Source organism: Bubalus kerabau, chromosome 11, assembly GCF_029407905.1.
Source record: "Bubalus kerabau isolate K-KA32 ecotype Philippines breed swamp buffalo chromosome 11, PCC_UOA_SB_1v2, whole genome shotgun sequence".
NCBI classification, from domain to species: domain Eukaryota; kingdom Metazoa; phylum Chordata; class Mammalia; order Artiodactyla; family Bovidae; genus Bubalus; species Bubalus kerabau.
In genome coordinates, this window is record NC_073634.1 from 98,951,040 (window position 1) to 99,095,218 (window position 144,179).

General features: G+C 43.6%; 1 protein-coding gene and 1 non-coding gene across 6 annotated transcripts; one reads left to right on the forward strand and one right to left on the reverse strand.

The window, feature by feature from the left end:
* Positions 1–21,875: 21,875 nt before the first annotated feature.
* Positions 21,876–96,207, forward strand: GAPVD1 (GTPase activating protein and VPS9 domains 1). Of its 5 annotated transcripts, none has more exons than XM_055541137.1 (26): positions 21,876–22,038; positions 53,275–53,492; positions 54,748–55,591; positions 57,321–57,407; positions 58,359–58,493; positions 58,644–58,833; positions 61,334–61,494; positions 61,958–62,087; positions 63,186–63,311; positions 65,071–65,244; positions 67,060–67,200; positions 68,540–68,674; positions 69,158–69,277; positions 73,144–73,221; positions 73,350–73,723; positions 75,353–75,440; positions 76,434–76,514; positions 79,861–79,983; positions 81,855–81,984; positions 83,987–84,096; positions 85,867–86,026; positions 87,629–87,816; positions 88,331–88,544; positions 90,514–90,586; positions 91,769–91,966; positions 93,214–96,207. In XM_055541137.1, exons 2-26 carry the CDS (start codon positions 53,308–53,310, stop codon positions 93,352–93,354), a joined length of 4,386 nt encoding a protein of 1,461 aa, XP_055397112.1. In that variant the 5' UTR covers positions 21,876–22,038; positions 53,275–53,307; the 3' UTR covers positions 93,355–96,207. The 5 variants fall into 5 exon arrangements, with proteins under 5 accessions (XP_055397112.1, XP_055397113.1, XP_055397114.1 ...); XM_055541138.1 differs by having other exon boundaries at positions 61,958–62,024; XM_055541139.1 differs by lacking the exon at positions 76,434–76,514.
* Positions 96,208–129,247: 33,040 nt separating this feature from the next.
* Positions 129,248–129,352, reverse strand: LOC129623975 (U6 spliceosomal RNA). Its single transcript, XR_008700716.1, has one exon. It is a non-coding gene; the product is annotated as a U6 spliceosomal RNA (small nuclear RNA).
* Positions 129,353–144,179: the final 14,827 nt, after the last annotated feature.

Below are 144,179 nucleotides of genomic sequence, written 5' to 3' on the forward strand. Positions count from 1 at the left end.
AACAGTTTTTTAAAATTAAGTTCACTTATTCAACAAATTTTTAGAGGCCTGAATACAAAGGCCTGATACAAAATATTTTGAGATGCTTACAGAAAATTTGTGGGACTTACCACAGTCAGGAGCTAGTGACTCCAGTATTTTTTGCACTAAATGGTTTCCTGAGATTCATTGGTATGAGCAATACTATGTCCAAATAGCACTGAAACATCTTACGCACAGTTGACTAAGATGCTGAGCCTAGGAGTCAGTACTCAGGAATTTTTCTTTCTCCTTTAGTGCTCCTCAAAGGTTATGCTGGTGACTCAGTGTTGACTCCGTTCTTACAATTGAAGTTGCATCATGCATCTCTTTCACAGGGCTTGTAATACTGCTGTAACACCTACCCTTCTTCAGGTTACATCAGTCCATTATCAAGATAGACATCACCATTCCACCACATTGCAGTTACATATCATTTCAAGCAAATTTTCTGTATGTATCATAGTCCATATCCATTAAAAGCAGCTCTCAATTTCAGCCTCATCCTTGATTGATGGAGTAACTTTTGCAGCTCTCCTTTTCTGAGATTTAGAAAAGTGGTATCTAGCTAACTGCTAAAGAGAATTGAACATATTGGTGGTCGTAGTATTTTTAAAAGTCAAATATATTAGGTAAATTATAGTGTATTCCAAAGTGCAATCATTTATGGATTGAGTAGGAAAATCAGTAAATCTAGTTTGCTGAATGTTAAATACCAATAATAATAACAGTGCTAAGTTATCAATATTTAAGTGCTAAACACTATGCAAAATGCTGTAAGTGCAATATTTCTTTTAATCCTTAAGAAAACATTTTTAAAACCCCTACTTTGGGGATAAGGAGTATGAAGCTCTAAGAGGTAAAGAAATTTGGGCAGGAGATCACACAGCTGAGAAAATACAGAACCAGAATTTGAGCTTTGGCAGGTTAATTTTTAATTTCTGTAGTCTGGGTTGTCATCCTGAACTTCAAGTTTATAAGACTTCTGTAGTTTTTAGGATATAGAGTAGTTACATAGTTTATAAGTATTTTAATATCAGTGATAGACAAATGTAGATTTTTATCCAGTAATTTAAACAAGCTCATTTTACTCTTATGGGTAAGAAAATAGATTTCTATTTCCCATCTGATCTCAGAAAGCTAAGCAGAGTTACAATTGATTAGGATTGGATGTTATTTAGGTCCTAAATCTTCCTTTCTGAAAGGGAATTAAAGGCATAGAGCAAGAAGGAAAAGGCCAATGTAATCGACAAGTTGAATATTTAGACCCTGATAAGTTCACATATTTTGTTGGAGAGAATATTCAGCTAAGAGGGCATGTGACCATGGAAACACCCAACCTCCCAGAGCCTCAGTTTCTTCATCTATTGAATGTCAGGAAATTTCTGTCCCTCCTTGTCTTGGTGGCTTGTTTCAAGGATCAAATGAGATATTGTATGTGAAAGTTGTACAGTAGTTGTAACGCTGTTATTTATCGTAAATAAACAGAATAAATTTTAGAAGTCTTCAGGCAAAGCACCTCTTGAGAGTGAATTTTCAAGATTACTTTCTATGGGAAATAGTATTTGGTGATCTCATTGAATTTGACAAAAATTTTTGGAAATGCTTTGAAAAGTGTTACATCTAATTACTCTCTTGTATTGGCTGCATAAAATGTCTTTTTTGATTAAGAGATGGGATAATTCCTCAGCCTTCATTAAACAACAAGAGAGTGAGAGAAAAGTATATCTCCCTAATACCCAAGCTGGGAGTAATAGGAAGTGTGAATCCTATAAGATGTTTTAGTACTTCTGATAGTGCAATGTGCCATTCAATAAGTTTCTTTGTCTTCACTTAAAAAGTGACTTTAATAATTAATAGAGAACCTTCCCCACACACAAGGGAAAAGTAACAGATGGTGTGTTTTTTGTTCTTCACATAAATACTTTTGGTGAAAGGCATTTAGGAGGGTATATTGTGTCAACGTGATAGAGAAGAAGGATCATGGAGTTCGCAGGCATAAAAATGAGTTCCAGTTCTGTCACGAATTGGCTATGACTTAGGGTAAGTCACTTAATCCCTCTAAAGATCTGTTTACTAGTCTGTAAAATGGATGTAATTCTGCCTCCTCACAAAGCTACTTATGATTGAGGTACTTGATTAATTATATAAAGTATTTTATACATAAAATGTTCGTTTTAATTTTTCTTCTGTCTTAAGTTTTCCTTTGAAGTACAGTAAGCTACGGAGGGGACCTCCCTGGTGGTCCAGTGGCTAAGACTCCACCCTCACAAGGCTTGGGGGCCTGGGTTTGATCCTGTTCTGCAGGGGACTAGATCCCACATGCCACAACTAAGGCCCAGTGCAGCCAAATAAATTTAAAAAAGAAAAGAGGAAGAACTGAGCATAAAGAGCTACCTATTACCTATTGATTTTGAGTGATTTTATATGTCTTAAATTTCTAAATTTTTAAAATAGGAAATATATACACATAGCATATAATTCAACGGGTACAGTATACAGTGAAAATAAGGTGGCCTGCCACCCAGTCCCCAGCCCTGTTACCCTGCACAATGAAGGTTACTGCTGTCACTGCTTCTGATAGTGCCTTCTAGAGATGTTTTATTCACATGCAGTGTGTGTGAGTGTAACACAGTTTTAAAACCAATGGTAGAGGATAGTGCACAAATGGTTTCTGCTCCTTTATCCACTTGGCTGTGTTTCTTGGAGATTGTCACAAATCAGCTGCCTCCATTTTTTTTTTTTTTTTAATGTCATACTGGGTGCCCTGAATTGAGTATCTACTACATGGTGAGTGTTTTATACACTTTAAACCATTTTATTATAAATTACAATGTGGATACAGAAAACACAAATGTACAGTTTAATGAAAAACATAAAGTGAATCCCTAAGTATTCAATAACTAGGCCAAGAAATAGAATGTTGTCAGTACCCAGAAGTCCTCATTTTTTCCCCTAGCTGATCACAGTCCCCTCCTCCATGAAAAAAAGTGACTTTTCTGGGCTTCCCTGGTGGTCCAGTGATTAAGAAGCTGCCTGCCAATGCAGAAGACACAGGTTTGATCCCTGGTCTGGGAAGATTCTGCATGCCACGGGGCAGCAGAGCCCGTGTGCCCACAACTATTGAGCCTGTGTGCTAAGAGCTGGAGCAACTGAAGGCTGCACATCCTAGGGCGTGTGCTGTGCAACAAGGGAAACCACTACAATGAGCAGCCCACACACGGCAACTAGAAAGTAGCCCAGGCTCACTGTTTCTAGAGAAAACCTGCCCGCGAGCAGTGAAGACCCAGCGCAGCCAAAAATAAATAAATAAATAAATTTTTTAAGTGACTTTATTGTTACAGTCTTCAGAACTTAACCATGTAAAAATACCTCCTCACACATCATGGTTTAGTTTCCTTTGTATTTTTTCACTTGATGTAACAGAATCCAAGAATATATATACTTATGTTTGGCTTCTTTCACTCACATTGTTTTAAAGTTTTATCCTTATTGTTATGTGTAGCTCTAATTCATTCACTTTCAATTGTTTAGTATCCCCAAGACAGCACAATTTAGGTTGTATTTAGCATTTTGGCTATTATGGACAATGCTACTGTGAACATTATTCTACATGATTGTTAGTACACACACACATGAATTTCTCTAGGGTGTGTGACCAGGGTTTTGGCTAAGATCAGGTGTGTATTATGGAGGCTTCCCAGGCTACACATTGGGAGGAGGAGGGGCCCCCTCCTCCCAATGCAGGAGGTGTAAGAGACACAGGTTTGATCCCTGGGTGGGAAAGATACCCTGGAGTAGGAAATGGCAACATGCTTCAGTATTCTTGCCAGAAAAAATCATGGACAGAGGAGCCTGATGGGTTACAGTCCATTGGGTTGCAGAGCCCGACACAACTCAGCGACTGAACGTACACAAGGATCAAAAGGTTTCAGTCAGTTCAGTCACTCCATCATGTCCGGCTCTGTGACCCCATGGACTGCAGCACACCAGGCTTCCCTGTCCATCACCAGCTCCCGGACCTTGCTCAAACTCATGTCCATCGAGTCGGTGATACCATCCAACCATCTCATCCTCTATCGTCTCCTCCTGCCTCCAATCTTAAACCAGCATCAGGGTCTTTTCCAGTGAGACAGTTCTTCACATCAGGTGGCCAAAGTATTGGAGCTTCAGCTTCAGCATCAGTCCTTCCAATGAATATTCAGGACCAATTTCCTTTCCAAAGCCTGGAAAAACCATAGTTTTGACTATATGGAACTTTGTTGGTGAAGTAATGCCCTGCTTTTTAACATGCTGTCTAAGGTTTAAATATCTTAAAAGGTTTAAATATGTTTCAAATATAGTAGATCATGTTGGACTACTTTCCAAGTGTACACTCTCACCAGAAGTTTACGAGAAGTCCAGGTGTTCATGTCATTGTCAACACTTGATATAAACTTTATTTGACAGTCTGAGGCATGTGTACCCGCTTCTCATTGTGGTTTTAATTTCTCTGATCATAAATGGAGTTGTGTACTTATTGGTCATTTTGATTTCTTTTATGGGGTTCATAGTTATGGTTTATTACATAACATAGCAATGAGATGGTTAGATAGCATCACCGACTTGATGGACATGAATTTGAGCAAACTCCAGGAGATAGTGGAGGACAGAGGAGCCTGGTATGCTGCAGTCCATGGGGTCTCAAAGAGTCAGACACGACTTAGCGCCTGAACAAGCACAACAAAATAAAATTAGCAAAATAGGCACGGGGAAATCAGAAGGCCAGGTTTCCAAGAATCTGCTCTCAGTGGGGTAACATAAGACATGCTTAATTGCTCCAGGTTCCAAATAGGAAAAGGAGTACGTCAAGGCTGTATATTGTCACCCTGCTTATTTAACTTATATGCAGAATATATCATGAGAAACGCTGGGCTGGAAGAAGCACAAGCTGGAATCAAGATTGCTGGGAGAAATATCAATAACCTCAGATATGCAGATGACACCACCCTTATGGCAGAAAGTGAAGAGGAACTAAAAAGCCTCTTGATGAAAGTGAAAGAGGAGAGTGAAAAAGTGGGCTTAAAGCTCAACATTCAGAAAACGAAGATCATGGCATCTGGTCCCATCACTTCATGGGAAAGAGATGGGGAAACAGTGGAAACAGTGTCAGACTTTATTTTTGGGGGCTCCAAAATCACTGCAGATGGTGACTGCAGCCATGAAATTAAAAGATGCTTACTCCTTGGAAGGAAAGTTATGACCAACCTAGATAGCATATTCAAAAGCAGAGACATTACTTTGCCAACAAAGGTCCATCTAGTCAAGGCTATGGTTTTTCCAGTGGTCACGTATGGATGTGAGAGTTGGACTGTGAAGAAAGCTGAGCGCTGAAGAATTGATGCTTTTGAACTGTGGTGTTGGAGAAGACTCTTGAGAGTCCCTTGGACTGCAAGGAGATCCAACCAGTCCATCCTAAAGGAGAGCAGTCCTGGGTGTTCATTGGAAGGACTGATGCTAAAGGTGAAATTCTAATACTTTGGCCACCTCATTTGAAGAGTTGACTCATTGGAAAAGACTCTGATGCTGGGAGGGATTGGGGGCAGGAGGAGAAGGGGACAACAGAGGATGAGATTGCTGGATGGCATCACGGACTTGATGGACATGAGTCTGAGTGAACTCCGGGAGTTGGTGATGGACAGGGAGGCCTGGCGTGCTGCAATTCATGGGGTCGCAAAGAGTTGGACACGACTGAATGACTGAACTGAACTGAACTGAACGATGTGTGACAACATATACAAAATGTTGCCAATCAAGGAAGCTCATCTGAGCCTAGGATTCCAGGATTTTCATTGGGGGTCAGTCAGGTATACAGTGCACATCCAGAGAGAAGATGTTCACCAGAGAATGCATTCTTGTTAGTATAAACCAGACAAACTGGTACAATGTGGCTCAAAAACCCCAGGCATGTGTTCTTGTTTTTTCCTTTTTCTATCCTTTTTCAAATTCCTTTCCCATTTAGGTTATTACAGAGTGCTGAGCAGAGTTCCCTGTGCTATACAGTAGGTCTTTATTGGTTCTTTACTTTAAATATGACAGTGTGCACATGTCAGTCTCAAACTCCCAATCTATCCCTCCCTCCCACACTTCCCCCCTGGTAACCATAAGTCCATTCTCCTAGTCTGTGAATCTGTTTCTGTTTTTATAAATATGTTCATTTGTATAATTTTTTTTAGATTCCACGTATGCACAATATGACATATTTGTCTCTTGATTTATTTTCTGAAATTGTCCATTTCTCTATGTAGAGTTTCTTATTTTGTAATTAGTTAATTCTTTATATTCTACATATTAGTCATTTTTTCAGTTATATGTATTGCAAATATCCTTTCACTACACTGGGGCATTTGTTTTCAACTCTCTTCCTAGTGTCTTTAAAAATCTTTTACTTTTGAAAGCATTGCAGACTTGCAGAAAGTTACTTTGCCCTTAAAGGTCTGTACAGTCAAAGCTATGGTTTTTCCAGTAGTCTTGTAAGGATGTGAGAGTTGGACCATAAAGAAGGCTGAGTGCCAAAGAACTGATGTTTTTGAATTGTGGTGTTAGGGAAGACTCTTGAGAGTCTCCTGGACAGCAAGGAGATCAAACTAGTCAATCCTAAAGAAAATCAACCCTGAACATTCATCGGAAGGGTTGATGCTGAAGCTCCAATACTTTGGCCATGTGATGCGAAGAGCTGACTCACTGGAAAAGACCCTGATGCTGGGAAAGACTGAGGGGAGGAGGAGATGGGCCAACAGAGGATGAGAAGGTCGGATGGCATCACTTACTTAATGGACATGAGTTTGAGTAAACTCTGGGAGATAGTGGAGGACAGGGAAGCCTGGAGTGCTGTGGTCCATGGTGTCACAAAGAATTGGACATGACTGAGCGACTGAACAACAAAAACAACAGCAAAATACTAGAATCCCATGTACCCTTCACTCAGGTTCCTCCAATGTAAGATGGAGGATGTAAGATGGAAAAACTAGGAAGTTGACATCAGACCATTACTTTTAAATAGACCACACATTGTATTCAGTTTCTACCATCTTTTTAGCCTGTGTGTATGTTTGTATATAATCCTATACAGTTTTTTTTTTCCCAAGAAGCATTATTATTTTATTTATAGCCCCACTGTTTTATATTTATATTTATGGACTGTCCAAAAGCAGTATTTTATAGTAACCTTGGAAGTTTTAAATACTCTAAGCAGCTCCTGAAATCAAGTTGTCAAAGTCCTCACCAAGGACAGCCTTAGATAATCTGTGTGCTGCCAGATAGTAAGTATTCACCTGGCAGCCATCTGTGCTTCAAACCTCCATCTTTCACCTGCAAGGCTGGTGATATTCATTTCTGCCAAATTCTGCACCATGACACAATTATCAAGATCTAAACCTTAAGTGGCACTTCTGCGTTGACCTGATTTCACACTGTGACAAGGTCAACATACCTGCAGTTATACTGTGAAGCCATTCCCTTTCACACCCAAGAAATCCCCTCTTCTATTAAAAATTCCATGACATACAATCGATGAGCAATAAACTCACCCCCATCGTCTCATCTCCTGACGTGGAAAGCAGACCTGGGGCCTCTTTGGGGCCTCCTGAGTTCTCACCGTCAACGTGGTGGAGGCCACGCCGGAATGCTGCCCTCCAGTGTTCAGGATGCAGAAACCTCGGGCCAGCAGGGTTGTGACAGGAACCTCTCCAGACCCAGGGAGTCTGCATGCCAGGGACCTGGTCCTCAGAGGCCTGGTGGCAGCTTGCCCCAACCCACTCGAACCTCTGGAGAAGAACATCCCTACTGAGAGCAGAGGCTAGAAAGCAGTCTTATACTGTTTTATCTGATGGATAGATTCATGTAACCATCACTAAAATTAAGTTAGAACTTAATTCTATTTTTGATGGCCAGATAGTTTGACAAACAAAAAACATCAATTTTTTTTCTTTTATGGTTGTGCTTTTTATGTCGTTTTAGAAATCTTTCCTTATCCTGAGACCAAGAAGCTATTGTCCTTAATTATCTGCTAAAAACGTACTTTTTATTGTTTTAATTAACTGGCCGTCCTGCAGCATGTGGGATCTTAGTTCTCAGCCAAGTATTAAACTGGTGCTTTGATAGTGCGGAGTCCTAACCACTAGACCAAAAGGGAAGTCCCTAAAACTTACATTTTTAAACCTGTCTCTCTCAGATCTATATAATTTACTTGGAATTTATTTTTTGATATATGTGAGTTATACATACTGTGAGTAAAATGAATTTTTTTCCATATGGATGCTCAATTGTCCCAAAACCATTTTTCATATCAGTGTTTTGTGAGCCTCTGTCTTAATTTCTATAGCTGTATAGAGCTGGACTTTGAGCGACACACAGGTTTGAACTGCATGAATCCACTTACGCATGGATTGTTTTCAATAAGAAATACTACAGTAGTACAGAATCCGAGGTTCGTTGAATTTGTGGATGTAGAACTGTGGATACAGAGGGCTAACTATAAGTTACAGTTGGATTTTCTGCTATGCAGAGGGCTGGGGTCTCTAACCCCACACATTGTTCAAGAGTCAACTGTAACAAATTTTGATATCTGGTAGGACAAGTCCTTCCACACTGCTCTTCAGGAGTGTCCTTAGCTAATCATGGCAATTGTATTTCCATATAAATTTTATTTTTTATTTAAAAAAATTTTATGTATTTGGCTGCACTGGGTCTTGTGTCATGTGGGATCTAGCTCCCTGACCACGGCTCAAACCTGGGCCCCCTGCTTTGGGAGCATGGAGTGTTAGTTGGACCACCAGGGAAGTCCCCCACAAAAATTTTAGAATTAACTTATAAACTTAGCAAAATAAACTATTATTAAATAAAAAAGCAAGTTACTCAATGAGTCCTATGCCATTTATTTTTAAAATAAGCTTTATAAAGTATTAATTTTCTATTTAACTTATTTCTGTATTGTAGAGTTCTTTAATTTGCATGAATTTTGCATTTAAAATTTGCTATCAGGAGTAAGCAATTTCCATTTTGAAATGATGTTATGATTTATCAGTATGATATATTATGTAGCCATTAAAAGTGTTGATATCTATGATTTTCAAAAAGTACATAAATTGTAAGCATGTTACTTTTTTGATCTAGACTTTTTTGCTATTAAAAAATCTCCATTTATCTATCAGGAGCTTAATAAACTTGGAAAACTTTAAGAACTTAAAGCAGGAGGGCTTAGAGGAGCTATTCTACGTTCAAGTTAAGAAGGGGTGGCGGTGAGGAGATACCCCTCATCCAAGGTAAGGAGCAGTGGCTGCGCTTTGCTGGAGCAGCCGTGAAGAAATACCCCATGCCCAAGGTAAGAGAAACCCAAGTAAGATGGTAGGTGTTGCAAGAGGGCATCAGAGGGCAGACACACTTAAACCATACTCACAGAAAACTAGTCAATCTAATCACACTAGGACCACAGCCTTGTCTAACTCAATGAAACTAAGCCATGCCTGTGGGGCAACCCAAGATGGGCGGGTCATGGTGGAGAGGTCTGACAGAATGTGGTCCACTGGAGAAGGGAATGGCAAACCACTTCAGTTTTTTGCCTTGAGAACCCCATGAACAGTATGAAAAGGCAAAATGATAGGATACTGAAAGAGGAACTCCCCAGGTCAGTAGGTGCCCAACATGCTACTGGAGATGGGTGGAGAAATAACTCCAGAAAGAAAGAAGGGATGGAGCCAAAGCAAAAACAATACCCAGTTGTGGATGTGAATGGTGATAGAAGCAAGGTCTGATGCTGTAAAGAGCAATATTGCATAGGAACCTGGAATGTCAGGTCCATGAATCAAGGCAAATTGGAAGTGGTCAAACAAGAGATGGCAAGAGTGAACGTTGACATTCTAGGAATCAGCGAACTCAAATGGACTGGAATGGGTGAATTTAACTCAGATGACCATTATATCTACTACTGCGGGCAGGAATCCCTCAGAAGAAATGGAGTGGCCATCATGGTCAACAAAAGAGTCCGAAGTGCAGTACTTGGATGCAATCTCAAAAACGACAGAATGATCTCTGTTCATTTCCAAGGCAAACCATTCACTATCACAGTAATCCAAGTCTATGCCCCAACCAGTAACGCTGAAGAAGCTGAAGTTGAACGGGTCTATGAAGACCTACAAGACCTTGTAGAACTAACACCCAAAAAAGATGTCCTTTTCATTATAGGGGACTGGAATGCAAAAGTAGGAAGTCAAGAAACACCTGGAGTAACAGGCAAATTTGGCCTTGGAATACAGAATGAAGCAGGGCAAAGACTATTAGAGTTTTGCCAAGAAAATGCACTAGTCATAGCAAACACCCTCTTCCAACAACACAAGAGAAGACTCTCACATGGACATCACCAGATGGTCAACACCGAAATCAGGTTCATTATATTCTTTGCAGCCAAAGATGGAGAAGCTCTATACAGTCAGCAAAAACAAGACCAGGAGCTGACTGTGGCTCAGATCATGAACTCCTTATTACCAAATTCGGACTTAAATTGAAGAAAGTAGGGAAAACCACTAGACCATACAGGTATGACCTAAATCAAATCCCTTATGATTATACAGTGGAAGTGAGAAATAGATTTAAGGGACTAGATCTGATAGATAGAGTGCCTGATGAACTATGGACGGAGGTTCGTGACATTGTACAGGAGACAGGGATCAAGACCATCGCCATGGAAAAGAAATGCAAAAAAGCAAAATGGCTGTCTGGGGAGGCCTTAGAAATAGCTGTGAAAAGAAGAGAAGCGAAAAGCAAAGGAGAAAAGGAAAGATATAAGCATCTGAATGCAGAGTTCCGAAGAATAGCAAGAAGAGATAAGAAAGCCTTCCTCAGCGATCAATGCAAAGAAATAGAGGAAAATAACAAAATGGGAAAGACTAGAGATCTCTTCAAGAAAATTAGAGATACCAAGGGAACATTTCATGCAAAGATGGGCTTGATAAAGGACAGAAATGGTATGGACCTAACAGAAGCAGAAGATATTAAGAAGAGGTGGCAAGAATACACAGAAGAACTGTACAAAAAAGATCTTCATAACCCAGATAATCACGATGGTGTGATCACACACCTAGAGCCAGACATCCTGGAATGTGAAGTCAAGTGGGCCTTAGAAAGCATCACTACGAACAAAGCTAGTGGAGGTGATGGAATTCCAGTTGAGCTATTCCAAATCCTGAAAGATGATGCTGTGAAAGTGCTGCACTCAATACGCCAGCAAATTAGAAAACTCAGCAGTGGCCACAGGACTGGAAAAGGTCGGTTTTCATTCCAATCCTAAAGAAAGGCAATGCCAAAGAATGCTCAAACTACCGCACAATTGCACTCATCTCACACGCTAGTAAAGAAATGCTCAAAATTCTCCAAGCCAGGCTTCAGCAATACGTGAACCATGAACTTCCTGATGTTCAAGCTGGTTTTAGAAAAGGCAGAGGAGCCAGAGATCAAATTGACAACATCCGCTGGATCATGGAAAAAGCAGGAGAGTTCCAGAAAAACATCTATTTCTGCTTTATTGACTATGCCAAAGCCTTTGACTGTGTGGATCACAAGAAACTGTGGAAAATTCTGAAAGAGATGGGAATACCAGACCACCTGATCTGCCTCTTGAGAAACTTATATGCAGGTCAGGAAGCAACAGTTCAAACTGGACATGGAACAACAGACTGGTTCCAAATAGGAAAAGGAGTACGCCAAGGCTGTATACTGTCACCCTGCTTATTTAACTTATATGCAGAGTACATCATGAGAAACGCTGGGCTGGAAGAAGCACAAGCTGGAATCAAGATTGCCAGGAGAAATATCAATAACCTCAGATATGCAGATGACACCACCCTTAAGGCAGAAAGTGAAGAGGAACTAAAAAGCCTCTTGATGAAGGTGAAAGAAGAGAGTGAAAAAGTTGGCTTAAAGCTCAACATTCAGAAAATGAAGATCATGGCATCTGGTCCCATCACTTCATGGGAAATAGATAGGGAAACAGTGGAAACAGTGTCAGACTTTATTTTTGGGGGCTCCAAAATCACTGCAGATGGTGACTGCAGCCATGAAATTAAAAGATGCTTACTCCTTGGAAGAAAAGTTATGACCAACCTAGATAGCATATTCAAAAGCAGAGACATTACTTTGCCAACAAAGGTCCGTCTAGTCAAGGCTATGGTTTTTCCAGTGGTCATGTATGGATGTGAGAGTTGGACTATGAAGAAAGCTGAGTGCTGAAGAATTGATGCTTTTGAACTGTGGTGTTGGAGAAGACTCTTGAGAGTCCCTTGAACTGCAAGGAGATCCAACCAGTCCATTCTGAAGTAGATCAGCCCTGGGATTTCTTTGGAAGGAATGGTGCTAAAGCTGAAACTCCAGTACTTTGGCCACCTCATTTGAAGAGTTGACTCGTTGGAAAAGACTCTGATGCTGGGAGGGATTGGGGGCAGGAGGAGAAGGGGACGACAGAGGATGAGATGGCTCAATGGCATCACTGACTCAATGGACGTAAGTCTGAGTGAACTCCACGGGTTGGTGATGGACAGGGAGGCCTGGCGTGCTGTGATTCATGGGGTTGCAGAGTCGGACAAGACTGAGCGACTGATCTGAACTGAAGAACTTAAAACTAAGAGTAATACAAGACAGTGAAACAAGTCATCAGTGAAAGATATAAGATATGATTACATTAAAGATACTTCATACACTGTAAGGGACTTCCTTGGTAGTCCAGTGGCTAAGACTCCATGCTCCCAATGCAGGAGGCCTGGGTTTGATCCCCAGTCAGGGAACTAAGATCCCATATGCTGTAACTAGGAGTTCACATGCCACAAGTAACAATCGCAACTGCAACTGAGACTCGGCACAGGCAAATAAATAAAAACAACAAAAAAATTTTTATAGATTTTTCATGCATTGTGACTGAGTGCTTGCTTAGTCGCCCAGTCCTGTCCAACTCTGCACCCCTTTGGACTGTAGCCCGCCAGGTTCCTCTGTCCATGGGAGTTTTCAGGCAAGAATACTGGAGTGGGATGCCATTTCCTCCTCCAGGGGATCTTTCCAATTCAGAAATCAAATCAAATCCATGTGTTCTGTGTCTCCTGCATTGCCGGCGGATTCTTTACTGCTGAGCCATAGGGGAAGCCCATACATTGTAATTAGTCGTCAGTTAAATTCAAATACAGATAATGCACCAAAGTTTTACGTTGCATTAACATTATAGCTCCTATCATTCTGGACATAACTTGCAATGGTAGAAAAATAAGTTTTATAGTAGATTTCATTGCCCTGAAGTATGAGTTGCATGATTTATGATCCTGTTCTACAGGAGTCATTTTTATCATTTCCAGTAGTCTCAAATTTTAGGCTTTTATCTGTTGTCCTCAATTTGGCCAATAATTTAAAATTACTTGGCAAATGTGACAAAGCTAAATGACTATGTGAATACATTAATACATTGCCTTAAATCAAAAGCTACATCAACTTCACAGTAAATCGACCTCTGAATATCTGTATTTCTGAACCTGCCAGTGGGGGCCAGTGCAGGACAACCAAGGGCACAGAGCATGGAATAAGGGTATGGCTGCAATCTTGTTCTCTACTTTCAACTGGACTGTATACGTGCAAAAAAGGATTTTGTGAAGGAACTCTTTGCCACCTGTGATTAGGACAGCATCCATGCCTGTGTTCTTGGATTTTCCAGAGGTTTAGAAAAATGTTCCTATTAAGACATAACATATAGTTAATTCACATGTATTTTTTTGTTATTCAAAGTGTGATGAGTCAACCTAAAGGCCTATCAATAGGAGATGCTAAACTAAACTACGGTAGAGTATACTACGGAAATATTGTGTAAGGTTCAAAACAATGAGGTAGATTTTTATCTATCTATATGGAAAGATGCCAGGATTTATTATTACATGAAAAAAGTGTTACAGAACATGGAACAATATGTACAATGTGATTCTATTTGTGTTAAACACCCCACCATTTGCCAAATCTGGATGGATACCTATCGAGTTGACAGGCTTGGCTCCTGGATGGAATTGGATGGGAATCAAGAGGAATTTTTGACCTCTTTATATTGTATACATTTAAAATTTTTAATTTTCTTTTTATTCATTTTTTTAAAATAAATTTTTTCATTTTATATTGGAGTATAGTTCATTTACAATGTTTTGTTAGTTTCAGGTGCACAGCAAAATGATTTAGTTATACATACTTCCATTATCTTTTGGATTCCTTTTCTATATTACAAAGTATTGAGTAGAGTTCCCTATGCTATCCAGTAGGTCCTTATTGATGATCTTTTTTTATATATAGTAGTGTATATATTGGAGAAGGCAATGGCAACCCACTCCAGTACTCTTGCCTGGAAAATCCCATGGACAGAGGAGCCTGGTAGGCTGCAGTCAGTGGGGTCGCTAGGAGTCGGACACGACTGAGCGACTTCACTTTCACTTTTCACTTTCATGCATTGGAGAAGGAAATGGCAACCCACTCCAGTGTTCTTGACTGGAGAGTCCCAGGGACGGGGGAGCCTGGTGGGGTGCCGTCTATGGGGTCTCACAGAGTCGGACACCACTGAAGCGACTTAGCAGCAGCAGTAGCAGTGTATATATGTTAATCCCAACCTCCTAATTTATCCCTCTCCCCCACCTTTACCTGATAGTTCAGTTGGTAAATAATCCGCCTGCCATGCAGGAGACCTCAGTTTGATTCCTGGGTCAGGAAGATCCACTGGAAAAGGGATAGGCTAGCCACTCCAGTACTCTTGGCCTTCCCTTATGGCTCAGCTGGTAAGGAATCCGCATGCAATGTGGGAGACCTAGGTTCGATCCTCGGGTTGGAAAGATCCCTTGGAAAAGGGAAAGGCTACCCACTGCAGAGTTCCAAAGAATAAGCAAGAAGAGATAAGAAAGCCTTCCTCAGCGATCAATGCAAAGAAATAGAGGAAAATAACAGAATGGGAAAGACTAGAGATCTCTTCAAGAAAATTAGAGATACCAAGGGAACATTTCATGCAAAGATGGGCTCGATAAAGGACAGAAATGGTATAGACCTAACAGAAGCAGAAGATATTAAGAAGAGGCAGCAAGAATATACAGAAAAACTGTACAAAAAAGATCTTCATGACCCAGATAATCACGATGGTGTGATCACTCACCTAGAGCCAGACATCCTTGAATGTGAAGTCAAGTGGGCCTTAGAAAGCATCACTACGAACAAAGCTAGTGGAGGTGATGGAATTCCAGTTGAGCTATTCCAAATCCTGAAAGATGATGCTGTGAAAGTGCTGCACTCAATATGCCAGCACATTTGGAAAACTCAGCAGTGGCCACAGGACTGGAAAAGGTCAGTTTTCATTCCAATCCCAAAGAAAGGCAATGCCAAAGAATGCTCAAGCTACCGCACAATTGCACTCATCTCACACGCTAGTAAAGAAATGCTCAAAATTCTCCAAGCCAGGCTTCAGCAATATGTGAACCATGAACTTTCTGATGTTCAATCTGGTTTTAGAAAAGGCAGAGGAACCAGAGATCAAACTGCCAACATCCACTGGATCTTGGAAAAAGCAAGAGAGTTCCAGAAAAACATCTATTTCTGCTTTATTGACTATGCCAAAGCCTTTGACTGTGTGGATCACAAGAAACTGTGGAAAATTCTGCAAGAGATGGGAATACCAGACCACCTGACCTGCCTCTTGAGAAATATGTATGCAGGTCAGGAAGCAACAGTTAGAACTGGACATGGAACAACAGACTGGTTCCGAATAGGAAAAGGAGTACGTCAAGGCTGTATATTGTCACCCTGCTTATTTAACTTCTATGCAGAGTACATCATGAGAAACGCTGGGCTGGAAGAAGCACAAGTTGGAATCAAGATTGCCGGGAGAAATATCAATAACATCAGATATGCAGATGACACCACCTTTATAGCAGAAAGTGAAGAGGAACTAAAAAGCCTCTTGATGAAGGTAAAAGAGGAGAGTGAAAAAGTTGGCTTAAAACTCAACATTCAGAAAACGAAGATCATGGCGTCTGGTCCCATCACTTTATGGGAAATAGATGGGGAAACAGTGGAACCAGTGTCAGACTTTATTTTTCTGGGCTCCCAAATCACTGCAGATGGTGACTGCAGCCATGAAATTAAAAGACGCTTACTCCTTGGAAGAAAAGTTATGACCAACCTAGATAGCATATTCAAAAGCAGAGACATTACTTTGCCAACAAAGGTCCATCTAGTCAAGGCTATGGTTTTTCCAGTGGTCACGTATGGATGTGAGAGTTGAACTGTGAAGAAAGCTGAGTGCTGAAGAACTGATGCTTTTGAGCTGTGGTGTTGGAAAAGACTCTTGAGTCCCTTGGACTGCAAGGAGATCCAACCAGTCCATTCTGAAGGAGATTAGTCCTGGGTGTTCATTGGAAGGACTGATGCCAAAGGTGAAACTCCAGTACTTTGGCCACCTCATGTGAAGAGTGACTCATTGGAAAAGACTGTGATGCTGGGAGCGATTGGGGGCCGGAGGAGCAGGGGACAACAGAGGATCAGATGGCTGGATGGCATCACCAACTCGATGGACATGAGTCTGAGTAAACTCCGGGAGTTGGTTTAAAACTGTAAAACAGAGACATCACCAATCCTATCTATCCCATTTGGTTGTTATTAGGGTAAAACCAGAGGATGCAGGTCAAAGCTTTTTATCATAAGTCAAAATATAAATGTTACACTTTGACATAATTCAAACTCAAACAGCTGGCAAACATTCAATGCTAAAGGCTAACTTAGTTGTTTTCTGTTTACTACATTTCTTGTATAAAGTCTACTTTCAATCCAACAAGCTATATATTCATTCTTGTTCTTATAAAATATATATATGATACACAACATGGATGGGCCTAGAGATTATCATACTTAGTGAAGTAAATCATACAAAGACAAATACCATGTGATATCGCTTATATATAGATTCTAAAAAATGATACAAATGAGCTTATTTACAAAACAGAAACTCACGGACTTAGAAAACAAACTTATGGTCACCAAAGTGGAAAGGTGGGAAAGTGAAAGTGTCCGACTCTGCGACGCTATGGACTGTAATCCATGGACTTCTCCAGGCCAGAATACTGGAGTGGGTTCAGTTCAGTTCAGTTCAGTTCAGTCACTCAGTCGTGTCCGACTCTTCACGAACCCATGAATCGCAGCACGCCAGGCCTCCCTGTCCATCACCAACTCCCAGAGTTCACTCAAACTCACGTCCATCGAGTTGGTGATGCCATCCAGCCATCTCATCCTCTGTCGTCCCCTTCTCCTCCTGCCCCCAATCCCTCCCAGCATCAGAGTCTTTTCCAATGAGTCAACTCTTTGCATGAGGTGGCCAAAGGACTGGAGTTTCAGCTTTAGCACCATTCCTTCCAAAGAAATCCCAGGGCTGATCTCCTTCAGAATGGACTGGTTGGATCTCCTTGCAGTCCAAGGGACTCTCAAGAGTCTTCTCCAACACCACAGTTCAAAAGCATCAATTCTTCAGCACTCAGCTTTCTTCACAGTCCAACTCTCACATCCATACGTGACCACTGGAAAAACCATAGCCTTGACTAGATGGACCTTTGTTGGCAAAGTAACGTCTCTGCTTTTGAATATGCTATCTAGGTTGGTCATAACTTTTCTTCCAAGGAGTAAGCGTCTTTTAATTTCATGGCTGCAGTCACCATCTGCAGTGATTTTGGAGCCCCCCAAAATAAAGTCTGACACTGTTTCCCATCTATTTCCTATGAAGCGATGGGACCAGATGCCGTGATCTTCGTTTTCTGAATGTTGAGTTTTAAGCCCACTTTTTCACTCTCCACTTTCACCTTCATCAAGAGGCTTTTTAGTTCCTCTTCACTTTCTGCCATAAGGGTGGTGTCATCTGCATATCTGAGGTTATTGATATTTCTCCCGGCAATCTTGATTCCAGCTTGTGCTTCTTCCAGCCCAGCGTTTCTCATGATGTACTCTGCATAGAAGTTAAATAAGCAGGGTGACAATATACAGCCTTGATGTACTCCTTCTCGTATTTGGAACCAGTCTGTTGTTCCATGTCCAGTTCTAACTGTTGCTTCCTGACTTGCATATAGGTTTCTCAAGAGGCAGGTCAGGTGGTCTGGTATTCCCATCTCTTTCAGAATTTTCCACAGTTTCTTGTGATCCACACAGTCAAAGGCTTTGGCATAGTCAATAAAGCAGAAATAGATGTTTTTCTGGAACTCTCTTGCTTTTTCTCCTACATATAGATGCACAATAATGTAAATTTTACTTTTTCCAGGGGCATGTACTTTTTAATCAGGATCTCTTGAGGGACAAGAGTCAAATGAATGCAACTTTGGACTAGATGATCTCTGATACAGCTCTAACATCCAGGATTCAATGTTACTATCGCTAATGATGACATTTCAGGGAGCTATCATGGACATGAGGAAAAAATATTTTTGTCTGGAAATACCAAAAGCCCCTCAAATCACTTGGCGTAGCACCTGCTTTCTTGTCTTGCCTCCAAGTACTGGCTGTGCACAAACAAAAGGAAAGAGAACACTTAAAAAAGATTGAGTTTGTCACTGCTCTCTGCTTCTGTGGCAGAGTAGTCCGGGGATTATGAGGTCGAGAGTCTCAAGAACTGAGCTCTAATCTAGATCTGGCATGATTTCTGTGGGTATGAACAAGTAATTTCATTTTCTCTGTATGTCAAGGAAAGTTCCGTGATGTAGTGGAAAGAAAAGGGCTTTGACCACAGCTCACTGTTTATTCATCCCATTCATTAAAAAAAAAAAGAAGAAGAAAATATGTATTACATTCTAAGTAGTAGTATGCCAGGTTCCAGAGAGACAGTGGTGAACAAAATGGGGTTCTCTCCCTTTGTAGTGAAGTGAAAGTCGCTCAGTCATGTCCGACTCTTTGCAATACCATGGACTGTAATCCATGGAATTCTCCAGGCCAGGGTACTGGAGTCGGTAGTCTTTCCCTTCTCCAGGGGATCTTCCCAACCCAGGGATCAAACCCAGGTCTCCCACATTGCAGGCGTATTCTTTACCAGCTGAGCCACAAGGGAAGCCCAAGAATGCTGGATTGGGTAGCCTATCCCTTCTCCAGGGTATCTTCCTGACCCAGGAATCAAACTGGGGGTCTCCTGCATTGCAGGCAAATTCTTTACCAACTGAGCTATCAGGGAAGCCCTCTCTTCCCGTAAAGTGTACTATTAATTGATTCTGAGCATCTTTTCACCTCCTGAGTTCACTTTTCTTTGTGTAAAAAGTGTTCAGAATAATCCTCATATTCCATAAGAATTACTGTTACAGTGATCCTTTTCTCCTTTTTTTTGGCTGCGGTGGGTCTTCACTGCTTTGCACAGCTAGTTGTGGTGAGTGAGGGTTACTCTTTGTTGCCGTGCATGGGCTTCTCATTGTGCTGCTTTCTTTTGTTGTGGAGCCTGGGCTCTAGGTGTACAGGCTGCAGACAGGCTCAGTAGTTGTGGCTCTCAGGGCTTTAGAGCACAGCTCAGTCGTTTTGGCTTTCGGGGCTCTAGAGCACAGTTCAGTAGTCGTGGCTCTGGGGCTTAGTTGCTCTGTGGCATGTGGAATCTTCCTGGACCAGGGATGGAGCTGGAGTGCCCTGCATTTGCAGGTGGATTCTTATCCACTGTGCCAGCAGGGAGTCTGGTGATCCCTTGTTCTGATGTGCAGGTTGTGTTCCTTGGATGTACTAGCTGGAAGAAAATATTGAGAACTACTTATCTAGGTCAAGTTCTTCATTTATAGATTGACAGAGGACTCAGAATGACTAACTGACCATCCCGGTATTCTTTTTACTTACTACACACTGCAATTTCTTCACAACCCTTAAGAACTTTTTGCAACTTCGGGGTTTCTTTCCTTCCCCTTTAACCTGGCTTGTGTGCTCCAGCCCATTTATAGCACTGTACTCATAGTTAAGTGAGAGCCAACTGTGCTGGACTCATCCTTAGTGATATGCCATTTCTTTCTTGAAATCCAACCATTCAGTAAATTTGAAGTGTTACTTCCTTCCTAAAGTCATGGCCCATCAACGTGATGACGATTTTCACCAGGAATCTGAATGCACTTTATAACAGCTTATTTTTATGATCCTTAATCTGTGTGATTATCCTTTTACCCTAAATAATAAACCATATTCTGTTGCTTTTTTCATTCACTGGTTGCTGTGTGTGCGTGTGTGCGTGTGTGTGTGTGTGTGTGTTAGTTGCTCAGTCATGTCCGACTCTATGCGCCCACCAAGCTTCTCTGTCCATGGGATTCTCCAGGCAAGAATACTGGAATGGATTGCCATGCCCTCCTCCAGAGGATCCTCTCCACTCAGGGACTGAACACAGGTTTTATGCATTACAGGCGGACTCCACCATCTGATGGAGAAGGCAATGGCAACCCACTCCAGTACTCTTGCCTGGAAAATCCCATGAACAGAGGAGCCTGGCGGGTCACAAAGAGTGGGACACGACCGAGCGACTTCACTTTCACTTTTCACTTTCATGCATTGGAGAAGGAAATGGCAACCCACTCCAGTGTTCTTGCCTGGAGAATCCCAGGGACGGCAGAGCCTGGTGGGCTGCCGTCTCTGGGGTTGCTCAGAGTTGCTCTGAAGCGACTTAGCAGCAGCAGCTACCATCTGAGCCACAAGGGAAGCCTCTGGTTGCTTTGGACAATGTTTTATAATACAGCTGTGGAATAATCTCTAATCGAATTCTTGAGTCAGTTGAATGGCAATATGATAGCAATAATACCTGATGAGCTTACCACAGAATGCTCTTGTGATTAAAAAAAAAAAAAGAGGCAATAAATCGGAGGCAAATTTTGACAATTTCTAAAGATAATACATCAAGGAGAATGACTCAATGGAAAGCAGTCTGGGAGCTGAATCATATTTAAGTTGCTGCAAAACTGACAATTATCACTTTTTTTTTTTTGGTCTGGAGACGCCTAGTGTTGGAAGATATAATTATTGTGTTCAAGTTTTTGAAAGACTCAAGGGGAAAACATTCTATATCGCTCTAAGCAGCATAACTACTAGCAGTGGAAGGAAGTAAAAGGGAAATAGATTTTGGTTCAGCAGAACTTTCTAACATTAAACGCTGCCCAACAGTTGAGCAGGCTGTCTTACTTAAGGAAGTGAGCGCTCTGAAATTTGAACTGTTGAAATAGAAGTCGGACGCCTATCTGGTGGGAATGTTCAAGAGGGAATTCATGCCCGGAGGAAGTTGGACTAATGATTTTTAAGCTGTCTTCCAATTCTAAGGTTTATATGAGTGTTCAGTTAACCTGACATTTGAATATATGTGAATTGTTATTTTTTAAAAATTGTATTAAATTGTCAATCGACCTAAAAACTGTATGGTCAAGTTTACAGTAAGTAAAATTTGATAAACATAGTGGGAAATCAGGTTTAAGACTGAAAACCCAGATGTCATTAAAGGCAATTAGTGACACTTTTAACAGAAAGGAAGAAGAGAGAGCTATATGGGTTTCGAATGATGTGTTCTGGCCAAGTGACACTTGTCACCTAAAACATAAATGCTATAAATTGTTTTACTTTACACATACTTGCTCAGACGGATTTTTTAATATTCAACGGTACCCTACGCGAAAGCAAGAGGGAGTCTTTGGCGAACAAGTCTCTGGAAGCCCTTTCGCGGTAACCCAGCCGCTGAAGACGGCTCCAGCCCGCGGCGGACTCCGGGGGTCGGGGGTTGGGGGGTAAAAGCGGAAGAGGCGTCGCTGGTCGCGGGTTCGAACTACTAGTCCCAGAGGTCCCCGCGGCTCTGCGCAAGCGCGATGACTTGGCGGCAGCGCCGCCGCAGGACGCAGGGAAGCCAACTAGCGAGTGGCGGCGGCGGGGGCAGCGGCGGTGGCAGTTCGCGGCGAGAGCGACGGCTCCGAGGCCGAGTGACGGTCCGACGCAGACCTCGGTGCCCTCCTCCGCATGATCTTCTCGGTAAGTGCACGTCCCCGATCACCCCGCGCCGAGTGCGCGGGCTCCTTGCCTGGCGGCGGTGCTGCTCCGGCCTAGGGCCGCAGCCTGCGCCTGACGGTGGGCCACCGGGTCCAGCTGACCCCTGGGCCCTGGGCCTTTCCCTCCAGCGAGGGGAAACGTGGTGCCGGGGGCACATGGTTCGGTCCAGAGGGGAGAGGAGGCGGCGCGCAGGGGACCAGGCAGCCTGGGACGGACAAGAGGGAGGGACGTGTGGGGGATGGGATGGGAAAGGAGAGCCAGAGGCGAGCGACCTGGCAGCTGGAGAACTGAGAATGGGAGGCGAGAAGGTGCAGTGTCCTCTGAGTGCCGCTGGTGAAGATGTCTTGGTTCGGAGACTCTTGACAAGCTGGACTCAAGGGTCTGGGGGTGGAGGGGCAGCCCACCTACCAGAAACATACACACCATACTTGGCATGTTTCCACTTCCTGTTGGAGGTCTGTAAATATGAAGCTGTCGGTTGCTTCCATCGCTTTTCCTTCAACTTCGTCTTTCATTGACTGGCAAAATGTAAACGAGTGCTGGCTAAGCAAAGAAGAGAAATAAACAGGTAGTTCTGTCTGTAAATCTGCGTAAAAACAGGAAGGCGTGGTGGTCCGTTCAGATGAGAGGTTAGTCAAAGGAGAACTCAGTGTTTTTATTTTAAAATTTGTGCTAAAAATCAGTTTGAGCGAGGCTTTAAACTAGAAAGGATTTTAAACCTGCGAGTCACCAGTTGGTGGATAGAATTCAGGAGCTCCTTGAACTAGAATGAGAACAAAACACGTCTTTATTATCTGATGACTGTATTGTCATTTCCTTCACTTATGAATATAAGCAACAAACCACAGTAGAGTTAGCGATGCCTGTGACTTTGTCACCAATATAAATAATAGGTATTTTTGTGTCATGTTTACAGTTGTTGCGGGTATCTCAAAATATAATTTATGATACACTCCAGTAAAACATTTTTAAAGTATCATGCTTATAATTTCTTTGGATTATGGTATTATCAGACCCACTGTTAGACCTTGTTATTTAATTTGATAATAAAGGTGCACATATATATAAAACAATATCAGGGTTTTTTTTTTCATTCTTTTGCTAGTAGTTCAGTATAATTAGTTTCTTTTGTAGTCGCATATAGTTAATTATGTGTTTAAAAGCAATCTGAAAAGGGGGTCCGTCGGCTTCACCCGACTACCAAAGAGACCCACGGCTCAAAAAGACTAAGAATTTCTGAAGCAGAAGTAAGTTTTGGGGATCTGTAATTTGGCTTTCAAGAATATTTGGATCATGAGATAAGAAAAAAGTCAAAGCAGATACAATAGTGTAGATGAAAGAGGGAATTTTTGTAATCACGGAAATAAAAAAATTTGACTGTAATCAGAGTAATAGTTTTGAAAAATAGTATGGACCACAGATATTTCACTCAAGGTACTGAGGAATCAGCAAAATAATCTGAGGAAGAAAGGGAAGTGAGTACTTTGGCCCTTAGATTTTTGTATAAAGGCACCTCCTGGTTCTAAGTAATTAAAGGAATTGAGCCCTCCAAACTCTTATGTAAGTCCGTGAAAGAAAATTTTAGTGTGTGCTGTTTTTCTTTAAGTCATGTGGGTAGTGTGACTTTTAAAGGGGGGGAGGATATTCTAATTTTTCTATCTTTTTTGGGATGTGGGGTGGTGGGCCACACCGTGAGGATTGTGGGATCTTAGTTCTGTAACCAGGGGTCAAACACGGACGCTGGCGGTGAGAGTACTGACTGCCAGGGAATTCCCCAGACTAATTTTTCTGTCATTAAGAGAAAAACTGCAGAATCTCTCTTCAAGTCTGTTTTCCTGTTGCCGTTCTTCTTTTCATACATGATATACAGTAAACGTACACCTTAGAGTTGAAGAGTTACTAAGTCTTTTTCTTGAAATTTCATTTTAAATTCTGGTAGTTCAGCTTCTTTTTGGCCTCAGACTTCTCACTGACAAATCACTCTTAACATTTTTCAGAATATGTGTGACTGGAAGTTTGCACCTGTTTGTAAAGTACCTGTCAGCATCTTGTGTGAGAAATTTTCCCCTCTAAAGTAATAGCTATAATGAAAAACCAGTGCAGCAGACTTTTTCTAGAAAGGATTAGGGGAGGGTATGGAAAGCTGAGGAAGAGTCTTTTTTGAAATAGATGTTGGTGCTGAAATAGTTTGTGTTGACTTAAACACACCGTATTAAAATCACTGCCTTGGGGAGGTCTTGCCAGATCTTTCTGTGACCTTACACTGCCTCTTTCATCATTCTTTCTCCCCTGCCCCTTTATTTTATTTATAGCGTGTACCTATCTGGCATCGTATTATTTGTATATTTGTATATATTTATACCTAAAAGATCAAGAGAATTTAGATTGGAGCTACTACTACTAAATGGGAGAGTGGAGATTGGGGAATGCTGTGTGGATATGTCATTTGAACTGGACAGTCAGTCGTAGATGTGATTAGCTACAGGGATACTGGAGAAAGGCTTCCGGTGCAGGGAACAAACTGAACAAAGACAAGGACAGAGGAGTTTGTAAATCAAATAAACATCTAAATCAACAGCTCGCCCCCACCTCCCTCCCATCCATCCATCCATCCATCCAGTGCGTTAGGTCTGTGAAAGGAAAACTGGAAGAAAAGATTATGTATAAAGGCAGTTTGGGATGAAGAGAGGCTGAGAAATCTAGGCTCCCCATGAGAGTATGTGAGCATTTGCCTCCAGATGGATCTCTCCCTCCTAGAGCCCACCACAGTGACATTGCTCACAGGGAACCTGAAGTCTCTATGCTGAAGAACCAGAGAGGCAGCCTGGGGAAATGAAGAGTGTGGGGTGTGGAGTCAAACAGATCTAGTCTTGAATTCCTTGTCTGCTGCATAATAGCTGGATGATTAGGCAGTAAGTTATTTGACTTCTCTAAAGCTATTTCCTCATCTGTATAATGGAGGTGATAAATAGTTGTCATATAGGATTAACCCCAGAAGTAACTTCAGGAACATGGCTTTCACTCAGTAATTGCTGGTTATCTTTTGGCATTCCAACTTTCAACGTGCTTTCACCCTTTTCCACCTTCATGCCACGTCCCTGACTAAAACAGCCACTGCTCTCTGGTGCCTTCTTGGGCACTGTCACAGTGTTGTCACTTCCCCCTTCACCCAGTCAGCTTTGCGGTGAGTTTGTGAGCAATCTTCCAGTGGTGACACTTAGCACCATTCAAGGTGATACTGCCTGAGAATGGCATTCTGGAAATGGCAACAATATGTATTAGCTTTTGTTGGGTGCCCCTAACAATACAAAATTTGCCACTCTTTAAATGGAATGTGCTTCAGTTTAGATTAGTTTATTTGGAAAAATTACCCCTGATATTTACAGAAAATTGAAGCAGGAAAGTAGATACATTCCCAATTGTAAGATGTTTCACTTTTATTTATTATTATTATTTTTAGTAGTGAGTGTATTGGGGAGTTGGTTACACATTCTCCAGGATAAAGTATGATTTTTTGGAGGGGTTAAAAGTCTGATATATTTAAAATAAAAAAGTCTGATATAAGTGGGATCCTTGGGGTGGATTGGGGGCATGGAAGGGATGTTCAAGAGGGAGGGGATATATGTGTACTTAGGGCAGAGTTACAGTGTTGTATAGCAGAAACCAGCATGACATTATAAAGCAATTATCCTCCAATTAAAAATAAATTTTAAAAAATAAGTGGAATCCTTTTTACTTGCTTAGGAAGACCAAAAATAATTGAAAAACAATCTCTTCTCAAGTGATTAATTAAATTTTGCCCTTCAGCTTTCCTTCCTCTGTAGTTAATGTTTTCTTAGGTAAGAAGGATTTTAGCTGTGTTTTTGTTTTTTTACATTTGAACTGACTAGAACACAAATTCTATATGTTTGCATAGAATTATTTGTGGCTTTAACTCTTAAATCCTAATCAAGATATTTTCATTTGTAAAGGAACGATTTCTGTATTGTATACAGAAAAAGCTTGTGACACAAATTGTTTGACTTGTGGCTTGTAAAATTATAGATAATTAAAATTTCCTTTTTTGTGTTTACCTATATTTTCTTATTTTTTGGATTATGTTTCAGTATGTATTATGATTTTGTAAAAATATTTTCAGAAGGGAAGTTCTTCACTGTTTCTAAGCTGAAACCCAGTTTTGAACTCTGCAATTCAAAGGTCAAAAAAAGTGATGAATATCTGTTGATACTTCAAGTTCTCATATTTAATAAATAAATTGTTGAGCAAATGTTAAGAAAATACAGACTTCCTAAGGGTCTTTATAATGTCTTTTTTCTTTTCTTTTTTAAGTTTGAAGATAAACTAAATACTTAAGTATGTATATCCAAAAGGAAAATATAACTTAATGCTAACAGTGTAATTAAATTGTATATATTAAGCCAAAATTGTGTTTGTATTCACCTTTTCTGTAAACCATTTAAAAAAGATAAGACTACATAAAAAAGAATGAAATGTTGCCATTTGCAGTAACTTGAGTGGACCTAGAAAATATTGTACTTAGTAAGTCAGAGAAAGACAAATATATGACATCACTTACATGTGGAATCTAAAAATAATGCAAATGACTTTATATTCAAAACAAAAACACTCACAGACATAGAAAATAAACCTATGGTTATCAAAGGGGAAAGGGGGTAGGGGGTTGGTGGGATAAATTAGGAATATTGGATCGACAGATACAGACTGCTGTACGTAAAATAGATAAGCAACAAGGATTTACTGTATGGCACAGGGAATTATAACCAGTGTCTTATAATAACCTATAATAGAAAATAGTCTTAAAAAAGATATCTATCAATATATAGATAGATTTCTATATGTATCTATCTTCTTGTGTGTGTGCTCAATTGTGTCTGACTCTTCATGACCCCAAGAACTGTAGCCCATCAAGCTCCTCTTGCCCATGGAATTTTCCAGGCAGAAATACTGGATCAGATTGCCATTTCCTACTCCAGGGGATCCTCCCCACCCAGGGATCAAACCCTCGTGTCTTGGGTCTCCTGCATTGGCAGGTGGATTCTTTGCCAATAGATAAAAGATAGATATACATATCTGAGTCACTTTGCTGTATACCTGACATTAACACAATATTGTAATCGACTATACTTCAATAAAATGATGATAAACAATACAAGGCTTTAAGCAGACTGTAACTGTATAAACAGGCAAAATGTCTGCTCATTAATTTAAGATGTCTGTCTGAAAGGGTGCCTGCTTGGTCTTGCTCCCATGTAATGCCTGTACACCCACGCTGGAGACTAGTCATCAAACGTGTTCAGTTCTATTTTTTTCTCTTCCTAATTTATACTTTCAATTTATTTTCTCTGAATCTTTGAAAGGATTAATATTGGGAAATTTAAAAGGCAGAATATTTAATCAAAGGATGTTAGTCTATTCCCTTTTTTTCAGGATCAGAATCAAATTATCTTCCCAAGCAATTCAAATTTTATCTAAGTACATGTATTTTAAAAGTTTTTAGGACTTAGGGTAAAGTCATCTATTTTCAGCCCACTCTGAACTGTCTCCTTTCACTTTCTAATGGAGAACTCGGACCCATGTCTTAATTTTACTTCCACTGTTTATAAATCCTGACTACCTGACAAAAATACATTAGGTCTGAAAGTCATAGCACTTATGGCAGAATCGCAAAATGTTTACAGATATGGATTTCTGTGTCCAAAAGGCTTAGGGAAGAATAGATTAATTCTTTTTACAGAATTTATTTCATCTTTACCTTCTTTAGAACTCAAGGAATCTAACTTTGATTTCTCTAAAACAAAGTGCTTTTTAATATCGAATTATTCAAGGGCCTGGTGGGCCAACTTGGATTCTGATGGAAAGTAACTTACTAAGTAAGCTTTCCTCTAAGTTTCTGTTTGTTGCTGTTCAGTTGCTAAGTCTGACTCTCTGCAACCCCATGGACTGCAGCAGGCCAGGCTCCTCTGTCCTCCACCAACTCCCAGAGTTTGCTCAAATTCATGTAAAGTTTTTATTCCATCATTGCAAAACATCATGATAGCAGTAATGACAACAATAGCTAACATTTATTGACTTCTTTTTTTGTAGGCATTATGTAAACTAAAGTTAAAAGTTCCATAGTTCTATGGAGGCATCTTAATGGTTCATTTATTTCTGAAAAGCCATTTGACTAATGAGATTTATTTATTTATTTTTTTGTGGTCCAGAATGTTCCTTTTAGGTAGAACACAGTGATAATAATGCTGTTTGAAGTTTGATAGTGTTTGTAATTTTATGAAGTACCGTTTTGGTAAATGTGATGACACAGACATGTCAGTCTGCTGTTTACATGCTTTCCTTAAATTTGAGGGTGTACTCTTGGATCTTGAAACAGGCTTTATCAGTATTACAGCTCAGCAAAAATGCAGCTGAAGCTCAAAGTTCTCTTTCTGCTCTTCTATCTGGTAGTTTTGTGCACCCACTGTATTTAGGGAAGAAACTTAAGTTTATGCTGGGGACGAAAGCTTCCTCAAAGCATGTGGGTGGTGAAATCTCTCTCTCAAAGGTTTGTAGAGTGTTCTAAGGGTTTCAGGATTTTTTTTCACTAGTTTACCTTGCTCTCCAGATTTCTGTATGTCTTAGTGAGTTGTCGTTAGAGATTGGTGAATAGGAGGAAATTAGATTTGGTGGTATATAACTTTGGACTAATGAAATTAATTAAGGGTTACATAACATGAAAGTTCCTGATACATTTCTAGATCAGGTGGATATTTTTGTGTTACTTACTGCCTTTGGAGGAAAAGGGGATATAATTTTAATACCATTGAAATTCTGCTTATTAGTGTATAGTGTGTTATTGTTCAGCTGTACCTAGAAATTAAGTACTGTGTCCTTTTTGTTGGACTTGAAAATTTCAGTTTTAATTATTCACAGAATTTGTCTGGTCCTGAGTGTTTAAGTAATTGTGCTAGCATATCTTTAAGCAGGGGAGCTTTTAGTGCCAAGTTTTTATTATGTTTTCCTTAAAATTTTTTTTGAATTACTTAAGTAATAAATATTCTTTGTTAAAAAAACAAAACTAAAAACAATGCAGAAATGAAAAATTTCTTCCCTACCTGTATATGCACATGCTATATGATTTGGAATTTTTTTCCCCCCAGAATTATAGTTAACACTTGTTCTTGTTAAGTGCTTTACATATGTTAACCCATTAAACCCTCTAAACCTTATGAACATACCTGTCAAAGGTTCAGTTTTACATCCATTTGCATATGAAGAAACTGAGGCAAGGAAAAGTAATTAGCCAAAGGCTGCATAACTGTTACTGCTACTGCTAAGTTGCTTCAGTCGTGTCCGACTCTGTGCGACCCCATAGACGGCAGCCCACCAGGCTCCCCCGTCCCTGGGATTCTCCAGGCAGGAACACTGGAGTGGGTTGCCATTTCCTTCTCCAATGCATGAAAGTGAAAAGTGAAAGTGAAGTCACTCAGTCGTGTCCGACTCGTAGCGACCCCAAGGACTGCAGCCTACCAGGCTCTTCCACCCATGGGATTTTCCAGGTGAGAGTACTGGAGTGGGTGCCATTGCCTTCTCCAAAAGGCTGCGTAACTAGTGAGCAGCAAAACTGAGATTTGAGCTCAAGAAGTCTTGCTCTGGGATTTGTCTTTTAACCTTGGACTGCCTCTGGGAACTTACCTTTCGTGTCATCCTGCAGTTTGCTTTTTTTCACTTAGTGGAACCTGATAGGCATCATCCCATGAACCTCTACCTCCTTCTTAGTAATGATGTGGTAGTACATGGAAAACCACTTCCCTGGTGGCTCAGCGGTAAAGAATCTGCCTGACAATGCAGGAGAAGAGACACAGGTTTGATGCCTGAGTCAAGAAGATCTCATGGAGAAGGAAATGGCAACCCATCCCAGTATTCTTGCCTGGGAAATCCCATGAACAGAGGAGCCTGGCAGGCTACAGTTGATTGGGGTCACAAAAGAACATGACTTAGCAACTAAACAAGTCCATGGAAGGCGTTACCATAATTTACTTAATGTCTTTCATGCTTCATCTTGTTTAACTGTCCCATTAGTAATGATTTCAAGTAAGATTTTAAAAAGTCAAGATTTTTAAATGAAAATAGTGAGTCTACATTAGTATTTACTAAGTAATGCATATTAGCTGTCCAGGTGTTTTATTTTGTCAGTTGTGTGGTCTAATAATAAAACTTGAGCTTAATCCACAAGCTGTTTGTTATGTGTTGGATTTCATTGTTTTCATGGTTTTTCTTTTTTAGCTCTGGAAAATTAATTAATGGTACCGGGGAGGGGGTAAAATTGACCTTTGGATTTTATTTATTTTTGGTAGGGTTTGGAGTTTTGGTGTCATAACACAAAGTGCTGTACTCTTAATTTGAATTTTGGGTACTATCTGACTTTGAATTAGGTACTTACATCTTCAGAGCTCTGTGTCTTTCAGTTCCTTGTACTCGTGCCAGGAATAGTTGGTACCAAGTCTATTTTTTTAAACAATGTTTTACTTTTGTTTCAAAAATGTCAACCAAAGATATTAGAAAGTATCAGTCGTTTCCATATTTTTCCCTCATGATATACGTTTCTTCATTGTGAAGAAATGTCCTTTTTTTTGGTACCTTAATAGTTATTTCAGACATACTCATTGGGAAGTTAATAGGTGTCTCCAACTTAAAACTTGGTTGCTGTTCTTTAATCATTTTGGAACTGAGTTAGCAGCAGCTTGGCTGATTCCTAACTGGAGCATTGCTCTTCATCATTCAGTCACTTGTTTATTAATTATTTATAAATTTATACGTTGATTCAGTACCTGCTAAACACCAGTTCCTCTGCCAAGTAATGGAGATACCAAGATGACTGTGTCCCTGTTTCAGGGCACTTGAAGTTTTGTTGAGAAAACAATGTTCTGTTGCAAATAGTCTATGAGAAAATGTCTGACTCAAGAGGCTGGTAAAGGCTTCTCAGTTTGGGCTGGGCCCCACTGCCTGAGTGGGACTTAATTGGCCACTAAGAGGAGTAGGCAGAGGATTCTAAACAGAGGGCGTGTAGAAATCCAATCTCTGACAGCGACTCAAAATTGTCATCAGAATGCCATGTATCCCTGTGAGAATGCGGGTCCCTCAAGAGCAGACCTTAACCCGTCGTGTTCATCGGCGCCTTGCACTTCATAGGTGTTTAGTAAACATTTGTTGACTGGGTGAGTGAAGCAAGTGTGTTAAATAAAACCTTACTGTCCTTGTCTGTCCATTTTTTGGAAAGTGCTGAGCTCATTATTTTTAATACCTGATGATGTTTAGAGTATGTAATTTAAAGAAACATAAAATGAGTAAGAAACTATTCCTGCATCGAAAGAGGTAAGTCTTGCAAAGGGAAACACATGCAGACAAATCACTGTAATTCAACATGATTATGTTTATTAAAAAAAAAAATTTGCAGTGGACACCCATCTCTGGTATTGGTTGGATACGTCCCTGAAAAGTGGTGGGTAATTAAAATCCTATACAGCTAACACTGTAGAAGGTCATTAAAAATGATGGTCATTTTTTTGCCTTGTCACATTAGTATAAATAGTACATGAATATTATGATGAAATGTACGTCTATAGTGAACAAAAAAAGTAACTGACAGTTCTGTCAAGGTCTAGGCAGTAGTATATAACTGTTTACCATGCTTGATCCTCGAGTAACATCAGAACTTTTCCTGAATCTGCACACTGCTTTACTGTTGTTTATTTAAAACGTCTTTTTTGGGGACCCCTTAAAAATATTTTTAAAGAAGCTTTATGTTCTTACCATAACGAGAGGCTACTATCTCTTGCCCTAAATAGAAACCAAGTTAAATATAATAAAAACACAGCAGTATTATAAAACTTTGCTTACTGCTGTTTGCAGAAAAGTACTGAGTTTGAGATCTGCTGTCCTTTAATTGAAAGGAGAGATTAGCAGGTGTTGGGTTTCCCTGGTAGCTCAGCTGGTAAAGAATCTGCCTGCAATGCAGGAGACCTGGGTTTGATCCCTGGGTTGGGAAGATCCCCTGGAGGAGGGCATGGCAACCCTCTCCAGTATTCTTGCCCGGAGAATCCCCATGGACAGAGGAGTCTGACAGGCTACAGTCCATGGGGTCACAAAGAGTCAGACACTACTGAGCGACTAAGCACAGCACAGCAAGTGTTAGGGAAATGTTGAAGACAAACTGGGGCCTTGCTTAGGTTTTCTCCATGATATGAATAGGAGAACTGAAAGAGACTTTAAGATGGAGTAACTTTCCCACTCAGTGTCATAAGGGAGGAAGGACGTACCCTATTTGTTAGAGGCAGTTCCCCCAGCATTTAGCAGTGGGAAGAGATTTGGGGGCTGGGCCTCAAAGGAGAAATTTGAGTTCACTTAAAGATAGGGAGGATATAGGCTTCGTGTGTGTGCATACATGCGTGTGTGCATGTGGATGCTCAGCTGTGTCCGACTCTTTGCGACCCTGTTGACTATAGCCTGCCAGGCTCTTCTGTCCATGGGATTTTTTTCAGGCAAGGAAACTGGAGCAGGTTACCATTTCCTCCGTCAGGGGATCTTCCTGACTCAAGGGATTGAACCTATGTCTCCTATGTCTCTCCTGCAGTAGGGAGGAGAGTCCAGGAATGAGACTACTCAGATGATGAGACTCTTCATAGTCTGAAGGGTTGACTGGAGAAAGATGATAATCTTGAATTTTCCTAACCTTTCCCAATAAAGGGCCATTTTGATTTTCTGTTCTCCCACATTGGAAGAAGGCAGAAGATACACTCAGAGCATAGCTCACTTTGACAATATTGATTACTCTCTGAGGTCACTTGCCCACAGGAAATCCCAGTTAGCTTCTAGAGAAAGAGAGTGAGGTGACCAAGATGTTCTGGTGCCACTTAAGGAAGAATTGATGCTTTTGAACTGTGGTGTTGGAGAAGACTCTTGAGAGCCCCTTGGACTGCAAGAAGATCCAACCAGTCCATCCTAAAGGAGATCAGCCCTGGATGTTCATTGGAAGGACTGATGTTGAAGCTGAAACTCCAATACTTTGACCACCTGATGCGAAGAGCTGACTCATTTGAAAAGACCCTGATGCTGGGAAAGATTGAGGGCAGGAGAAGGGGATGCCAGAGGATGAGATGGTTGGATGGCATCACCGACTCAATGGACATGGGTTTCGGTAGACTCCGGCAGTTGGTGATGGACAGGGAGGCCTGACGTGCTGCAGTTCATGGGGTTGCAAAGAGTCGAACACGACTGAGCGACTGAACTGAATCTGGATTAGTCCCTAGTAACTTTTTCAAAACTTTCATATACCATTTCTTTAGTAGGATTTAGGTAATTTAGTCCTGAAGTCCAACTAAACTTAACTTTGTCAGACAGTTTGAAACTTTTGAAGAAGAGGGGAGTTGTCCAGCTACTGACTGATATATTAATAGTTGGAAGAGTGGGGTGAGTAGAAGAAGCGACCTTGACGGTGAATTAAAGCACTCATTTTTGGGAGGCACATGGCATGGTGGTTAAAATCTGTGTAAGCCAGGTACACCTGGATTCTAGTCTTAGCCTTGCTAGTTACTGATTTGACCTTGGGCAGAATATTTAATTTCTTCATCAGTAAAAGGTGGGTACAAATACCTTTCAGGAATGTTACACAGATGAAATGCGAATTTCCATATAAAGTACCTAGTTGGTCCCTAGCAATGACAATCCTCCCGGCAGTCTTGATTCCAGCTTGTGTTTCTTCCAGTCCAGTGTTTCTCATGATGTACTCTGCATATAAGTTAAATAAGCAGGGTGATAATATACTGCCTTGACGTACTCCTTTTCCTATTTGGAACCAGTCTGTTGTTCATGTCCAGTTCGAACTTTTGCTTCCTGACCTGCATACAGATTTCTCAAGAGGCAGGTCAGGTGGTCTGGTATTCCCATCTCTTTCAGAATTTTCCACAGTTTCTTGTGATCCACACAGTCAAAGGCTTTGGCATAGTCAATAAAGCAGAAATAGATGTTTTTCTGGAACTCTTGCTTTTTCCATGATCCAGCGGATGTTGTCAATTTGATCTCTGGTTCCTCTGCCTTTTCTAAAACCAGCTTGAACATCAGGAAGTTCACGGTTCACGTATTGCTGAGCCTGGCTTGGAGAATTTTGAGCATTACTTTACTAGCGTGTGAGATGAGTGCAATTGTGTGGTAGTTTGAGCATTCTTTGGCATTGCCTTTCTTTGGGATTGGAATGAAAACTGACCTTTTCCAGTCCTGTGGCCACTGCTGAGTTTTCCAAATGTGCTGGCATATTGAGTGCAGCACTTTCACAGCATCATCTTTCAGGATTTGAAATAGCTCAATTGGAATTCCATCACCTCCACTAGCTTTGTTCGTAGTGATGCTTTCTAAGGCCCACTTGACTTCACATTCCAGAAACACAAGCTGGAATCAAGATTGCCGGGAGAAATATCAATAACCTCAGATATGCAGGTGACACCACCCTTATGGCAGAAAGTGAAGAGGAACAAAAAAGCCTCTTGAAAGTGGAGAGTGAAAAAGTGGGCTTAAAGCTCAACATTCAGAAAACGAAGATCATGGCATCTGGTCCCATCACTTCATGGGAAATAGATGGGGAAACAGTGGAAACAGTGTCAGACTTTATTTTTTGGGGCTCCAAAATCACTGCAGATGCTGATTGCAGCCATGAAATTAAAAGACGCTTACTCCTTGGAAGGAAAGTTATGACCAACCTAGATAGCATATTCAAAAGCGGAGACATTACTTTGCCAACAAAGGTTCGTCTAGTCAAGGCTATGGTTTTTCCTGTGGTCATGTATGGATGTGAGAGTTGGACTGTGAAGAAGGCTGAGTGCCGAAGAATTGGTGCTTTTGAACTGTGGTGTTGGAGAAGACTCTTGAGAGTCCCTTGGACTGCAAGGAGATCTAACCAGTCCATTCTGAAGGAGATCAGCCCTGGGATTTCTTTGGAGGGAATGATGCTAAAGCTGAAACTGCAGTATTTTGGCCACCTCATGCAGAGAGTTGACTCCTTGGAAAAGACTCTGATGCTGGGAGGGATTGGGGGCAGGAGGAGAAGGGGACGACAGAGGATGAGATGGCTGGATGGCATCACTAACTCGATGGACGTGAGTCTGAGTGAACTCCGGGAGTTGGTGATGGACAGGGAGGCCTGGCGTGCTGCGATTCATGGGGTCGTGAAGAGTTGGACACGACTGAGCGACTGAACTGAACTGAATGACAATCCTGAAAGGCCCAGTGATTATTATTGTTTTTGTTTCCTAGGCACACGTACACTCTACTACCACCAGCCAAAACTCACCTCTTCAAGCTCAACCACTACTACTTATAATGGCTTTTTAAAAATTTTGCTATTAAGTGGAAACTAATGTGAAAACTGACTTTTCCTAAACAATTCTGGCTGATTTGCCTTGCTTCTTTTGACTAGGAATTAGTGCAAAATGTTAATACAGCTGTGGAACTTTTGCGTTAGGAGGTTTCTGTGTTTTGTTTCCGATCACAGTGAACTGAAAGAAAAAATATTCTTAGAGTGATAGTTTAAACAGTGCAGTATGTTACCAGATGTTAGTGGGTTCTGTGATATCAGGTGATGATAAATTACAGTGTTCATGTGCAGTTCTCAAATTCGTATACTTTTTCTTACTGAGAGAAGTTGCTAAATTGTATGCTTAGATTTAGAATTATGTTATTTATACAACAAAAAATTAAAACAGACTTTACTTTTTAGAACAGTTTAATTTACAGAAAAACCTAGATGATGGTACAAGGAGTTGCCATACACCCAGCATCAAGTTCCTGTTGATATGGCACATTTGCTATAATTAGTGAACCGGTATTGATAATTATTATTAATTAAAGTTCATACTTTATTCAGATTTCTTTAGTCTTTACCTGATGTCCTTTTTCTGTTCCAGGATCTCATTCAGGATATGTTACATTTAGTTGTTATTATCTCTGTAATTTTTGATTGGATCATTTTAATTAACCAAATTATTTGTTTGCAAAACATGCTTTATCCTCAAAATTCAAAGCCATACCTATGTGTGGCGTATTATGTTACTGAAAATGCTCTTTGCTTGAAGCTAGTTTGGCCTTTAATTTCACTTTTAATGAGCCTGTATGAGTGTAGGTTTCATCATGTTAGCAAGTAGTCTGTCTTACCTTTTTAGTTCTGTTTGATATTTTACACTTACTTTCATGGAAAGGTTCATTTAGGTCGCCTCTGTCATGTGAAGGACATGGAGTATGTCTCATTGTGTCCTAGCGAAATGATAAAAATTACTCTGCCTCTTTTTTGTGGAGGAACTAAGATCCCACAAGCTGTGCCACGTGGCATCTGGGATTTTACCTCATTGACCAGGGATTGGACCGAGGCCCTTGGCAGTGAAAGTACAGAGTCCTAACCACTGGACCACCAGGAAATTCCCTGCCCTACCTCATAATTGATAAGAATAGTGATGTCCTACATCATAGATTATTTATACTTCATAATCTTCTCATGTGAACTATACTATTTAGCATATGAAGTAGGTAATCGGTAAGAGCAGTATCCCAGTTTTGAAGATGGGGAAGCAGCAGCTTAGGTGAGATCACTGGCTACAGATCACGGTGCCAGCAGAAGGCAGAGCCCAGTCTTAAATCCCTCAGATCTTCTTACTGTAGTTTTTTGTTTGTTTTTTTTAGTATCCTTTCCATTGTCTTGTATGAAATAATTTCTATAAAAAATGATAAAGTAGTGAGTGTTTTTCTGTTACTGACTTACAGAGTTGATCTTGAGTTTATTAAATTCCTGAAGCCTGGCGTGCTACAGTCCATGGGATCTCAAAGAGCCGAGCGACTGAACAACAAGAGAGAGATGATTAGATAAACTCTCGCTGTTACTTATAAGTTTAAAACTCTTAGCTGCATATCATTAACTTGGGATGCTTTTGATTAGAAATTTTCATCAGCGAAATAATGAGACATGATTCTCATTCCATAAAACATTTGAAATGATTTCCCCCTACTTTTGAGTCCTTGAGTCACCGGAGTTCATTCAGGCATAGTTGCTGACATGTGTAATATGCGTTTCCTCCTTGGAACTTTGAATGCATTTTCTAATTCACGCATTTCACTTTATCTGGTTGTGCTTCCTTCCCCATGCTCTGTGTTAGAGTAGGTATGCTTGCTTATCTGGAGTTAACAGGCTTTTTAGGCCAGATAGTGAACGTTTTAGGCTTTGTGGGCATATGGACTCTGGTGGACTCTGGCAACTATTCAGCTCTGCTGTTGTAGCCTGAGAACAGCCATAGATAATATATAAACAAATGGGCATGGCTGTGTTCTGGTAAAACTTTATTTGTACAAGTAGGCAACTGGTTGAATTTGACTCAGGCTGTAGTTTGGCAGCCTCTCCTCTACACAATTGTAGGAACGATACAAAAGCCCAGTGTGCTTCACTTCTTCCAACTAAAATCTCCCTCTGGGCTCTCAGTGATAAGTCTTCCTAACATGAGTTGAAAAGGTTAAAATCTGACTTAACACGCACAGGTATGCTGCTGCTGCTGCTTCGTGGCTTCAGTTGTGTCCAACTCTGTGTGACCCCATAGATGGCAGCCCACCAGGCTCCCCCGTCCCTGGGATTCTCCAGGCAAGAACACTGGAGTGGGTTGCCATTTCCTTCTCCAGTGTAAGAAAGTGAAAAGTGAAAGTGAAGCCGCTCAGTCGTGTCCAACTCTTTGCGACCCCATGGACTGCAGCCTACCAGGCCCTCCGTCCACGGGATTTCCAGGCAAGAGTATTGGAGTGGGGTGCCATTGCTTTCTCTGATGCATAGGTATAATTGATTTTATTTTTGTAGAAAATGTGGTTAAGTGGAACTGAGGTTAATATAGATTTTCAAAGTTCAGTTATTGACCCCTCCAAAAAGAAATTATCTAACTTTGAAAATGCTTGCAGCTTTCAGGGAAAAAAAAAAAGTTTGTTACTGTGAGATATACCTAAAGTTAATTTAAAAATTCTTTGATTTTTTACTTAAGTTCTTTTTCTCACAGCGACTTGTGATAATGCAGTTAGCAAAACTATATGAGAACTTCTGTGTTTGGCTTGGTATTGGGGGCTGGGCATACATAGGTCTAAGAGAGAATTGTCATCCTTTGAGGGGACCCTTCATTCTTGCTGGAAGGAAAATAGACATTAAAGATGAAAACAAAAAATAACAGTTCCGATTTAATGGCATGAATAAGCACTGCTTTAGGAGTTCAAAGTTGGAATTTATCAGTGGGGCAGACTGTATGGTTGGGAAGGAAGATTTCATTGAGCTAGGCCTTGAAAATGTAAAGGAGCAAATAGGATGAAGGTGAATTGAAAATAAAAATGAAGAGGCATAAGAGGGTTTGTATAGACAAATAATACTCTAAAAGTAAGGAATAAATGTGAATTTTGAGCGTGTAGTATTTTTAATGTTTTCAGTACAATGTGCTTATTGTAGTTAACATTTATTGATTCTTCTCATAGTATTTATCTCTCTCCTCTTTTCCTGTCCATCAGAGACTACATGCTTGTTCTTCCTATGTTATTTCTACCTCTGCTTATGAGGTTTCTAACATGAATATGTTACTGAAATGCCTCTTTTTCATTCCTATATTCATTCAGCAGATGTGTACTGATGTGCATGATGTGATGGATTCTAGTCAGTGTGAACAGAACTGGAAACAAATTGGGCATAAATCCCTCCTCCTAGGGAGTGTATATTTTCTTGGGGAGATGGTGAATGCATAAGATAGATAAGTGAAATGTATAGTAACCAGTGCTAACAAGTCAATCCTGAGATCAGTCCTGAATATTCATTGGGAGGACTGATGCTGAAGCTGAAGCTCCAGTACTTTGGCCACCTGATGCGAAGAACTGTCTCATTGGAAAAGACCCTGATGCTGGGAAAGATTGAAGGCAGGAGGGGTAGGGGACAGCAGAGGTTGAGATGATGGGATGGCATCACCAATTCAAGAGACATGAGTTTGAGCAAGCTCCGGGAGTTGGTGATGGACAGGGAAGTCTGGTGTGCTCCAGTCCATGGGGTTTGCAAAGCGTTGGACACGACTGAGTGACTGAACTGAACAAGAAAAGTGAAATCAGGGAGACATAAAATGAGCCTGTGACAGAGTGAGGGTTGGGATTTTAGGTAGGGTGGACGAGAAAGACTTCACTGAAGATGACTCTAAGACCCAAAGGAAGTAAGAGACCCGGGTGGGAAGCAGGTGCGAAGATACTGGAGTGGAAGTATGCCCGGCAGGTTTGAGAATCTGGCTGAAATAGAATGAATGTGGGGGTTGATAGGAGAGTGATCTAATGTCCTTCTTTGTGTGTCTTGATGAAATTATTAATAGTGTCTGCTTTCATTCCCAGTAGTGTCCCAGTTTGGATGGTAAGTTATATGGTCTGGTAATAGGAGGTGAAGTCAGAGAGCTAAAGGGGCATAGAGGTAGACCATGGAGAGCCAAGAAAAAAAGCTTTTGGAGGATTTTGAGTACAATGATGTGATTTGACTTAGGCTTTCACAGGCTTTCACTTAGGCTCACTGTGTTGAGAATAGGCTGAGAGCAAAGACCGAAGCAGGGAGCCTGTGGAAAATCGCTTCCGATGCTTCAGTTTTCTCAGTGAAGTAGGAGGCAAGGGGCTGAGAATAAGGAGAGGGGAAGAGGTTGGAGATCTGAGGAGAGAGGATGGTATGGATTCATTGCCCGGGGGATTGGGGAGTGGTGGAGGGACTTGGGGGCGTACCAGTGCGTGTGCCGTGCATCAGTGAGGGCCCGTGTAGGGCTTGTGATTGTGAGTTTGAAGTGATGCTAGCGTGGTTGTGTATGTCGGTTTTCTCATTCACAGGTATAAAGTAGGAGTTGGGAGAGCATTAGATTTAACTGGAATTGAGGGTTAGTCAAGTGAGGGCAAATTGCGGGCTTCCCAGGCAGCACTAGTGATAAAGAACCTGCCTGCCAGTGCAGGGAGATGTACTAGATGCAGGTTTGATCCCTGGGTCGGGAAGATCCCCTGGAGGAGCACAACCCAGTCCAGTATTTTTGCCTGGAGAATCCCATGGACAGAGGAGCCTGGCAGGCTACAGTCCATAGGGTCACAAAGAGTCGGACACGACTAAAGCAACTTAGCATGCATGCACGGAGCAAGTTGAGAGTGCATTCGGCAAGTGATCATAATGATTGACTATGGGGTTTATGCTAGTTGGGTAAGGAGGGAAGCAGGGACAGGAGGAGGCTGAAGGTTAGTTTAAAAAAAAAAAACATATATATATATATATATATATATATAAAATAGGCTTAATGGCTTGAAATTCTTGGTGGGGTCAAATGATCTTTGGAGTTTGAGAGTTGTAGGGGAAGGAGAGAGACTGTAGTACATGATAGCAGTAAGGATGGGTAATAGTAGGTCATATAGTCTGATGAACTTGAAGGAAAATGCTTAGCAAGTTTACCTAGTGTTCTGGATTTATTTAAAATATGTTCACAAAAATGTCTTTGAAGACATTTTGGGCTATCGAAGGGTTTAGAAGGTGAGTTCTTGTTCAGATATTTGAAGCATTACCTTCACGTGATTTTTTTTTATGTTTAAATATTTATTTATTTGGTCATGCCGGGTCTCAGTAGCGGCCATGTGTTAATTTTTTTTTTAAGTGAGGGTTTACTTGAAGGTTTTGGCTTCTAAATTGCATAGATTGGCTCACATTTTGCTATGTCGTTGGAAACATTTTATGCATCCTATCTTGAACAGAATTTCAGTTCTAGTTGGACTGTGAGCTCCTTGAGATTAGGGGGCCTGGCTAGGTTCCAACAATAGTTGATAAGATATTTTGTTAAGTTGTATTAAGGCAGCAAGAAAGGTACAGTTTGAGAAGTGCCAAAATATTTTCCTCTGTCATTTTATTATGGAAAACTTCTAACATAAAGAAACTGTTGAAGAGTAGTACATTGATCACCGTATGCCCATCAACCGGATTCATTCAACTGTGTTCATATTTTTCAGTGTTTTACAAATCTTTTAATTTTTTTTGGACCATGTACAAGTGAGTTCCAGATATCCTGACACTTCATTTCTACATACCTGAGCGTGCATCTCTGAAAAATACAGTGTTCTCCTGTGTAACCACAGGATTTTTCTGAGCCATTCTTGTAGAGGTCAGGGAAATAGTAAAATGTACTGGCTCTGTCACCTCTCACCCACTTGGCCTCATGCAAGTTACTTAACGTCCCTGAGCCTTAATTCGCTTTGCTGCAAAGTTCCTATCTCAGAGGGATGTTGTGAGGATGAAGTGTGTAAAGTTCTTAGAGCCACACCAGGCACAATTTTCAGTTTATAAAGTGGTTTTCTCACATAATACTCAATTCTGGTGTATACCGCCACAGCCAACCCTTGTCACCAGAGTTGGAAACACCGGCCTCGCCATCTCCATGTATAAGTGTCAGCAAGCTAGGATTTTCGCCTCCAGTGTCTGTCATATCTGTCCGATTCCTTCCACTGCCACTGCAGTATTTCTTGCCTATCAAGTTTGTAGTGTTTCTTCATCTAGTTCATCCCTATCTCCTCTTTCTCCTGACTGCCAGAGTTTATGTTCTCAAATATAAATTTAATCATGTTAATCCATTTAAACTCTTTCCCCGTCTCCTACAGTCCAGTTTCTTTTCCTTTTCTTTTCTTTTTTTTTTACAGTCCAGTTTCTTAACACTGGGTTCTGCGTGCAGTCTGTCTGTAGCCTTATCTCCTTATACATTGAGTCCTCTGCCTCCACCTCACTCTTAACACACACATGCCCCCAAACTGTAGGAAGTCATGTGTAGTTCACTGAATATCACACACCTCTGTGCTTTTGCTTGATTGGCTCTGTGTATCTGAAAGTCTCAGTTCAGTTCAGTTCAGTCACTCAGTCCTGTCCGACTCTTTGCGACCCCATGAATCGCAGCACGCCAGCCCTCCCTGTCCATCACCATCTCCCGGAGTTCACTCAGACTCACGTCCATCGAGTCAGTGATGCCATCCAGCCATCTCATCCTCTGTCGTCCCCTTCTCCTCCTGCCCCCAATCCCTCCCAGCATCAGAGTCTTTTCCAAGGAGTCAACTCTTTGCATGAGGTGGCCAAAGTACTGGAGTTTCAGCTTCAGCATTATTCCCTCCAAAGAAATCCCAGGGCTGATCTCCTTCAGAATGGACTGGTTGGATCTCCTTGCAGTCCAAGGGACTCTCAAAAGTCTTCTCCAGCACCACAGTTCAAAAGCATCACTTCCTTGACACTCAGCCTTCTTCACATCCAACTCTCACTTCCATACATGACCACAGGGAAAACCATAGCCCTGAGTAGACGGACCTTTGTTGGCAATGTAATGTCTCTGCTTTTGAATATGCTATCTAGGTTGGTCATAACTTTCCTTCCAAGGAGTAAGCGTTTTTTAATTTCATGGCTGCAGTCACCATCTGCAGTGATTTTGGAGCCCAAAAAAATAAAGTCTGACACTGTTTCCCCATCTGTTTCCCATGAAGTGATGGGACCAGATGCCATGATCTTCATTTTCTGAATGTTGAGCTTTAAGCCAACTTTTTCACTCTCCTCTTTCACCTTCATCAAGAGGCTTTTTAGTTCCTCTTCACTTTCTGCCATAAGGGTGGTGTCAGCTGCATATCTGAGGTTATTGATATTTCTCCCGGCAGTCTTGATTCCAGCTTGTGTTTTTTCCTGTCCAGCATTTCTCATGATGTACTCTGCATAGAAGTTAAATAAGCAGGGTGACAATATACAGACTTGAAGTACTCCTTTTCCTGTTGGAACCAGTCTGTTGTTCCATGTCCAGTTTGAACTGTTGCTTCCTGACCTGCATACAGATTTCTTAAGAGCCAGGTCAGGTGGTCTGGTATTCCATCTCTTTCAGAATTTTCCACAGTTTATTGTGGTCCACAGAGTCAAAGCTTTAGCATAGTCAATAAAGCAGAAATAGATGTTTTTCTGGAACTCACTTGCTTTTTCCATGATCCATCGGATGTTGGCAATTTGATCTCTGGTTCTCTGCCTTTTTAAAACCAGCTTGAACATCAGGAACTTCACGGTTCATGTATTGCTGAAGCCTGGCTTGGAGAATTTTGAGGATTACTTTACTAGCGTGTGAGGTGAGTGCAATTGTGCGGTATTTTGAGCATTCTTTGGCATTGCCTTTTTTGGGATTGGAATGAAAACGGACCTTTTCCAGTCCTGTGGCCACTGCTGAGTTTTCTAATTTGCTGGCATATTGAGTGCAGCACTTTCACTGCATCATCTTTCAGGATTTGAAATAGCTCACCTGGAATTCCATCACCTCCAGTAGCTTTGTTCGTAGTGATGCTTTCTAAGGCCCACTTGACTTCACATTCCAGAATCTCTGGCCCTAGGTGAGTGATCACACCATCGTGGTTTTCTGGGTCGTGAGGATCTTTTTTGTACAGTTCTGTGTATTCTTGCCACCTCTTCTTAATATCTTCTGCTTCTGTTAGGTCCATACCATTTCTGTCCTTTATCGAGCCCATCCTTGCATGACATGTTCCCTTGGTATCTCTAATTTTCTTGAAGAGAGCTCTAGTCTTTCCCATTCTGTTGTTTTCCTCTATTTCTTTGCATTGATCGCTGAGGAAATCCTCTTTTTTTCTGGCAAATTCTTATCCCACCCCTGCCTCCCCGCCCAAATACTTGTCTTTGAAGACCAGACTCGAGTACCTAACTTCTCCGTCACTCCTTCTCTTTTGTCCCTGCTCTACATTGTACAGCCTTCAGCATATTATCCATATTTGGGGGCAGCCACTAACTTGTATGTCTAATAGAATGGGGGTTCTATTAAATTAGAAAGTCCTTGAGGACTAGGTTTTATCTTTTTTTTTGTATCCCTTGTACCTAATGTGTTGCTCATACCAGGCACAAAATAAATATAGGTATTGTGTCCACGTTTTATGGAGAAAAAGCCTGAAGTTTAGAGAATATGCATTATGTACCCAAGGTAACAGAACTATTAATGACACATAGAGATGTTTAAGAGCCCGTTTCAGTTTTATTTTCATTAACTATAATACTTCTCATAATTACAACCATTTGTTCAGTGATTCTGTTCTTAGTCTGTGGATTTAGAGCCCCCTAGAGGATGTTAGAATTCCCTCATACTACTACTACTTCTAATAAGTCGCTTCAGTCATGTCCGAGTCTGTGCGACCCCATAGACAGCAGCCCACCAGGCTCCGCCATCCCTGGGATTCTCCAGGCAAGAACACTGGAGTGGGTTGCCATTTCCTTCTCCAATGCATGAAAGTGAAAAGTGAGAGTGAAGTCACTCAGTCGTGTCCGACTCTTCGTGACCCCATGGACTGCAGCCGACCTGGCTCCTCTATCCATGGGATTTTCCAGTCAAGAGTACTGGAGTGGGGTGCCATTGCCTTCTCCTACGCATAGGTATAATTTTATTTTTGTAGAAAATGTGGTTAAGTGGAACTGAGGTTAATATAGATTTTCAAAGTTCAATTATTGACCCCTCCAAAAAGAAACTATCTAACTTTGAGAAGGAACTGGCAACCCACTCCAGTGTTCTTGCCTGGAGAATCCCGTGGACGGAGAAGCCTGGTAGGCTGCAGTCCATGGGGTCGCAGAGTCGGACACGACTGAAGTGACTTAGCAGCAGTATCAACTTTGAAAATGCTTGCAGCTTTCAGGGGGGAAAAACCAGTTTGTTACTTTGAGATATACCTAAAGTTAATTAAAAAATTCTTTGATTTTTACTTAAGTTCTTTTTCTCAGAGCGACTTGTGATAATGCAGTTAGCAAAACTATATGAGAACTTCTGTGTTTGGCTTGGTATTGGGGGCTGGGCATACATAGGTCTAAGAGAGAATTGTCATCCTTTGAGGGGACCCTTCATTCTTGCTGGAAGGAAAATAGACATTAAAGATGAAAACAAAAAATAACAGTTCCGATTTAATGGCATGAATAAGCACTGCTTTAGGAGTTCAAAGTTGGAATTTATCAGTGGGGCAGACTGTATGGTTGGGAAGGAAGATTTCGTTGAGCTAGGCCTTGAAAATGTAAAGGAACAAATAGGATGAAGGTGAATTGAAAATAAAAAGAAGAGGCATAAGAGGGTTTGTATAGACAAATAATACTCTAAAAGTAAGGAATAAATGTGAATTTTGAGCGTGTAGTATTTTTAATGTTTTCAGTACAATGTGCTTATTGTAGTTAACATTTATTGATTCTTCTCATAGTATTTACCTCTCCTCTTTTCCTGTCCATCAGAGACTACATGCTTGTTCTTCCTATGTTATTTCTACCTCTACTTACGAGGTTTCTAACATGAATATGTTACTGAAATGCCTCTTTTTCATTCCTATATTCATTCAGCAGATGTGTACTGATGTGCATGATGTGATGGATTCTAGTCAGTGTGAACAGAACTGGAAACAAATTGGGCATAAATCCCTCCTCCTAGGGAGTGTATATTTTCTTGGGGAGATGGTGAATGCATAAGATAGATAAGTGAAATGTATAGTAACCAGTGCTAACAAGTCAATCCTGAGATCAGTCCTGAATATTCATTGGGAGGACTGATGCTGAAGCTGAAGCTCCAGTACTTTGGCCACCTGATGCGAAGAACTGTCTCATTGGAAAAGACCCTGATGCTGGGAAAGATTGAAGGCAGGAGGGGTAGGGGACAGCAGAGGTTGAGATGATGGGATGGCATCACCAATTCAAGAGACATGAGTTTGAGCAAGCTCCGGGAGTTGGTGATGGACAGGGAAGTCTGGTGTGCTCCAGTCCATGGGGTTTGCAAAGCGTTGGACACGACTGAGTGACTGAACTGAACAAGAAAAGTGAAATCAGGGAGACATAAAATGAGCCTGTGACAGAGTGAGGGTTGGGATTTTAGGTAGGGTGGACGAGAAAGACTTCACTGAAGATGACTCTAAGACCCAAAGGAAGTAAGAGACCCGGGTGGGAAGCAGGTGCGAAGATACTGGAGTGGAAGTATGCCCGGCAGGTTTGAGAATCTGGCTGAAATAGAATGAATGTGGGGGTTGATAGGAGAGTGATCTAATGTCCTTCTTTGTGTGTCTTGATGAAATTATTAATAGTGTCTGCTTTCATTCCCAGTAGTGTCCCAGTTTGGATGGTAAGTTATATGGTCTGGTAATAGGAGGTGAAGTCAGAGAGCTAAAGGGGCATAGAGGTAGACCATGGAGAGCCAAGAAAAAAAGCTTTTGGAGGATTTTGAGTACAATGATGTGATTTGACTTAGGCTTTCACAGGCTTTCACTTAGGCTCACTGTGTTGAGAATAGGCTGAGAGCAAAGACCGAAGCAGGGAGCCTGTGGAAAATCGCTTCCGATGCTTCAGTTTTCTCAGTGAAGTAGGAGGCAAGGGGCTGAGAATAAGGAGAGGGGAAGAGGTTGGAGATCTGAGGAGAGAGGATGGTATGGATTCATTGCCTGGGGGATTGGGGAGTGGTGGAGGGACTTGGGGGCGTACCAGTGCGTGTGCCGTGCATCAGTGAGGGCCCGTGTAGGGCTTGTGATTGTGAGTTTGAAGTGATGCTAGCGTGGTTGTGTATGTCGGTTTTCTCATTCACAGGTATAAAGTAGGAGTTGGGAGAGCATTAGATTTAACTGGAATTGAGGGTTAGTCAAGTGAGGGCAAATTGCGGGCTTCCCAGGCAGCACTAGTGATAAAGAACCTGCCTGCCAGTGCAGGGAGATGTACTAGATGCAGGTTTGATCCCTGGGTCGGGAAGATCCCCTGGAGGAGCACAACCCAGTCCAGTATTTTTGCCTGGAGAATCCCATGGACAGAGGAGCCTGGCAGGCTACAGTCCATAGGGTCACAAAGAGTCGGACACGACTAAAGCAACTTAGCATGCATGCACGGAGCAAGTTGAGAGTGCATTCGGCAAGTGATCATAATGATTGACTATGGGGTTTATGCTAGTTGGGTAAGGAGGGAAGCAGGGACAGGAGGAGGCTGAAGGTTAGTTTAAAAAAAAAAAACATATATATATATATATATATATAAAATAGGCTTAATGGCTTGAAATTCTTGGTGGGGTCAAATGATCTTTGGAGTTTGAGAGTTGTAGGGGAAGGAGAGAGACTGTAGTACATGATAGCAGTAAGGATGGGTAATAGTAGGTCATATAGTCTGATGAACTTGAAGGAAAATGCTTAGCAAGTTTACCTAGTGTTCTGGATTTATTTAAAATATGTTCACAAAAATGTCTTTGAAGACATTTTGGGCTATCGAAGGGTTTAGAAGGTGAGTTCTTGTTCAGATATTTGAAGCATTACCTTCACGTGATTTTTTTTTATGTTTAAATATTTATTTATTTGGTCATGCCGGGTCTCAGTAGCGGCCATGTGTTAATTTTTTTTTTAAGTGAGGGTTTACTTGAAGGTTTTGGCTTCTAAATTGCATAGATTGGCTCACATTTTGCTATGTCGTTGGAAACATTTTATGCATCCTATCTTGAACAGAATTTCAGTTCTAGTTGGACTGTGAGCTCCTTGAGATTAGGGGGCCTGGCTAGGTTCCAACAATAGTTGATAAGATATTTTGTTAAGTTGTATTAAGGCAGCAAGAAAGGTACAGTTTGAGAAGTGCCAAAATATTTTCCTCTGTCATTTTATTATGGAAAACTTCTAACATAAAGAAACTGTTGAAGAGTAGTACATTGATCACCGTATGCCCATCAACCGGATTCATTCAACTGTGTTCATATTTTTCAGTGTTTTACAAATCTTTTAATTTTTTTTGGACCATGTACAAGTGAGTTCCAGATATCCTGACACTTCATTTCTACATACCTGAGCGTGCATCTCTGAAAAATACAGTGTTCTCCTGTGTAACCACAGGATTTTTCTGAGCCATTCTTGTAGAGGTCAGGGAAATAGTAAAATGTACTGGCTCTGTCACCTCTCACCCACTTGGCCTCATGCAAGTTACTTAACGTCCCTGAGCCTTAATTCGCTTTGCTGCAAAGTTCCTATCTCAGAGGGATGTTGTGAGGATGAAGTGTGTAAAGTTCTTAGAGCCACACCAGGCACAATTTTCAGTTTATAAAGTGGTTTTCTCACATAATACTCAATTCTGGTGTATACCGCCACAGCCAACCCTTGTCACCAGAGTTGGAAACACCGGCCTCGCCATCTCCATGTATAAGTGTCAGCAAGCTAGGATTTTCGCCTCCAGTGTCTGTCACATCTGTCCGATTCCTTCCACTGCCACTGCAGTATTTCTTGCCTATCAAGTTTGTAGTGTTTCTTCATCTAGTTCATCCCTATCTCCTCTTTCTCCTGACTGCCAGAGTTTATGTTCTCAAATATAAATTTAATCATGTTAATCCATTTAAACTCTTTCCCCGTCTCCTACAGTCCAGTTTCTTTTTCTTTTCTTTTCTTTCTTTTCACAGTCCAGTTTCTTAACACTGGGTTCTGCGTGCAGTCTGTCTGTAGCCTTATCTCATTATACATTGAGTCCTCTGCCTCCACCTCACTCTTAACACACACAAACACACATGCCCTCAAACTGTAGGAAGTCATGTGTAGTTCTCTGAATATCACACACCTCTGTGCTTTTGCTTGATTGGCTCTGTTTATCTGGAAGTCGCAATTCAGTTCAGTCACTCAGTTGTGACCGACTCTTCGCGACCCCATGAATCACAGCACGCCAGCCCTCCCTGTCCATCACCATCTCCCGGAGTTCACTCAGACTCACGTCCATCGAGTCAGTGATGCCATCCAGCCATCTCATCCTCTGTCGTCCCCTTCTCCTCCTGCTCCCAATCCCTCCCAGCATCAGAGTCTTTTCCAAGGAGTCATCTCTTCGCATGAGGTGGCTAAAGTTACTGGAGTTTCAGCTTTAGCATCATTCCTTCCAAAGAAATCCCAGGGCTGATCTCCTTCAGAATGGCCTGGTTGAATCTCCTTGCAGTCCAAGGGACTCTCAAGAGTCTTCTCAAACCCCACAGTTGAAGAGCATCAATTCTTTGGCGTTCAGCCTTCTTCACAGTCCAACTCTCACATCCATACATGACCACAGGAAAAACCATAGCCTTGACTAGACAGACCTTTGTTGGCAAAGTAATGTGTCTGCTTTTGAATATGCTATCTAGGTTGGTCATAACTTTCCTTCCAAGGAGTAAGCATCTTTTAATTTCATGGCTGCAGTCACCACCTGCAGTGATTTTGGAGCCCCAAAAAATAAAGTCTGACACTGTTTCCACTGTTTCCCCATCTATTTCCCATGAAGCTATGGGACCAGATGCCATGATCTTTGTTTTCTGAATGTGGACCTTTAAACCAGCTTTTTCACTCTCCACTTTCACTTTCATCAAGAGGCTTTTTTTGTTCCTCTTCACTTTGTGCCATAAGGGTAGTGTTATCTGCATATCTGAGGTTATTGATATTTCTCCCAGCAATCTTGATTCCAGCTTATGTTTCTTCCCATCCAGCATTTCTCATGATGTACTCTGCATAGAAGTTAAATAAGCAGGGTGACAATATATAGCCTTGAAGTACTCCTTTTCTTATTTGGAAGCAGTCTGTTGTTCCATGTCCAGTTCAAACTGTTGCTTCCTGACCTGCATACAGATTTCTCAAGAGGCAGGTCAGGTGGTCTGGCATTCCCATCTCTTTCAGAATTTTCCACAGTTTCTTGTGATCCACACAGTCAAAGGCTTTGGCATAGTCAATAAAGCAGAAATAGATGTTTTTCTGGAACTCACTTGCTTTTTCCATGATCCAGTGGATGTTGGCAATTTGATCTCTAGTTCCTCTGCCTTTTCTAAAACCAGCTTGAATATCAGGAAGTCACAGTTCACATATTGCTGAAGCCTGGCTTGGAGAATTTTGAGCATTACTTTACTAGCGTGTGAGATGAGTGCAATTGTGCGGTATTTTGAGCATTCTTTGGCATTGCCTTTCTTTGGGATTGGAATGAAAACTGACCTTTTCCAGTCCTGTGGCCACTGCTGAGTTTTCTAATTTGCTGGCATATTGAGTGCAGCACTTTCACAGCATCATCTTTCAGGATTTGAAATAGCTCACCTGGAATTCCATCACCTCCAGTAGCTTTGTTCGTAGTGATGCTTTCTAAGGCCCACTTGACTTCACATTCCAGAATCTCTGGCCCTAAGTGAGTGATCACACCATCGTGGTTTTCTGGGTTATGAAGATCTTTTTTGTACAGTTCTTCTGTGTATTCCTGTCACCTCTTCTTAATATCTTCTGCTTCTGTTAGGTCCATACCATTTCTGTCCTTTATCGAGCCCATCCTTGCATGACATGTTCCCTTGGTATCTCTAATTTTCTTGAAGAGAGCTCTAGTCTTTCCCATTCTGTTGTTTTCCTCTATTTCTTTGCATTGATCGCTGAGGAAATCCTCTTTTTTTCTGGCAAATTCTTATCCCACCCTTGCCTCCCCGCCCAAATACTTGTCTTTGAAGACCCGACTCGGGTACATAACTTCTCCGTCACTCCTTCTCTTTTGTCCCTGCTCTACATTGTACAGCCTTCAGCATATTATCCATATTTGGGGGCAGCCACTAACTTGTATGTCTAATAGAATGGGGGTTCTATTAAATTAGAAAGTCCTTGAGGACTAGGTTTTATCTTTTTTTTTGTATCCCTTGTACCTAATGTGTTACTCATGCCAGGCACAAAATAAATATAGGTATTGCGTCCACGTTTTAGGAGAAAAAAGCCTGAAGTTTAGAGAATATGCATTATGTACCCAAGGTAACAGAACTATTAATGACACATAGAGATGTTTAAGAGCCCGTTTCAGTTTTATTTTCATTAACTATAATACTTCTCATAATTACAACCATTTGTTCAGTGATTCTGTTCTTAGTCTGTGGATTTAGAGCCCCCTAGAGGATGTTAGAATTCCCTCATACTACTACTACTTCTAATAAGTCGCTTCAGTCATGTCCGAGTCTGTGCGACCCCATAGACAGCAGCCCACCAGGCTCCGCCATCCCTGGGATTCTCCAGGCAAGAACACTGGAGTGGGTTGCCATTTCCTTCTCCAATGCATGAAAGTGAAAAGTGAGAGTGAAGTCGCTCAGTCGTGTCCGACTCTTTGCGACCCCATGGACTGCAGCCGACCTGGCTCCTCTATCCATGGGATTTTCCAGGCAAGAAAACTGGAGTAGGGTGCCATTGCCTTCTCCAGAATTCCCTCGTGGAAGATTACAAAGTCATGTGTGTTTTCTTTAGACTGAGTTAATAAGATTATATATGTTTGGCACCCGTTTTTTTGAATATACATGGATGTTTTTGTGACTTAATAACGAATCATCTTGGTGAAGTAGACATATTTAAAATCTTTGAGAGGAAAGCAGTCTGAGGGTCTTAATACAGGAGACTTGAAATAGTTTGCCGCCGCTGCTGCTAAGTCAGTTCAGTCGTGTCCAACTCTGTGTGACCCCATAGACAGCAGCCCACCAGGCTCCCCCGTCACTGGGATTCTCCAGGCAAGAACACTGAGTGGGTTGCCGTTTCCTTCTCCAGTGCATGAAAGTGAAAAGTGACAGTGAAGTCGCTCAGTCGTGTCCGACCCTCAGTGACCCCATGGACTGCAGCCCACCAGGCTCCTCCGTCCATGGGATTTTCCAGGCGAGAGTCCTGGAATGGGGTGCCATTTCCTTCTCCGAAATAATTTGCTAGGTAATTGATAAAGTACAAGAAAGTGTTTTTTTGAAAGCAGTTAAATTCAGGTTAGATGATAATACCAGAAACTTCCCCAGAAATCAGTAGTTCATTAAAATAAAGGTTAAAAATTTCTGAAATCAAACTTATTTTAAAAATTGTTGAATCCATTTCATTATTTAAATTTAAAAGTGGCTTTAAATGTATTTTCATTGACTCTCATAATGTTTAATTCTTGGTATTTTTTTAAGTCTTAGCACAAAAATACTGATTTCATATATATAAGCATTTTCATTGGATCTGTAAACATATTGAGAGTTCTGTGGGCTACGTTCCTCTTTCCAAATCTGAATTCACTGCAAATTATAGTTTATCAATTCCAAATAAATCCATTATGAATTTGTTTGGTTGGGACATTTTTAAAAAGATTTTTAATATATTCCTTTTCTTAAAATTTGTTTTTATTTGGAGGGGGACAGCTGTCCCCACAACTTTATTGAAGTATAATTGACATAGCATTGTGTAAGTTTAAGTTTATAACGATTTGGTACACATATATTGCAAAAGTTTGCCACAGTGAAGTTAGTTAATGCATCCTTCACCTCATGTAATTACCATTTTCTTGTTATTATGATGAGATCATTTAAAGCTTTACTCTCATAACAGCTTTTAAGTATACAATCTTAATGTTTAATTCTTTAAAAAATTTTTTATTCAGGTATAGATTCAACATTGATTTAAATGTAAATTCAACATATTCAAGTATAAATTCCGCATTGATGTACAATGTTGTGAAGTAACTCAGATATGAGTATTCTTTCCCATTACGGTTTATCGCAGGGCTTTGAATATAGTTCCCTGTGCGATACAGCGGGACCTTGTTTATTCATCCTGAATGTAACAGTTTGCATCTGCTGATCCCGAACTCCCAGTCCTTCTCTTCCCCACCACTAATGTTTAATTCTTAATGAGAAGCATTTTTCTAACTTATTGACTGCTGTCTGGACAATCTGGGCCACAAACGCTTCTATTGCTGATATAAAACATTTGTGGCCTGGCAGGCATTCTAACTTCAAGGGTATAGCTTAAATAATAATGCTCTAAAATATGTGTGCTATTTTTATCAGTTTGTTTAGCTACTAGATGAACAAGAATTGTGTGATTTCATTAATTCCTGTGGCAAATACTTCTTTACCTCCTGGCCTGAGCCAAGCCCTCTCCTTAGCCCTGAAATTACAGCTGTAAGTCGACAAAGCAGACAAGCCTTGGTCTTGGCAGTCCTTGCCTTTCAGTGGGGAAACCCCACTCTAAGCATCTTGAACATGCATGTAATATATGCTGAGTAGGGGCAAATGCTTAATAAAAGGTCAGAAGAGGGAATAAGAAGTGATTTTCTCTGTTTCAGAATGAGTTGTTTTAGAAGACCTTTCTCAATAGACATTTGAGCAGAGAGACCCGAAAATAAAAATATTTTTTTTTCTTTTTTACTCTTAGTGATCAGCCTTTGTACCTTCTCCACATTTGAAGATGGTGAAGCTAGATATTCATACTCTGGCCCATCACCTCAAGCAGGAACGCTTATACGTGAACTCTGAGAAACAGCTCATTCAGAGGCTTAATGCAGATGTACTTAAGACAGCCGAAAAGTTGTATCGTACAGCATGGATTGCTAAGCAACAGAGAATTAATTTGGATCGGCTTATCATCACCAGGTAAAGAAAAGATTTTGAGTTCAGAAATTTTATAAACCGCTTTAATTCTGCTTATGGCAGTTACATAACTGCTAACTGCAAATAAACAAATATATTTCTAACAAAGTGCATTGTTTAAGATAACTTAAATCAGCATCCCAATGGTGAGTATTTGCTTATATTGTTTATTAATTAACGTATTGACCTAAGCACTGTTGTAGAGAATTACAACTTCAGCATTAATATTTTATACCACAGCGTTTAATTTTGTACATTGGCATTATATAACATTTTACTTGTATAGAGAGTAAGTTATCTTGTTTCCTACTTTTCTCCTAATATTATTTAAAATATACATTTTCATGTTTTGCTATTGTGTATCTACTTAGCAGTTTTAGAAACCTCACTTTTCACTGTGTTAATACTTCATTATTCTATTGTTCCAAGAAGCAATTTTTTTTTTTTTTTGGCTGCACCACAGGGCATGTGGGATCTTAGTTCCCCAACCAGGGATTGCACTCATGCCCCCTGCAGCGGAAGTGTGGATTCTTAACCACTGGACCACCAGGGAAGTCCCTCAAGAAGCAGTTTTTAAGTTTAGAAATAGTGATGCTGTGGTATATTGTCTAGAAAAGAAGACAGACATAGAAGAGTACATACTGTATGATTCCATAAATATGAAATTCAAAAAGATGCAGGACTAATCTTCACTCCTAAAGGAAATCAACCCTGAATATTCATTGGAAGGACTGATTCTGAAGCTGAAGCTCCAATACTGATGCAAAGAGCTGACTCATTGGAAAAGACCCTGGTCTGGGAAAGATAGAAGGCAGGAGGAGAAGGGGACGACAGAAGATGAGATGGTTGGATGGCATCACTGACTCAGTGGACATGAGTTTGAGCAAACTCTGGGAAATGGTGAAGGACAGGGAAGCCTGACGTGCTGAAGTCCATGGGGGTCACAAAGAGTTGGACATGACTGAGCGACTAAACAACAACAACAATCTTCAATGATAGAAATCAGAATAACGGTTATTTCTCAATATTTTTCATGGAACCTGATTTAATATGAGAAATCTGTTCTCCTTTGTACTTTTTGGTTTTGACTTTCTTTACATATTCAGGTGCTGGTGGTCTAAAAGATTTTAGCAATTCCTAGTGATCTCATTGGTGGGACTGTAACCAACTCATGTTTCCATGCTTCAGTATAGTATATGTGTTATATTATTATTGTTGTTAATTTTATTATTTTGCTTGTTTGCTCATTTTTTTTTAGTGCTGAAGCTTCCCCTGCTGAATGTTGCCAACATGCTAAGATTTTGGAAGACACACAGTTTGTTGATGGGTATAAGCAACTGGGATTTCAGGAGACTGCTTATGGAGAATTCTTGAGTCGACTAAGGGAAAATCCTCGTCTTATTGCCTCCTCCTTGGTTGCTGGAGAGAAACTTAATCAGGAGAACACACAGAGTGTCATTTACACAGTTTTTACCTCTCTCTATGGCAACTGCATTATGCAAGAAGATGAAAGCTACCTCCTTCAGGTGTTGAGATACTTGATTGAATTTGAACTTAAAGAAAGTGACAACCCCAGACGACTTTTGAGGAGAGGAACCTGTGCCTTCAGCATCTTATTTAAACTTTTTTCTGAAGGACTGTTTTCTGCCAAACTTTTCCTCACAGCTACTTTACATGAGCCGATCATGCAACTCCTTGTTGAAGACGAAGATCACCTGGAGACAGACCCAAACAAGCTGATTGAGAGGTTCTCCCCCGCTCAACAGGAAAAACTCTTTGGCGAGAAAGGCTCAGACAGGTTTAGGCAGAAGGTTCAAGAGATGGTGGATTCCAATGAGGCCAAACTTGTGGCCTTGGTGAACAAATTTATTGGTTATCTCAAACAGAACACTTACTGCTTCCCACATAGTCTGAGGTGGATCGTGTCACAGATGTACAAAACTCTCTCCTGTGTAGACAGACTGGAAGTTGGGGAGGTCAGGGCCATGTGCACTGACCTCCTGTTGGCCTGCTTCATTTGTCCTGCAGTCGTCAATCCAGAACAGTATGGAATAATCTCCGATGCTCCCATTAATGAGGTGGCGAGATTTAACCTGATGCAGGTATGCTTTTGCTGGGCATTCAGTGTGAGACCAGTTGATTGGGCATTGGGGTGGGAATGGAAAGTATGATAACATTGTTCATATATTCTTAACATTCTTTTCCCCAAAGTGTCCCAAATATTTGCTTCTTAAGTTTTGTGTTCATTTTTAAATGGAGTCCTCACACACTTTAAATATTTAGATGATTCCATTTTCTAGAACAAGGCCACCATCCCTTTCCCATGATTTCACAATCCAGAATGATTAAAAACTTAGAGGGTCTTTTATACTTCCTTTGGTAGCAAAACCTATCCTGAACTAACAAGAGGCTATTTATAGTCCATTTCGTGTTAATGGGTATTTGTGTTTTGCTGTGGGAATGTTAATGTATCTGACTATAGGATGCCACCCTAAGTACTGGGCATGTTACGTATGTATGTTACCAGCCTTTCTAAAATCTCCAGATTTTGAAATTTGAAACTCTTCTGGACCTAAACGTTTTCAAAAGAAGATTTTTGGATCTATGTTAGCACTTTTTTTCCCCCTAATCATCTGAACTACTGAAATCATGTTTTTATTTCTCAAGGGATTCTTTTAATTATATGTTATTCCCAGAAATACTGTGAAGAAGATAGAGTTTATTTGGAATACCATATGTCTTATCTTTGGATGATTTTTTTTTTAATGATAAGCTTTTTTTTCATGATTAGTTCTGTCATTTTGGGGTGTTTAGAAATTACATAGACATTCCTGAAATAAAATTAGAATTTCTTTGTCATCTCTGAAACACTAAATTTATTCTTACGATAACATCATTATAGTTTTATTTTTGTCATTCCAGTAGAGATAGAATCACATGCTTTCAAAATGAGTAAAAAGAGGGATTGTCCCAGATTTGAAGATGATGCTATATGATAACTTTCAGCAAAATATCTTTAGAAAGTAGATTAACAGTTCACTTTTTGCAGTAAGGATCTGGCTCTGAGACTTAATATTTACTTTCAAAACAGCTTATGTTCTGTAGGAATTATTTGCTTTCAAGTCTAGAAAAAATTTTTTACCTTGAGTACTTTATGAACTATAGAAAAAAGTACTTAATAATAACTTGAGATAGTTTGTCAGCTTTTACAAATTAAGTTTTTAAAGATACGGTAAGTACAGCAGCAGAAACAAAGGTCATGTACCTTCATTTCCTATTGTTGATATAATATGCATTAAAGACAAAGCAAAATTTTCTACTTATTCATTATAGCTCAGTATAAACATAATAAAATACAGTGGGCTTCCCTGGTGGCTCAGTGGTAAAGAATCTGCCTGCTAGTGTAGGAGACACGGGTTTGATCCCTGGTCTGGGAAGATCCCACTTGCTGGGAAGCAGCTGGATGCGTGCACCTCAACTACTGAGCCCTTGCACTCTAGAGCCTGTGCTCGGCCTCGAGAGAAGCTACCGCACTGCAACTCAAGAGTAGCCTCTGCTCATTGCAACTAGAGAAAAAGCCTGTGCGGCAATGAAGACCCAGTCTAGCCAAAAATAAATAAATAAATAAAAATGTGAAAAACAGAAGTCCTTAAAATATAGTAAAAGCTGACAGAGTCAAGATGCATATTTTATTGGGGATCCCATTTTGTATGTTTGGTTAGGTGGTGTGAATATTCTTATGAAACAGATTTTTAGAGTAGAATGGAGATGCTTTCACAGTGGGGACTGTCTCTCCAGCCTGCGTCTTCCCACCTCTGTTCTGGGTTTCAGGTTGGCCGCCTTTTGCAGCAATTAGCAATGACTGGCTCTGAAGAGGGAGATCCCCGGACAAAGAGCAGCCTTGGAAAATTTGACAAAGTAAGAGCGGATCCTATGTCATGTAAAGGACTCTGTATGGAAAGTTCTGCTAAAATATTAGTGAATCTAACTGTTCTCTTTATTAAAGCTTATCTCTCAGTGATGTGTAAATTAAATATTCTTTTCAATTATGCTTGGTTTGGCTGTAGAGGATACAATGTTGGATCAGTAACATTTAAAGGAAGATGTCATCAAAGATTACTAATGCTCACTTGCTGAAATGTTGAGGCGATGCCATTGTAATGAGAGCCAAACAGCTGTTAAGATTATTTTTTAAAGTTTGATTTTTAAAAATTGTTACAAAATTAAGTCTATGAATATATGAATCAGCAATGATTGATAATTTTAAATGGATTTCATAACTTAACGTGGCATTGTTCAGTTGATTTAACTAAATAAAAATTTATCATATTTTTAGTAGGCTGTACATTCAACCTAGATTAAAATTCAAAGGTTATGTAGTGAAGTTTCCCTTCCACCTCTGATCTCTAACCTTCATTTCCTCTTCTAAAGGTTCTTTATATTACCAATCTTTTGTGCGTCCTTCAAGAAGTCTATATGTATATTCCTAATATATTTTTAGGAATATGTTTTCCTAATTACAAGTGGTAGGACTGTGTGTACTGTTGGCCTCATGTCTATTTCACATACCAGACTATCTTGTTGATTATTTTATATCAATTTATAGAGTTTAATTTTTTTCAAATATTGGGTTTAATATAATTTTCAAGAAGAAAAGCTTTCTACGTGCTTGTTTGTCTTAATCAGAAATTTTGTTCCCTTACTTTATTTTTTTTAATTTATTTATTTTAATTGGAGGCTAATTACAGTATTGTATTGGTTTTGCCATACATTGACATGAGTCTGCCACGGGTGTACATGTGTCCCCATCTGTTCCCTTACTTTAAAGGGAGAGTGTTTCACAGTGATTTTTTTCTCCTGTTTGAACAGAGCTGTGTTGCTGCTTTCCTTGATGTTGTGATTGGAGGCCGTGCAGTGGAGACCCCGCCAATGTCCTCCGTTAATCTCCTGGAAGGGTTGAGCAGAACTGTGGTTTATATAACCTACAGTCAGCTTATTACTCTGGTAATGGCTTTATTCTGTAATAGAATTTTTTTCCCTCAAAAGTCATTTATCTAAACGTGGGCAGACCTGTGGATGAATTACATTGTGTGAGAAATATACACTGTTTGAAAAATTGATCTCACAAGCTAATGTCCTTTTTACTTTTGCCAGGTGAATTTTATGAAGAGTGTGATGTCTGGAGATCAACTGAGAGAAGATAGAATGGCTCTTGACAACTTACTGGCAAATCTACCCCAGGCAAAGCCAGGAAAAAGCAGCAGTCTGGAAATGACCCCCTACAGTACTCCTCAGCTGTCTCCAGCAACCACTCCAGCAAATAAAAAGAATCGATTGCCTATAGGTAAAGAGAATTTCTCATATTGAGGCTTTCCTTTAAATTTAATGTTTCTTTATTAGGCTAGGCTATTGCTTAGTGATTGGGGGTATAGTTTTCAATAATTTGGAGAAGCTCTTCTCTTCATTTTTACTGGGAGTAATTCAGGTTTTAACATTAAAAAATTATTGCACCAGATTAGTTAAATTCATCAGTAGGCTTTAGCTTTATCTAGACATACTTTTCATAATTGATTGGAATCATGGCCCTTACAGTATACTTATATTTCAGTGTCTTGGACAATTTTGAAAATGTGATTTGCTCTAAGTAGTCATTATTTGAATTAGGTAGCCCTGTTCTTTCCATAAAGTTCTAAATGATATAATAAAAACATTATTTTAGATGTTTTCTATTGGTAAAGTTGAAAATATATAGTTACTATTTTTCATTATTAGTAATAGTCAATCTTTTATGACTGAGTTAAAATCTTTGTTATTTTATGAAATCAGGCAAAACTTTCATTTTATTTTGTCAAGCATATTAAGAACTGGGCTTCCCAGATGGCCTAGTGGTAAAGAATCCACCTGCGATGCAGGAGACACAGGAGACATGGATTCAATCCCTGGGTCAGGAAGATCCCCTGGAGTAGGAAATGGTAACCCACTCCAGTATCCTTGCCTGGAAAATTCCATAGACAGAGGAGCCTGGTGGGCTACAGTCCACGGGGTCACAAAGAATCAGACATGACTGAGCACACACATCAGTAGGAATGTGGCATCATATTCTTCAAGTCTTTGGCTTTTGTCATCCCAAAATGTCAATTTTCAGAACTAGAGAAAGAAAAAAGTAAAACTTGACATTCAGTATTATAGTCGTATTTGTCGGGTTTTTTCTTTTTTTATTTTTAGCATTAAGAAACAAGTGGTGTTTGGTAAACCAGAGATTTTTTTTTCTTCCATGATTCACTCGTGTACATTAGTTCTTTCATTTCTTGTCATTCAGAAGTGTCATGATATAAAAGGAAAAGTATCATGGAAAGTAAACTTCAAATGTTTGCCCGTTGTGATTTTGTACAGTTGTGTGACCTGGTCGTTGAACTTACTTCCTATTGTAAGAGATATGTCCGTTATTCAGAGGGTCGATTTTCTTTCTGTTTAATGCCTTCGCAACCCAGGACAACAGTTAGCAGCCATCACTGCCTGGGATTCCTCAGCCACCAGTCTTACTGCTCATATTACTCTAGTAACCCCGTTTGGTGGGTAATAGGCTGTTCCTCTTCTTACACAACTTTTATTTAAGAAATAGTTTATGAAATCGTGCTCCATGTGCATGTTGCTTTTGCTTTATGTAAATTGCTACATGAACTTTGATTACTTGCATTTTTACAAATTATAAAGTTTATTCCGTAAGATTTCGTGTAGTTGTTCATAAAGCTGAATTTAAGCTTACAATTCAAGAGAAGACAGAGTCAGCGAAGAAAGGTGTGAGTGAAACCTGCTTTAGACTTTTGGAAGTTGGTGTGTACTTTGAGTTTTTGAAAGTTCGAGTGATTGATGAACTGATCTACAGCATTGTGGAGAGAACATGATTGTTTATATTTCTGTCTTCAAGTAGGTCAGCTTTCACTCAAACTGAAGGTGAAAGGCTTTTGTTATTATTGAGTGTTTTGGCTTTGTCTATGTTTTTTATTTTGTACAGAAAGAGTATCTATTTAGTATTCTGGTTGTATCGAATTGTAATGGCCTCTAAAAGAAAACTGAAGCTTATCACAGAGGACTGAAACTCATAGAGAATTTGTCACAAACTATCTAAATCTTTCAGTTTCCAAAGTTCTTACAAGATCTGTAGGATGGAATACTTTCTAAAGCTATTACTTATTTACTTATAGACAGGGGAAAAAGCACCACAAAATAATTAGATCCTTCGTTAGTTCAGACTGTTCCCATAAAGCAGAAAGGAAATGTGTATTCAAACAGAGAACTCTTCTGTATCTTTGAAAAGAGGTTAATACAGTTCAGAAAAAAACAATGTTTTGATTCTGTTTTATTAACAGTTGCCTAATTAATGCATATAACTTTGTATGGCTATGAGATTTCCATATGAAATTTTCTAATGCTTGTGAGTATAGTTATGAGTATGGGAGACCTGTGGCAGTTAAGTCATTATGTTGTAGAAGTAGTTGAAGATACCTTGAAAAGGTAAAAGAATAAAGTAATGCTTTTCTTGTCACCCCCAAGTCTTAAAGTGATGGAGGCGTGTTTGCTGTTCTGCAGGTGTAATCTGTCACTCCCTGTCAGGTGAACATGGATCATTGTTTCTGTGGATCAGTTTTGAAGGAGAGTTTGTGTCAGTCACTAGACGAGTACCTGGGAAGACATATATATTTTTTTCTTATTCACATTCTCACCAGTCTTTTTGTGCATGCGCAAGTGTTCTACATTAATAGAAAATATATTTTTGTATTAATGTGCCATTTTCTTCATTTTGTTTTTTCTGTAAATTATCATACTTGAAATTTTTTTGTTAGCAACTCGGAGCAGAAGTCGCACTAATGTGCTAATGGACTTGCATATGGACCATGAAGGATCAGCTCAAGAAACCATCCAGGAGGTGCAGCCAGAAGAGGTGTTGGTCATTTCCTTAGGAACAGGTCCCCAGCTTACTCCAGGGATGATGTCAGAAAATGAGGTATGATTGTATTGTTACACACACTTACTTATAGCTCTTAACCTTAAGAAATTTAGATTTTTTTTTTCTTGGCTATGCTGTATAGCATGAGGGATTTTGGTTCTCCAACCTGAGATTGAACCCATTCCCGCTGCAATGGAAGCTGGGAGTCTTAACCTCTGAACCATCAGGGACAGACTGCTGACCCTGAAGCCTCGGATTCCTGCAGTCCTGAACTGCCCATTGGCATCTGATTGCCTGTTGAGTGACTGACACCAGTAGGGTCATGGAAAGGCATAGGTTCAGTTCTTCAGTTCTTCTTGATGTACTTTCATCCCAGGGGCACTTAGACCCTGTAAATGGGTTTTTAGTTAAAAAACTATTATTTAATGTTAAGAAGAAATTAAATATGCATTTGCCATGGTTTGTTTTTCTTATCAGCAATCTTTCCGTTGTGATAAACTAATGGCATTTTATTTTTCAGGTCCTCAACATGCAGCTTTCAGATGGAGGACAAGGAGACGTCCCTGTTGATGAAAACAAACTCCACGGTAAACCTGATAAAACCTTGCGCTTCTCCCTGTGCAGTGATAATCTGGAAGGAATATCTGAAGGTGAAGGGTTACTTCATTCAAGGAGTTGTGTGATTCAAGTAATATTTTGTTTTCTGTTCTTTAAAGGAGCCTTATAAATTATAATTATGCCATCTGTGCCTCTCACCGAGGAGAGTAATGAAGTTTTCCTCTAATGATCTTGAACAGTTGGCTGTAAAGATGATTTCTCTGAATAAAATTAAGATGGCAAGAGACCTTTGGTCATATAAAGTAGAGAAGATGTATGTCTTTATTGAGACCTGAATAATACCGAGTTTTATTTCACTAGTATTAAAATATACCAAAGCTTATAGAGCTCCTTTAGAGGGATTAATGCATGTGTAAATGGAAAAAATGGACTCATAATATTTCAGGACATTGTGTATACTTTTAACCTTTTAATGAAGCGGAAAGATACAATGGAAATAGGATAGGAATTAAAAAGGAAATAAAAAGGCAAGATTGTAAAGTGAGAATATGTCACTCCATGTGCAAGGACAAGCTTTATTAATGAAAGAGTTTCAAGTTGATTAACATTTTAGGATAACATAAACAGTAATAACTTTTCTCCCCCCCCCCCCCCCCACTTTTAAAAATGTAAGTAATGTACATTCATTCTAGAGAATGAAGGGAAAAAATTGAACCATCTGTAACCTTACCTTTCTATTAATAACAGTTAACATTTTGGTTTATTTACAGCAAAATTAGGCTTATGCTGTTTTGCAGCTTTTTTGGTTTAACAGTGTAACAATAACATTTCCCTCTGTAATTGAGCATTCTTAAATAACATAGTTTTTAATGGCTACTTTCTTTAACTTCAAATGGGCATTTCTCATAATATATTTAAACTTTCTTCTCTGATTACACAAGTAGATTGTTTCCACTTTGTAGACATTATAAGAAGTCCTGCAACAAGCAACCTTAGATGGAGTTTGATTAGTTCCTTAGGATAAATGTCTAAAAGCAGAATTTCTGGCTAAAGGGTGTGTTTATTTTTAGGGTGTAACAGCATTAAAAGCACTTTAATCAGTCTTTTATTTTCTTATCAAGGCATGAAACAGTACATGGCGGCTCATGACTGTCTTGTAAAGTTCACTCACAGTATAAACATCTCTCTAGGTCCTTCAAATCGTTCTAATTCAGTGTCCTCACTAGACTTGGAGGGGGAATCTGTGTCAGAGCTTGGAGCAGGACCTTCTGGGAGTAATGGAGTTGAAGCTCTACAGCTATTAGAGCATGAGCAAGGTAAAGTGAGGTCGAATTCAGTTGCTCAAGTAGCAGAGAATTTACCTGGTCACAGAATAAGCAATCTGTTTTCCTGTGAGTTGGCTGTGTTTAGTTGATTATATAATGGCCATTAAACTGGCATTTATTCATAGTTCCTACAGTTCTTAAAAATGTGTTTGGTTGGGAATTCCCTGGCAGCCCAGCAGTTAGGACTTGGCACTTTCACTGTGATGGCCTGCTTTAATCCCTGGTCGGGGAACTCAGATCCTGTAAGCTGCATAGTGGAGCCAGAAAAATAAAAGTATTTAGTTGCTAAGTGGATTATTTAGGCTTAAATTACATAGAAGAATTAAAATGAATTGCTTGAATTGTGTAATACTTGGTATTTCAGTTCTGTAGTATTTCAGTTTTAAGGGGTGCTAAGATAAATTCTGAGGGCTCAAGGAACTTAGAATAGGGAGAAAATGGTACACAAATGATTAAAATTATCATAAAAGTGCATTGGCAGTTCTGGGTAAGAAATACATGTGGTTCAAAGTGTAGGGAAAGGCTTATAGGGAGAAAATACTAGCCTTGAAGCCTGGCTGGCATTGGCATTGGCTGAAACTATAGAGATACTCTAGGTAAAGTAATATTAATAGTATAAGCAAGCCAAGGAGCTGGGAAACCATAGTACTCTCTCAGGAACTGTCAAGTAGGGTGATAATGTGAGGTTAGGATGAAAAGCAGATGGATCCCTGTTGTCCTTGTAGAAAAAGATCACTGGTGGATTTTATGGGAATGTTTATTGCCCTCAACTGGATTTGAGGCAATGACTTCAGTGGGTGTAAAAATCACCTGAGGAGTTAGGAAAAAAGGAAAAAAAAAGAAAAGGCATTTCCCATGTCTCATTTCTAGAAATCATGGTTTAATCTCTTTTTAGAAAGGAAAAGAGGGTTGCCAGTCAGGTTACATGTGGGTTGAATAAAAGTATGGCTGAGTTTTACTGAATCAGTTTGTCACTATGTTATTTAGGATTAAATTTTCTGCAAAAAGCAGAAACCTAAAATAATATTAGCTTAAGATGGAAGTTGAAAGAATATCACTTCTTTAACAAACCTTTTAGGTGATTGTGGTATTCTTTTTAAAAAATATTTATTTGGCTATGCCAGGTCTTGGTTGCAGCACGAAGGACCCTTAGTTACAGCTTGTGGGATGCAGTTCCCTGATCGAATCTGGACCCTCATGCATCTTGGATCACCAGTAGTCAAAGTAGGGAGCTCTGCTAATTTTAGCTGGGCATCTGTTGGTCAGTGGGGAGCTGGCTCGTCTAGGATGACCTTTCCTTTGTTCCGTGTGGTTCCTCCTCCCCTAAAAAGCTGGTTTCATCTTGTCCTTGGGGCAGAAGCAAGGAAGAGAGAGAGCAGATGCTTGTGAGATCTCTTGAGGCCTAACCTCGCAGCTGGCTCACTTCCTCTTTATCCCTTTGGACAAAGCAAGTTACCAGGCCTGTCCAAATTCGAAGAAAGGGGCATATATCCCAATTCTTGAACAGTGTCACACTACTGAGGACGCAGAGACAGTAACTGACCAGAACGGGGAGGACATATGTTGAGCTTGGTTCAGAGAGGGAAAGAGTACATCCATGAGGGAATAATTTCGTGTTTTGGTACTGTGTGCTGAATGTTCGTGTTCAAATATATAAGTTGGAGTTCAAAGACATAAAGTTCTTTAAAGTTGATTTTAAAAACGGTAGCTATGCTGTGAGTTTTAAAGTGCTTAATTTTGCTTTTGCTAGCTACCACGCAGGATAATCTTGATGATAAGCTCCGGAAGTTTGAAATCCGTGACATGATGGGACTGACAGATGACAGGGATATATCAGAAACAGTGAGTGAGACGTGGAGTACGGATGTCTTGGGAAGTGATTTTGACCCTAACATTGATGAAGATCGCTTGCAAGAAATCGCAGGTAACTGCTGGTGAATGTCTCTGGAAGATTGCTGTTCGGTTATTCGTATCCACCCACCCTTCATGGGAGGGAGCTTCCGTGCTCTAACATGGTGTGTATGTTAATAACTGGAAAACTGAGATAATTGTATGTGACAAGGCATTTGTGTATTTTTTTTTTCTCTTTATTGAAATACAGGTAGTGTTTTCTCTGTCTGCATTTAAGGGTTCTTCCCCATACAAAAAAGAAGAATCAATCTTTTGAATTATTTTCTTGTCAATTCTTGTTTACAGAGCCTAGGATATGTTCTTAGTCTATGATTAGCATATTCTTTTGAAACTAAACACTTTGCCTTAAAATGAAAATGCTTATGGGTTATAGCCGTAAAGCCTTTCAGAGTGATATGATATTGAGATTCTCTAAAACCTGAATTCACTTCTGGAAGGTTTAATTCTGCTCCAAAGAAGGAACAGTTTTCTCTTTTTCTGTTTTTCTAGTATCAGGTTTATCGAGATACAGTTTCCATATGTTAAAAGTTACCTTTTTAAGGATAGTGTTCTGTCCCTTCTGAAAGAGTCACACAGTCTTGTAATCACCATCTTTATTTTCTTTTTAAATCATGGACCGTTTCAAACAAATACAGGAGAGAACAGTACACTGAGCATCATTACCCGTCACCCAGATGCAGCAGTTATACACACCGGGCCAGTTGTTTCATCTCTTCTCCCACCTTTTCATCCCCTCTCCTGATTATGTGATTATGTTTAGGCATGTTCCAGACATTATTTTATTTGTGATTGTTTCATGACATATCTTTCTTTTATTTAAAAAATTTTAAATTTTATATCAGGGTATAGTTGGTTTGCAGTGTTGTGTTAGTTGTGATTCAGTTACACATACACATCTATCTACTCTTTTCTAGATTCTTTTCCCATGTAGATTATTACAGGACATTGAGCAGAGTTCCCTGTGCTATATGATAGGTCCCTAATGACCATATATTCCATATATGGTAGTGTGCATATGCCAATCTCAAACTCTTAATTTATCCATCCCTGCCCCCCATCTTTTCCCCTTGGTAACTGTGACGTATCTTTAAAAGGTAACTTTTGCCAGTAACCTTTTTCCAAAAGTTCTTCATCTACTGAAATAGAAGTTTATTAGGTTTAATCAGAAGTAGTGGAGCGTTCTGAACTTGACTATTTTTAACACAGATGTACAACAATGTTTAATCTTTCTGTTTGTGTTTTTAAGACGTATAAATAGATTTCCCAATTGGTTTTGCATTATTTTGTTCCAGATGTCAAAGTGATATTTTTCCTGTAGGTGAGCTGTATTTGGGCAATAAGCTGTATTTGCAGTTGAATGAATGCTACAGAGGAGATGTGTATTTTCCTGCAAATATACTTTATTGCTCTGAATATGTGGCTAATGTGCCAGAAAAAAACATTTGGCCAGTATAACTTTCTGTGGTTAAATGTCTCTGAGTGTTTTTAATCCCTGAAGGACTATAATTATTAGAGAAGTGCTGAGGACACACAAAATTTGCTGAAAAACAAGAGTGAAAGCTTGTTGCAATGACTTGACCTAATGAACTGTGTTTTCTCAGTGGAGACCAAGGTGAATAGTAGGAAACTGATGAAAAGGCATTCGTGCTATGGTGACCCAAGTGGGAAATGTGTGTTTTTAGTGGTTTTATTGATTGAAATTACTCTTACCTTGGCTTTTTTCCTGTGAGTAGAGAGATTTTGTTAGCTTCGTGTTTGCCCTTTTCCCTTCATCACTGCTCTTTCCCTGAGGATTTTGTTAACCCTTTGCTCCCCATTGGTTATGCAGGTGCAGCAGCAGAGAACATGTTAGGCAGTTTACTGTGCCTGCCAGGTTCAGGGTCAGTGCTTCTTGACCCCTGCACTGGTTCCACCATATCAGAGACAACAAGCGAAGCTTGGAGTGTAGAGGTATTGCCAAGTGACTCAGGTTAGTATGCTGTCATTGTTTGCTTTTGATTTGCACGGAAGTTTTGAATGTAAGGCATCCTAATTTCTATATTATGTATACCTTTTGTCAGATACACGTTTGACAAGTATGAGGCGATAACATTGCTAAAAACGTTAAATGGTAAATTAGTTTAGGATGTTTTGTGTCCATCAAGAAAAAAATGTAGTGTTGGACGGCAGAGGCTAAGATAACAGGTGCTTTCTGACTTGGTTCAGTTATCTTGAAAGCAATTGTTAGTAACTCATCAGGATTCTATGTGGACATTGAGTTCAATGTCTCTCACTAACTTATTGCAAGAGAAGAATAGCAGCACAGCTTGAACCTTGAGTGGTTGAATACCTGGTAATAAGCATGTTTAGATTTGGAGAATTTAACCCAAAGATACCGAATGTATTTTTGAAATGCATTGAAATTGAGACTCTGGAATCCCAAGAATTCTTTTGTGCAGGGTTATTATTATAAATGTGGCGGTGGTTTAGTTGCTCAGTCATGTCCAACTCTTGCAGCCCCATGGACTGTAGCCTGCTAGGTGTATTTTGTACTTTCTCTTATGTATTGCATTTCTGCTTTTTTTCTGCTTATGAATTTAAATCCTTGGCTTCAACTAAATATCAATTACCAGGATGCAAATATAAGCAACTGGGTATCTGAATTACATTCTGTTTCATCTGCTTGGCTCAAAAATATGAAGTGATTTTGATATGTGTTTTTTAACCTTATCACATTCAGACATGCTAACCTGTCCGTAAGGAGATGGTAGGATTAGCTCACTGCCAAGCATCCATGAAAGTGAAAGTGAAGTCGCTCAGTCGTGTCCGACTCTTAGTGACCCCATGGACTGTACCAGGCTCCTCTGTCCATGGGGTTTTCCAGGCAAGACTACTGGAGTGGACTGCCATTTCTTTCTCCAGGGGATCTTCCCAACCCAGGGATCGAATGCGGGTCTCCTGCATTGCAGACATGTGCTTTACCATCTGAGCCACCATTGGAGTTATTTTTTTAGAAAGTGGTTGATTTAATGGCAGGCTCGCCTGTATTCTTTAGTTTACTTAACCAGAAGAAAGAATACTCTGAGATTAGTGATCTGGAAGCAGAGTTTTCATCTGTGCACAGTGAACTGGCCTGTATCGGGATAAAACCACAACCTTGACTTCTTTAACACTTGCTCTAACTGGCTTTGCTAACTGGCCCAGACTTGGAAGTCTGTTTGCACTGAGTCCGTTCACGCCCCCGTAGCTTTCTTCATCTGGGTCACAAAAGCTGAAACTGTGATGTGCTAGCAGAATCACTAATGTGGTACCTCACTTCTTCTGCATAGAGGCCCCAGATCTAAAGCAGGAAGAGCGACTGCAGGAACTGGAGAGCTGTTCTGGACTGGGTAGCACATCTGATGATACGGATGTCAGGGAGGTCAGTTCCCGCCCCAGCACACCAGGCCTCAGTGTTGTGTCGGGTATGTCTGTCTTGTTTTAAGGAATAAGGACTTGAAGGTGTGTTCCCACTTCCCCCTTTATAAAGTCAATAGCAAAGATATATTTTGTTTAAGATCTGAGTAACTCCCAGGAAACAGTTATTTCTTCCGGATCTGACATGTGTGAGAAGTTACTATGTGCCTTTATAGAACTTGTCAGAGTAGTTGATAGACAGTCTGTGTGTGTTCCCTCCATAACTATCTGTTCTTGGTAGCCTCTGCTACTGTATTTAGCTGTCGTGTGGTAATTCTGATTATGTTGTACAAATCATGGTAAATATATTTAAGCAATAGTACAAGAAAGTATATAATACCAAACAACTCCCTTGTAAAGAACTGGGACACAAAAAAATGTGAGACTATATACATTTCTCCAAACCTCATATACTTTTTGTGTGGTTATTTTGTTGTTCTTGCTGTTTATTTTTTTTACCATATTTTTTTTTTTTTTTTTTTTTTCTGAAGGTATAAGTGCAACCTCTGAGGATATTCCCAATAAGATTGAAGATCTGAGATCTGAGTGCAGCTCTGATTTTGGGGGTAAAGATTCTGTCACTAGTCCAGACATGGATGAAGTCACCCATGGTAAGAAGGGGAAATGAGAATGACTTTTATTAATAGAAATGATCACATCCATGACTGAAACTGTCAACCTTAACACATTGCTGATGGCGATATCAATTGTTATACATCTTTGGGGCATTATGTGTATAAGGCCTTAAAATAAGGTTCACATACTAAATTTCATTCAGTTAATCCACTGTAGGAATCTGTCATAAGGAAACAGTTGATGTATGGAGAAAGTCTTATGCACCAAGACATTCTTCATAATATTTGTATTGGCAGAAAACTTAAAACAACCTAAGAACTGAAAAATAGAATGGCTAAGTGAATTTTGAAGTAACCACTTATTAGAACTTGCACAGCTGTTTTTTAAATACTTTAAAGAATATGAAATAATTTGGAGAAATACCTAGAACATAATATCACTTGGAAATTTTATCTTAAAGCATTTTATATATAAGATAATAAAATGTAAAAAAACCCCTATCCTAAAGAAAGCACTGGGAAGAAGTACCAGAGTGCTAGTAAGTAGTGGTTTTATATACTGTGTAATGGTTTTTTTTTTTATTTATTTTTTAATTGAAGGATAATTGCTTTACAGGATTTGGGTACTGGGTTTTGAAGTATTTTTATTTTTACATTTTTGTTTATTCTAAACCAAGGTTTCTTACCTCAACACTATGACATTTTGAGCCAGGTAATTCTTTGCTGTGGGGCCTGTCCTGTGCATTGTAGCATGTTTAGCAGCATCTCTGGCCTCTGTTGGAAACGTACCATCCCCTTCTTGTGCAGTCATGACAACCAGAAGTGAAAGTTGCTTAGTCATGTCTGACTCTTTGTGACCCTATGGACTAGACAGTCCATGGAATTCTCCAGGCTAGAATACTGGAGTTGGTAGCCTTTCCCTTCTCCAGGGCATCTTCCCAACCCAGGGATTGAACCCAGGTCTCCCACATTTCAAGCGGATTCTTTACCAGCTGATCCACACGGGAAACCCAAGAATACTGGAGTGGGTAGGTAGCCTATCCTTTCTCCAGCAGATCTTCCTAACCCAGGAATTGAACTGGGATCACCTGCATTGCAGGCAGCTTCTTTACCAACTGAGCTATCAGGGGAAAACCAAAAATCATTGCCAAATGATCACTTTGGTGGTACAGCAAGCCCCAGTTGAGAACCACTGTTCTAAACCAGCTGTTTTCAGAGTGTAGTGTCCACGGTCCACTGAGGGCCCTTATGACCTCTCGAGGGGCTGGGGAGGTATGAGGTCAAAACTGGTTTCGTATAATAAAAGGTTATTATCCTTTGTACCATACTGACGTCACACTGATAGTGCACAAGCAAAGACGGATAAATTTGTCGAGGCCTTTAGGACAAAGCAGGACCAGGCTACCAGTCACTGTGTTCTTTTCTCAGAGTTAAAAAAAATAAAAGTTTTACTTATGAATGTGTTTGATAAAGCAGTAAAAATTATTTAATTTTATATCTCAACCCTTGAGTACACATCTGTCTAATATTCTGAAGACACAGGAAGTATCCCTAATGGATTTTTGCTGCATTCTGAAATATGACATGTCTAAGGAAAAGCTTATATGATTGAGTTATGAACTGAAGAAGCTGGGTTTTTTTTCTTTTTTCATTGTTTGTTTTTTCATGAAACATCGTTTTTACTTGAAAGAATGATAAGCTGTAGTTATTGGTACTTGAGTATTTGGCAGACATTTCTTGAAAATTAACAAAATGAGCCTGTTATTTCAAGGAAACAGCTGACAGGGTAGAGTTTGTTGCCAGTGATAAAATTCAGGCTTTCAGATAGAAATCAGAATTTTGGAAAGCTTTGTGTCTACGTCCATGAGCATGACAGATTACTGCTATTTAAAAACTTTTCTGGTGAGATTGGTGGTGATACTGAGAGCGTCATTTTTTCTGGATATTATATGATGAATGGTGTCAAATTTGGAAGATGTGCATTTATCTAGTTGAACCAATATTTTGCAGATGACCAACACATGATGTTACAAAATCATGCTTGGGTAAAAGATTCCTTCAAAGTGCAAGACAGACCACTTGAATTTTAATGTAACAGTACAAAAAAGTTCGTTGGTCTGGTTTCAGCTTCCAAATTGTAGCTAATCTTTAAAAAATAGTTACTACTGCCAAGGTTTGGTGTAGTATTTGAAGAGCGGACACAACTGAAGTGACTTAGCAGCAGCATCCACAGTTTCCTGAAAAGGCTGTTAAAATATTATCTCCTTTCTACTTGCATATCTTTGTGTGATCAGCTTTTCCTTATATACTTCAACCACAACAGCACAGTGCAACAGATGGAAAGCAGAAGCAGATATGAGAATTTAGCTGTGTTCTATGAAGGAATTTGCAAAAATGTAAATGTGTCACTCTTCTGGCTTTTTATTTTGGAAAATATAGTTACTTTTCACCTAAAAAGGTTATTTGTGTTACCATTTAATGAGTGTATTCAATTGAATTAATATATGTAACATTTTAATATAAAATTTATCAAAAGTTTAAATGTTTTATTTATATATTCTTTTCAGTTTTAATTGCTAGTATGGTTAACTATATTAGATATAACCAATCTTATATGAGATATATAAGATATATCTTATATATTTTATAATATATCTTATATTAGTTATACTATTATATATAACCTTACATATAAGTAAGGTTTTAGGGTTAAGAAATTGTAAGGGACTTTCCTGGCAGCCCAGTGGTTGAGACGCCACACTTCCACTGTCAGGTATGTGGGTTGGAACCTGGGTGGAGAACTAAGATACCACATGCTGTGCGGTGCAGCCAAAATATAAAAAAATAATTTAAAGAAATTAAGCATGTTTTACATGACCTAAGACCAAAATCTTGAAAACTGATAATTCTAAGCTATCTTTCCTAATGATAAACTATTTCTGTAGTTTTTAGAAAGGAAAGTAATTATAAGACAGAACAAAAGGAAAATCAAATGGAAAAATCATACTATCATTCATTATCAAAAAAGAACTCAGACTCAGAAAGTTTAGAGCAACAGTTTCTTTCATATTAGTCTCTGCATACTTATGTGTTTTAATAGTCTCTCATTTTGATTGTTTAGACATATGCTTAGAGGGGGCTTCCTAGGTGGCACAGGCATCAAGAATCTGCCTGCCAATGCAGGATATGCAAGAGACATGGGTTCAATCCCTGGGTTGGGGAGATCCTCTAGACTAGGAAATGGCAACCTGTCCCAGTATTCTTGCCTGGAAAATTCCGTGGACAGAGGAGCCTGGTGGGCTACAGTCCATGGGGTCGCAAAGAGTTGGACATGACTGAGCGACTGAGCACTCATGCTCAGAGGAATCATCTTTTACTCTGTAGCTTTAAAATAACATATTTTAGAGGTTCAAGTTTATTTTGTGGTATAATGTAGCTTGACTCACTTTTGTTATGAGTTCTCTGTTGCTGAGAACAATAGTGAATTTCAAGTTTTAGAACTTTTAATTTATGCTCCTTTTGTAGGTAGTATTGTCTTTGTTTTTATAGGTGAAGGCAAAGTGGACTCAGGAAACTTAAAACATTCTGAAAGTTTTGATGATTTTCATCTTCTGACTCTGCTCTTTGCAATAACCACAATATAATTTGGCCATTAAAAGTAATAGGCATATGGATACTAGACCACTTAAACATAATTAAAATCCATGTATGTAGATAAAAACCTAAAGTGAATTTGACGTAATCAGAATATACTATTTATTAGACTGCTTTTTCTGGTATGCCCCTCAAGTTCTGATTGGTCAAAAAGGAAACCTGTGGAAGAGAGAGCCTTTTTCGCTGCGTGGAGACTGCCTCTGAGTCATGACTCCTGAGTTGGTATACCGTCTGCCCATGTCTTTCAGGTGCCCACCAGCTGACCTCTCCTCCATCTCAGTCAGAGTCTCTGCTTGCCATGTTTGACCCACTGTCTTCGCACGAAGGTAAAGTAGTCGGGTGAACTTTCTGGCTCCTGTTTTATCACGGCCGGAAGAGCAGAACTACAACCCCTTTGTTCATGCCTTTTGGGACCAGTTGTGTCTCAGCTGAGAACATTTTTCCTGTGTTGCAGGGGGAGCTTCTGCTGTGGTAAGGCCAAAGGTTCACTATGCCCGGCCGTCGCACCCACCCCCAGACCCCCCGATCCTGGAAGGAGCTGTGGGAGGAAACGAGGCCAGGTTGCCTACCTTCGGTTCCCATATCCTGACTCCAGCTGAGATGGAGGCGTTTAAGCAAAGGCACTCGTACCCCGAGAGATTAGTTCGCAGCAGGAGCTCCGACGTCGTGTCTTCTGTCCGGCGCCCGATGAGCGACCCCAGCTGGAACCGACGCCCAGGGAATGAAGAGCGAGAACTCCCTCCAGCCGCAGCCATTGGTGCTACTTCTTTGGTGGCTGCGCCTCACTCTTCATCTTCATCCCCGAGTAAGGACTCCTCAAGAGGAGAGGTACGGGACACAGGCCATGCAGAAGAACTTGCTCGTTATGGTCAGCTACAGTTAGTGTTCCATCTGCCTAGTTCTCTTGATACCTGAAATTAATGCAGAATATATAAATCTAGGGTGAAGGAGGGACAGTAGTCATGTCTAAAGTCTGGTATGTCCAGCACCTTAACCCATTAAAAAAATCCCTCTACTTTGGTTTTGTAGTATCTTGCATTTTTATGATACTTTTAACTTTTCTACAAGTGATTTTGTATCTCATTTAAACCTCACAGTTTCCTTCAGAGATGGATAGAGGAACTGCTTTTTTTCCTTTTCCAATAAGTTATTATTTTTAATTTTTCAGCACTCACAGAGTTACTAAAAAAAGTTGGAATGAGACACAAAGAGCCTCCCTCCCCCAGCCTTGTGAGACTTAGGTGCCAACCTGATGCTCCAGTGCTTATTTCTCTATCTTTCTATGTAGAGAAACATTTCCAGTTCAAGAACAGCAGAATTCATGTCTCTCATTCTGTGTTTGCAATTCCCTTCTCCAGCAGTGAGAAGCCTGCTTTCATGATTCTTCATGTAGGTACTTAATTGATGAGTCTCCCTGTGTGTAATGAATATCCCACCCCCACCACTGAACCGTCCCTGGGTGCCCTCGTTTCCCTTCTTAGGTTCTGATATCCCATTCACATGGATGCCCTCAGAGAAGGTATTTTTAGTTCCAATTTTGTAGATGAGAAAACAAAAATAAAATGATTTGTCTAAGGTCATATCATAGATTAGTAAAGGAATTACAGTCTCTGCCTTTTGACATGTAGTCTTAATGATAACTCATAATTGATGATCAAAGCAGCAACTTTGCAATTGGTCACATCTAGCTTTGAGCAGCTGTGCCACATCCAGTCTGTATAACTTTGGGGAAGGTGGGGAGATAACCTTTTTAGCCTCATATTTCTCATCTATAAAGAGGGCTTAGTAATAATATTTATCTCCTGAGACTATAAATATTATTGTTAAGCCCTTTTGCTGCCCTGCTAGCTCAGACAGTAAAGAAGGTGCCTGCAATGCAGGAGACCCAGGTTCGATCCCTGGGTCAGGAAGATACCCTGGAGGAGGGTATGGCAACCCACTCCAGGATTCTTGCCTGGAGAATCCCATGGACAGAGGAGCCTTAAAGGCTATAGTCCATGGGGCTGCAAAGAGTCAGACACGACTGAAGCCACTTAGCACCCACAAGGCTACTGTGAAGTTTAAATGAGGTAATACATGTTTTTCATTCAGTGTTTGGCACACAGTACATACTTGGTTTTATTATTAATACTACTGCTACCTCTCTCCAAATCTCTAGATTTTATCTGCATTGCATTTAGTCATCCCTTATGAGTATTTATTGAGTGCCTACTCTATGCTGGACTCTATTTTGGCTTACTGACAGTAGTGAGATAATGCCTACCCTCAAGTAATCAATCAGTCTAGTGCTTGAAAGGTATGCGTCTGTGTTCCAGAAGCTGCCTGTACCACAATAAGAACAGTTTTGCTTTGAAGACAAATGAGTGGTTTTTGTATTTCACAGACTAACTAAAATCCTTTTCATAGTAATTTATCGTGCTGTCCAACTACAAATAAAACATCAAACTTTTTCTACAGACTGAAGAACGCAAAGATAGCGATGATGAGAAATCAGACAGGAACAGACCTTGGTGGAGAAAACGTTTTGTTTCTGCCATGCCCAAAGGTAATTTTATAAGATATCAGAATGCAATAATAGCAACAAGAAGCAAAGCCCTCAAATCTCTTTCAGAGAGCTAAAATTTCAACTCCTCTGTGAGGTTCTTGTGGGGCCTGAGTTTCATGCTGTTTTGAGGTTATAGAAAATGCTTTCACTCAGGTGAATGCTAAGGTACAGCTTTAGAAGTGATAGTTCCTGTTCTTTGCAGGAAATGGCAATGGTTTCATAAATGAAAGTCAGGCAGGCCACAGTTGTTTAAATATTATATTCCATTGAAGTTAAACATGTAGGACTTTTGACATATGTATTGCTAATAATTACTGCAGGAAAAAGGGATGCTATTAATAAACATTGAAAATTCATTCTTTACATTCTTGGAATAAACGTAAGCTTCTTATGTTTATAATCATTGAGAATGATAATACCCTGAATATTAGTGTTTATTCTGGAAGGCAGTTGTGTAGCATTGTTCGCTTTTTTTGTGTGAATAGCCTGGCATCATTCCAATAGGTATTGAAATCTGAGTTGGCAAAAGCATCTCTTCTAGGAAGGAGAGATTATCCAGGACTAAAGGGAGGGGCTTCTTCTGAAGGCCTCTTCTCGGCACTGTGGTGCTCAGGAGCTGAGGAGCACTGCTCTCACGCCAGACTCAAGCCCACTAGAGGAGGAGAGAATGAGGCTCAGAGCTTTGAATGTGTTGTGTTTTTTTTTGAGCAGAGGTTAAGAGGCAGTGGTTTTGATTCAGTGCCAATAGATTCCTGTTAAATCCTTCTTCCTGTGGCAGATGACCTCAAAGCAGATTCTGAAAACTTCTTTAAGAATCTTCAATGCTATGTTAAGAATGATAATCAGTGGACACTCGGGATTTCTTAGCTTTTAAACTTTTCACCTTCCTTCCACTTAGAAATGTTGGCACACCAGTTAACTCCAGAATGACTGCTGTCTGCCGAGTAGTGCAGTATGTTATATGTCACACTACTGACTTTATTTAATTTCCAGCTCCTATACCATTTAGAAAGAAAGAAAAACAAGAAAAAGACAAAGATGATCTGGGGCCTGACAGATTCTCAACACTCACAGGTTTGTAGACTCATGGACTTCCTGGCTCCTTCATTCCCAGAGCACATATTTCATAACACTTTCTCTTGGGTGCCATAAGCGTTGCCTTTTTAGACGAGTGTGTCTGTGTGTGTACAGTGGGGAGTATGTTCTCATAGCTCTGTGGTTTCCAGTTGGCGGCCACAGTGTGCTCTTCCTGCAGACCGCCACCACCATCATCATCCTCATTGTCATAACTTCCGTTTATGATGAGGCCCCTGACCCTGAGCCTCTGGGCCTGCCCTAGCACCCGACATCTTAGTGGGATGACGACCTCCCATGCCTTTGAGGAAAGTGTGGTGACGGTTTTAGCGCTGTGCATGCCGTATCTTTGGATCATTGACAGTAGTTCCCTTTAACGTTGATCGTAGAAGTCTCAGTTTATTTCCATCTATAGTTCTTGATTATTCAGGATCACTGAAATTCTGTTTTACCTAATCATTTCCTTTTTTCCCCGAGAAGTGTTCAAACAACATCAGTAGATTTGTAAACTTGACCAATTTTTTTTACAGCTTGAATCATTTTAACATTGTTATCTGACCCAAGGAATATATAACTAGGGGTTGGGTTCTTACCTCATGCAGCATTTGTATTTTTGCAGCTTCTTTTTGGCATATTATGAATGAACACCCTGAAAGGAAAAAGTATGAGAGGTAGTATTGACAACCCAACCATGAGTTTGATAGCTGTGTACTGTCTCCAGTGACTGCAGAGCATCTGGAGGGAAATTAATTTCTCGTCTCTCTTTTTCTTGTGTTGATTTTTAAATTATGTTATCCTACTCAGGTAAAAAGAAGGTTTTTATTTAAAAATGAGATAAGTTTCAAAAGAACATCCTCCTCAAAGAGCTCAGCATAGTACAGGTAGAATCCCATTTCACCGCATAGCCCCGTCATGTCTAGCTCTGAAATACATGTAGACGGTTCTATGTCCCGGCGTCCCTTCCTGTTTATTTAATGAAATGACTTTCTTGGAATAAAGGGCTTTTATCAGCAGTAGCTGTGCTTTCACTCCAGGTTTCCTGCTGAGAGCAGTCAGGCCTCATTCAACCAGCAAACACTTGTTGAACATCTGACTCATGCCAGGCACTGTGCTAAGGGTTGTAGGTGTTAAGTCAAATCACACATGAATCTTGGCACTTGGTCTGATTGAGAAGAATTGGAAAGGCATAGTTTGGGCAAGATTTCCGTGTTTTCTTACCATGCTCCTTGTTTTAGAACACCACCACCATTTACAGAGTGGAATACTCAATGAAGAAATCTCAGGTTTTCAAAATGTTTGAATTAGTAACTTTGGAGAAGTTTTAAATTATTTTTTATTTGTGTCTTTAGGCAATACATTTTTATTAGTTCTTGGTGCCTAAAGGAGAAGCTAAGTTGACTAAGTTTTTCCCATAAAATATTCCATTTTGTTTCTGTTTGATTCAAGCAGTTTAGCTGCCCGACTGGTGCAAAAATTTCTACACACTCTTAATTAATGACTCACGGAAAAGTATCATTAAATCAATTTTTTGAAATGTTATGAATTTCTTAACAGTCATCATCTCACCACCTTTTCTTTTTTTCCATATTCTCTCTGAATCTTTCCATACCTAGACACAGCTTTTCATGATTAAATCAGAGTTGTATCCTTTTACCACACGTTATTTCATAAACCCTCTCCCAGTTTCTTCTAGACATAGGTGGTTTTTTAATCATTATTGGTTCTTGGATCATCTATCATGATTTTATGGCAATGTAAACCATTTTCTTGCTTTTGGATATTTAATCATATGCAATTTTTTTTTTTTACTTTGAAAAACTACTTAAGATAAGTTGGAACACTCATCCCCTTGTACATATAGCATTTTTTGTATGTTTTAGTTATTTGTTCTTGTTGTTTATTGTCCTCAGATAAATTTTTTTTAATGGCATTATAGAAATAAAGATTATAAGCAACATTATTGCTTTCACTATGTTTAGCCTTTTTTCAGAGCTTTCAACAGCAGTCAAAACCAATAGCAGAAAGAAGATTTTGTAACAATAAAGGTTTTGTAAGTTTGCATTTTGAAGAAGGTCATGTTTTATTAGGACTTTCTTACCATGCATTGAAATTATTATAGCAGAAATTAAATTATTTTGGCAGTTGTTTCTCCCTACAGTTTACCACAATTTTACAGAGACACAAACACTAAATATTGTTTTTTGTAGAAAGAGAAGAAGAGCCTGTGAGCATGCCACTTAACCTCTTTCTACTTTGATTTCCTTTTCTTGAAAATAGGGGTGGTAATGGTACCTCCCTTGTAGGGTTACTGTTTAGCACAGTTCCTGGCACGTGCTAAGTGCTCAGAAATGTCAGCTGCTATTCACATTAGCTGCAGTTAACACATAGGAATATATAAATTCTAGTGGTTTTTAAAATATATATGTTTTAAGACTTTTTTAAAAAATGGGATTCTACCAGAGTGTGGATATTACCTGCTTGGCCTAGATCTGTCTCAGGAATTTACATTTCACCATGGAACTATGTTTTGTCCCATAGATCTGTAGCACTTCTTTGCTTTGTTAACTGTTAATTAGTGACTTTGCTGTCTGACTGCAGGAAGACGTAACTGGTGTGCTTATTTTGCTGACAGGATAGGGGGCCTGTCAGTAACCAGGGCTGCACCTGCGATGGTGGTAGCCCTTTTCTCTGGACGCAGGTGCACTTCAGGCGCTCTCCCAGATGCCTAGATTTCTCTGGGAGCGCCTCTGATGCCACTGCATGCACAAAAGTACTGTTTAGTCCAGCACCTGGAACTGTCATGCTGAGATTCAGTGAGATAGAATATGAATTACCTGAAGGTTTTAAATACGGTGTAGAGAGAATTCATGAAGGAAAAGTGGAGGAAGGCATTTTAAAAGTATGTAAAAGGGTTAAGTTTTAAGTCTGAATACGTTTTTTCCTCCTTCAGCATAGAGATGTCTGAATAAATGAAGCCTGCATATAAAAATGCCTTGTTGGAAGTTCTGTTAAGCATGCATTGCTAATAACAGTGATATGAGTGTAAACACTGTAGAATCCCATCATCCATTCAGTCTGCACTGAACTGTTTGACAATGTCATGCAGAAGTCTGACGATGATGAGAAAGTGGAGCTAATCGTCCCGATTTCGTGCCTTGGCAAGGCTCTCAGACCTAGACCTGGGATGAGTAGGCAGCTGCATGGTGCCTCTTATAACACTGAGATATGTGCTCTTTTTAAGTCTTACCTCCTAATCCGCCTTTGGGATTATGCTACTGGTGTCGTACTAACATCAGAGTGGATGCAAACCAAGGGCACTAATTCTCCTCTCCTTTTCCTCCCGCAGATGATCCCAGCCCGAGACTCAGTGCACAGGCTCAGGTCGCTGAGGATATTCTGGACAAATACAGGAATGCCATCAAACGCACCAGCCCCAGTGAGGGAGCGCTGGCAAACTACGAAAGTGCAGGTGACCATCCTGATAAAGAACGGAATAGGAACTTTTATATCACTGCCATGAAAGTGATATAAACTTTTCTGAACTTTTCTGAAAGTAGTCTCTTTCTTTAACTTTTTCTTTTATATTGGAATTAGTCAATTGACAGTGTAGTTTCAGGTGCACAGCAGAGCAACCTAGCCACATACACACATATCCATACGTACACACATATCCATACGTACACACGTAGCCATATGCACACACGTAGCCATCCATACACACACACACGTATCCATCCATACACACACACGTATCCATACACACACACGTATCCATACACACACACGTATCCATACACACACACGTAGCCATACATACACACACACATATCCATCCACACACATGTATCCATCCACACACACGTATCCATACACACACACGTAGCCATACACACACATACGTAGCCATACATACACACACGTATCCATACGCACACATGTATCCATACACACACACACACGTATCCATACACACACACACACGTAGCCATACACACATGTAGCCATACATACATACACACGTAGCCATACACACACACACGTATCCATGCACACACACGTAGCCATGCACACACACGTAGCCATACACACACACACGTAACCATACACACACACGTAACCATACATACACACACGTAGCCATACACACACACATAGCCATACATGCATACACACGTATCCATACACACACACGTATCCATACATACACACGTAGCCATACATACACACACACGTATCCATACACACACACGTAGCCATACACACACACACACAGGTATCCATCCACACACACGTAGCCATGCACACACACGTAGCCATACATACACATACATGTATACACACACACACACGTATCCATACACACACACATATCCATACATACACACGTATACATTCTTCCAAGTAGCCCTTTAGTAGCTCCTGTAAACAGTTGTCAAAAAACCATGGTATAATCCCCAAGATTAATATTAGAGCGTCTCTGGAAGAGTCTCTGACAAACTGAACATGATTTGGCTCAAGGGGGACTCACAGGAGCCTGAGGAAACCACCTACACTTTTTAAGTTTTAAAATAACAAAAAAGTTGGAATACTACAGTGAAGGTCTGTTATATTCCATCTGCCTAGACTTAGCAGTTGTTAATGTTTTGCCACATTTTCTATATGTATTTTTTCCTGAAGTATTTGAAATGATCTCTTAAGAATAGAGTTTTTTTTCCACATAGGCACAGTATCTTTATTACACTAAGGAACTTTTCATTTCTTTTGATTGTATACATGCATGTATTGTCTAATGGATAACTTAGAAACATAAAAACAACTGTGGGGGAACCACAGGTCTGTGCTGGCTGCATTTGTGAGTTTGTCTCCAGCTCATTCTCAGGTGGGGAGGATTGGGGGGGTGTCCCTTGGAGTGAGGATGAGGGGTCTCAGTGTGGCCTGGTCAAGAGGGTCACAGCCAGCTGCTTCCTGACTGGGCAGGATTCCACATCTGAAAAACGAGGGTGTTATGTAAAATGATTTCTGAGACCCCCTTTTAGTTCTGTGGTTCAGTGATTGTGGTTACAGAGTATTGTCTTTATTAAGTTAATAAAGGTTTTCATTGTTTTGGATTACAATTGGATAAGAAGTAAAATTATCCTCAGCTGCTCTCTTGATACATTATCATCGCTGGCAGTTTATTTATGTGTTTGAAGTTTCTTTTTTTTTTCCCTTTCTCTCTCAAAGAACTCTTTTCAGAAGGCACAGCTTAATTTATTGTTGAGTTGCTCTGAATACCTACCAGTGCTAGAATATTCCGGATTAACTTGCTTATCCTTTTTGTGGGGGGTGGGATTTGTTTAGAAGTCATGGGTGACGGTGAAAGCGCACACGACTCTCCTCGTGACGAAACCCTGCAGAACATCTCCGCTGACGATCTCCCGGATTCTGCGAGCCAAGCGGCTCACCCTCAGGACTCAGCCTTCTCTTACAGGTATTTCTTGTATACGATTTAGAACCTTTGGGTTTGAATTTCTCATCACCATTGCAGTCACTTCAAGTCAGGTGTTTCTTTGAGTCCCTTAATACACATGTAGAGCAGGGAGGTAAGAATGAGACGCTGTGCACTGAGAAGACTTTGCTCGCCTTGTGGATGTCATATACAAAGGCTTTAATTCAGAGAATGAAAAAGCCAAGCAAACCTCATGGGTTCACAGGGACCACATATTGTTGAGTAACCCACTTCCCCAGTAAGCCTACTGGAGCCCTCTGAGTTTATCATCTTCCTCATTCCCTCGATTTCTAACACGGTTTGAGAAAATGATTTTAGAGCCTGAACAGTTGTGCACGGGCTTAGTTGCTCCAAGGCATTTGGGATCTTTGCGGATCAGGGATTGAACTCCTGTCTCCTGCATTGGCAGGCAGATTCTTTCCTACTGAGCCTCCAGGGGAGCCCCCGGATTATCAGTTTTAAAGCATTAATCATCTGTCCATCTTTCCGTTTCTGTCTGCCTTTCTAGCTTTTTAAACTTTGTATTTTGGAAACTTTCTAGCTTGTACAAAACGGGAAAGTACAGTGACGTACCCGTTCCCCAGATCTGTTACTAATACGTGGCCAGTATTGTTTCATGTTTACTTCCTCCCCCACTTAATTTAAGTAAACTCGTAATAGCATATCATTTTATTTACTTTTATTGAGGTATCGTTGATTTATATTATTTAAGTTTCAGGGGTACAACATAGTCACAATTTTAAAAGATTATACTCCATTTACAGTTATCATAAAATAATGACTATATTCCCTGTGCTGTACATATCATTTTATCATTAAATATTATGGAGCTTTATCCTTTTTTCCTATGGTAAAATGGCATGGGGTGTAGTGGGAGACAATTTTATTTTCCAGCCATGACTTTACTGCTTTATATTTCGGAGTCTTTACAAAGTAGGCAAATATTACAGTTGATTGAGCTGATTCGTAAGTTACTCATTTTTGAGGAAGCAAACCATTAAGGTGGGTCTCAGAACCAGTCAGTTGAGGTGGACAAGTGATAATCCTGCAATAGGAGCAAACTCTGGCTTGCTCTCAGAGGTGTTTTGACTCCTTTTATTGGGAGGCAGCCTCAGCCATTCTGAAGAAGCTCTGATCCCTGCCCTCCAAGACCCTCCCAGCATGAAGGACTGCGTTGCTGAGGAGGGTGATGTCTTGCTGAAGGGTGCTCTGCCAGGTGGTAGCAGGAGGTTCAGTGGTCAGAAATTGAGCGGGTTTTGATTCAATACAAAGTTTTGATCAACAGGGCAACAGAAAGGTCGTCTTGTCACAAGCTTGTCTTCTGGCAGGATCAACATTTCTTGAGAAATGTGGTGGAAGGCTTCCTTAGTTTGGGTGCTGAGATGGTCCTGATGACTTCTGTTGATTCCTTCCCAGCTTGGGCAAAATCTGGCTTTCTGACTTGTCATCACGTTTAGCATAGAATTCAGTGGATGTTGGAACGTCAGAAAGGATTTGTTTGATTCTAGTGACTTTACCAAATGGTCCTTGCTCAGAGCACCTTTACAATCTTGCTTCTCAGATAACCAGAAAGCCCACTCCTTAAGCAAGGTGTCAGTAAGTTAAAAAGTATCTTTTATTTATGACCATTTGAAACATTTGAGTCCTGATCTAGCCTGTTAATTTGTGTATGTGTGTGTGTGCTAAGTCGCTTCAGTCGTATTCGACTCTTTGCAACCCTCTGGACCATAGCCCACCAGGCTCCTCTGTCCATGGGATTCTACAGGCAAGAATACTAGAGTGGGTTGCCATGACCTACTCCAGGGAATCTTCCCGACCCAGGGATCAAACCCATGTTTCTTATGTCTCCTGCATTGGCAGGCAGGTTCTTTACCACTAGCACCACCTGGGAAGCCCATTAATTTGTATAGTAAATAAGATAATAGTTTATAGAATGTGACCATATCTGGATAAAGAAATGACTATATTTTCATCTGTTTTGTAGAGATGCAAAAAAGAAACTGAGGCTCGCTCTTTGCTCTGCGGATTCTGTGGCTTTCCCAGTGCTAACCCACTCAACAAGAAACGGTTTACCAGACCATACAGACCCAGAAGGTAGGTTGCTACATGAGAGTTTATTTTTTCCCTATGCTTTATAGGAACCATATGAAACTGCCAGTATTCAACTGTATTTAAACTATACAGCAGTTCAATGTAACACATTTATATTAGCATCAGTTAAGGGCACTTGGTGATGGAATTCCAGTTGAGCTATTTCAAATCCTGAAAGATGATGCTGTGAAAGTGCTGCACTCAATATGCCAGCAAATTTGGAAAACTCAGCAGTGGCCACAGGACTGGAAAAGGTCAGTTTTCATTCCAATCCCAAAGAAAGGCAATGCCAAAGAATGCTCAAAATACCGCACAATTGCACTCATCTCACACGCTAGTAAAGTAATGCTCAAAATTCTCCAAGCCAGGCTTCAGCAATACGTGAACCGTGAACTTCCTGATGTTCAAGCTGGTTTTAGAAAAGGCAGAGGAACCAGAGATCAAATTGACAACATCTGCTGGATCATGGAAAAAGCAAGAGAGTTCCAGAAAAACATCTATTTCTGCTTTATTGACTATGCCAAAGCCTTTGACTGTGTGGATCACAAGAAACTGTGGAAAATTCTGAAAGAGATGAGAATACCAGACCGCCTGACCTGCCTCTTGAGAAACCTACATGCAGGTCAGGAAGCAACAGTTAGAACTGGACATGGAACAACAGACTGGTTCCAAATAGGAAAAGGAGTACATCAAGGCTGTATATTGTCACCCTGCTTATTTAACTTATATGCAGAGTACATCATGAGAAACGCTGGACTGGAAGAAACACAAGCTGGAATCAAGATTTCTGGGAGAAATATCAATAACCTCAGATATGCAGATGACACCACCCTTATGGCAGAAAGTGAAGAGGAACAAAAAAGCCTCTTGATGAAAGTGAAAGTGGAGAGTGAAAAAGTGGGCTTAAAGCTCAACATTCAGAAAACAAAGATCATGGCATCTGGTCCCATCACTTCATGGGAAATAGATGGGGAAACAGTGGAAACAGTGTCAGACTTTATTTTTTTGGGCTCCAAAATCACTGCAGATGGTGACTGCAGCCATGAAATTAAAAGACACTTACTCCTTGAAAGGAAAGTTATGACCAACCTAGATAGCATATTCAAAAGCAGAGACATTACTTTGCCAACAAAGGTTCGTCTAGCCAAGGCTATGGTTTTTCCTGTGGTCATGCGTGGATGTGAGAGTTGGACTGTGAAGAAGGCTGAGCGCCGGAGAATTGATGCTTTTGAACTGTGGTGTTGGAGAAAACTCTTGAGAGTCCCTTGGACTGCAAGGAGATCCAACCAGTCCATTCTGAAGGAGATCAGCCCTGGGATTTCTTTGGAAGGAATGGTGCTAAAGCTGAAACTCCAGTACTTTGGCCACCTCATGCGAAGATTTGACTCACTGGAAAAGACTCTGATGCTGGGAGGGATTGGGGGCAGGAGGAGAAGGGGATGACGGAGGATGAGATGGCTGGATGGCATCACTGATTCGATGGACGTGAGTCAGGGTGAACTCCGGGAGTTGGTGGTGGACAGGGAGGCCTGGCATGCTGCAATTCATGGGGTCTCGAAGAGTCGGACAGGACTGAGCGACTGAACTGAATTGAACTGAAGTGAAGGTCACTTGGATTACTGATGGTTTGTGAAAATGTTCTCTGATTGGTTCTGCTTAGTTTTACTGATACAGTCATAACTGACATCCCACAGGCTGAGGGATGACCTTCAGCTTATATAAAGCCTATGGAACTTCTCAACAGTAACAGAATTCTGATGTTTTTTTATTTAGACAATGAAATTGTCTGCTTCTTAAAAGTGCAAATAGCTGAAGCAATTAACTTACAAGATAAGAACTTAATGGCTCAGCTTCAGGAAACAATGCGTTGCGTGTGCCGCTTTGATAACCGGACCTGTAGGAAGCTGCTGGCGTCCATTGCTGAGGACTACAGGTAACATCCCCAGCCTGTTTCACTTGTATACCTGTTTTCAGCTGCAAGTATTTTCTTGTCAGCCCTCATTTCAGAAATGAATCTAGGCTCACTGCAAAGTGCTGGGCTTTCCTGGATGTAGATTTCCAAGCAACATATGTGGGTATTTAGTCTGGAAGTGTAGTTGTAAGCGAGCAGCTCTTACTAGGGCTTCTCTGATAGCTCAGTTGGTAAAGAATCTGCCTGCAACACAGGAGACCTCGGTTCAATTCCTGGGTGGGGAAGATCTGCTGGAGAAGGGATAGGCTACCCACTCCAGTATTCTTGGGCTTCTTGTGGCTCAGGTGGTAATCTGCCTGCAGTGCGATTTGATCCCTGGGTTGGGAAGATCCCTTGGAGAAGGGAAAGGCTACCCACTCCAGTATTCTGGCCTGGAGAATTCCATGGACTGTATAGTCCATGGGGTCACAAAGAGTCAGACACGACTGAGCGCCTTTCACTCACTCACTCACTCAGATCTTAGTAACAGAGTACAGTTGACTTCAGCTTTGCCCAAAAGCATCTTTGGTGGAGGTGGGGCCAGGATAACTAGGATGTCATTTCCCTCTTTTAGTGGTGATAGAAAAGACTGCTTCCATGGACCAGGGAAGCAGGAGGAGCCCTAGGAATTGTTACCGTTTGCCTGTTGCCTGTCACTGCTGACATTTAAGTTGAGAAGCTTAGAAAGTAAAGAGGCTTAGGGAATGGGTGCTCTAATGATTGTTGCGTTTAGACTATAAGCAGATAATCGGTGGTATATTTAGTGATCTCGTGATATATCAACCTGTATTTTGTTGTTATTTTAGTCTTTTGTAGCAGTCAACTTCCTGTTAAGTACGAGGTTCTACCAGCAAGGAGACTGTGCTCCAGTGCAGAACAGACCAGTGATGTGAAGAGATTTAGCAGTGTTTAGGGAGTTAGGGAGCTGAGTGTTCAGACCAGTAAATGGTTCTGTTTCTTTCTTTCTTATTTTTTTTTTAATTGAAATATAGTTAATTTACAGTGTTAAATTAGTTTCAGGTGTACAACATAGTGATTCGCTTTTTAAACATTACACTTCGGTTAAAGTCGTTATAAAATGTTGGGTCTGTTCTCTATAGTGTACATTCTACCCTTGCGTAATTTTTGGCTGCACTGGGTCTTCACTGCTGCGTGAGGGCTTTCTCTAATGTGGTGCGTGGGCTCCTCACTGCGGCTTCTCTTGTTGCAGAGCGCAGGCTCTAGGGTGTGCCGGCTTCAGGAGTCGCAGCACACGGGCTCTAGAGCTCAGGCTCAGTAGCTGTGGCCCGCAGGTTTAGTTGCCCCTCGGCACGTGACACCTTCCCGGACTAGGGATCGAACCCATGTTCCCTGCTTTGGCATACGGACTCGCAACTGTCGGACCGCTAGGGAAGTCCTGACTCTGTTTCTTGACCTGGCAACATAGTCAGTTCTCAGGATGGTTGTCTGCAGCCCGATAGGCTCATCTGTAAAACCAGAGTCTTTGGTGTAGTTCTTTTCCTTTGGAGAAAAGTCAGGACTCTTCGTCTCCAAGGAAGGTGTGCGCTGTGTGTGTCTGGCGTCCTGCAGTGTCTTTCCTTTCAGGAAGCGGGCCCCCTACATTGCTTACCTCACTCGCTGTCGACAAGGACTGCAGACCACGCAGGCTCACCTGGAAAGGCTACTGCAGAGGGTTCTGAGGGACAAAGAGGTGGCCAATCGATACTTCACCACCGTCTGTGTGAGGCTGCTGCTTGAGAGCAAAGAGAAGAAGATCAGGGAATTCATTCAAGGTAACCAGAGACCCTCCGTGAAGCCGTATGTTAGCGGGAAGATTTGGGAAGTTTTCTTTTGCTACTTTTTAAGTACCTATCTGTCTAAGAGCAGTTCCTTAAATTCCCAGTTATTTCTTAGTAATTAAACCTTGATGTTCAACCAATAAATGTTGTGTTTATCCTGGTTGAATATCTATAGTTTATTAAAAAGTTGGAAAAATTTACAAAGTTTTGGATGCACCCAATTTTTCTTATTTTTTTTTTTAAACAAAGCATATCATTTTGTAACAAACCTCTTGTTCTTAAACTTCTGCACATGTCTTACCTTTCCCCTGTTTTTAATGATGTATTTTGGATGTATTTTCTCCCCAAATGAAACCATGCCCAGATACTTCTGGCTTTGAGAGCATGGTAGCTGCATAGGTAGTGGATTATGATTCTAACAGTTTTCTGTTTTTAACTACTTTCTAATAATTTCCTATTTAAAATCATTCAAATACTCTATTTTAAAGCATATTATTTTGCATTGGAGACTTTCAGAAACTCACAGCCGCTGATGATAAAACCGCCCAGGTGGAAGATTTTCTGCAGTTCCTGTACGGCGCGATGGCCCAGGATGTCATATGGCAGAACGCAAGCGAGGAACAGCTTCAGGACGCTCAGCTGGCCATCGAGAGAAGTGTGATGAACCGGATCTTCAAACTTGCCTTCTACCCGAATCAGGACGGGGACATACTCCGTGACCAGTAAGTGCTCCTGCCTGTGATGGACTAAGGGCTATCCCAGCCAGCCCCGTAGTTTAGACAAGTTATTCATGAGACATGGTATCTGAGTAGTAAAGGAAAAGATACGTGTTTCCTTTTTGCACCTCTCAGAGTTACCAGACCGGAAAGAAGGAAAGCGCTGTGTTCTCAGAGATGCGGGGAGTTGGGCTGGAGGGCCGTGTATACTGGCCTGGCCGTTGTGGAAGGCACTGCTGTTTACTCTGCCACAGCTATTCGTTCCTTCCTTCTTCTACCTACTCTTACCCTTCAGATCAGGACTCAGACCTCACTTCCTCGGGGGAAACCCTTCCTAGCCTGTCTGCCTGGGTGAGATGCCCTGGCAGGGCAGGGCTGCCTCAGGCCTGGGTACCTTTCTTTAGCACTTGCCACCATTGCAGTTTTACACTTTGAGTCATGGTTTCTCAAGCTGGCATGGCTGACATTTCAGGCCAGATGATTCTTTAATGTGGGAGGCTGTCCTGTGCCTTGTGGGACATGTAGCATCATGGCTGGCCTTGGCTGGTAGTCCCCTACCGGCTGTGAGAACCACACTGTCTCCAGACACTGCCAAGTGCCCCTTGGGGGCAGAACTGCCCCCTCTTCCGGATCACTGGTTTGTGTGATTATTTGATGAACGCCTCTGTCCTCCTCCAGATGGTTCCTTCCATGAGTGCAGGAACACAACGCTTCATTCGTCTCTCCATTAGGGCATCAAGCACAGTGTGTGACTTCTGATATGTACTTTTTATTTATTGGGAATGATATGTATTTGAATATCAAAATATCAAGAAGTGTATGGCATATGAATTAAATCTCAATAAAGCCTATTTTTAAAAACAATCCTAAAAATACTAATCTTGAAAAAAAAAATCTAGAAGAGTAACAGTGGTTATTTGGGGGTAGTGAGACTCAGCATTTTAATTTTTTCCTCTTCTGCATTTTCTTGACCACTGGTTTACGACCCAGTTTCTGCCCCCAAGTGTGTTGCTCAGGGGCCGCCGTGTACCCCCGGCAGTGAGAGTGGCTCACCATGTCAGCGGCCCTGAGGGGCCCGCGTAATAGGACCTCAGGGTGGGACGCTGGTGGTTTCTGTAAGCTTTTTTTTTTTTTATGGAAATTTTAAGATATCTCTTGTATATTTGAGAGAGCTCACTTTCCTGTGAGTGGGTTAGGATTGTTCCCACCTGCCTCTCTCACTTGTTCCTAGACTCGGGCTTTTTACCCCTCCCCACGTTTCTGTACGCAATTTGCCAACTGGGTTCTGTTTTCTCTCCAGAGCCCCAGTTTTTGGCTTCCGGGGTGGGATGAGGAATGGGAACATTCAAACTACTTACTGCAGAGAGCACCTTTAAAGCCGATTATGCCTCTGTCCCCTCCATGTCATCTTTGCAGGTTTATAGAGAGTTAGCACTATGTTCTAGAAAGGACACTCGAAGGCAGGAGACTGGGCGTAGCCTCAGCTGCTCACCACTGTGTGGCTTTAGGGAAATCCTTCACCTTTTAGGCCTAACCATTGTCATCTCTGAAATGAGAGGTGAGCGTCCTCAGCGTCCCTTCTCCGTCAAAGCGTCTGTGCTCTCCAATTTCTGCCCTTTGACCCCTCCACTTCTTCTTGGCCTGTTCACCAGTTAGCTTGTCCAGGTAGCTTCCAGGCTAAGGGGTCCCCTCACTTCTCCTGTGGACACTGCCCTGGTCCAGAAAGGAGGGGTTCCCACTCTTCCCCCTGCATCCCCTTGGCTCCCTGAGCCTTTCTAAGCAGATCCTAAATGTGAGAGTTTTTGACCAAGACAGAATACTTATAGCTAAGAGAGAGTCTCGACTGTAATGGTAATCTGTATCTGGAAGTGAGTCTAAAATGGTTTAAATGTGTTTTGAGGAAACCGATTATGACTACCTGCATACCTTCTTTTCTGAATTATATATTTACATATGTGTTTCGGGGCATTTTCAGGGTTCTTCATGAACATATTCAGAGATTGTCTAAAGTAGTGACTGCAAATCACAGAGCTCTGCAGATACCAGAGGTAATAACAGTTTATACAGTATGGATGGTATTATTCAATTAAAAGTGTCTTGGTGTGCTATGTACATGTTACCAGTTTTTCAGGGAAGCAGAATATAGTAAGTTATAAAGAAACCACTTGCACTGGATGTCCTTCAGCCAGTAAAATTCTCAAAGGTCTTTCCGTGGATTAAAATTCCCTAGCCTGAGAAGGGACCTTAGTAGTGAGAGGTGAGTGGAGGGAGGGCCAGCCTGGGGGAGCCCCCGCCCTGACACCACCCCCTTTAGGCAGGGCTTCCTGCTCACAGCTCACTCCTCCTGCGGCAGCCACACTCTCCACTGATGCTTTTATAATCATATAGAGCCTCGGAGTCCTAACCACTCAACAGCCAGTGTTCTTTCCAGAACATCCTGCAGGAATGTCACATATGAAGGGATCTGGTGGAACTTCAAAGAGAGTGTAGAAACTCCTGTCCAGAAGAGGGAACTGAATCTGAATGTGACCTCAGAATTAGCTTTTAGTTCCTGATACTAACATTTTTACCTGTCTTACACCTCTTACAGAATCAGGAAACAGGAAAGTTTTAGGTATATGAGTTTTCTGGTTGTTTCATTAGAATCTGGATATTAATTGGCATAAAATTTTTAATTGTCCTTGATTTCTAGAGCTGCTGCAACACAGGTAGATACTAATTTTTAAGCTATTTTAAAAGTAGCTTGTTGGTGCTTTTGGAATCAGCTGCAATACATAGATAAGTCCCATTCTAGCTCTTTTAAGAAAGATAATTGTTTAAAATTTATGAATTCTAGGTTCTGTGTTATCATATGCCTCTATTACGATATATCTGGGTGGGTTTGTGTGTTTGTTTGTTTTTCCTTTGGGGCCGCATCATGCAGCTTGGGGATCTTAGTTCCCCAGTGACCGGGGATGGAACCTGGGCCCCTGGCAGTGAGAGCTCAGAGTCCTAACCACTCAATGGCCAGGGAATTTCTCTGGGTGGTTTTATTTTAAAATGCAAAGCAAATAATTTAAAAGCTTAAAAGTTAGGCTTCAATCCTGAAGTGGGAGGATGGGGAGGAATTGCAATTTGGTTTTTCTGAAAAAGGGAAAAGGCAGCGGCTTCGCCCATCCGCCTCCTGACGTGGAGGTTGCTCTGGTCACTGCCTTCCACCTGCATGACGGTCTGTGTGTGATCTCGCTTAGGTTTATCTTAAGGAGGCACCGTGGCCCTCGGCACAGTCAGAAATCAGGACAATAAGTGCTTACAAGACGCCCCGGGACAAAGTACAGTGCATCCTGAGAATGTGCTCCACGATCATGAACCTCCTGAGCCTGGCCAACGAGGACTCCGTCCCAGGGGCAGATGACTTCGTCCCTGTGCTGGTGTTTGTGTTGATCAAGGTAGGTCCTCGCTACCACCCGTGAGAGGAGTTTCTTTGGTGTCCTGATTCAGGGGGCTGTGCAGAGGGTCGCCACGTGTTAACGGACTTTGACTCTTTTACAAGTTTCCAGCTCTATGATACCCAGGAAGAAAGTAGCTAACATCAAGTTATGTTCTGTCCAGAAGTTAGGGTTTTCCAAAGAAAGGAAGAGCTAGATTCCTAGATGAACGTTTTCAGCTTTTTAAAGCAGTGCCTGAAGGTCTTGCTTGGAGCTCAGTAGGTAATTACTGAATGAATGAATGAGGGCAGGTTCTCTGGTAATAATGTTTTTACCATCTTCTTTCATGTTGAATTCTTCATAGTGGTTATCACATAAACTACTACATTTTCCTACTATCTTTCTCCTCTTTTGACCTCATGTTTTATTAATTGTACCATATTGTTTTTAAAAGTACAACACCTCTTGTCCTTTTTTGACTTTAAAGTGTCACCATTAAAATGGTTTATTTTGTACATTTTGGTTTGGAGGTGGGGACCCTGCAGTTTGGGTGCACAACAGCCACCTAGTATGTGTTCCAGTCAGCTCAGGCCTCTGGTGATGTCTGAAGTGTATTTGACATATAGCTTACTAATTCTTAATGTTGTGGTATTTCTGCAGCCTGAACTCTTAGCTCAGAGTCAGAACCCTGACTCTGAATCTGTGCGATGAGCCTTCTTCACTCCTCCTATTGCCCGTTGCTTAGCTCCCTTCCGCAGGTGATGTGTTTAGTCTCTACGCAGAGCCAGTCTAAGCCCCTTTTAAGGAGCAGGCCTTAGCTTGCCCTCCTGATTTAACACACCTGAGCCTGGAGCCTCCTGCAGCAGAGGGCCTACTCTTTTTTTAGTTTTTTTTTCTTTCTCGGCTGGTTCTACCTATACTTACTAAACAGATATAACTCAATTTGTTTGCAGCATTTCCTTCCTTATCTGGAATCCGGGGATGTTGAGTAAAGCCACTGGGATTAGTTCAGCCCCTCTAAGGACCAATGAGGTCAAGTGCTTTGTTAGGCTAGAAAGCTCTAGTCGAGCTAGAATTAGAACCTGAGTCTTCTTTCCAATACACTGTTGCTCCTCACAATAAGTCGGGTTTACAAATTAGTTCCAAAAAGGATTTGGGGGATTATTTTGAAAAGGACTGGTATCTCTTTTTCACAGGAAAACATTTGAAAGATGTTACCATAAATGGTTTTTCCAGCTGAGTAGCTGACTTTGTTTTCACTTCTCTAGGCAAATCCACCCTGTTTGCTGTCCACTGTTCAGTACATCAGTAGCTTTTATGCCAGCTGTCTGTCTGGAGAGGAGTCCTATTGGTGGATGCAGTTCACAGCGGCCGTGGAATTCATTAAGACTATCGATGACCGAAAGTGACCGAGACAAAGGCCCAGCAAGGCAGCGGACTGTTAGCGGGGCCCACAGATCTCTCAGAAAATGTACCAGCTGCTTTGAAGGCTGAAGATGGTTTTTGTATAATATTGTACAGTGTTCAGACCTTTTAAAACAGATCTTTACTAAACAGATTAATGAGCTAACAAGCAGGTTCTCTTTTCTTTGGGTTCTTTTCCTTTCTGAGTTGCATATTTCATTAATTTCTTGTCCCCACATAGAGAATAGTACTGCAAAAAGGGACCACATTTTTCAGGTATTTTGAAATACAAAAAAAAAACAAACCCAAAATCTAGAAAATTCCTAGATCTCTGTTTATGGATACTCATTCTTTCTTTTCATTAAAAAAAGAACAGTACACCTCTTTTAGGATGCTGCCTAACCTTGGAAGCATCTAACAGAAGGAAGATACCGGTCGCACTGAGGATATAATAGTGGCGACGTTAGCGGCACTATCTATAAATACACTCGCCTAAACTGAAGAGCCAAGAAGGGAATGTAAATATGATATATATTTATATTTGATGTAATATGGACATCTTCAGATTCTAATAAACAAGGAATATTGCTGATAGTAGGTTGTCATGTACCCTCTTGTAAAATGGTTTCCTTGACAACATTTAAGCTGAGCTTAAAAGCAGAAGGCGAACAAATACACAGAAGTATTTATTAAAGTGTAACACAGTTTATTGAACTTTCTAGGTATGGAATTTGATGCACAGGGCTGCCTTTGATGAGGGGTATAGAACTTATTGAATATATCACTTAGACTTTCTCACCCTGGACGTCTTTGAGCCTGCAGTAGGAGATAGACTGTTTGTTTAATCATCATATGTGGCATACAAAGGGACAGTAGATATCTAACCCATCCTTGTGGTACTTCTCATCTGAAATGCTAAATGTAGTGTAGAAACCCCAGCCAGAACTCCCTACAAACCTTTAACTGTAATATATTTTTGATGATGATTCACATTGAATGCACAGACCAGGAATTCAGTGAATGTCATTTTTTTTTAAAAAACTAATTTGTATTGTCTGCTTTAGTGATACAAGTTTTACTAGTGATAAACTATTTTAATCAACCATACTATTCTTATGGGGGGGAAAAATCTGTTTTGGCAGGTTTCTGTGCCTTTGTTTCCCTCTTCTGAACAAAAGTATGTTTTTCTGTATTTTGGTTTGATCGTGTGTTGCTAATTAATCAGGAATGGGTTTTGGTGTCTGAGAAACAGGCCAAGGAGGCCCACCAAAGCTTCAAGCACAAGTCTTACACATAGGCCGACATAGACTGGTTTCGCTCTGTATGTTTCCTAAACGTGTTAACTTCTTTTATGAAAATTGGTCCCCTCCTTTGAGTCTCTTGTTGCTGGCAGCATTTCCAGGCATGTTTAAGGGAACTGTGACCAACAGCCTTGAGCAGATAAGGACAGAGGCTGTCTCTCCAGGAGCTCTGTGCTCCACTGTGCCTAAAGAAGCTGGGTTTTCTTTATGCCTTGACCTCTTCTCATTCCTTTACTCTAAAATACTGAGATAAGTTGCAGAGGGTTGTGAGATGAGGTTTCTGCCTTTTAGGGGCAGATCAAAATTAAAGTAGTACTGAAAAATGTCCTCTTGAACGTTAGATCAAGAAATCTATGTACAGTCATGCTTCATGGACTCTAACGGTCAAGCTCATTTAGGTCTTAGAAGTCAGATCCCACCGTAGATACTTTACAAGACAGATTGTCTTAACATGATTTCTAAGGCAGAGGGGGGCAGTTCAGCATTTGATTCAATAAATGTTAAGTCAACAGAAGTCTTGGAATAGTTGAAATTTATTGTTTGGGGATTTAACTCAGAAGTCAAGGCAGTTTTTCACCCCCGTGGTGGTTCCTAACTCTTTTCCATGTTGTTACTATGGAAATAAATATGAAGATGTGGACACTGCATGGGGCTCTTTTCTGTGGAGAAGGTGGTGAGTTTGCATCTCCTAGAGGCAGGAGGTCGGGCTCTGCAGGGCTTGAGACAGTTGTGAGAGGAGGACCTCAGAGATTTGGCATCACAGTTACATCCGAGATGGAGGTGGGTGCTTGTGTCTTGACTCAGGTGCCAGCAGAGAAGCGCACAGCCCAGCTGTTTAAGGTTAAGCTGTTTTCTTCGGGAAGCCGGTCAGGAGTAAGGACTACTTCAGCGTTAACTGTCATTGGTAGTTTCGTCGTAACAGGGTTTAGTAGTGTTGAGTTCTGAGTTTAGGAATTGGTAACTGTCTGCATGGGCTTCCCAGGGGGCTCAGCAGTAAAGCCTCTGCCTGCCAATACAGGAAACTCAGGTTCAATCTCTGGGTCAGGAGAAGGGCATGGCAACCTGCTCCAGTATTCTTGCTGGGGAAATCCCATGGACAGAGGAGGCTGACCGACTACAGTCCATTGGGTCACATAGAGTCAGACACGATTCAGTGACTACACAACACCTGTGTGTGTGGCAGCGGTGGGCGTGAGATAGGGAGTAATCTGATTGTACTCTTTCAGGAAAGGAATAGTTGTCCTTCAGCTGTTTCGTACCACGGATCCTCCCAGGACATAGGTTATATGAAGGAGTGTGCAAAAATACAAAATCACACGTAGGAAACCTTCAGTAGCCACCGATCATTACGTGGAATTTACAAAGAAAATGAATGTTAAATGTTCACTGAAATTCTGTGGAATTATCTCACGAAAAAAATCAGTTCATATTTTGTATTAATACTGTGCTTCCAGAGATAGTTAAGTAATAGAATTACAGATTGAAGATTATCTTTTATTTGTAAAAGTATTATTTTTTAAATCTAGTAAACATTTTGTTTTCTTTCTCTAGGTCAAATCTCAGCCACAGTTAACTGATTTCTCCTACTTTATCTTTTTAAAAACCTGTTTATAAAAGCTATTTTATACAGATACGAAATCACTGTAAGAGGGTTAGGCTTTGTGAAGGATGGAAAATAGATGTGGATGAGATGCATGGGTTTTTCTCTCCCTGTTGTGTCCTGGAAGCCTTTGTTTAATGTAGACTTTCAACCTACATGTTCCTGAGGTATGTAAGCGAGAGAACTAAAACCTGTCTCAGGCAGTGACAAGGTCTAGTTTTGGCCACAGGAAGCTATACCTGACTGTGCATGCCAGTCGGCACTGTTCCCCATTGCCTGCCGTGGGAATTCCGTGGCCAAGTGAAGATCAACGTCGCGAAGATTTAACAGTTCCCGTGTCTGATGAGATTGGGTGTGAAAAAGGGAAGTAGGAACACCCTTGCTCAGAATTGTTAGTGGGTTGTGTCGAAGTGATAGAGTCGTTGGTGGACTCAGCTTCCTCCGTTGATGTGCGTCCTAGACTTTCTCTTCCCTTCCCATTCCTGCTTTATTTTGTAAGGAAAAGTCTGCCCTCTGTTTAGTTCTTTTAACTATTAAGTTTATTCTATATGTAATTGCCATACTTTAGGGGGGAAGTCAGAAAAGATCTTCTTGAAGCTCAAAGAATTTTTAGTTGAGTAGATGAACAGTGATGAGATATTTGAGGTACTTTGCCAAAATGCTTGAGAATGTTGCCAGATTAATAATCATATATTTTAGAATGTGGGTTACCCAAGGAGTAGGGTGACCAGGAATAGCTTTATTACTCTTGAGAATACTTGGAGAAAGGAAGATATGCTTTGCTTCAGTGTCAAGGTTGGTGTGGTTGAACTGTGGCATCACCACAGAGCTGCATGTCCCACAGGCCTGTGCTCATCGAAGGTTAAATCCCCGGGAGAGAAAGTCCTCTACACCTGGTTCGTGGCAGACACTGTGGGCAGGAGCCACACGCCTTAAGAATTCACCTCTGCTGAGTTGATGTTCTGTCTTGTCTACCGTCTTCTCGTGTTTCACCTGTGTGAAAAAGCTTTGTACTGCCTCTCCTCTTGAAACTGATAAAAACCTATAAGCCTCAGTGAATGAGTTTGCACCATCTTGTATATGTACAGGAAACCCATCCTGTCTCCTAATGTGATTACTCATGTACAATATCATTGTGTAAAATTGATTAAAAAGGGAGAGCAGTTGAATTCATTGGGTTTTATGTTTCCATCATCTCTTTTGTATTTGGAAGCATTTCTGAAAATTTCTCTTGACTTCTCAGATATAACTAAGGTTCTCCATGAATTCACACTCGTCCTTTTCATCTGAACATCTACTTGTTAACTACAGTACTAGGAAGGAATTGGAATCATCCAGCAGTTGCTAATGAGATGGTGCACATTCACTCCTTTAACACGGTTCCTGTCTGAACCCTGTATTTGGTTAGCTATTCATCAGCCTTAGTTCTGAGCACAGAAGTCCTAATCATGGTCTTCACGGGAGTCTTGATTGATCCTCTCAGTTGAGGGGAGTTTCTATTAGCCAAGGAGCCCTTGTTGCAGAGGCCAGCTCATTCTACTCGCTGATGGAAAAGCACTTTGTTCATATTGATTGCACTTAATTTGGAAGGAAACATTTAAAAACTGGATGAGGATTCAGTTTTCACTCAGTCTGTTCATTATTAAAATTAATGCTATGACTTTCCTAGAACTGCAAATAGAATTCAACTTTTCTTGCCAATTTGGAATTCCCTATGTCACCTGGACTCTTGTTATATTTGTGCCTACTCAGCCCTCTCTAAGTAAGCGGCTCTGTGGCTTTTCCCTGAGGATGCAGAGCTAGTGATGTTCAGCTAGGCCTCCCTGCAGTGCTGCCTGTAAAATATGTCACGATCCTGGAAAGTGTAATCAGGTCAGAAGCTCCTCTTAGCTGTAAATGCGTCTCTACCTAGAGATTTAAGTATTCATTGAAGAGCTTTTGAGTCAGTCATTTCATTCCAGAAGAACCCTATTCCATCTTCTTAGGGTGCCAAAATACAGTACAAAGACTTGAGGGTGGGGGGAAACATTGGTCAGAGAGGCAGGAAAATCTGGTTATGAGGATCCAGGAAGCATCTTCCACATTTTGTGCTAAAATGGAAAAAGCTCTCAATTCTGTCATTGAACCTGTTGTGGACAGTGAACATGAAAACCATGGTACTCTCATTTCTGTTAACTAGGATTTCAGCATATTGCTGGCCCAAATCATTAAATTTTATGCTCCTGTCAAAAAGAGTATCCAGTGTGATTTTTAAACATGGACCATTTTACTTCAGCTCTCCTTAGCCCTACTAATTTGTAGTTTTGACAGAACTTTTGTCACCAAGACTGTTGGTTACTATACATAACTGCTGATGTTTCTTACCAGTAATTCCTAGTGAATTTAGTCAAGAGATCTGTCTGATCTGACTCACTGAGAAAGTAAACCACAATCTTTGGGAAAATGAAAATGGTAGTCACTCAGTCGTGTCTGATACTTTGTGACCCCGTGGACTGTAACCCACTAGGCTCCTCTGTCCATGGAATTCTCTAGGCAAGAATACTGGAGTGGATAGCCATGTCCTTCTCCAAGGGATCTGCCTGACCCAGGGATCAAACCCAGGTCTTCTGCATTGGAGGCAGATTCTTTACCATCTGAACCACCAGGGAAGCCCACAATCTTTGGGGGTGGCACTTAAAACAGGTCCACTTTTAAGTGCCCTAGGCAGTCTGGAAAACATTGTTTTCAGACCTCACTGTTAAGAATCACCTGGTGCTCTTGCTGATAAATCAGCACGTATAGGGGATGGGACAGGAATCTTTAAACAAGTACTCCAGGTGTCTTATTTTTGTGGAACATAGAGCAGCACCATGGAGTCAGCATTTCAGGAAGTATGAGCTGGAGGGCCATGTGCACTGTCCACCTGGGATGATAAACTGCTGACTCATTATTCCTCACAGGGCACGTTGAATCAATTTTGGGGGAGGAACAGGAGAAAAAATCTGCATGCCTAGCAAACCCCCCTTCTGACTCATGCTAACTAAAAAATGTGTGATCTGTGAAAGGTGTTCAATTCTTCAAGTTTTGGCTCCACATCCCCAAGGTGGGTGGAGCCCCTTTTAAAGGATACAGGGCCTGGCAGGGAGTTCCTGGTGGTCCAGTGGTTGAGATTCTGCACTTCCACTGCTGGGGACATAGGTCCAGTCCCTGATGAAGGAACTAAGATCCTTCATGCTGCACAGCATGGCCGAAAAAAAAAAAGGATAAAGGACCTAGTAGCCAAGCTGATATCCTTCAAGGATAGCTTTTTCTTTTTTTAAAATTTTGCTTAAATCCAAATGTTTTCTGATAATCTTCTGGTTATATAAAAACTGTTTCTTTCTCAAACCTCAAATTGCTAAACATTTGATAATCACGGTGTTCGAATTTCTATGTGAAAACGTATCGTCTAATCTTCCTCATCGTTTTAGCTTTTAAAATGGCTCTTTGGTTTCTGTTGCCTTTGCTGTCCCGTGTTAAGTAACAGCATTGTTTCCAGCAGCCCCAGCTTCCAACTGGGTTTTTTCCTGGCCTGCCCTCTGCTGAAAGTGAGAGAACCTGTAAGCAGTCACTTCTCCTCCTATTTCTGATCCTCTCAGTCAATACGTGAGTTCCAGCCCCTTCCTCTCTCTCACTCACTTTCTGATCAGTAACAACGTTCTTTTCCTTCTTCTGTGGCTGTGATGGTGACAGTTGGGGCTGTGTCTGCTGTAGCTTGGGCTTACCTGATAGTTGGTAAAGAATCTGCCTGCAACGCAGGAGACCCAAGTTCGATCCCTGGGTTGGAAAGATCCCCTGGAGAAGGGAAAGGCTACCTACTTCAGTATTCTGGCCTGGAGAATTCTATGGACTGTATAGCCCATGGGGTCACAGACTTGGACGTGACTGAGCGACTTTCACGTTCTTTCTGCAGCAGCTTGGGGTAGCAGTCTGGGAGTGAGCCAGCCTGGTGGGGTGGGGGGAGACAGAGGCAGGCGCATAAGAAAGTCACAAGTGACAGGAAGGGGAGGTGCTAAGGCCGTCCCACCAGCACAGTGACACAGTGATGCCCCGAAACACCTCCTCCACAGCAAAGCTGGGCCACACCAGTGGGATCATCCAGATCATTCTTGCTACTTCCTGGAAAGCCACTGGTTTCAAGTGGTATGTGGTTGTAATGTCAGGTCCAGGAGCCTGAAAATGGTTCTTGTTTTAGATCTGCCACTAATCAATCCTAAGGCCAATGAAAACCTCTTTGAAGGGCTTTTCCTGAGTTGGGCTCTACTACCTCAGTGGTCCTGGACATCCAGTCTTGGTGAATATATATGTATACACAGACTTATACATGGATATACAAATATGTATATATATGCATATATGTATGTGTATATGGGGCTTCCCCAGTGGCTCAGTGGTAAAGGACCCGCTCCTGCAGCGCAGGAGCTGCAGAAGATGAGGGTTTGATCCTTGGGTCAGGAAGATCCCCTGGAGGAGGGTATGGTAACCCACTCCAGTATTCTTGCCTGGAGAATCCCATGGACAGAGGAGGGGCCTGGTGGACTACAGTCCATGGGGTCGCAAAGTCGGATGTGACTAAAGCAACTTAGCAGGCAGGCAGGCATGTGTGTATATACATATGTGTGTATATATACATGTGTATGTGTATACATGTGTGTGTGTATATTTATATGGTCTTGAAATAGTTCTCCTGTGCCAGCATTTAACTGAGGGATGTAGTAGAGCGCAGTGACACTGCAGAGGTTGCCAGCATGGACCATGGGTGTTTGGAAACCCTGATGGAAGAGGCTGCCCACTGAGCTGACTCAAGGAGGGAGACTCCAGCCAGTGAACACCAGTTTAGGCACCCAGCTACTTTCTAATCTGGTTTAATGAACTTGAACCAGGACTGATGTATTGTGGGTGACCAGGTACAGGCTGGGTAATCCTAGAGAAGCACTCTTCTCTGACATCAGCCAGCAGAGCCGAGGGGCAGCGTTGGTTCTGCGTCGTGACATCCCAGGAACACTGGAACGACCTATGACCACAAAAACCACTCTACCTGTTTTTAACTAAAAGCTTCCCTTGTGCACTTAAGCTTGTGCTGCTGTGGTCATGAATAATAGTGACACAACTTCTGAAACTTTCCTTTATACTGTCGACTGGAAAAAAGTGCAGCGTAAGAGCTGTGAGTCCAAGTTTATTTGGGGACTTACTGAGGAGATGGTTCTCAAGCAGCTTTGAGGACCTGCTCTGGAGGAAGGGGAAGGCTGATACATACGTGATTTTGGTGAAGGTGGTGCATGCAGTGAAGCATACATCTCACTAAAAGGTTGCTGCTAGTCATGAGAAGGTGTCTCCATGAATGATTTTAGTGATTTTTCTAGATGTGAGAAGATGCAAGATATTGGGTTCCTGACATTTTCTCCTGAAAATATCTCTCTGCCAGTTTTTCCAGATGAAGGAGTGCCTCATTCCTGATCTCCACCCTGAACTCCTTTCAGGGGGTGTTGAAGGTCAGCAGCTGCAGTGGCTGTGACCTAACCCTCCTAAAAGCAGACGGCGAGTGACTTTTTAGTTGTCAGTTCTTCTCTGGATTTGGCTATTTCAATCTTTAGTGCTCTAGTCCACCCACCTCTCCTATTCCTCACTGCCCCATCCCTGGATCACTCACACCCCCTGAAGAGTCTCCTTAGGAAACAGCTCTAATGTGCTTTTTTTTTTTTTCATCTCCATGATCTCAACTGATGGATTTCCATGCCTCCCTTCCCCCCTTTCTCCTAGAGTCAGTCAAGTCTGATCAGATTTCTCTTCTCTCCAGAACATTTTCTATTTTGCTTCTAACCTGTATTTTCATCCTTATGCCTCTGTCCCTTCTTCCCGTCTAGCTCCACTCCTGCCCCTCAAAGTAAATCATGCTTTACCTGCATTACCCACAAATTGGCACTGGCCCTCTGCCTCTGCAAGGATCAGATTATGAACCACTGAAGCTGCTGACCTTCAACACCCCCCTGAAGGGAGTTCAGGGTGGAGATCAGGAGGAATGAGGCCCTCTGAGCTCTGTGAAAAACTGGCAGAACAAGTCTTCAGACAGATAATTTTAGGAGATGATTTTATGAGCCCAATTCTTGCATCTCCTCTCCTTCACGGTGACCTCTGCTCCTTGTGGCTAGCAGAAACGTTCTGCAAAAATTATGTGCCTGATTGCATGTACTTGCCCTGCATAAAATCACACATACTGCCCTCACCCCACCCTACCCTCTTTGGAGCAGTTTCTCAGAGCCATCTGAAATGCTATCTCTCAAGCTATAGTCCTCATTTGACCCCAAATAAAACAACTCACAACCCTCAGATTGTGCACTTTTTTCCAGTCAACACCTGCCCCCAAGCCTCCGCCTTTGCAGGGCCCTCTGGTTTCAGTGCTCTCCCTAAGTAGGCTCTGCAGCTCTTCTGGGCGGGCGACTCCCCAGATGTCCCCATCCTTCCCTCCCTCTCCTAGGAGGCTCATCCCCCTACACTTCTCTACAAAGAAGTGATCTCTCTGGAACCTGAGCTCTCCTTAGGGACTGTCTCCTTAGGACACCAGCTGGCAGGTGTCCCCAAGTGTCGGGGGCCGAGGAGGAGGGTAGGTAGTCAGACAGTAGCCCCTGGGTGCGGGGATTCCACTCTTTTTTCCTCCCAGATTCAGTCTGTGCAGGGACAGGGGCTCTCTCTCCCCCACCTTCACGTGGTCCGGGGCCGAAAGCTCTGCTCGTCCTCGGGGAAGACACTGCGTCCCAAGCCCCGGACCTCTACCTGGGAGACGGAGGTGAGCACAGGCTCCCGGCGGCCCTGTCCCGCTGCGCGCGCCTGTGTTTAGGCCCGCCCCCGGGTCACCCTGCTGGGACCGCGCGAGGCCGGTTCACCGAGGTGGTCCTTCGAGTTGATGGAGGGTCGGATAAGGAGACCCCCCACCCAGCGAAGCGCCGGCACAGCCGCGCCAAGTCCAGGGCGGGCGGGCGGGCGGGCGGCCGGCGGAGAGTTTGGGAGGTCAGGCTGGCCGTCCAGGACGCACGCGGTTCTCCAGCTCCAGCCGGCCCTCGACGGCTCCTCCAGCGCCCGGGGCTGCGTTCGGGGCCCAAGCTGCCTCCGGGGAGCCGAGCCCGGGGGTCTCACCCTGCCTCCCTCGCTTGGCGGCCCAGATCCCGGTGCCAGGTGGCCGCCACGAAGAAGTGTGGGCCCTGCTGGGCCGTCTGGGGCCGCCCCGGGGTCCGAGGACATGCCATACTGTCGCCTGTCCGGTGTCTGCTCCGCACCCCCGTGAGCCACGGGGCGGGGATGGAGGGTCTCCGGTGCCCTGCGGAGTGCCGCCCGGCTGCAGCTCCGAATCGGGCCACGTGGTCTTCTGTTTGCACCGCCTCCCGGTCCTCCTGGTTCCGCAGGCAAGGGTTAATCCTACACCGTAAAGGAGTAGGAGTAATTATTATCTCTATTTATTTATTACTTTAGGTGGGGTCTACAAACCGGTGTCCTCTGGGGGCAGCAGTATCGTGTTGGGTAGGAAATCCTGGGATTTGAACCCAAGGCAGCAGGGGTTCCTCCCCTGAGGCGTCCCAGAGCTGCGGGGCGGTGGGAGAGGGATGCGGCTGGACCTCGCTGTTCGCTGAGTTGACTCTGAACTGGCCGGTTTCGCCCAGGCCCCTACTTTGCTGTTGCTTGGGCGACATCTTGTGGCCAAGGACGGGTACAGACCCGCGGCGGCAAAGGCTGCGGAACGAAGGTCCCCCCTCAGGCTCCTCTGGAGGAGGCCTCAGGCTCTCGGACTCAGAAGCCCCAACCAGCCCCCTTGCACCCACCCTTTCACTGAACTCTTATCTAGGACAGCTCCAGGCAGACCGCCAAACTCACTTGTGTCCCCTGAGCTAGACACACGAATATAATGGGTTTCTCTTGGCCCACCCCTTCTTGGGGCAAATTAGCATTATATAGCAAGCTAGTGATCAGGGCTTCCCTGGTGGCTCAGACAGTAAAGAATCTGCCTGCAATGCAGGTGATCCCTGGCTCAGGAAGATTCCCTGGAGAAGGGAATGGCAACCCATTCCAGAATGCTTGCCTGGAGAATTCCATGGGCAAAGGAGCCTCATGGGGTCGCAAAGAGTTGGACCCCACTGAGTGACTAGCACACAATGACCAGGTTATTATTCCCATTTTGCAGATGAGGCAGCAGCCCTGAGTAACCGCAGCAGGACTGGAGCCCAGCTTTGTCAGGCTGCAGCATGCTGCCGGACATAGGGCTGAGAGCCGCAGGTGTCGTGTACCCCACTGTCCAGGGAGGTGCTGCCAAGGGTGGAAGTATTATTGGCCACAGGAATGCCTTGAGTTCATTTTTTGGTGCTGAGCACAGAGCTGTGTGCTTTACAGTATCTCACAGAACCCTCACCTGTGAGCCCGGCAGCATTATGAGCCCCATGTTACAGGTGAGGAATCTGAGGCTCAGAGAGGTGAAGTGGCTCATCTAAGGTAAATCACTAAGATAAGTCACTTCAGTCGTGTCCGACTCTGTGTGACCCCATAGACGGCAGCCCACCAGGCTCCCCCGTCCCTGGGATTCTCCAGGCAAGAACACTGGAGTGGGTTGCCATTTCCTTCTCCAATGCATGAAAGTGAAAAGTGAAAGTGAAGTCCCTCAGTCGTGTCCGACTCTTTGCAACCCCATGGACTGCAGCCCACCAGGCTCCTCTGCCCATGGGATTTTCCAGGCAAGAGTATTGGAGTGGGGTGCCATTGCCTTCACTGGCTCATCTAAAGCCACCCAGAAAATCAATGGCAGAGCCAGGATCTGATCCAGGTCTGGAGGATTCACAAATCCTTGTGTTTTTTTTTTAAATATATTAATCTTTAAAAATATATTTTTATTTTTATTTATTTGGCTGTGCTGGTTCTTAGTTAGGGCATGTGAGATCTTCTATCTTCGTTGTGGCATGGGGATCTTTAGTTGAGGCATGAGGAATCTTTTCCAGTTGCCACAGGTGAGATCTGGGATTCCCAGGTGGCTCAGAGGTAAAGAATCCCCCCGACTAGCACCCATGCCAATGTAGGAGTTGTGGGTTTGATTTGGGGTTGGGAAGATTCCCTGGAGGAGAAAATGACAACCCACTCCAGTATTCTTGCCTGAAAATCCCATGGACATGGATAGGGGAGCCTGGTGGGCTACAGTCTGTGGGGTGGCAAACTTGGACACGACTTAATATGCACGCCTATGTAGGATTTAGTTCCCTGACTAGGGATGGAACCTGGGTCCCCTGCATTGGGAGTGTGGAGTCTTAGCCACTGGACCACCAGGGAAATCCCCTGAGTCCTTATTTTTAGCTACTAGGGAACCCCGTTTGCTTCTCTGCAACATATCAGCCCCATAGGATTATGGGAGAATCATATCAAGCAGGCGTGGAGAGAGCTTTGCGAACTGTAGAGGACGGGGCCCCTGACGGTGCATTATTATCCTGCTCCTGGTGTGCACTTCCCCTTGTGCGTGTGAGCCCCTTGAGGGCAGGGCTGGATGCTCATGGCATCCTCAGGGCCCAGCACGGAGCCTGGTACCCAGTGGGCAGTCTGGGGAGCAGGGAAATGCCCACTTCCGCACCCATCCCCATGAGGCCCAGGTCCACTTCCTAGTGTTCATGGTCGAGGCAAGGATAGTCAGTCTCTGCCTCCTGATTCACTTCGTTCAGAGGAAGGGGTGACCTTCTCTTCCTCCTTGGTTGCAATAGGCTGGCACCTGGACTCCCACGCGGGGCCCAGAGGGAGAGGGCTTCGTGGCGGGAGATCCCTCGCAGGTCCCGAGAAAGCAGCAGGGCGGGCGGAATATAAATGCGCCTGAGAACGCGGAGGAACAGATGAAAGCGAGCCTCCAGGTGACTGGGTGGAGAGGACCCACAGGGGCAGCCGCCTCCTCTCGGCGCACAGATTGAGCCCATGATGAAGATGAATGGAAACCCCTTTGCTGGAAAATGTGGCGGCAATCAAGACGCTACCTGGGCCGGGGGCCCTCCTACCAGCTCCGCGCAGGGAAATGTTAGGATTCGGAATTTCAGCACCAGCCACATGGTTAGCACGGAAAGCAGGCAACACTCGTGATAAGCAGCCCCAATTAGAGAATAAATGATACAGGATGCCCGTTAGTTTGGCAGGAATCTGTGGACTCAGCGGCTGCGGGTGGGTATCAGACGGCCCCTGCAAACAGACGCCAGCTTGCACAAAGAAACGCAGCCCGCACGGCTGAGGATCCTGGCCCAGCCGTGGACCCCTCGACCAGGGGGTCCTGCCCAGAAGGATTTCCTGAGAGTAGCCGTGGGGTTCTGAAAGGCTGGTTGAGAGTGCGGAAGTGAGATGACTGTGGGTTGTCTAGCACTTGCGGATGGCAACAAATTGAACTTGTAGCTTCCAAAATTCCACACGGGGACGCAGGGCTTATGAGGACCCTGTGTCTTCATCTTTCCAGGCTGAAAAAAATCCCCCTCCCCCCTTTTTTTCCTCAATACGTCCACTTCAAAGCAATGCGTGTGATCATTGGGTGACATGCACCGTGGACCAGGAAGGAAGTTTTGCCGGGCGTATTAATATTGTCGGCCAGATTGCAGGGGGCATGTTTAACGCGCTTCAGGTGTTCTCGCAGCGTTGGCACAACGGATCAGCTAATTACAAATCATGCCTATTTATTCATTAAACAGGGCCTGGGGGAAATTCAAAGAGGCAACACTGTCTTCACTTCATTCAATTTGCAGTCTGTGATTAAACGAAACACAGCTGCAAGACTCCAGAAATGTTGCCTAATATCCATCCGCCTTTTTTTCCTAGCTCAGACGGACCTGTTCTCTGGAGGCCATTTCTACCCTCAAGTGGGGTCTTGTCATCCTTCTTCAGCTGTTATGCACTCACAGACTGTTTGTGACTCTGAGCAAGTGCCAGCGCCAGCACCAACGACTCAGTTTCTTCATCTGTATAATGGGTTTGTGATCCTTGGCTGTTGGGATGGGTGTTCAGCGGCTCTTCTAGGCCCCAATCAGAAACTGGATGGTGAAGATTCCTTCTGTACCCCCTAGATTCTGGGCTGCCATTAAGACGCAGGCCCCAGGGTCCCCCAGACAGCCCTGAACAAGGCAAATCTGCATCTGCTGCTACCATGGGGGCCCAGCACAGAGCCTGGCACATAGGGACTGCTTGCCCAGTGCTGGGTGGAACTGGCCTGGTGTTTCCTGTCCACGACCCCGGGCATCCCGGTGTCCCTCTGGGATGATGCGGCCGACAGTCTCAGTTTGCCCAGGATGTTTCCCAGGATGTGGGCTTTTTAGGACTAAAACAGGGACAGTCAGTCAGTTTGCTCTCAAAATCCCAGGAAACTCTGCTTTTCCAAGTTCCCCGAAATGAAAAATGGAGCTAACTTTATCTTCAATGCTTGCAAACGTGTGGAAGGCCCAAGGGTTATTTATTATCATCAATAAATTATAAGAACCAAATAGCCAACATTTGCTTAGTGTTTTTTAATCCACAAACTGCTTTTAATTTGCAGGATGAGTGTTTCAGGGCTTCCTTTCCACTTACTCAGCGTCCATGGCCTGAGCCCCTAGGGCTGGTATGGGAACACAGGCTATCAGGGGCTAAGGAAGGAGGGCACTGGTCCCTTGTGAGGCTCCTTGAATTCTGTCACTCTCAACTCAGGTCACGTTTCTGTCCCTCCCTCCTGCCTCTGTTAGAGGCATCCACATCCAGAAAGGGTCCCTAGGCAGAAAGTAAACTGTTAGCCTGAACCATATGAAAATAGCCTTTTTGTGGATCCCCAACAGTCCAATATCATCATTTTCATAGGGTTCAACCTCAGATAGTAGCAGTGAAGTTCAGGCCATGAGCAACTGGAGACAGCTTACTTAATATCTCTGAGCTTCAGTGTCTCATCAGAAAAATGGGGCTCTTAATTAAGTTCCTCCGTTCCAGTGTTGCTGTTGGGATTAATGAGATCATCCTTGTATCAGGCATTTCAGTAATCCCTGGCTCTTAGTAGGTGCTCTCCAAACTAGAGCTTTTATTTTCAGCCTGTATCTGTTGTGTCCTTCGGCTTTCTGAGCTGCTTGTGGTCAGCCACGCAGCAGGCGCCCGACAAATGCTGATTGAATGAAGGAGTGGAAGTATGAATAAACGTGGCCCTCTCCGTTAGTGTTTCCCAAATGACCTTGAACTCATGCAGGCTGCTTCCCCTCCACTAAGTAAGGGGCTCTCCCTCTGCCCTCCTCTCGAGGCCTCTTGGTGAAGCACCCCGTTTCTCCCGTGGCTCCCCACAGGGGAACTGATGGGTTGCAAGACGCGTTTCCATCCCCCCTATGGTTTCTAAAACATACAAATCATTCTGGCTGCACTTCTGTGTTTCATTACGAGGAATGCACATTTGAAAACAACAGAGGGTGAGGTTTAAAAGCAACATGCAATTTTTATTACATATATCTCCAAATCTGCCATTAGGCCTGTCCCCGTGGTGTTATTGACCTTGATTCTTTCTCATTTGCATCCTGCATTTTTCATCCTTTGGAATATGGTGTTTTGGGACTTCTCCATCATTAAGTGGATTTACAGCAATTTCCCTGTGTGTTTTCTCCAAGGGATTCTGTTATGAGATGCACATTAAATCTCCATTAATACCTCATTATCCGACTGATAAGATTACCATGATAATGAGGCAGAAATTCTAATTGTTTCACTTCTTATTGTGCCTTCCATTTAATCCTTTACTCTACCTGGAAGTTGGTCACGAGCTGGTGAGCACCAGGCAGAAAAAGACTTTCCAAAAGGAGGACCTGGAGGGTGGGATCTTCGTGATCAATAGTGATGGAGGGAAAGAAAGGAGGTGGAAGAATGTTTAAATGAACTTCCTGGGCCAAAAGTTTGGCGGTGGAAAGCCATCTGGGGTGGGCCTAGGTGGATTTACAGAGCTTCTCTGCTCCAGCCTGATATACACTCAGACAAGGCGCATGGATGCACATGCACACACAGACATGTGCTTAAGCACATGTGCATGCACGCTCACGTACATAACCACTCACATACGTGCACATAGGGCACACACACAAGTGCACACACACGCACACACAGGCCGAGTTCCAGAGAGTCTAGCCTCATGACCTCAGGCTCCATTTTCCTATCGGCCTGCACCCCCTTCCAGATCATCCCTTGCTCTGGAACTCTCTGTAAGCCTGCCTTCCAGACAGATGAGCTCATTTCACTGAGTCAGAGGCATGGGGGCCAGAAGACATGGGTGGGGAAGCGGGGGAGGGACAGAGAAGAGAACTTCAAGGGACAGCCTACCTATGGGATTTCTCTGGTGGTCCAGTGGTTAAGATTCTCTGCTGCCACTGTGAGGGGCATGGGTTTGATCTCTGGTTGGGGAGCTGAGAGACAAAATATAATATATATATATTTTATGAAGGGAGAGTCTACCAGTAGTCAAGTATGGATGTGAGAGCTGGACCATAAAGAAAGTTGAGCACTGAGGAATTGATGCTTTTGAACTATGGTGTAGGAGAAGACTCTTGAGAGTCCCTTGGACTGCAAGGAGATCCAACACTTCATCCTAAAGGAAATCAGTCCTGAATGTTCATTGGAAGGACTGATGCTGAAGCTGAAACTCCAATCCTTTGGCCATCTGATGTGAAGAACTGACTCTTTGGAAAAGACCCTGATGCTGGGAAAGATTGAAGGCGGGAGGAGAAGGGGACGACAGAGGATGAGATGGTTGGATGGCATCACCGACTCAATGGACATGAGTCTGAGTAAACTCTGGGAGCTGGTGATGGACAGAGAGGCCTGGCGTGCTGCAGTCCACGGGGTCACAAAGAGTTGGACACGACCGAGCGGCTGAACTGAAGCAAACCTATGGTCATGTGTGGTTGCTTGGGCTGCAAAAATGCCTCCCTCTTGACCTTTATCTAGCCCTTCTACCTGGAGAGCAGGGCTGAGAGCTGCAGGAGCCCCACCTTGAGCAGAGCTCTTGAGCTGCAGGAGTTCTTGAGCAGAAAGAACTCTTTGGGGACTTCCCTGATGGTCCAGTGGCTAAAACTCTGTGCTCCCAATGCAGGGAACCTGTGTTTGATCCCACAGGCTGCAAATAAATTAATTAAAAAAAAAAAGAGGGCTTCCCTAGTGACTCAGTGGTAAAGAATCCACCTGCCAGTTCAGGAGACATGGGTTCCATGGGTTCCATCCCTGGTCTGGGAGGATCCAACATGCTGCAGAGGAGTTGAGCCCGTGAAGCACAACGCTTGAGACTGTGCACTACTCGAGCCCTCGAACTGCAACTACTGAGCCCATGAGCTGCAACTCCTGAAGATTGTGTGCCCTAGAGCCCTTGCTCCACCAGAGAAGCCACCCTAACGAGAAGCCCGTGACTGCAGGGTAGCCCCTGCTTGCCAAAACTAGAGAAAGCCTGAAACTCAGCAAAGACCCAGCACAGCCAAAGAGAAAGAAATACAGAAAAAATATATATGCATATATATATATATATATATATATATATTTTTTTTTTTTTTTTTTTTTAAAGAAAAGAATGAGCACATTCAAGCCTGTCAGTGGCATGGTGTCTGGAGAAATGGCACGTTTGTGAGCCCAGATTCTCAGGTGTCCCAAAGCCAGGCATGGCCTAGAAGGCAGGAAACTAAGCCACTTCCAGGAACAAGCTCTGTGGTGCCAGACATTATAAGCATTGCAGTAAAAATGCAGTCTTTCTACAGTGATCTTAGATTTAATGGCAAATTCCTGCTAATATTCTGGTTTCTTCTGCATTAGTTCCCTAAGGCTCCCATCAGCAAGTACCACAAACTGGGGGGCTTAAAACAACAGAAGGGTATCCTCTCACAGTTCTGGAAGATTGTCATTGTTCAGTTGCTAAGTCGTGTCCGACTTTTTGCAATTCCATGGGCTACAGCATGCTGGGTTCCTCTGTCCTCCACTATCTCCCGGAGTTTGCTCAAATTCATGTCCATTGAGTCGGTGACTCATCCTCTGCCACCCCCTGCTCCTCTTGCCTTCAATCTTTCCTTTCCCAAAGCATCAGGCTCTTTCCCAGAGTGGGTTCTTTGCATCAGGTGGCCAAAGTATCGGAGTTTCAGCTTCAGCATGTTCCATTGTTCTGGAGTACGCAAGTCTGAAATCAAGGTGTCAGCAGGACCATGCTCCCTCTGACACTCTGGGTCAATCCTTCCTGGCCTCTCAGCTTCTGGTGGTGCTTGTAACTTCATCACTCTGGCCTCTGCCTCTCTTGTCACATGGCTTTCTTCTCTCTGTGTGTCTCTTTTTCTTATAAGGACATCAGTCGTATTGGATTAGGTTCCACACTAATGACCTCATCTTAACTTGATTGCATCTGCAAAGACTGTTTCCAAAAATGCCACATTCACAAGTGCTGAGAGTTAGGATTTCAGGGTATCTTGCTGTTGTTCAGTTGCTAAGTTGTGTCCAACTCTCTGTGACCCCATGGACTGCAGCATGCCAGCTTTCTATGTCCTTCACTGTCTTCTGGATTTTGCTCAAACTCATGTCCATTGAGTCAGTGATGCCATCCAACCATCTCATTCTCTGTCGTCCCCTTCTCCTGCCCTCAATCTTTCCCAGCATCAGGGTCTTTTCCAATGAGTCAGCTCTTCACATTAGGTGGCCAAAGTATTGAAGCTTCATCTTCAGCATCAGTCCTTCCAATGAATATTCAGGGTTGATATCCTTTTGGATTGATTGCTTTGATCTTCTTGCTGTTCAAGGGACTCTCAAGAGTCGTCTCTAGCACCACAGTTTGAAAGCATCAATTCTTTGGCTCTCAGCCTTCTTTATATATCTTCTTAGGGGACACTTTAACCCATAACACCTTCTGAAATATATCCATGTAATTAAAATATTAATGATAATATTAGTCAAATACTAGTACAATTGGCAGAATTTGTGAGTGGATTCTCAGATGTTGAGGTCAAGGGCTGGCCCAGATCTGATGGCCCTCACTGTCTCGTTTTCCATGGCAGTTGTAGAACCACAGATTGGCAGAACTGGAAAGTCTTTCTGAGACCAATCAGTGCAACCTCATCATTTTCTTCACTGTATTTTAATTATTTCAATCCCTCTTCTCCCAAAGTATATAAGCACGTAGTTAAAAAAAAAAGTCAAATAGTACTAACAGCTCCTAACAAAAGCCAGCTGTCCCTTGACCCCTTCCTACCTCCTTCCCAAGTCCCTTTCCCCAAAGGCAATTACTCCAAATGAGCTACAAGGGAAGACCTTAAACAATTTACAGGCACTTAATTCATATTTGTCAATAATTCGTTTGTACCACTATTTCTCATTCCAACAGCCTTAAACATTTTCTGCTCGTTTCCTGTAATGGAACATGAAAATTTAATTCTCTTGCTCATCTGCCCTCACCTTTCTCTTTTCCACGCTCACAGTGTAGGTATATAACAATATTTGTTAAATCAGGACTCAGCATCTATGTAAGTCTTGTTCACATCTGGGCCTTGTAAGAAATTTTGATCACATTTCCTTTCTCTGATAGCTTTTTGGATCCTCATATTTTCGTTTGATTAGTTTTTTTAATGTCCCAATTGTTAATTCTTCCCCAACTCTTTAATGCCTCTGAAGTCTGTTTTCCATGCAGTATGATAGAAATCTTGTGATTCTGAAAATGGCTTTACACCATGCACTTGTGTGATCGATGGTTTGGCTGGGTGTGATATTCTAGGTAGGAAGTCACATCCCCAGATAATTTTGAGAGTTTATTCCATCGTCTCCTACTTTCCACCATTGCTGTTGATCTGGTAAATGGTATTTAATCTGGAAATGGACACATTTCCTCTTTTGCAAGGCCTTTCTTCTGGGATTTGAGTCATTCTGACCAGGAGTTGAGTTGAGTTTGGGTCGTGTTGTTATGGCGACGCTCACATCCCTCTAGCATTACTGGCTCCACGAATAGCTCAGTTCAGTTCATTCCAGCCGCTCAGTCGTGTCCGACTCTTTGCGACCCCATGAATTGCAGCACGCCAGGCCTCCCTGTCCATCACCAACTCCCGGACTTCACTCAAACTCACGTCCATCGAGTCAGTGATGCCATCCAGCCATCTCATCCTCTGTCGTCCCCTTCTCCTGCCCCCAATCCCTCCCATCATCAGAGTCTTTTCTAATGAGTCAACTCTTCGCATGAGGTGGCCAAAGTACTGGAGTTTCAGCTTTAGCATCATTCCTTCCAAAGAAATCCCAGGGCTGATTTCCTTCAGAATGGACTGGTTGGATCTCCTTGCAGTCCAAGGGACTCTCAAGAGTCTTCTCCAACACCACAGTTCAAAAGCATCAATTCTTCGGTGCTCAGCTTTCTTCACAGTCCAACTCTCACATCCATACATGACCACTGGAAAAACCATAGCCTTGACTAGACGGACCTTTGTTGGCAAAGTAATGTCTCTGCTTTTAAATAAGCTATCTAGGTCAGTCATAACTTTCCTTCCAAGGAGTAAGTGTCTTTTAATTTCATGGCTGCAGTCACCATCTGCAGTGATTTTGGAGCCCAAAAAAATAAGGTCTGACACTGTTTCCACTGTTTCCCCATCTATTTCCCATGAAGTGATGGGACCAGATGCCATGATCTTCGTTTTCTGAATGTTGAGCTTTGAGCCAAATTTTTCACTCTCCACTTTCACTTTCATCAAGAGGCTTTTTAGTTTCTCTCCACTAATAGTACTGAGCATCAATTTCATATTCTTGTTACATGCATATCTTCTTTGATGAAGTGTCTATTCAAATCTTTCGCCCATTTTTTACTTGGGTTGCTTAACATTCCTTCAGCGTTTCTGTGTTTTAAGGGTTGGGCTTGATTTGCCACAGGAGTTTTCTCAGTGTCTGTTCCACTCTCAGCTTTCGGTCTGCCCACTGTACTTGGCTCTGCAGCTTCCATGGCCTTGCCCCTCCTCTAGCTGCGCCTCATTAGCCTGGCTGGGGGAGGAGCATTCATTGTTGTTTTATAGGCAGGAGCTGGATCTTGGTGACCCTGCTGCTCACCTGATAGCAGCTGAGGTCTAAGGGTCTGCGCCCAGGATGTGTTTCTATCCCACACCCAGAGTTTGAGGGTTTTGACTAATTATTCACCTTTCTGGAAACCACAAGTCTGGTGTTGTGTGTTTGTTGGTGCCTTCAGTGTGCCAGGCTCCCCTGGGCCAAGAAGCGGACAACACGGAGCACGTGCTTTGTTGGGACACAGGGCTGTCTTGGTGGCTCTCGCTGGAGACTCCCCTGAGCCATTGGGAACTGCGGTCTCCTGCCGGGGTCCAGCCCCAGCTGATCCAGGGTATTCGAAGCGGGGACGGCGTCGGCGACTTATTTAATTATTTATTCATCAAAGATATAAAGAGTAATAGAATAAGGATAGCTCAGTGAGGAAATTCAGTGGAGAAAAGCGGCTGAAATAAGGATAGCTCAGTAGGAAAATTCAGTGGAGAAAAGAAGCTGAGTGGCTTGGTTTACGCGGAAAATCAATATAACCCGTGACACCAGGTTAGCTCTGACCACGGAGGCCGCAGGCGCCCTCTCGAATAGCGGAAGGTGCCCCACCTTAGACACCTTCTCGAGTGGGTCTTAGAAGCCCAGGCAAATAAATGGTCGCAGAGGACATCCACGCTCCAGATGGACACTCAGCTGGAATTTGGGAGAGAGAGTGACATGGGGAGACCAAGTTTCAGTGAACAAGGCCCGCAGTTTATTTTCCAAAGTAGTTTTTATACCTTAAGTTATGCATAGAGGATAATGGGGGAAGGGGTAGAGTCATGCAGCAAGCCAGGCTTTTTTCCTGTAAACTTATCATATGCAAAAGTTCAGGTGATAGACATCATCTTCTGGCCCAGAGGCCTGTTAACATTTTAAGAAACTTATCTTTCTCTAAAGGTGATTATTCCAAAGTCAGGCGCCAGCCTTCCAAAAAGCATTGGACAAAGCTGCATTTTACATTTCTATACACCCATTATATCAATCAATACACTGCCAAGGACACAGTAGGTAAGGAGTATGGAGACTTAGCAGCAAACATTGGCCCAACAAGTGAAAAACCCTTTACCAATACAATTTCTAATCAATCTTTTAACTACTCAAAGGAATCTGTGTTTAGGCAGTTTAGAACATCTCCTGCCTCTCACAGTTGGGAGGCTCTGAACAATCACATGTGGCCGGGAAAACCCATTCAGGCAGGCTAGAGGATTTCCAAAGGAGTTTGTAGGTTAAACACTGTCACACCCAGGAATTATTAACTGGAGCTGTAAGCTAACTCTTTTTTTCAGAGAGAGGTAGTGGGGGACAGCCCCCTGTAAAGTCAGAGGTGTAGGTGAAAGCACAAAGCAGAAAGTAGGCAGACTCTGGTTTTGGGGGTAGATGCTCGAGAATTTCCAGGGGGACTCCTGAGGCTCGATCCCGCCTTTGCGTATGCCGAGCCTCCTTCCTCATGACCTTTGTCATGGGCGGAGTGCCTCACGCTGGCTCCCGGCAGTGATAGAATTCCAGTTGAGCTATTCCAGATCCTCACTCAATATGCAATATGCCGGCTCCCAGCAGTCTCCACTGTATAGTAGCAAGCCTGGGCTTGGATGGGAAGACCAGCCCACTAGGGCTGGAGAGGCAGTTCCGGCCCGGGTCCAGCTCCTTGCCAGCTACATCTGGAAGCCGGGCCCTGCCTGGAGCTGGTGGCCAGGGCTGTAGTCGGCCTCCGCTTCCCTCCACCTTGCTCACCACCCTGAGGCAGGAGATAGATGGACCCCCGGCTAAACAGCTGCAGGGACAGCTGTGGACAGATACTCCAAGATGAAGATAATAGCAGGAGGATAATAGGAGAGGCTGAGCCCTGCCCAGAGAAAAATGGAGACCACATATTTCCTGTTCTCGAGGTGGAGACCTTTCCCACCGTACATGGGCAGAAAAGCTCCCTGGGGGTCAAAAAGGGAGTGATGTCAACCTCCTGGATTCTTTCCTGAAATCCATCTTGACTAAGAGATGCATGTACACACACAGGGAGGACCCTGAGAAAAATCCAATACAGACTCAGAACCAGGAGAAACAGGATGATTGGCCAAAGGAAACCCAGAAGAAATGCCCCATATGAGTGATTCAAACTACCGTGAGGCCTGGCTGGCTGAGTCTGCTTGTGTGTGCCTATTCACACGTACTCCTTTTCCTCTAAATAAACACTATACTTGTTTCACTAATTTCTGTCTCTTTGTGGAACTTATTTCTACAAAGCTGATGGGCCAGGGACTTGTCGCTGGACACTAGTCCCTGGTGGTCCAGGGGCAATGATTCAGCGCTCTCACTGCCATGGCCTGACTTCAATCTCTGGTCAGGAACTGAAATCCTGCTTTAAGTCACTGCAGACCGAGGCCACCCGAAACCAACTCCATGCCAGCAGATCCACAGGAGGGGAACGGAGCCACTTGTGTGGCTGAGTGTGAGAGTTCAGGCTCAGAGGCCAGGTTGGCTGGTGTTGACATTTATCAGCTGGGACACCATAGGGAGGTGAATTCCCTCCTCAGTTTTCTCATCTGTAAAATGGGACTAGTTTATCCCTAACTTGCAGGTGGTTGTGAGGGGCAAATGGGGGGATATGTGAGGTGCCCACAGGGCCAGGCCACTGGCAAGGGCAGAGCTGGGTGAAGAGGAGTCCGCTTTGCCTAGAAGTTGCTGTGCTGGTCTGTCAGGCCCCCTGGGGGTACCCGTGGCTGCTCACTGTACTCCATCCAAGCAGGGCAACCTGGCCCTCTGCCTCCTGAAGGAAGTTAGACCAGCGTTCTATGAATTTAGTAAGAGAACCATCCTGGGGAGATTTGGAGCAGAGCAGGGTCAGGTTAGCAAATCCAAACCTCAGTCACTGTTAAAGTTGAATCCTGTCCCCTTACTAAATCCACATGTGGAAGTGCTAACCCCCAGGACCTCAGAACGTGACTTCATCTGGAGACAAGATCTTTCAGTAGTAATCAAGTTAAAACACTTTTTGTGTGTGGGAGGGAGAAGTAAGTGTGGGGTGGGTAGGGGTTGGGAGATGCTGGGCTGGGACAGGTTGAGCCCCTGGGGCAGCTTCGAGAAGGGGGGGACCAGGCCTGAGGCCCTGCGGCTGTGACCACTCATCCCCAAGGAAGCCTGGTCTTGTGGGATTTTGGATGATCTAAGGGTCCAGAGCAGGGGAGTCAGGGATGAGCAACACCTGGGTGCCCCAGTGCTGGAGACCCCTTATCCCTGACTCATCAATAAGGAGTCTGGCTCACATCACCCATCACGCAAACCCCAACCCTCATCTATGCCTCACCCCAGAGTCACAGAGTGATGGGACATCACCCCAAGTTGAAATATTTTGTTGCCTTGGGGACTTCCCTGGTGGTCCAGAGGTTGGGACTCTGCGCTTCCAGTGCAGGGGGCCTGGGTTCTGTTCCTGATAGGGGAACTAGGATCCCACATGCTTCGTGCAGCAAAAGAAAAACCCCAAAAGCCAACCAAACAAAAACCTTGTCTCTGTAAAGTTAAAAACCTGATTCTCTCTCTAAAGAGCCTGTCTTCAAATAAGGAAGTCCTTCCTGTGGCTGTTGCTGCTGTTAAGTCGCTTCAGTCGTGTCCGACTCTGTGCGACCCCATAGACGGCAGCCCACCAGGCTCCCCTGTCCCTGGGATTCTCCAGGCAAGAACACTGGAGTGGGTTGCCATTCTCCTGTCCAGGGAATGTTCCCGACTCAGGCAGGGATCCAACCCATGTCTTTTCTATCTCCTTCATCGGCAGGTGAGTTATTGCCACTAGCGCCACCTGGTGGGGACTAGTATCTAATGCTGTGTGCTATCCTTAGTCGCTCGGTTGTCCGACTCTTTGTAACTCCACGGACTGTAGTCCTCCAGACTCCTCTGTCCATGGGGATTCTCCAGGCAAGAATACTGGCGTGGGTTGCCATGCCCTCTTCCAGGGGATCTTCCCAACGCAGGGATCGAACTCGTCTTCTGAATTGTAGGCGGATTCTTTACCATCTGAGCCTGGTAAGTCCTAGAATCCAGTTAAAAGGAGAAATTTGGACTCAGAGAGTGTACAGGAAAATGGCCTGTGAAGATGGAGACAGAGATTACGGTGGTGCTTCCACGAGCCAAGGGACACAAAGGTTGTCCCCAAACCATTGTAAGTGAGGAATGGATTCTCCCTTACAACCCTGGAAAGGAACCAACCCTGCTGACACCTTGACCTCAAGCTTTTGGGCCCTGAAACTATGAGAACTATATTTAGATTTTAAGTCACCTAGCGTATGGTATCGGAGAAGGCAATGGCACCCCACTCCAGTACTCTTGCCTGGAAAATCCCATGGATGGAGGAGCCTGGTAGGCTGCAGTCCATGGGGTTGCTATAAATCGGACACAATTGAGCGACTTCACTTTCACTTTTCACTTTCATGCATTGGAGAAGAAAATGGCAACCCACTCCAGTGTTCTTGCCTGGAGAATCCCAGGGAGGGGGGGCCTGGTGGGCTGCCGTCTATGGGGTTGCACAGTGTCGGACACGACTGAAGCGACTTGGCAGCAGCAGCAGCAGCATATGGTATTGGTTACAGCAGCCCTAGGAAACAGCACCATCAAGCCTACTGCCTTCACTGGGAAGGGCTGGGAAGCCAGGCCCCCAGTGTCACCGGGTCACATGCCTGAAAGTTTGGACGGGAAGCATTCTTTCCTTCTGCTCATCCTGAGTCTACTGCCTGCCAACCACTTTCCAAGCCTCAGACACGGCCCAGGGTCCAGGGGCTCACTGTAGGGCTGCCCAGACCCGGGTCCCTGCCCCCCAAGACTTGAGTCAGGGACCACCGATTTTGTTGTTGGTGTTTCTGTCTTTTTATGAGGGGCTCTGTTCTCACAAGGCTTCCCTGGTGGCTCAGATGGTAAAGAATCCGCCTGCAATGGGGGAGACCTGGGTTCAATCCCTGGGTTGGGAAGATCTTCTGGAGGAGGGCATGGCAACCCACTCCAGTATTCTTGCCTGGAGAAGCCCCATGGACAGAGAAGCCTGGTGGACTGCAGTCCATGGGGTCTCAAAGAGTTGGACATGACTGAGCGACTAAAAACAGCACTGTTCTTCCAAACCAGTACTTCCTGTAAGGGACTCAGCAAGTCTGGAAGCTGGCAAAGCTTTCGTAGATGAGTCTCCCACCATGTGTATAAGTGGGGAAACAGACACAGAGACAGGCAAGGCCCGTCCCAAGGCCACACAGAGAGGAACGAGAGGCCTGGGTCTGCAGGGCTGGGGGGCTTTGTGCCAGTGAGAGGCCATGTCTCATCCGTTCCCTCCGGTAGCACATGCTGACTGGCGTGGGCTTCGAGGCCTGGGGGGACCAAGACCCTCCATTCTGCAGCCCCTCCCAGAGTGAGTTCCTGCTGCCCGCCCCCCCACTCCAGGACCCATAGAACTCCCCCCTGCACTCTCACCTCCAAGCCCTTGCACAGGTGCCCCTTGTGCCAGTCAATGTCCATCTGGAGCCACCAGGTCCTGTGGGATGGGGGCGGGTAGTTTAGGCTGAAGTCTGATGGGGTCGTGGAAGGAGCTGGGACAGTGATGATTGAGGGAGGAACTAGGGGATCAGAGCAAGAATCACAACCAGCCAACCTGGGGAGGAAGGTCCGGCTGGCTGTCCAGCCCCTGACTGTGAAGGAGGTGCTCAGAAGTCTGCATGTAGCTCCCATCTCTCTGGCTGTGCGGCCGTGTACCCACAAGGCACACAAAGTCCCTTCCATCCATCTCAGGGGCTGTTAACTCCTCTCCCAGCTGTGTCACACTTGCCCTTTGATACCCTAGAACTTGAGCACTGACGAAAGTGTAACTGCTATTAGTGCACTCTGTTACGTGAGGGGGAATGAGAGAGGAAGAAAGGGAAAAGGAAAAGAATCGATTACCTATGCAGTACACTCACGGGTGGTTTTCCTTGGAGGCTCAGCAGTAAAGAACCTGCCTGCTAATGCAGGAGGCTCAGGTTCAATCCCCAGGTCAGGAAGACCCTGGAGAAGGAAATGACAACCTACTCCAGTATTCTTGCCTGGGAAATCCTATGGACAAGAGGAACCTGGCAGGCTACAGAGCATGGGGTCGCAAAAGAGTCAGATGAAACTGAGCGACTGAACAACAAAAACAACACACTCATAGGTGGACAAGGGGAGCGTACCAGTGGCTCCTGCAGTCCTGGTTTCTGCAAGAAGCCTCAGGGCTGCAGTTGGCACTAATTCCTCTTCCGTCACCCGTTCCACATTCTCTCTGCCTGCATCAGGCACCCAGCTGGTTGCGGTTCCTAACTGGTGGGGGGAGCCAGGCCTTTCCTCCTGAAGATGTGTCAGTGTTCCTGCCCATACTGAGCTGTAATTTCCATTCCAACTATATCCCTCCTTGAGCTTCGTGCTTAGTCACTCGGTCCTGTCTGACTCTTTTTCGACCCATGGGCTGCAACCTGTCAGGCACCTCTGTCCATGGGGATTCTCCAGGCAAGAATACTGGAGTGGGTATATCCCTCCTCACTCCCATCGTATTAATATGTATATATGTATATGCATGTATCTGGCTGTACCACGTGGCATGCAGAATCTTAGTTCCCCGACCGGGGATCAAACCCGCATCCCCTGCTATGGAAGCACAGAGTCTTAATAATTGAACCACCAGGGAAGTCCCCCATTATATATCTAGCAGCCCTATTTCCCCAGATAGGGCCAATCACCCCCTTTTGGCTGTTGATTTGGCAGCATAACGAGCCCAAAATAGCCAGAAGGAAGCATCGATTTGGTGGAACTATTGTTATGTCTGCCAGTGTGAATGTTTCTCCTTTGGGAATTCAAAATTGCAGGGATGGGAAACAAACACTTTGCTAGTGGGCCACGAGAGGAAATGGTGAGAAGAGCTACTCCCTCTTCTATCCAGCATTGACTCCTACACTCATGAATCCTGACTGTGAGAGAGACGCCCTCGTGCTGAATGCTGACTCAGATCACAGCCTGCACCCTGGAGGATCCTGACCCAGCCTATGAGGTGTTGCCCCACACTGGTGCCTTCCCCAGTGGCCCAGTGGCTAAGACTCAGTGCTATCAATGCAGGGGGCATGGGTTCAATTTCCAGTTGGGGAACTCAGAGCCCACATGCCATGAGGCCAAAAAGTGAAAATTTATTTTTCAGGCTTCTCAGGTGGCACTAGCAGGAAAGAACTCACCTGCCAGTGCAGGAGACATAAGAGATGCGGGTTCAATCTCTAGGTTGGGAAGATCCCCTGGAGGAGGAAATGGCAACCCACTCCAGTATTCTTGCCTGGAACACTCCATAGAGAAGCCTGGCAGGCTATAGTCCATGGGGTCGCAAAGAGTCAGACATGACTGAAGTGACTTAGCACTCATGCCCAGTGCCAAAAACAATGTCTCCAGAAGATCATCCCACTTTTTTTTTTTTTTTTAATATTTATTTATTTGGCTGTGCTGGGTTTTAGTTGTGGCATGTGGGATCTTTAGTTGCAGCATTCAGGACCTTTAGTTGTGGCTTATGGGATCTGGTTCCCTGACCAGGGATTGAATCCCATCCTTCCTACCCACCTGGCATTGGGAGCTCAGAGTCCTAGCCTCTGGACCATCAGGGAAGGCCCCATACCACCCTTCTCTAAAGCCAGCTGCTTTAGCAGGATAGGGAATTCCACGTGAATAAGGGAATCCCATGGGCCAATTGCTAGGCTTGATTTGCTGCAAAGTGAATGTCCTGGTTGAAGCAAAGCTTTGTGGAATACCACATTGGTGGATGAGGCATTCTGTAAGTCCATGGGTGGTGGTTTTAGCACAGCATTTGGGGCTGGGAAAGCAAATCTATACTCAAGAGAAGTTTATGCCAAGAAGCATGAAGTGCTGCTCCTTCTATGATGGTAGTGTGCTCTGTAATCTGTCTGCTACCAGGGTGCTCTGGTCTCCTTGGGGAGTGGTGTCATAGAATGAGCTCTATTGTGATGGTTTAGGGAAGAAACGCCAGTCAAGGTTTCTGTGGTCTGGACTATGGAAGAGGGCTGGAAAGCTGAAGGTATATTTCTGGCCCCACCCACTGGATGTAAACAACTGCTGCTAAGAGAGACTTCCCTGGTGGTCCAATGGCTAAGACTCTGAGCTCCCAATGCAGGTGGCCCTGGGTTTGATCCCTGGTCAGGGAACTAGATCCCACATGCTGCGACTAAGAGTTCACACGTTGCAACTAAAGATCCTGTGTGTCTCATCGAAGACCGAAGATCCCGAGTGCTGCAGCTAAGACCTGGCCCGGCCAAATAAACAAACAGTTTTTTGAAAAAGAAGAGGTACAAGATGTACTGATGGTCAGCTCCAGCCAAGAAATGGTGTCAGAACAATAGCTGCAGTGGGAATCACCACATGATGAAGCTGATGATCGTCTACTGCCATTCTCCAAGGTCTTCTGTGCGGACCCAGGAGGTGAGCTGAAAGGGGATGTGACAGGAAGGGACACCCCCTTGCGATATGGCGTCCTGGATGGAGGCACCAATAGGAATGTGCTCTGCTCCTGGTTTACCTCATTGGGAGGGGCTTCCATCTGGCCTTTCTCCCATAATGCACCTTTCCTCCCAGCTGCTTTCAGAACTGGGAAAGGATCCCTGAGCTGTGTGCAGGGATCCGCTGGGTCCAAATGAGCTGGATGTGAACAAGACTCTCCTAGTTACCCAACTCTCCTGGTTACCCAAGAGTATTTTAAAAATATGACCATACCCAAAGATATAGCATGTGATATCACATATGTATGGAATCCAAAAGAATGGTACAAACGAACTTGTTTACAAAACAGAAATAGATTCACAGATGTTGAAAATGAACAGGGTTACCAAGTGGGAACGGTGGGAGGGATGAATTGGGAGATTGGGGTTGACATATGCACACTGCTGTGTATCAAATGGGTAACTAATAAGGAAGTGCTGTAGAGCACAGGGGCCTCTGCTTAATACTCTGTAATGACCTACGTGGGAAGAGAATCTAAAAAAGGGTGGGTATATGTGTGTGTGTAACTGATTCACTTTGCTGTACACCTGAAACTAACACATTGTACAACTATACTCCAATAAATATTGTTAAAAAATAAAGAAACAAGCAAATACAAACTCAATACAAAAACACGGTCATACATTCTTAACATTACTCCCATCAAGACGTGCAGACTGTGTCCCTTCCTCTTGAATCTGGGGGGTGGGGGGCTCGTGGCTCCTTTGACCAATAAAGTATAAAGGAAGTGCTGCTATGGGACCTTGAAGGCTAGGCCTCTGAGCGATGGACTTCTCACTTTGTTTGCTGACTTTGTTCTGTTGCTCATGGAACCCAGAGTCCCTGAGTAAGAATCACGACCGCTCTGAGACCACCATGCCAAGCCTCATCAACAGTCCCAGCTGAGTCCTGCACACCAGCCATGGCAGCCAAAGCACTGAGTATGTGAGATATTATCTCAGACTCTCCAGAAGAGCCCATTGCCAGCTGAGTGCCACTGAGTGATCTCAGCTGACACCCAAAGGAGGAGAATGCCCACTGAGGCCTGTCTGAACTCCTCACCCATGAGATAACAGGGCATAAGACAATGTTTGTGGTTTGTTACTCAGAAAAGATGTCCACAATACCTCCAGAAGCCCTTACTCTGACGGGACCATGGTGAGTCTCCTGGAACTAGTGCCAACTCAGAACCAGCATCCAGTAATGTCTAAAATAGCTGGCACTTCGCCTTCTCCAGCCCACTCAGTCACTCAGGCCTCAGGTCCCATAGGGGAATGTCGGGAGGAGAATGTATAGTAAATAGTCTTGGCTGTGTAGGGTCCTTCCTCAAGTGACTCCAGCCTCCTCTTTCATTCAAGGGGCTCTGTGTCTATGAAATGCCTGGTCCTGGCATGGGTGGGCACTGACTCACATTCTCTGTTATACTGTTTTAGTTCAGACTTCTGTTCAGCAGACCTAGAACTTTCCTGCTTCAGCAAATCAAGATTTTATTAGGCTGCCCACTTACTTTGGTCTTGGGAGCACCATAATTGGTTGATCAATCAGTCGATCACTAATAATTCCATTCCCCTGCATTCCACCCTCCACAGCTGGAGAACAATAGTGAGGTGGTGAGGTGGGTGAGCAGAAATTAAATAAATTCATTCAGAGAATTCCCTGGTGGTGCACTGTTACTGCCGAGGGTCTGGGTTCGATCCCTGGTGGGGAATCCTGCAAGTCAAATGGCACAGCAAAAAAAAAAAAAAAGTCCACTCAGCATTTGAGCAATCTCTGGAATCTTCTGGACCCTTCCTTCTACACTCTACTAAAGGAATCCTGGCCTCTCAGCTTCACTCAGTGTAGGCTGCCTTGGGACCAGCCTTCGATGAGTCAACCAAGCAACCCTTTAGAGCAAGCCCCAGGCCATGTTACAGCCACTCCCCATTGGTCCCTCAGCACCCCCAGATGGGATCGTCTAGTTGCAGAAAACAAGCTCAGGGCTTCCACTGATTCTGCATTATGGTGAGTTGTATCATTGTTTCACTATATATCACAACGTAATAATAATAGAAACGAAGTGCACAGTAAATGTCATGCCCTGGAATCATCTTGAAACCATCCCCACCCCCAGTCCATGGAAAAATGGTCTTCCATGAAACCCGTCCCTGGTCCAAAAATGCTGAGGACCACTGTTTTAGAGCCATCCCCAGCTGTTTGAGCTAACAGGAGGAATGCAGGATCTATGATTAATGCATCCACCCACTTCAACACGTGATACTCCTTTCATTATAATGCACTACTTAGTGTCCATTCCCAGACACATTTCCCTGTTCATATACACTGGAGACATCTTGCAGCTCTTTGGTGTGTACTATGCCTTCTCCGGCTTCCCAGGTGGCGCAGTGGTAAAGAATCCGCCTGCCAGTGCAGGACTCACAGAAGAGGCAAGTTCGATCCCTAGGTCAGGAAGATCCCCTGAAGGAGGAAATGGCAACCCACTCCGGTATTTTTGCCTGGGAAATCCCATGGACAGAGAGGAGCCTGACAGGCTCCAGTTATGAGGTCACAAAGAGTCAGACACAACTGAGCCAGTGAGCACACACACACACACACACACACACACACGCCTCCTCATGGGTCACACTATGTGCCTGATACCCTGAAACTCACAGGGTCTTAAGTCTGAGAAGCATTATCCCTTGGCCACTAGAGTTTCTCTAGGCACAAAGAGAACCTCTGGCTCTTTACTCAGACTTTGGGAATTGAAGCCCTTGAGCTCATCTTTTCCCCTTAAGTTTTCTGGTGTACTTAGAAGCAAAGGAGCAGCCCGGTGGTCCTGATGCTCTTTATTTCCAGGTACGCTCTATGCCAGCAGCTGCTTGGTCACCCAGAGCCTTCTGTAGGCCATCACCCCAACGGTCAAAAGGTGATCACTTAAGTGTCGGCTTCACATTGCATGCCATGGACCACCAATGTCCCCTTTACCCCAGCAGCCAGGTCCTTAAAATGCCCCTAAATCGACAGATTAGAGCATCACCTCCCCACACCTGCCCGATGCCTGCCCCGCCTCCCCCAGCAGACTGTGAGCTCTGAGATGCTGGGCTGAGTCTCCCGACTTATCACGGTCCGACCAGCACTTGGCACAAGCTTGGAACAGAGCGGCGCTCAATATACGTTTGCAAATGGGTGAGTGAATAAACAAATGAATGAATGATAGTTGCTGGGTTCTAGGAAAGCTGGGAGAAAAATCAGACAGGGAGGAGGCTAGCCGCGGCCGTCGGTACTGAGCACTTATACTCTGCATGACTCTGGGGAGAGGCTGAAGGTGGAGGGAGGTGGAGATGAGCTAACCTGTGAGTGACCGGAACACACATGGATGAATGTGTCCAGTACCCTTGAACGAACCCAGGAAGAGACCCAGCAGGGAGCTCAGAGGCAGTGAGGCCCCGCCAGCCAGTGAATCCTGGAGGACTTCCTGTAGGGGGTGCTGAGCAGGGAGGACTGAAACAGGTGGAGTTAGGTGTGCCTTCCCGAGGGAGGAAAAGGCTTGTGCAGACGCGAACCCAGGGCACACATCTGAAAGAGTGAGGTTTTTATTTTGCCCTCACTTCAGGCTGCTTCTAGGTTTTGATTTCTAGAATGATTCCTGATAATTTTTTTTGAGTTGTTAAAAATTATTTATTAACATTTTTCTCTTGGCCATGTAGCATGTGGGGTCTTAGTTTCCTGACCAGGGATCAAACCAGCATCCCCTGCATCACAAGCACAGAGTCTTATTCACACGGACCACCAGTGAAGCCACTCGGATGACTTCTGCTGTTAAAGAGGATGGTCTTGTTCATGTTAAGATTAATCTTCATGGTATAAACAGGAGACACAAACAGAAACCTAGTTCCTGAGTTCACTCCTGTCTCCGAGCTCAGCCTCTCTGGTCCACGCTCTACAAGGGGGCCAGAGGGAAACCTCTAAATCCCTCCATGGCTTCCCATTGCCCTTGGGATATGGTGCAGCCTCCTTAAGATGAGTCCAAAGTCATCCTCTCACCTCTGGATCTTCCCACGGGCTGCTCCGCCCCCCACCCAGAACACTCCTCACCCCTTAGATGCTGCCTCCTCAGAGCAGCCTCTCCTGTCCCAGCCTGGACCAGGGATCCCCTCGAACTCCCCAACTTACTAGTCATCAGGTTTGTTAGATTAGAGGCCTCCCTGATCATCACTGTTCACCACGGAACCCTGCTCAGCAGCCTGAGCTGGACTCCTGGGGCAACTTGTTATCCTGGCTGGACTCGGTGGGGGTGTGGGGAGCTTTTCTCTGTGGGGTAGAGGGACCCACAGCTCTGCAGGGCACACAGTAGGGGCTCTAGAAATCCTTGAGTGAGTGGCTGAAATTGTGGTGTTTCACTTAGTTTGTTCTTGTGTTGCTTTTGAAAACTTTAAGTAAGTTCTGCTATTATCCCCACTTTTTTTATCTCCGCTTTTTAGACAAAAGAACAAAGGCTCAGAGAAGGGCACAAAGCTACTGGCTATGCTCAGCTTGGTCTAATTCCAGGGACCGATAAACAAATAAAGCCAGGAGTCTGACTGAGAATAAAGAAAATCAGGGAGAGGACTCCTGAGAGTTACTCAGATTTCGGTTCAGTTCAGTTCAGTGGCTCAGTCGTGTCCAACTCTTTGTGACCCCATGGGCTGCAGCACGCCAGGCCTCCCTGTCTATGATCAGCTCCTGGAATTTACTCAAACTCCTGTCCATAGAGTTGGTGATGCCATCCAACCATCTCATCCTCTGTCGTCCCCTTCTCCTCCCGCCTTCAATCTTACCCAGCGTCAGGGTCTTTTCTAAAGAGTCAGTTCTTTGCATCAGGAGGCCAAAATATTGGAACTTCAGCTTCAGCATCAGTCCTTCCAATGAATATTCAGGACTGATTTCCTTTAGGATGGACTGGTTTGATCTCCTTGCAGTCCAAGGGACTCTCAAGAGTCTTCTCCAGCACCACAGTTCAAAAACATCAATTCCTCAGTGCCCAGCTTTCTTTATAGTCCAAACCTCACATTTTTTTTGCTGTCTAGTTTGGTCATAACTTTTCTTCCAAGGAGTAAGCATCTTTTAATTTCATGGCTACAGTCACCATGGGCAGTGATTTTGGAGCCCCCAAAAATAAAGTCAGCCACTGTTTCCACTGTTTCCCCATCTATTTGCCATGAAGTGATGGGACCAGATGCCACGATCTTAGTTTTCTGAATGTTGAGTTTTAAGCCAGTTTTTTCACTCTCCTCTTTCACTTTTATCAAGAGGCTCTTTATTCTTCTTCGCTTTCTGCCATAAGGGTGATGTCATCTGCATATCTGAGGTTATTAGCTGTCTTCTATTAAGCACATGCGGGGCTTCTCTGGTGACTCAGATGGTAAAGAGTCTGTCTGCAGTGCAGGAGACCCAGGTTCAATTGGACGATCCCCTGGAGAAGTGAATGGCAACCCACTCCAGTATTCTTGCCTGGAGAATCCCATGGACAGAGAGTGGGCTACAGTCCGTGGGGTTGCAAAGAAAGAGTCGGACATGATTAAGCAATTAAAAAAAAACTTCTGTGCAGCCCTTTCCCCAGGGCAGGCCCAGTGCTCACGGCGGCAGCGACCCTGCTGCTGTTTGCTCACGTTTCCTTAGAGGGACGAGTGCAGGCTCCCAGGCGGGCCCAGGTGCCACAATGTAGTCCGAGAGGCCTCTCCAGGGCGGGCCTCACTCTCACATGCAGACGACTTAGTGCTTCTGAAGAGCCACTCAGAGCCCAGTGCCTGGGCTCCAATCCCAGCTCCACCGTGTACCAGGGGCATGACCTTGAGCAAGTGAGCTTTCTTGGCCTGTTTCCCCATCCATAAAGTGGGATAATAATAGTACCTACCTCACAGGGTTGTGGTAAGGATTAAGTACTATTTGTCAAGAACATAGAACACTGCCTAGCACATTGTAAGTCCTATATTATTATGTTTTAAACTTTTTATTTTATATTGGAGTATAGTTGGTTAACAATGTTGCAATAGTTTCAGGCTCACAGCAAAGTGATTGAGTTATACATATACATGTATCTTTCTTTTTTCAAATCCTTTTCCCATTTAGGTTGTTGCATAATACTGAGCAGAGTTCCCTGTGCTATACAGTAGGTCTTTGTTATCCATTAAGATTTATTTATTTAAACTGCCACATGACTATTATTTTATTTTTTAAAGATATTTTATTTATTTATTTTTTGACCACTCTGTGTGGCATGTGGAATCTTAGTTCCCAAACCAGGGATCAAACCTGTGCCCCCAAAGCGGAAGCTTGGAGTCTTAACCATTAAACTCCCAGGGAAGTCCCAAGATTTATTTTTTTATTGAACATAGTTGATTTACAATGTTGTGTTAGTTTCTGATGTACAGTAAAGGTATTCAGTTATACAATATATATTATACATATATATTCTTTTTCATATTCTTTTATTGTGGTTTATTACAGGATAAAAATATGCAATGCTTCTCGAATTTTTGTGTCCTCCTCGTGCAGGGACCATGCTAATCTCTGTATTGTTTCCAGTTTTAGTATCTATGCTGCTAAAGTGGGCACACACAAATAAAATTTTTTAATGTGCAGCACCTACCCAGCAGTCCTACTTTGTGGAATCTGTCTGATGGACAGCTTCATAAAACTCATAATGATAAATATTTAAGAATGGTCCTCGCAGTGTTGTTTGTAAGGACAAAAAACTGGGGAAAACACAGCTGTTCATCAAAGGGGGAGTGGTTAAATAAGTGGTTAAATAATAAGTGGAACACTATGCAGGAGTGAACGAGTGAAAAGAACTGCGTGTGTGAGGTTGACTATCTGGAATTACTAACATTTGACCATTATTGATTTACAAAGTTGTCATGGCACTTTTAGAGGATTCCATCTCATTCTACACACCTGTGTTAGACTCGATTGCACTGTGGTGATAAACAGGCCCGAACAGGTAATGGGTGAACACAACAGAGGTTTGTCTGTTGCTCAACACAGGTTGAAGGGGGATGAGATAAATGATGGGGGGGCTCTCTTCCAGGAGGCGATTCAGGGAACCACACTGAGAAAAAGCCTGACATCTTCAACAGGTGCTTTTCCAAGGCTGCGTGTTGATTCTGGCCAGACGGGAGAAGGAGCGCACAGGCGCATGGGGGACAACCTACGGCCCCGGCCAGGACGGGGTACCCCTTACTTTGGCCCATATTTCATTGCAGACGGCTTAGTCATACGGTCACACCTAACCGGGAGGACACTGGGAGATGTGCTCTAGCTGTGTGTATGGGAAGCAGGAAAGATGGGAGTTGGTGGATGGATGTGTTGTCTCTGCCTGGTGTTCTCTAAGCCTCAGTTGCCTTATCTTTATTATGGGGCAGTGGTAGCAGCCACTGCACAGCAAATGACAGAATGTGTGTGCATTCAGCACAGTCCCTGACCCACAGTGGTGTGGTTTAGTTGCTAAGTCGTGTCTGACTCTCTGCGACCCCATGGAGTGTAGCATGCCAGGTTCCTCTGTCCATGGGATTTCCCAGGCAAGAATACTGGAGCGGGTTGCCAGTTCCTTCTCCAGGGGATCTTCCCCACCCAGGGATTGAACCCATGTCTCCTGCTTGGTAGGCAGATTCTTTACCACTGAGCCACCTGGGAAACCTGACCCATAGTGACCACCCCATAAGTATTAGGGTGACAGGCTACCTCCCAGAGGTCCCTACTGGAATCAAGCACCAGTTGCCTGCAAATGTACTTAGCCTGGCTATGGCAGATCGTATTTCCCACATGCTCTCATTGGGCTTCCCAGGTGGCACTAGAGGTAAAGAACCCCCACTTCCCAATGCAGGAGACATAAAAATGTGGGTTCAATCCCTTGGTTGGAAGGATCCCCTGGAAGAGGGCATGGCAATCCATTGCAGTATTCTTGCCTGGAGAATCCCACGGACAGAGGAGCTACAGTCCACGGGGTTGAACAGAATCAGACACGACTTAGGGAATAAACAACAGCATGTTCTTGTTACAATGCGTCATTGACGTTCCTGCCTGCTTGAGCCTGGGCAGACCTTCATCACAGGTGGTGGAGGTGATACGATGTGACTCCTAAGACTGGTCCTAACAGTCTGGTTTCTGCCTTTCATTCTCTCTCTCTCTCTCGCTGCCCCCCACCCTTTTCTCTCTCTCACTTGCATGGTGGTTGCTCTTAGAACGTAGCCACTATGTTTCAGGAACCCAGGTCACCTGGAAAGGCTACCTGTGGGTGTTCCAGCTCCCCACCCAGCTAGGTCCCCCAAAGAGAACCAGCATCAATTATCAGATGTGTGAGCAGGCATCCTTCGTGACAACTCCAGCCCCAGCCTTGAACTTTTCCATCTGAGGCCTCAGACCCTGGTGGCGTAGGGGCAATTCTTCCCTACTGTCTGCATTCCCGACCCACAGGAATCAACAGTCAAGTAATAGTGATTGTTTGAAGTGACTAGATTTTGGAATAACTTGTTATGCAGCAATAAATAATAGATAGGGTCATGCACGTTTTAGTCTTCTCTTTCCTTGTCTTATTGCCTACTTATTTCTCCTGGGATCACCCCCCACATCTCCCACCTGCCCTCCCTTTCTTGTCCCAGGGTCTGCTTCTGGGGGACCCAGCAGAGCAACACATTATGTGGAAAAGCTACATGTAGAAAAAGGACAAACATAAAAATTATTGGGTGCTTCTTTTTTGGGAGTGGGTTTGAGAATCAGAAACTTTACCTTTTAGTCAATACATGTCTGAATTATATGTTATTGAATTATATGTCTGAATTATTGCTTATATGTTAAGCAATACTTCATTATAATTTTTAAAACCTAAAAAAATTTCCATTTTCCTAACTTTGAGTCAGGTCTTATCAGAGTTGTGATGAACCATGTGAACTGATCTCTGAGAAGGTGAGATTCAGACTTTTTGTATTTGTGGGCAGTGGAGTTGGGGTGTGGTGACTTTTCCCTTTTTTCCTAATGCTTTAAAAAAGCTTTAAAAAATTGTGGTAAATTATACATGAAATTTACTATTTAACCTTTCTAAAGGATACAGTTAAGTGGCATTAAGTGTGTGCACATTGTTATGTGACCATCACCACCATCCATCTCCAGAATCTTTCAACATCTTTCACCACCCCAAGCTGAAATGCTGTATCCATTAAGCACTAGCCTCTGCCCCTGGGTGCTCACCTTTCTCCTTTCTGTTTCTATAAATTTGGAATCATACAATATTTGTCTTTTTGTGTCTGGCTTGTTTCACTTAGTGTGGTGGTTTCTTAAGTGGTCCTGGGATAACTTTCACGGTCACCTCCATCCACGGCCACACTCCTTGGCATGAGACCTGTAGCCACCCAGACAGCACAGGTGGGGCTGGTGGGCATGGCTGGCAATGTAGTAGGCACACGTGACTGCTCCAGACACTTTGTTACGGACGAGCTCACGGTGCCTCCCCTTCCCCAGTTCCAAGCAGAATTGCTGGGCGAGGGTTAATCAACATTCAGTCATGTTTCCAAGTTTAAATGGAGCATTTGTTTAATTATGTGTAAGTAGCAATACATTGTGGCCATTATCTAAATCACTATTTTATTTCCTGGATGTGGTTTCATAATGCAGGGTTTCTGCTCCAGCCTAGCATCATTAACAGAGAAGAGTTAATGAATATAAAAGCGTAAAGGCTAATTACACTTTAATTTACAATCATGGTCTCATTTTGGGACCACATGAAATCTGTTTTGAAAACAATTAAAAAAAAAACCCTGCTCTTGCCCTGGTAAGTGGAGGGACCCCGGCCAGGAGCCCAGCTCTGTCTGCCATGTCGTGGCTGAGCAGCACTGGCTGGCACCGATCCCCTCCCTGGCGCCATTACTAGGAGGCTGGTGAGGCCAAGTTCAGCGCCCTGTGACTCTGTCTTTTGTCTCCAGCAATTTTCCTCTTGCTTTCAGTGTCTGCGGGGAAGAGTTGGGGGAGCCCCATCTGGGGCACCGGTGGTCTGATCATGCTCTTCTGATGTCGCATCACATTGAACGATGCTATTTGTAGTTACTTAGTGGTTTTAAAAATGGTGGTGATGGAAATTCGTGTATGTGGGGGGCGGGGGCCGGGTGGCAGGGGATGCTGACATTTACTAAGTTCCTATGTGTGCCAGACATTATGTCGGGTACTTTTATATATATTATTTATTTCTTGAAATTGCTTATCAATGGCAATTAGTCTCCCTGAAATTTGAATTGGCCCTTCTGAAATGTTTAATGGAACTATGGAATCATTGTTAATTTTCTTAGCATAATAATAGCATTGTAGTTACGTAGAAGAACGTCCTTATTCTTAGGAGATGAAAAGAAATTTGTGGGTGAAAGGTCATGATATCTGTTACTCGCTTCCAAATGGCCCAGGAAAGTAATTTACATATATTATATATACACTCTTCTCTTCTCTCAGGTGGTGCTAGTGGTAAAGAACCCACTTGCCATGCCAGTGCAGGAGACATAAGAGACTTGGGTTCAATTCTTGGGTCAGGAAGATCCCCTGCTGGAGGAAATGGCAACCCACCCCAGTCTTGCCTGGAGAATCCCATGGATAGAGGAGCCTCAGTTCAGTTCAGTCAGCTCAGTGGCTCAGTTGTGTCCGACTCTTTGCGACTCCATGAATCGCAGCACGCCAGGCCTCCCTGTCCATCACCAACTCCTGGAGTTCACTCAAACTCACGTCCATCGAGTCAGTGATGCCATCCAGCCATCTCATCCTCTGTCGTCCCCTTTTCCTCCTGCCCCCAATCCCTCCCAGCATCAGAGTCTTTTCCAATGAGTCAACTCTTCGCATGAGGTAGCCAAAGTACTGGAGTTACAGCTTTAGCATCATTCCTTCCAAAGAAATCCCAGGGCTGATCTCCTTCAGAATGGACGGGTTGGATCTCCTTGCAGTCCAAGGGACTCTCAAGAGTCTTCTCCAACACCACAGTTCAAAGGCATCAATTCTTTTGCGCTCAGCCTTCTTCACAGTCCAACTCTCACATCCATACATGACCACAGGAAAAACCATAGCCTTGACTAGACGAACCTTTGTTGGCAAAGTAATGTCTCTGCTTTTGAATATGCTATCTAGGTTGGTCATAACTTTTCTTCCAAGGAGTAAGCGTCTTTTAATTTCATGGCTGCAGTCACCATCTGCAGTGATTAGGGAGCCCAAAAAAATAAAGTCTGACACTGTTTCCCCATCTATTTCCCATGAAGTGATGGGACCGGATGCCATGATCTTCGTTTTCTGAATGTTGAGCTTTAAGCCAACTTTTTCACTCTCCTCTTTTACCTTCATCAAGAGGCTTTTTACTTCCTCTTCACTTTCTGCCATAAGAGTGGTGTCATCTGCATAGCTGAGGTTTTTGATATTTCTCCCAGCAATCTTGATTCCAGCTTGTGCTTCTTCCAGCCCATCATTTCTCATGATGTACTCTGCATATAAGTTAAAGAAGCAGGGTGACAATATACAGCCTTGACGTACTTCTTTTCCTATTTGGAACCAGTCTGTTGTTCCATGTCCAGTTCTAACTGTTGCTTCCTGACCTGCATACAAATGTCTCAAGAGGCAGGTCAGGTGGTCTCCATCTCTTTCAGAATTTTCCACAGTTTATTGTGATCCACACAGTCAAAGAGGGCTACAATCCATAGGGTCGCAAAGAGTTGTACACAACTGAAGCAATTCAGCACATATATATATTTATATATACATGCTATATATTTTAATATGTATAATTTATAATATATGATATATATATATATAATATATATGTGTGTACATACATATATATAGAGAGAGAGTGAGAATGAGGGAGACAGAGACAGAGACCCAGAGAGAGAAACAGAGATAAGTGGGCAAAGTATGAATTGTTGTTGAATCTTGCTGGAGGGCGTGAAAGAGTTCAGTGTGCAGTTCTTTCAGCTTTCCTGTTTTGAAAGCTCATAATAAAAACTGGAAAGAAAAAACATCGTCCCAACTGGCTGCCTTGAACTGCTTTACCTTCTTTTCTTGTTAAATAAACTCTTTTTCTCCCAAATGAGGTAAAAAGTCCATTTAATTAAGTCCAGCATCTGTATGATTTTGCATTATGGATTACTGGAGTCTGGAATAATAATTAATCAGATAATCAAAAAATAATTAATTAAACAAATATGCAAGAAAGCCAAATAAAACCTCGGAGGGGATGGCCTGCAGTGGGGCCTGGTTGTCTTTTGCTTCTGAAACCCTCAAGAACAATCATTTAAAGACGTCCCACCAGCTGCTGCGCATTTATACGAAGAGGGCAGTAAAGGACCTTCTCGGTATTAGCTGAGTCACCCTTAAGAATTCATCCGCAGGAAATGTGGGGGTGGGGCTGCAGCATTGTTTATGTTAAACATAACAGTGAAGTGAAAGTCACTCGGTCATGTCCGACTTTTTGCGACCCCATGGACTATACGGAAATCTCCAGGCCAGAATACTGGAGCGGGTAGCCTTTCTCTTCTCCAGTGGATCTTTCCAAGCCAGGGATCGAACCCAGGTCTCCTGCATTGCAGGCGGATTCTTTACCAGCTGAGCCACAAGAGAAGCCCTAAACATAAGAGTAGGGACGCCGAAATAGAAGAATCCGAAAATAAGACAATACAGTGCATTTTAAGGCTTTCTGTAATTCCTACACAATTTGGTAGGAGGGTCTGCGCTCCCCATCTGTGACTCCACCCCCTTGGCCATAGCTGATTGGATCAGGAGGACACAGGTACTCAAGCTGGGCCAATCAGAATGGCTGCCCCAGGAATTTGGAAAACAGACTAAGGAATCCCAGGGCTGTCTGAATCTGGGAACTGTTTCCGGCCATCCTCTGCCCAGTGGACTAAGGAACCTGGGTGCCACGAGGAGTACGGAGCAACCCTCGCAGAGAGAAGCAGGAGACAGCAGGGATGCTCTGGGGAGACCTGACAATCCTGCCAGGCCTTCTCCTGGTCCTGCCCTTGGGTTTTAGGAGATTTCACTGTAGTGTTCTGTTAAATTCCATTTTTGTCCTGTTGAATCTGGCTTGAATGGATTTCTGTTGGAACCAAAATAGTCCTAATATAGTGAACACTATAGAGATCACAGTCATTTACTGACTGGGCAGGACACTGTGTACTGTGCGGCCCCGGGCCTGTGCAAATGTTTCAGATCCATGCCTGGTTATTCCCGCTCTGCCTGGTGTTGCAAAGCTCTGCCCTGCCCTGCAACTGAGCTTCCCAGGCCCCTCAAATGGCCAGTGGGAGGCCCTGGGGGAGACAGGAGAGCAGGAGAAGGGAGAAGCCAGGGTATTTCTCCCCCTTTCGTCCTGCCCTGGCAGCCTCTGATAGGGACCATGCTGTCTCTGCAGCTCCACCCCCATGGCCCCTGTGAACTCCATCTCCTCCTTTTGTGCTGCCCACACAGTGGCGAGGTGCTTGTCTGCTTCAGTGATCTCTGGGTCTCTCTTCCGTTCCTATTGGCTTCTCAGCATTTCGGTTACCTGTGCAGTTAATTGCCTGTATCAAATTCCACCTGTTGAAGTACTGTTTTCATGGTTGAATGCTGATGGAAGCACATGATCTCATTTTACTCTCGAAATGCCCCTCTGAGGGAGATATTAGGATCCTCACTTTGCAAATGAGGAAGCTGATGCTCAGAGAAGTTAAATAATGCAACCCAAAGTCATACAGTTTGTCACAATGCTCAGAAGCTCTTTGAGCTCTTACTATTGGGCTGCTGTGTTCAGTCACCTCGTTAGTTACAATGAAGGCTTCCCAGACGGCGCTAGTGGTAAAGAACCTGCCCGTCAGTGCAGGAGACACAAGAGATGTGGGTTCGATCCCTAGGTTGGGAAGATCCCCTGCAGGAGGAAATGGCAATCCATTCCAGTATTTTTGTCAGGAAAACCCCAGGGACAGAGGAGCCTGGTGGGCTACAGTCCATAGGGTCACAAAGAGTTGGGCACGACTGAAGCAACTTAGAATGCACGTATAGTTAGAAAGAAAAGTCATTAAAGACAAGCAACAAGAAACAAATCCTGGGCAAGATCCTGAGGATCTGGATTGGCTCTGCAGGCCTGGAAAACTCCCTCAGGCAAATCCATCCTCTCTCAGCCCCTGGACGACACAGAGACTGGTCCTGGAATCTCAGGCCTCAACTTAGGAGCTCAGAGCCCCTGGGCATGAGCCTCTCTGAGCCCAGATCTCTCCTCATTACGGGAGAGAAGTCAAGTTTAAAGGTCAGATCCCCGAAGAGGCAGCACAAACACACCTCAGGCAGCAACGGTGGTGTGACTGCACAGTAGTCAAAGCGCTGCCCGTAGCCTGGAGCGGAGTCACCCCGATAAGCCTATTCAGCTCTTGTGTCTGCGTCTCCTCCTCCTCTGGGGCCTCAGCCAGCTGTGCGGATGCAGAGGAGGGATGTGGATGCTGTGTTTCAGTTACTGATCCACCTTTGCCCAGGACAAGTACCACCTGTTCTCATTGACTCGGGATTTTTCTTGTTTCAAAAAATATGTCCATTTTTCATATCCATAAACTATTTGGGCTTGAAGAGCTGGTTCTATTTTTTTCCTGACACATATGAAGTGAAATGTGTAACTATTAGAGGAAAAATGCTTCTGGGAGCCCATGGGCCACTGCCCACTCAGGCATTGATGATAGGGGCCAGGAAAACTGTGCTCCTGCTGTTAGCAGAGTGACCCCAGACATGTGACTTCTCACAGGCCTCAGTTTTCTTACCTGTAATCTCGGTCCCTATCCCAGGGGTATTGTCAGGATTCCTTCAACTAATTCAAAGGTCCAGAGGACGGGTACCACCTATAATTATTGTTTTGTTACTGTTTTGTTATTATTGCCAGCAATCTGTGGCCTGAGTGGGTCCCTTGTGGCCTATGGAAGTGTAAGGCCAGATTCCAGGGCTCCTCAGGTGCCCCAGGCCAGGTGCTGGGATGACGGGTGGGCACCCTAACTTCTGTGGAGCTCACTTCTGTGGAGGCAAGTAGTCTGCAGCCCTTAATTATTATTTTTTAATTCTGCAACCAGGGATGGAACCCGGGTGCCCTGCAGTGGAAGCATAGAGTCGGGACCACAGGATCTCCAGGGCATTCTTTTCTGAATTTATTAATTAATTTGTAGCCCTTATGAATGGCCTCTAATCTGGGATGGTTGGGAGGCTTCTGGTAAGCTTGTAGCTCTGGTGCCTGACTTCTCCACCTCTCAGGTCTGATCCCTTTTGTGCATTCAACTCAGATTCCCAACTCAGATTCATCTGGGGAATTAGCTTGGGCTCCATTTTGGCATCATGTCCTGCTGGGCAAGCTGTGTGACTCTGAGCATGTGGCTTAACCTCTCTGAGGCTTTGTCTCCTCAGGTAAGATGGTAGTGCTGATGATACCCACCTCGAGGTCTCAGTCATGCAAGTCCTTACTGTTGATTGGACCAAGGTGGGTGTTGGTGGAGTGATGGGAATGTGACCTGGAGCTGAAGGACCTGGTAGTCTAGAGAGGCAAGTGTTGCTATAGTAACAGTAAGAATGGCCACATTTATTGAGGCCACACTATGGGCAGGGTGTACTACTAAGCGCTGGATGTGGGCCCACCTGGGGCTCACTCAGCCCTTCGCTCCCCGCTGCCAGTCTGAGAGCTGATGGGGGCCATGATGGCTGCATTGGATGGAACTCTACCTGCTCCCTGGCTTTTGCCTGCCCAAAGAGAGAGTCCATGGGCATCCCAGAAGGCCAGCTGGGCCTGAACCAGGAGGCCTTCTGAAGTTTCATGGGCACATGAAGAGGTGAAGCTGGAGGGCTGGCTGAACTTCCATCCACCCCTACTTTGCAGATAGAAAAACAAAGGCTCAGATCAGAGAAGGACTTGTCTGAGGTCCCCACAGTGAGTTAGGAGCCCAGACATCCTGTTTCCCCACCGAGGCTATGGTACCATTTCCTTTGTGGCGGGGAAACAGCCAAGGGGTGCAGTGATGCGACAAGGACATAAAGATAGCCGTGCCACCCACCCCGTGGTTCTGGAAGTTGTTTCCAGGCCATTTTCCAGGGGAATTCCTGACTTGGAGCCAGGATGTCCGACTCTTTAGAGGCCGCTTCTCCGGTGGGACTGTAAAGGGGGCCAGTGCTGGGACCTGGGCTGAGGGTCTGGTGGCAGAAACGAAGACTCCAGCTGCAGTTGCTTGGACCTAAAGTGACCCTCCTCCCCCGCCTGCTCAGCCCCCCATCTCTAGCTCCCCTACTCATTCCATTCACTTCATCTTCTGAGATTTATTCCCGAGTCTCGAAGCCTGGAAATAATTTGCTGACAAAGCCCCGTCCTCGGCAGGTGCTTTAATTGGTTTTGTGGGAGCAGGTCTGGGAGCATCTATTTAGAAGGAAATAGAAATTATGGTGGTGCTGCCCGTCCTTTCTCTGTAATGGGGACTGTGGAGTGTGTGTGTGTGTGTGTGTGTGTGTGTGTGTGTGTGTGTAGGGGGAAGGGCAGCTCGAGGAAAGCAGAGAACTGGTCACAGAGGCTGTGGGTTCCTGGGCAGGGCTGTCTGGGACCACAGGGCAGTGAGGGTAGGGGCTGCAGGCCGCCTGCCTCCTCGGCCCTGGACCAGCCTTGGAATCAGGGCAGGGCAACTTCTCAGCCTTGTAGAGCTGAGAGAGGGAGAAGGCGGCAGGCTGGAGGGATCCCAGGTGCCAGGACGTGGGTGGGCTTAGCGATCAGGAGCCTCGTCCCTGTCCTGCTTCAAGGACACCCTAGCACCTCCGCGTGGGCATCCTCTGAAACACAAATCACAGTTGTAACTCCTTGACTCAAAGCCCTTCCATGTCTCCCCACTGCCTTCAGAACGAAGCCAAGCTCCTTAGCTTGACATTCAAGGTCCCTCACATGTCTGTCCTCAGAAGACAGACGACCGCCTCAGCCATGTCTTTCTTTCCTCCAGTCCCCAACTGCTCCCTACAATAGTCTCTAGTCCCTGTCTTCCTGTGTGCCATGCCCCTTGATCACCCGGCAACTGCCTCGTGACTGAGAAGATCATCCCCACTCTCATTTTATAGCCTAGGAAATGGAGGCTCAGAAAGGTTAAGTCACACAGCAGGGCTGGGACTCCAACCCAGGACTGTCTAGTACCCAGTCCCATACTCTTCACTACCAAGGCCCAGATGGGAACAGGCCTCTGAGCCCCACGTCTTCTCCTGAAATATCCCTGCCTGCATTTTTCCATTGGCAAACCCTTATGCATCCTTTTAAAGCCCACTTGACGTCACTTTTTTTGGGAATCCTTTCCTGACTGACCCCTCCCATGTCCAGTCTCTCCTTTGAGCTTCCCCAAACCCCAGCCAAGCCCTCATCTCAGCTCTGATCTCTGGGTTTGTCCTTGTTTTGTGTTAGTGTCTGTCTCCTGCTCTTTATCCCTCCCTCCAGACAGAACTCCAGCTAAACCGTTGATCTTACAACGAGGACTGCGGCCCTGAAGCACAGATGGGTCAGATCCTGGGACCTGAACTCTTTTCTTGCCTGGGGTATTGAGCAGCCTAGACCACAGCTGCTCTGTGTGATCCTGAGCAAGACCCTGTGTCTCTGTGGACTCAGTGTGCCCATCTGTAAAATGGGAGGGTCAGTCTGGAGGCATCTGACTCTTGGGGACTCTGAGGGCCAGGCTTGGGCTGGAGCCTTACCAGTGTGATTGTGACTCTTGTGATGGGTGTGATGGGGTGGCCACTGTCCATGTCAGGGTGGGTCACATCAAAGAGCCGGTGGTGGTGCCTGGCATGGGTTCCACATAGTAACTGTAGACGGGGCTGGTAGAGCTCTGAAGTGAGTCTCGAATCAGGGCTGCAATCTCAGCTCTGCCACTCACCTGCTATGTGTGAGCTCAGGCAAGCCTCCCACCTCATGGGCCTCGATCTCATCTGTAGGATGCCGTAACAATAATACCACCCCACAGGGTCGATTTGCTGTGAGGATCGCAGGACAGGTGCCCAAGGGCCTGGCCCAGAACATGTGTCATGAGTGCAAAAAACTGGGTGCCACCTCCCTGCTGGCACAGAAGGGGGCAGAGGGGATCCTAAAGGATCTCAGTGTAGTTAGACAACCAGACTGACTCACAGAGACCAGGCCAAAGCTAAGGGGCTCTCATGGGTTACCTGGCCCCAAGGTGGACCCTGAGACTGGGGCTCCTAAGGTGTTTTTTCCTGGTGTGATTTTTGTTTTAAGACTCCAGAAAGCTAGTAGTAAAGAACCCACCTGCCAATGCAGGAGACATGGGATGCAGGTTTGATCCCTGGGTGGGGAAGATCCCCTGGAGGAGAGCAAGGCAACACACTCCAGTCCATGGGGTTGCAAAGAATCGGACACAACTGAAGCGACATGGCACACACACGCATGTGATTTTTTTTTTATTTTAAGACTCCAGGAGAGTGTTAAGTGGGTGCCGGCAGTTCCTGGACAGATGGGCAGGGTGTGGGTGGGTGAGCTCAGAGGAGAGCTGGGGCGGGCAGAGGCAGGCAGTGCTGGGATGAGACCAATACGACCCAGAGGTGGCCGGCCGGGTTCGGAGACCCCCATTCACATGCCCCAGAGTCAAGGTCCCAGCCAGGTTTCCCCGCGTCCCGGCTGTGCGCACCGCCTCGGTCACCCGCTCTGTCAAAGGAGGAAGCAGCCCCCACGCATGGGGGGCCGGGTTGGGGTGCGAGCCGGACGGGCCGGGCAGGCAGCCGTCGGGGGCTCTGGCCCGGCTTCCGGGCCCTGGCGCGGCGGCAGCCGCCGGCCCTTCCACGCGGCCGCTCCGGTGGAGAGTCTGCGGCCACAGTGGAGCCCGGGAGAGGAGAAGCCACCACCCACCCCGGCGCCCCCGGGCGCCCAGCCCGAGCCCGCGTAGTGCCGACCGCAGGGGGCGCCACGAGGCCGCGGTTGGGCCTCCCTGGCGGCTGCCGCAGACCGCCGGAGAGGGGCGGCGCGGGGCCGGGGCGGAAGTCTCGGCCGCTCCCGAGCCCTAGCGTCCCGCCTCGCCGCCGTCGGGCAGCCGGGACCCTTGCGGGTGTTTGCGGCGCTTGGGGTCGCGACCCCGCCGAACGAGGCCCAGGCCCAGACGGACGCGCGGGCATCCGATCGTCGACCCACCCGGTGCACCGTGGCCCCCGCAAGGCCTTCCCGACGCGTGTGTCCGGCTCCGCGTGGCAGCGGATGTGCGTGTGTGTGTGTGTGTGTGTGTGTGTGAGCCCTTGCGGATCCACCGCGTGTGGCAGCGGCCGCGGGCGGGAACGCGTCCAGCGTGTGTGTCCTTGGGGAGACCTGCTGTGGCGGGCCGGGTGCGCCGGGTCCTGCGGGCTGAGGACCCTTCCTTTGTTGGCGCCCCTCCTCCCCACAGGCCGGGAGGGGGTGAGCAGGGGTGGGGGTCCCAGGCCGGGATCTGCAGGCCTGGGAGACGGTCACAAGGGCAGGCAGATGAAGGAGGAGATCTCTTCCTCCCTTTCCCCTTCCCATCTCCCGATTCCCTGGCCTCCTTCCCCAAAGAGAAGACCTGAATGGGAGTTTCCTCCCCTCCTGGAAGAAATGGAGCTGTGTATGTGTGTGTGTTCGGGTATCCTCTTGACCCATGAATCTTGGGCGGAGAAAGCACTTGATCTCTAGGGATTCGATCACTCCAGGTCCCAGGGAGAAGGCTCACCCCAGGCATGCCCTGGTGGGGACCTGAGCCTTGGGAGGGAGTGGAATTGACTTGCCAGGGAGTCTTGACTTGGAGACTTGACAGGGAGACTTGATTTGGGAGGAAGTGGAATTGAAACCAGCAACAGCAGGGGGCCTTGGAGGTGGTGAGCTGTGCGTCTGGAGGTTTTGAGCCCAGGGACTATCTGTAGGTCCTTTCCAGCTCATTCACACAGAACCTTTGAGAATCCACACAGAACCTTTCAGAAGCACTTGTCCTGAGCCAGGCTCTGCCCTGGGAAAGGTGAGGGAAGGGAGAGGAGATTTAGAGAGGACTGAGGCCCCGCCCCCGCCAGGTCATTGCAGTCCAGCAGAGCCGTAGGACCTACGGTTGGCAGCGCATGTAGGAGGGATGTGGTCAGAGGGGGAAATGGGAAGTGGGATCGCCTCGCAGGACCTTAGAGCCAGAAAAAAAGAAATCTGGATTTTTTCTCACAGGGGCCACCAATGTGCCCTGTCCCTACTCCAAAACCTGCTCCGCCCCTGCAGGTGGGGATTCAGAACACAGATTCAGAGCAATGGAAGGGGAAGCTGGGTGATTTGACGGGTTGCTTAACCTCTCTGAGATGTTCGTGAAACAGGCTTTGTAGTAACTTGATTTTGAGGTCCCACACTATTTCCCCCTTCCCTAGTGGTGGCAAACCCAGCACCCACCACTGAGTACAAGGAAGAAGGTGCCCTCCAGGCCCAGCACATCACGGTTCCCCATCCTGGCACTGTGACTGATTCATATACGGGCGCAGGACCCCACTCCTGGCCGGAGGCTTTCCCGCAGGACAGGCGGTAGGAATTGTCACCACTTATTCTTGCCTCGGCTTTTGAACCTGTTACTGACTTTAGAAGGCTTGCATTTTCACTATTTCTGCTATTGGGCAAGTCCTGAGCAGTTCAGAAATACTTTTGGGGCTGCTTTGTGTGCAGGTTGGTTCATTCTTGGCAGCAGCCACACGGAGCAGGTGCAAGAGCTGAGGTGAGGAGTCAGACCTCAGGGTCCCCATCTCTGCAGCTTCTCCCTGAGGGACTCTGGACAGTTTCCCTGGAGTCAGGGGGGACAAGGACCCTTGGAGGATCCAGCAGGAAAGAAGGAGGAGGCTGAATAGTTGCTGGGCTGGACTGGGGAGACTGGGGGTGGGGGGTGGGGGTAAAGTGGGGTGCTGCAGTAGCTGCAGGGGGGCTCTGAGCCTTAGACACCCAGAGCCCCTGCCAGCTCGGGTCACCAGCGCCCCCATGACGGCAGCGGTGGCATCCATGAGGTCTGTTCATTTCTCCCTCCTCCCCCTTCTCTCTCTCGCTCCTCTCTCTCCCCTCCCCTTCCTGCCCCCACAGCCTCAGTCTCTTTCTCTCTTATCCACTTGACACAGGACAGTCAAGCAGCCTTTAAACCCAAACCCAAACAGGACCATGAACCTCTCCGGTTAAAAGCCCAAACGTGAATTCCTGTTGCTCTTGGACCGAGTCCTGACTTGGTCCTGGGCCCACCTTCAGGGCACAGCCTGCCCCTCCACTTCCCTCTCACTGGCCTCCTCCCCATCCTTATGTGCTGGCTTCTCCCAACTGCTGAGCGCCAGGCCTGGAGCACAGTGGTGAGGGGCCAGGCTTTGGGATTTGAATCAGGACTCTGCTAGCTGTGTGCCCACCCTCTCTGCATCTCAGCTTCCCAGTCTACAGGAAAATAACACAATTATC

Bases quoted from the DNA above. Each gene is read 5' to 3' on its own strand.
- GAPVD1 (XM_055541137.1), top strand. From the start codon at position 53,308: ATGGTGAAGCTAGATATTCATACTCTGGCCCATCACCTCAAGCAGGAA. The intron at 53,493-54,747 runs GTAAAGAAAAGA...ATTTTTTTTTAG, and splicing joins GATCGGCTTATCATCACCAG to TGCTGAAGCTTCCCCTGCTG. The intron at 62,088-63,185 runs GTGAAGGGTTAC...ACATCTCTCTAG, and splicing joins TCTGGAAGGAATATCTGAAG to GTCCTTCAAATCGTTCTAAT.